This window comes from Argiope bruennichi, chromosome X2 (genome assembly GCF_947563725.1).
Source record: "Argiope bruennichi chromosome X2, qqArgBrue1.1, whole genome shotgun sequence".
NCBI classification, from domain to species: domain Eukaryota; kingdom Metazoa; phylum Arthropoda; class Arachnida; order Araneae; family Araneidae; genus Argiope; species Argiope bruennichi.
Window position 1 is genome coordinate 89,214,774 of NC_079163.1, and position 144,179 is coordinate 89,358,952.

The 144,179-nt window shown below is 29.4% G+C and overlaps 3 protein-coding genes across 4 annotated transcripts in view; 2 read left to right on the plus strand and 1 right to left on the minus strand.

Moving 5' to 3' along the window:
• The window catches only part of LOC129960761 (BTB/POZ domain-containing protein KCTD9-like), a 19,345-nt gene extending 7,447 nt beyond the window's left edge, over window positions 1–11,898 (plus strand). Inside the window, exons 5-11 of the mRNA XM_056074373.1 lie at window positions 1,610–1,806; window positions 4,315–4,382; window positions 5,667–5,762; window positions 6,824–6,973; window positions 9,802–9,907; window positions 10,188–10,321; window positions 10,400–11,898. Of these exons, the coding sequence (XP_055930348.1) occupies window positions 1,610–1,806; window positions 4,315–4,382; window positions 5,667–5,762; window positions 6,824–6,973; window positions 9,802–9,907; window positions 10,188–10,321; window positions 10,400–10,516 (868 nt within the window). The 3' untranslated portion in view covers window positions 10,517–11,898. The remainder of the gene's footprint in view (window positions 1–1,609; window positions 1,807–4,314; window positions 4,383–5,666; window positions 5,763–6,823; window positions 6,974–9,801; window positions 9,908–10,187; window positions 10,322–10,399) is intronic.
• Window positions 11,899–49,311: 37,413 nt separating this feature from the next.
• LOC129960514 (uncharacterized) lies at window positions 49,312–108,067 on the plus strand. Of its 2 annotated transcripts, XM_056073991.1 has the most exons (3): window positions 49,312–50,919; window positions 102,228–104,136; window positions 106,522–108,067. In XM_056073991.1, the coding sequence occupies exons 2-3, from the start codon at window positions 102,546–102,548 to the stop codon at window positions 106,548–106,550; spliced, it is 1,620 nt and encodes a 539-aa protein (XP_055929966.1). In that variant the 5' UTR covers window positions 49,312–50,919; window positions 102,228–102,545; the 3' UTR covers window positions 106,551–108,067. The 2 variants fall into 2 exon arrangements, with proteins under 2 accessions (XP_055929966.1, XP_055929965.1); XM_056073990.1 differs by having other exon boundaries at window positions 102,228–108,067.
• A 13,483-nt stretch (window positions 108,068–121,550) lies between these two features.
• On the minus strand, window positions 121,551–126,577 carry LOC129961065 (uncharacterized). Its single transcript, XM_056074876.1, has 3 exons — window positions 126,417–126,577; window positions 123,093–123,319; window positions 121,551–122,151 (listed from the first exon to the last, which is right to left on the minus strand). The coding sequence occupies exons 1-3, from the start codon at window positions 126,451–126,453 to the stop codon at window positions 121,870–121,872; spliced, it is 546 nt and encodes a 181-aa protein (XP_055930851.1). The 5' UTR covers window positions 126,454–126,577; the 3' UTR covers window positions 121,551–121,869.
• Between the last annotated feature and the right edge of the window lie 17,602 nt (window positions 126,578–144,179).

Below are 144,179 nucleotides of genomic sequence, written 5' to 3' on the forward strand. Positions count from 1 at the left end.
ATATACACATAAGCCTTGCCTTATTGAAAGAATTTAATAATCTGATTGCAGAATATAAAGGTAAATGAAAGTTTAGAGGATTAAATAATGTGTATAAAAATTTTATGTGTATTCCGTTTGAGTACAAATGTAAGAAATAGTGGAATAACGATTTTATGTTTGAAGAATAAAAAATTGATAAGCAACCTCAAGTCTGACATTAATTTTTAAAGTTTTTATAATTCCGTGAAGGCAGTTTGGGTTTAGAAATCTATTCTTAAAAGGAAAAACTTAAAATTTTATTTTTTTTGCAGATTAAATCGCAGGGAAACATAATATATTTTGACTATTATCCTTTTTCTACTATTAAAACTAATGCTTCAATTAAGGATATTTAAGAAAGTTTTCCCACTGAAGATTTTCCCTTCACTTGGTGATGAATGCTCAAAAATTTATGAATTAATTTTATGCAGTTCACTTTACAAATAACATGTGGGCAGCAATGGGTATTGATAATATGAGGCCGCTGGTGGATAATTGTTTTGTGGTTTCTCTCTTAACCAGTGTTGTAAATCCGTCTTCCCAATGTTTGTAATGTACTGAGCCAGCAAGGCCCCTAGCGCACTAGATAAAGAAAAATTCATTCACTCTTTATTAATGCATATTCACATTTTGAAATGCATAGAAAATTATTTTAAAAAATTTCAGTTAACAAAGGTTATTTAAATTGCACAAAAAATAATTTGCAGTTTAAATTATTAATCATAACCAAGCAAAGTAGTACACTACCAATTAATAATAAATGCTTGTAATCACTTAAATTTTCTAAAAAAATTCCAAATTTTTTTTCCCTCCTTCAGTGAGAATTTGAATTAAATTATCCACTTCAAGATTAGTTCCAAATGTGTTTTCATTTCATTTTATTGGAAAATCAATGAATCTTGAGCCGTAGTAGACCGATTTAACATTTTATCAGTTTCAGTTACTTCTCTTAGGGACTCGCTTTCTTTAAGTGAGTACAGGATCCCAAGCCCAAGGTAGCCAGGAATCCATCTTTCCTTCAAATTTCTTCTCTATGCCTTCTGCATTTGGCTTCCCAATTCCATCACTCGACGGCAAGCGAGGGATCTCTGCTTGAGAAACTGACACCTCTCTGGTGCTTCATGTTTCTCATGGACAGCTAAAAACCCTATGTTTTGTCCATGCGGGGCAACCCGTTAGATAAGTGGTGCATTGTTGATCTCCTTGTATCAGTACGGCTAGTAAATTGGTCACTTAAATGACCGAACTGCTAAGGATCAAACGAAAATGGCCAGCTGCGTGATCAACGTTCTTGGAAAAAGTCCTGATCGAATAGACCTTGGCTAGTACTAAGATAAGCTTCGAGACTGGGGGTACCCAGAGTCAGTGGGTGTCTCCCCTTGTTGGGATCCGTGGTGGTGAGTGCTGTTGGAGCCCTAATTATTTTGGCTTTACACGACTCCTTTTACTCACAAAGATGTTTCTTTGATGTCAAATGTTTCATTATGCTTACTACTGATGCATTACAAAATGCATTAACTATCTTGTTTCAAAATAATTATTTCTTTCTGTGTTTTTGTACATTGGTTATACTTTTTTATATTTATAGGAGTACTTTAACTACAAAAGAGCCCAATTCCATGTTAGCATGTATGATAGCTTCTGAAGATAGTGCTCTACTTTGTCCAAGTTCCATAGATAATCATGGTGCCTTCCTTATTGATCGAAGTCCAGTTTACTTTGAGCCTATTCTTAATTACTTGAGACATGGACAACTAATATTAGACAATAATACAAGTCTCAGAGGTGATATTTCATTAAATTTTATTTCGTATATTGTAATGTGTACTATGTATTCCTTTAAAATAATTATGTCTTAATTCCACTTTTGTTTCTCATTTTAAATTATGCAGTATTTTTTTACATTTAGACATAATTTGAGTATTTTAGTTATTTGATAATCCAATTTCTCATTAATAATTTATGAAATGATTATTCTAAATGCCACTTATTCAAGACATAAGTTGTAATTTATTTTGTATAAATAATAAGCTATTGTTTTTAGTAACATTTTTTTCAGTATGTATTTCTATTTTTAAAGCATTTCTTTCATTAAGTGAAATTATATTGCATTGTAGATTATTAAACGATCGGGATTTTTTTTATTCGGTTCAACTATAAAAAAATTAATTTTATATCTGTTTTGTATCCAACTAATACTCTAAAATATGTAGCTTACTATATGTAGGTATAAACATTATACAGTCACTCATAATTCAGTTATTTGCATTATGGGATATTAAATATGATCCTGTGTTTTTTGTACCTATGGAATAGATGAGGTATGCTGTTTTTATGTGTTATGCTATGAATATACTTAGAACTTTCTAGTAGTAAATAATAATGATTTGTAATTAAAAACGAATAGTTATTACTTTATTATTATAAGTATATATATTAACCCACTGTGAGTAGTCTTTTCTAAACTCCTATTAATAGCTGTTATGAAATACTTTTTTTATCATATATAATATTATAATATGCCAAGTGTATCAGTTGCTTCAATTTGAAAAATTTTCTATAATATTTATTTATTATAGAAGGCATTTATTCTTCATGAGGCTTCACTTGCTTGCCATAATAAACACCACATCCAAATTCGTAAAGGATAGGTTTGGGCACTTATAAAACAGTTTCATTGAAGACATTTTATGATCATGAGCCAATAACAAATGCTTTAATTTTTTTTAAAGAACTATGTTCACAAATTTTTTAAAATAATAGGATTATTAAATTATTACTACATTAATATTTTCTGAATTTAATGTTACAGTTTTTTTCCCTTCATATTTAAATGATTTTTATATTATGATTGATTTTAAAGCAAGTTTAAATACAAGTTTCTTTCATCTTTTATGTATTTTTGACAAATGTGTAGTATATATTTTGTTATTCTTTAATAGTTCATTATGTTGAATCATTCATGAAGAATTATATTTATGTATAGAACAATGGTTCTCTGTCTGCTACACTGCATTGTGAGGCACTGGATCATTGCTAAAGGGTGGTAGTAATCTGAGATGCAATATACAGGTACTGAATAAAAATAAAACGGCAATGGAAGAAAAAAGCAAAATAAAATTTTAAAGTTTTTTTGTAGGGGTTAATATACTGTGAGTCTTAAAGTTATGTAAAACAAAATTTTCATTTTTTTTTTTTTTTTTTCTTAAATGCATTTCTTTCCAATCAAATTTCAAAATGTATGAGAGACACCTATTTATCCTAATTAAATAACTGCAAATAGATATTGCATGCTTTATCTGTAAGAAATGTAAAAGATAATTGTTCAATAACCATAATCTTTTCTTGTATAAATCTTTTTTAACTGATTGTTAATTATAATATTTTGTTAATACTTACATATATTAGTCAGTTACTTTCATTTATTCGAAATGTATAAGTACATTATAGACATTTAATAATGTATAAATGAATAAATAAATTAGTAGGTATGAAAACAAAGTAAATCATTCGTTAATAGTTTTGTAGTTAGGAACACGTGCTTGCCAATAAATTGCTAGTGAATGAAATTTTGTATAAGATTCTCAGTTGAATGAAAAAATGTGGTTAAAATTCTTTTTATGAAATTGTAACCTAGATTCAAATTATGTATTTTATTTCTGTAGTAATATCTTTTTTATTTATTGGAAAATCAACAACATTTACAATATAAATAATTTTTTTTCAATAAATACAATTTCTTTTCAATAATTTAGAGGCTTGGTTACTGTATTATATAATGAAAAACACTCGGACAAAAAAATATTTCAAACTTTTTTTGATGTTATTAGAACACTTCACAATGACATGAACTCTTCAACACTGCATGCTTTATTGCTTTTCCCGAGACCATAATTCGAAAAACTGTTCTTCACTGATGACCTCAGTTTTAAATTCTTTTCTTAATTTTGTCTTGTAGCAGATTATTTCTATTGTATGAGTATTTTTTTTTTTTTTAGTTCTGATTTACTAAACTTACTTTACTTTTTAAAAAATTAATGATTCCAACTGTTTATTGCTTGATAAAATTTAATTTTTTGACCTACCTGATTACAATGCTGTTACGCTAGCAATTTGATATTCTTTCCTGTTTTTCTGTGCAATGACACAATCTGTGTCCATTATTATATGCATAAAATTGTCTGATTATTATACACATCTGAAGCAATACACATATCATTTTTAGTAGAAAATTTTGATTGTTAGTATTCTGTTGAACCTTTAGTAATATTTATGATTTCTGTTGTTTTATAGGAGTTTTAGAAGAAGCAAGATTTTTTGGTATCGAGAGCCTAGTGAAAACATTGGAAAATAAAGTGGAGGTTAATCAATTATAATTTTTTATTCTTAATTTTATTAAATATTTATTCAGTTAAATGAGGTTTTTTTCAGTTTGTTCTTCACATTTTTTTTTTTTTTTTTTTCAAAATTCACATAAAGTTAGGAAAAATAATGGCTTTTACAGATGATAATAGGATTTTGATTGGTGTAATTTACTTCAGAATTTATTTATTTTAGTGCTTCACAAAATTAATCTCAATAATAAAATTTATTTACGTTGTGTAATATGTTTCATCACTTGACTGTTTTATTTAAATTTTGCTGTTTATCATATGAACTACACATAATTTTATGGAACAAAATAAAGCATATTCATTCAATATTCCATAATATTATTGTTTGTTTGAATTTTAATTAAGAATGCTAGAATGATGCTGTTGGACAAAAAAATTTCTTTTCCCTTTAATTTGTACCTTATAGTAATATGCAGATTTTCTCGGTAATCTGCATTCCTAAATAAGCTAAGCTTCGGATTTAACATCGGTTTTTTTTTTTTAATGTAATTTCTTGTTCTAGTGTTTGAATTTTAAGATTCTGAAGTGAAATATAAGTTGTTTTATTTTTGATTTTTATTTAATAATTTTCATTTATAAATCTTTAAGATGTTTGATTTGATTTAGTTTGTGTTCATTTTTTCGACATTTATTAGAGAAGTTTCCTGCTAAGCTTTGTTTGAACTATTTTCAATTTTATTTCATCGCATATCTAAAGAAAATTTATTTCAAATGAAATTTTGTCATGCAAATGCCTAACGCTGTTCAACAAACTTGTAGCAGCAGGCAACATTTTTCATTTGAACCATCACATTTTTAAAATTATAGTAAATTTCTTAATTTTTAATGTTTTTCTTTTTATGCATTAGTTTCTTAGAATTTTGAGAAAAATAATTGAAAAGAAACAATAGATTGTTAGAATCACGAATTGTTTATATTTAATTATACGAACTATTAATGGCCTTTTATTCAGAATGGAGCTGTGGAAGTATTGCTTTGAAGATAAAATTATTAATTAAATTCAGTATTTAAAAAGGTTAGTGAAATTCGATTAGGTGTAGGCTGATTCAAATCTTATTATAATTAAGTTTTAAAAAATTGTTCGCAGAAAACGGTATTCGGTTTGAATGAATTTAAAAGGGCAAAAGCTAGTGTATACAAGTTAGTTTTTTAATTTATTTATTGATTTAACAATGTAAGAAGTATAATTAACTATTTTTTAACTTTTCCATTTATTTCTTCTTCTTTTTTTTTTTTTTTTTTTTCAAACAGGATGAGCAAGAGTCCTCTGACTGTGCTCCCTTGACTAGAAGGGATGTTGTTAATACTTTGATATCTACCTCATTGTCTGCTGAATTGAGATTTCAAGTAAATATATTTGTATCTTCATTCTTGTAGTAAAATTTTGATAGAAATTTGTAATTCCCTCTTGAAACAATATTTCTTCTAGACATCTGCTTAACTTTTGAAATAATTTAATTATATTTTTTTTAAAAATAGCAAGACATAGATGGATCCTTACTGAAATCTCAACGATTCAGAAATAAGATTTATATCACTTTAAAATCATTAGCACCTATGAAATTATACACAATAATGTATCAATTTTTGGAAAGTTATCTACAGTTATTGATGAGGATTTTTTTATGTCAGAGTTATTGGAAAGACTTGAAATGCAATCTTATATTAATATTTATAAGTTTTTGTGACTATAATATGCATTACATATGATTTATTCCAGTTAAATAAATAGATTAGATGGCATTATGCTTAATTCTATCAATGCATTCAATGTTACGTTACTTTCTGGATTATTCCTTCCTTATTTTGACCTGTCTCTGCTCTCTCAACCCCCCCCCCTCCATAAAAAAACCCTCCCTTCTCTAAGTACATTTTAACAATACTTGTTAACTTTTGTTTTTATTCTTGATAACTTTTCAGTTTTTGCAGCAGCCTTTTAAATATAAAATTAATAAATAAGCAGCATTTTGTGCAGCTTTTTTTTTTTTTTTTTTTTTTGCTATTTTATTTTATTTTTAACATCTGGTCAATTTAGTATCATAAAATTTATGAACAAATATTTTCTACGCTAATATTAAAATCATTACATTTTGAATTATAGTATTTTACGTCGGAAGACATTTCTCTAAATATTCTTTTAAAAATTTCTGAAACTGTTCGTAAAACAAATGTAGAAATATGAATGTTAACTAAATTTGTTGGTGGATTTCTTCTATCCCTTCTTTTATATACGCGCATACTTTGAAAATATCGTGCTTTGTTGCATAAAATGTAAAATATTTTTCATTAACTTAGAATGTTTGAATCAAATATTAATGTATCTCGTTTCCTCCTATTTATGAAATCTGAAGCTAATTATTAACTATAGGAAGTTTTAAATATTTTCTTCTTATGTTCTTAATTTTCAGGGTGTCAATTTAGCTCATGCAGATTTATCTCGATTGGACCTTAGATATATCAACTTCAAGTATGCTAATCTTCATCGAGCCAAACTTTCTGGAGCAAATTTAAGCTATTGCTGTTTGGAAAGAACAGATCTGTCACAAGCTAATCTTGAAGTATTTCTATCTTTTATATTTCTTTTTATTTCTTTTTCTTTATTCATAAATATGGATTATTGCAGTTTATATTTTCCATAAAGGGGCGAAGTATTAGTATTTTGCGAAATTTTATATATATATATAATGGTATTTTTAAAATTTAATTTAGTCTATATTAACTTCATTCTAAAATATTCTCTTATTTTCTGATTCCATTCCACATTTTCTATTTAATTAATGCAACACGAGTTCTAAAATTGCTGAATCGGCTAAAAGCCGACAAGTTCCCACACAAATGTGAAGGGATAAAATATTGCCGATTTAAACAAATTCTTCTAAAAGATCCCTATGATTCCCTTGCCTGTGATTAACACATGGTGGAAATCCCTATTAAAATTTCACAGTATATATTCACAGGGATAAAATTTTAATTAGGTTTTCCTCATTTCGTTTTGTTTCGTTCTGTGCTGTGCTTGTACATAATTCGTGGCTCCCGGGATGCAATAAAGCGAACTTAAATAATTCAAAGTCTTCTTCTCTGTCTTTGGCCACGACGCTGCTTCAAAAATTATGCTTTATATTATATATATATATATATATATATATATATATATATATATATATATATATATATATATATATATATATATAAATAATATATTGAACTCTTAATTTAATCCAAAATAATATCCAAAGCTTTATTTTAATTTAGCCCATAGTAATTTCATTCTCTTATTTCCCGATATGATTCCACTGTTTCGACTTAATTCAAGAGAAGCTTTGTAAAAATGCTTACATTTGCACTTTCACACACTCTGCGGGGCAAGATAGAAAATTGTCCAGTAAGCACATTCTTTTTAAAAGATCCCTGTACTTCCCTTATTTGTGATTGACATGCGTCAGAAATCCCAATCAGAATCTTAATGATAGATTAGCACTATGAAAAAATATTTTCCCTATCAATGTCTCATGTTATATAAGACGAGGGATAATTTATTTCTCGCTTCTTCCCGACTTCTGCTTTTGTGGCACCAGAGGGCGGAAGTGTCTTTTCCGCGTCTTCTTGTAAATAAATGATGCCTTCCCGAGATGGATTAAAGTGAATTTAAAAATGCAAAATGTCTCTTCAAAATTGTATTTTACTTCAAACAAAATTATATGCTTATACACACACACATTATATATATATATGTGTGTGTGTGTGTGTGTGTGTGTGTGTGTGTGTGTGTGTGTATAAGCATATAATTTGATCATTTATTTTAGATGCATCAATTAGCTCAAACTTAGAGAAAAATAAGCGATTTCTGTGAAATTTTACTCATACCTTTTTACTTTATCGCTTCCCAGTTTTTGAAACTTTCCTTTTACTTTACGAACCTTGCATCTCATCAAAAATTATTTGATCAAAAACATTGCAGACTGAATTGTGTGCATGAATGCATTCAAACGATATTTCTGGCACAAAGATGTTCTTTTTATTGATGTTGCGATCTTCTTAAATTTAGATGAAGAAAAATCGAAGTTTAAGATCCATTGATGTACACATGTATTAAGGATGCATGGTCAGTTTAGCTTAAGCGAATTTCCCTCAATCATTGACAGAATTTTTTTAAGTTTTAGTTTTCATATCTAACAGGTATGTTGAAAGCTTCAATTTTCATCTAGAAATTCCAAGTGGGAGGAACAATCTGCAAAACTAAAAGCAAGCGTAATACAGAAGGTTCATAAGTGAATATTTCAACTTAAAAGAAAACAAATTTAAATAGCTCTGCAAAGCGCAACCTTAAAGTCCATAGGTATTAATAAATATCTGAATTTTAAATTCAACACATTTATAACTATTAAATGTAAGCTCCCCCAGAAAGACGAAGAATAACGTGGTGACATGAAAACTCGCTTCATACTTTTTCTGCAAGTTTGGTGTAAGGGCTGCAGGTATGTGCGTATGGCAATAGCCATTTTTTCCCCCCTGTGGCTACATCAAAACAACAGGTATTTATTTAAACGTTACCAACTGATATTGACAAAGTTAATACACTCATATCTCCTGCCTTTTAAAGCGTAACACGAGACATACTAAAAGAAGTATAAAGTGAGGTATCGTACCACCTCGATATCATTCGTATTTCTAGAAGGGCTCACAATGAATATTTATTACTGTGTAGAACTTAAATTTTCATCTGTTAAAAGCAATGGTTTTTTTAACTCAATGCAATGTTGGGATATTTATTTACGAACACTATATTTTATGTAATTTTTCTCCAATAGCTTCATTTCATAAAGTATTCATATTCCACCAAGTATTTTCTTAAGAATATGATCAAGATACAGTTATAGAAGTTGAAAATATATTTTAATTTCAGAAGCCTTATCAATTTTAGCTGGCAGCTACTTGCTGAAATTTTGTTTTCCTCCATTTTGTAAAAATGGGATTCTTATTATCAAAAAACAAACCATTTAGAAGTGGTTTATATATTTAACTGAAGAAAACATATGAATAACAGTGAAATATTAATACATTTTTGTATATTCGGTAAAGGATTTTCAAATGATTTGGATTTAAAAGAAAAAAAACTTTTTATTGTGAAGAATACTTATTATAACAGTTTTGATGCAAACAACTATGAACAGAAAACTGTTTTTAAGGAATGTTTGTTGCATTTATAAAAAAAAAAAAAAAATGTAACCTATTTTGTTAATGCTATATTTTTCATATTGTATTTGAAAGCAAAAATTTTAATGTAATCAGATTCTTTTCATTGTTTGAAATTCAAAGTTTGTATGCCACATTATTAAGTCATTTTTTTCACTGAATATTAATTTTTTATGAAATAACTCTTACATAGGGCGCCATCTTGCTTGGAGTTAAAATGCTTTGTGCTAATCTTGAAGGAGCTAACCTGAGGTCATGTAATATGGAAGATCCAGCTGGAAATAGAGCAAACATGGAAGGTAAGTGATTTTTTTTTTCTATAAACATTTACTTTATTATTTTGCGAAGTATATATAATTATGGTATGTATTTAAATTACTGCAGGATTATTAACTCCGATTTCAGCTTGTACTTAGAAATCCCGTTATTTTTTATGTTTCGTATTATATTTTAAATCCTTATATTTTTTCATCACTTAGTTCGCACTCGGGGAATAATTTAAAGTTTCTTTTAAGTTTCAAATAGGTAGTTTCGTTTGAAAATTTTCAGAAAAGTGATTATTTTATTTCTCTATCTTAGGTGTCAATTTGAAAGGTGCTAATTTGGAAGGAAGCCAAATGGCTGGTGTAAATCTTCGAGTAGCAACACTAAAAAAGGCGAATTTGCAAAACTGTGATCTGCGAGGTGCTGTTCTGGCTGGTGCAGATCTTGAGGTTGTATATTTCCTTTCACACTTGCTCAAAGTATTACAAAATTCCACGTTCACTGACTGTTTGTGTAATTTTTTTTAGAATTGTGACCTTTCGGGAAGTGATCTCCATGAAGCAAACCTTCGAGGGGCAAATTTGAAAGATACTGCATTTGAATTGATGCTCACCCCCCTTCATATGGCTCAAGCTATTAGATGAAGAATTCCTTATCCTAATTGAACTTTGAATCTTTGCCACTTTTTTAACAACGTTGATATTTGACCAAGCTTTATGCTGCATTAACAGTTTGTTAGATCGCTGGGAAAGAGGAAATTAGCTTATTATCAATTACTTAAATACCCGTCCATCTGAAAGTTCAGCTTTTTACATGATTATAAAGCTACCGAAGTTAGTGACAAAAAGCGTCGTAAAGATCATTTTGGCATTTCACTTCAAAATAAAACTTATGTCTCTTTACATGCATTGCAAATTTTAGAAATAAACTGTACTGAATAATGGTAATTGCGGTTGAATTTAAAGACAGTTAATCAAAACTGTGAAGCTTATTTTTTAAAAAGTAAATATTAATGAAATCCGAAATATTTCTAAAAAATCTGGGCGTTAGTTTAAACAATATTTAACAGCCAAAGAATTATTTAGATATTAGCACCAAAGTTTATACTAAGCAAATTTTCAAATATTTCAATCTATAATTGTAAGTTTTTTCCAAAACAGTATAACTTATATTAGAGTTTCATTTTATGCAGTTAACATTAAATGGTGATTAAACAAGAAGCAACAGACTGACTAAAACAGAAAAATATATAACATTGTCCCTTTAAATTGTAGTTCTTGCAGATTTAATAAAATATGAACTTAAGTGAATAATAATTATTATCATGGTGTTTAGCTCAGAAACAGATCATTGCAATATATAACGTATGAAGTACTGGCATTTCATATAGATTTGATCAGCATAAATGGCACTAATAAAAGTCGATTATTGCATTGAAGCAGAATAATCAAAGTAATCCTACGCCTTTTTAATAATGTTGACTCAATATATTTTCTGCTAAGCCAGAATTTACAATTTTGCAGTTTTTAAATATGCTCAAGAACTTCATCTCAGCTGCTATGAAAGCTTCATTTCCTAGTTCCATAGTATTGACTTCGAGATTATTTAAGTCAAGAATAACATATTGATTCCATTTTATATCTGATTATATGTATAGGTTTTATGTCTGTTTAGGAATTTTGTGTTATAGTTCACTTTTATATTATAAATGGTCTAAGAACATGTATGAACTAATTTTTTATTTAATTTTCTAAATGGTTATTGTAGCAATCATCTAGTGTTGTAATATATGTAAATAGCAGTAGAATAAGTTATAAGATCCGAATCCTATAACTACTTGTTGATAAAGGGGTTTTGCAAGTTATGAAATCTATATATTAAGAATGAGCATTGATTTCTCTAAGACAGATTAGTTTTGTTTAATAGTTTTTTTATGAGTAAAACCTTTTAATTTAATTTGGCGATATGATTTGTAAAATTCTGTTTATTACCATGCATGATTTTCTTAATAAAGGTAATAAATGTTGTTTCTCACTGTTTAAAATATGTATTTGATTCTTCTTCAAACATGCTCCATAATAATAATAATAAAAATGACCTTCATATCAAACAAACAGTTTAGTTGAAATAATAAATTTAATTCTGAACTCAATAGCTGTAATTGCTTTAGTTACTGTAAAAAGATGTTGCAAGTTTGGAGAAGGAGGGGGCCTGCCCTAATGAATATATCAGTTAATGGAAGAAAATATTGATCTCTTTTTCAGAATTTGATTTTGTTGACTGAATAAAGAATTTTTCAAACGTCATATGAAGACCTGTTTCTAAAAAAATGCATATTAATTTCTGGAATAAAATGCTGCAACCATTAGCCTACCAAATAAATTTACTCAAAAATTCATATGCTTAGAAATGAAAACTGCTTCAAATAGAATAGGAGATTTACTCATTCTTTTCTCCGTATTCATTTCAGATAAAGGTAATTTTCGATGCCGTATAATTTTTTTAATTTATTTACCTTTTAAAAAATTCCAGGATTATTTGAACGCAGTATTTCTCTGTGATTTACCAAAATTTCAGAAATTTGCGATTATGCTTCTACTGCACAGTTGTTTTTCATTAATTTTCCATGATTTATGATTATATATACGCTAGAAATATAACAAGAAGCATATATAAATGTATTAGCGTTACTAAATAATGGATCTTGAGAAACACAGTTTAATTGCTTTATTAGCAAAAAAAAACATATAACAAATTTAAAGAAAGATATTTTTAAAATATATGTTGCATCACATGAAAGGGTCACAGGTTTTTCGACAAATTTCGAATGGTTCTTCCTTTCATGGAAATAAGAAAACTATCCAAATGTCTTCTACAAAAAATTTACAATAATGAATTCAGGAAACAATGAAATCTTTATTTAGAATTCATATGGTAGTGTATTTTTTTTTTTTTTTCTTCTTCTTCTTCTTCTTTGTTTAGACAGGGAGGGATTTACTTAAAATGACTGCAATAATATGTAAAAATATGCCAGAAAGAAAAATGGAGGTATACATGATTGATTTGAAAGTGAAAAATTAATTGTATATTTACTCATTTTAGTGATTAGGAAAGAGAAAATGGTACTGAATAATATCAAGTAAATTGCAAGACCTGTTCAGTTGAAATAATGCAATTTGGATGAAAACAATTAATAGCGGGAACGGCGATTGACAAAAGCTTCTCATCTTCTTTCTACCGAATATAATTCATGTTTCTGAACAAAAAACAAGAAATGTAAACTTTTACATTGCGCAGAGTTATATAAACATCAATATGTTTGACAATGGATCCTAAAACCCTCCGCGCTTTTGCGCATGCGTTAGGATGGGTTTAATTCGTCAAAATAGGGGTGAGAGGAAACATGAAAGGAGGGGATGTTTACATTTAACAATAAAATAAATTCGAATTACTCACAGACTAAATTAAAATAATACGATCAGAAACGACACGATATTCACATACATTTGAAAAAAAATTGAACAAAAAATATCTAATATGGTGAAAATCAAGGTCGAAGAATTCCAGAAATGCGCTCATCCTTCCGCGTCTCCCCCCTTAATGAGACAGAATCGTCGAAAAGTGGTCATCTCAGAATACTGAAACGAACAGTATTCAGCATTTTTTTTTCGTTGCTTTTATGTGCTTTATTTATAAGATTACTAAAATTTAATTGATATTGCATCGTGCTTTCACTTAGTACACAAAAATATGCACTGATATGTGTAACAATAGAAATTTTATCATGGAGGATTTTAATTCACCTCCCAACGCACGCAAAATAGCAGTTATTGACTCGATGTGAAATATACGCAAATATGCACACACCAAAAAAAACCCCGCCCTTATTAAAATTTAGTAAATTTTTCCATCACAATTAGTTGGGCCTAGTAAAAGATAGTATTTAAAAATGCATTATTTACTCGTTTTGTAAACATCCGGATGACCTTTTTTAATGTCGACAATTTAATTAATTGTGTTGCTTTAATTTCTATTCAGTTCAAGTAGAATAAAATTGTCATTCGGTCGTTGTACTTATTATAACTTTTACTTTTTACTGAAAATAAATCCTAATGTTTAGCTTATTACATTGTTAAACATCACTCAAATATTTTCGAGAAGTCAGCAGTGATTTTTTTAAGACAAAAGTATTATGTTTAAACTCGTATTTATATTTATTTATTTATATTTGAATAGTGATTTTAGTATTGTTCTTGGTAGTTTGGAATGACTTCTATTTGTCCATTGCAATTGGTCCGAACAAGGGCAAATAGGGAAAAAAAAAAAATTACATAGTTTTTAAATTTTGGTCAAAAGAAGCAGAAATGATCATATCTCATTGAGGAGAGCTTCCACTTCTTGAATTTTATAAAAATAATTGCGTAAAATAATTTTATTCCATTAATAAAAAAACAAAACTAATGTTAATTTTTTAAGTGCTAGAAATTATTTTCTCTATAAATAATTTTATTACACGTACTCTTTCATTAGCCAAAAGTTTTTTTAATGCATTTTTTTAGAAATGAAAAAAAACCGAAAGTAAAACGTAGAAATTTAGTTTTTTTTTCCTTGTAGTTGTAATTAAGTTAAAAAGGAGAAAAAAAAATTTAATTTCGCTCTTGCACCTCAAGGAAATGTAGATCGAAGAGCTCCCTCTTTTAAAAGGGCGCCTCTCGACCCTTCCCCATAAAAAAAATCAAGCCATAATGATTTAAAAATTATAAATAGTTTATTTTACTACAAATTATGACATTAGATTTAAGATTGTCTCTGTAAGTTGTTCTGTATAAAGAACATGCTTAAAAAAATTAAAATACCAACATAACTGAGCAATTTCTATGATAAGCTATTTAAAGCGCACCAAATAAATATTTTATTAAACGACCAAACTTTAAATGTAAAAAGGGACTAAGCAATATTTAGCTACACATTCGAAATTCTCACTGTTTTATAGTTTGTTCCTCCAAGTGCCTATATTTTTGTTGTTGTTTTATTTCTATGTATTTCATTACAGAGAAATAAAGCAATGAACATAATTTAAACATAAAGTTGTGTTAAAACTCAAATAACACATAACCTACCCCTAAAAGTAAGAACACAGTCATAAAATAAAAATTATAAAGTATATTAAGAGTGAAAAAATTTAGTTTATATTTCGACACAAATTATTTTATTAAATAGTACCGCAGAAGCTGAAATTATTTTCTATCTAGATAATACAGAAATATCTAACAATTTTTGCTTTACGATGCAATATCTTTATATTCTTCTTCGACAGTTCTTGCACATAATCGTCCAAGGTTTATCATTTTCCACATTCTTACAATTCTTTCCTCAACCCTTATTGATCTAGAAGTAATTAAGAGATATTATTTTAGGTAACTCTAATCCTTTATATGAGCCTCAGCGACCAGTTCATTATCTTTCATACCTATTTTGATGGATTCGATCTAGGTATAAAATATCTTTCATTCCCAGTTCGATGGGAATCCGCTTGCCATGTTTTACTTAGTAGATTTGCGTCGGTACTGATGACGTGCAGTTTCGGAGTCTGGAGATAACATGGATTACAGCAGTATTCGGTTGATCTATTTATTTTATTAAAGTTATATATCATTTTATTCGAGATGCTTTTTTCGTATTCTTGTGCCATGCGATGAAGAACTTTTCTTTTTTCTCTGCTAGTTCAATTCTACCATAAGCAGAATTGAGTTTACTGAAGATCTCTGGGATATGTAACATGTATTCACTGCGATTCGAAAATTCTACTGCCTGAAGGTTTCTCTTTCTATGGAAATTCGATTCCTGTGTCACTAATCGCATGGAAGTATGGAATGATTTTTTTTTTAATTATTATTTGACAGAAAATTTAGAGCTGTTGAACCAATCTAGGATTTACTCTCGTTCCGCATAAAGATAGTCAGGAATATAAGCAGTAAAAAACAAAAAAGCAAGAATATTTCTATCTTGGTTAAATGCAACTTGCTTCTTATTCCTTTCAAATGTATGCTCATTAGCATTATCTATTGCTGTAAACGTATAATTGCCTATATTTTTCAAATTGCTAGCGAGTTGCAAGATGGAATTCTTATTGTTACCAATTATATTTTTCCAAATTGTTTATAAATTATCTGAATTAATAAAAACCATTCTCTCATTAAAAATTTCTCTTTGGCATTCTACAACACTGATAACGACATTATTTTCAGTACATCAGTCAGATGCTCTCCTGCACGAGCAATGCCCGTGTAATTGGTAAACATCACCCAAAATTCCTTGCTTCGTTCAAATTATATGTATACGAGGACCTCCACCGAACAAACAATTACATATTGTCATCGGAGTAATGAAAAAAATTGTTTTCGCCCTTTTATAATAAAAGAAAGCAGTAAAGGTTGAGAAAGGCAAAAATGGGAAGGTATTCTGCGTTGCACTATCATGTACAAGAATTGTCAGGACCAACGCTGTACTAATACAGAAACAATAAATACAAAGGTAATATTAAATACTAAAGCAAGAAATGGTACATTATTCTGCAATAGTTTTAATGATTACAATAATGTAAAATAAAATAATTCGCAGTCTAAATATTTTTTTAATTTTAAATTATGACAATGTTCCAAATTTTCAATTTTGAGATTTTATGTTATTTAGCGTTTAGAAACACTTGGTTTTGAAATGGTGTTGCATGCTTTTTTCCAAAATGAATATTAAATTATGAATATGAATTTCTAATATTAAAAACATAAGCTCGGTCACAACGACTTTTAAGAGAAATACTAGTAATATATTATATATATATAATAGTATCTATTTCAAATGTTTAATAAACTACGTTTTTTAACATTTCAGGTTGGGTAGTTTAATAAAAACAATATTTGCTTTGCTTTTATTTCAAAGAAATTTCACATTTTTCTATGGATTAAATATTTATCAATTATTTTTATTCAAATACTTATAAAATATGTTTTTACAAGAAAACTACGTCAAATACAATCTTCATTCTAATTTCATAGTTTCTCGAAAAATTAATCTCCCCTATATTTAAAAGATCATAGTTATATTTTATTTAATAAAAAAGACACGATGTACTTGCGGTTTACCTTTTACGAAACGTTAGGAAGGGGAACTTCCTCTTCAAGAAAGGGAACGTTGGGGAAATTTCAAAGAGTGTTTAACCAAAATTTAAAAAGTTTATAAATTTTCTATATTACCTAATTGCAATGGACTATATTGCTTTTCTTATATTTCAGTAGTAGCATATAATGATATATATAAAAAAAAATATTATAAATTTGAATCTTGACAATTGTTTCCTAAATGAAGGAAAAAGCAAGACCTAGCAAGAGGAGTGTAAAAGATGCAAAAATAAAATGTTTGTTTTTAAATCGCCTCATATGACAAAGATGGGGTGAAAAAAATTTCCTGGCCACCTTATGTTGGCCGTTATCAGATAGTTAAACAAATATTTGACTAGATTAACAAAATAATTTTCATAAATGCGTTTTCTTAAAGTTTTGAAAGAAAGAATGCAAATCTCTCTTTAAAAATGGCTTTTACAACTCACAAAAAGGCTCTAAAATCCTTGGTAAATTTGTAAAAGGATTTTGTTAAGTTGTGTCTGTCATCATTCATCATTTAAAAAATATTTAATTTAAAGTTAAGCGCATTTCACATTTGAATTCACATTATGACATTATTAAAATAAATTTAAACTCAAAATATTTATATTTCTTTAATATTTTAAAAACAAAATATTAAAATGAATATCTAACTTATACTCCTTTACTTCTAGCAATCAATGCCTCCTTTTTTATTGAAATTACTTAGCAAGATCGCACAATTGTTGCAGTTTCGTTTCAGAAATCTCTCATAAATAATTTTATCTACAGCATAATGATGGTGATATTACATACATAGACATATATATATATATATAAGCATATAATTCTTAAAAGCAGAAGGCAGGTTCGAAAACAAAGACATTTTGCATTTTTAAATTCGTTTTAATTCATCCCGGGAAGGCATAATATATTTACAAGAAGGTGCGGACAAAACATGTCCACCACAGTGCGTTACAAGAGCAGAAGTTGGGAAGAGAGAGAGCAATAAATTATCCCTCGTCTTATATAACATGAGATTTCCGCCACGTGTCAATTCAATACTCGTGTTGACCTTTGAGAAGGGCAACGGAGGGATCATTTTCACTAAGCACGTGGAACTGGTGGCGCATCATTTTTACAAAGCTTCAGTTGAATTAATTATAAAGAAAAATTGGAATAGAATCAGGAAATAAGAGAATATTTTAAAATGACTTTGACATGGGCTGAATTAGGCTAAAAATTTAGGACATTAATTAGGATTAAATGTTTAAAAATATCATTACATATATAGAGTTAACGTGGTTCTAATAAAACTGTGAAATAGGCAGTCGGGACAAAAAATAATACGAATTCATAAGATATGAGTTTAAAATATTGAAAATATTTTTAAATGTTTCAAAACATAATAAAATATAATATTTATTTTCTTGAAAATCCAGATAATTTTAAATTATTGTATCTTCAAAGCGTAAATTTCGTTGGATTATTAAAGGATGAACTAAAAGTGACAAAAAAAATTTTGAAATACAAATGTACTTGAATTCTATTTGAAGAGCAATTTAGTGCTTGTTCGAAAAATATAAGCTAAAGTGTTATGTCTCAAAGAGGCATTTGAATCCGATTTTGACATTTTGATCCGATTGATTACCATTTACAGCTTTGTGATGAAATCCAATTTCTGGACTCGTTAGTCCCCGCCCCCCAAAAAAAGATTATACAGTAATAAATAAAAGACTTTTCTAGGCTTATATGCATTCAACATAAATGGAATGATCGTCTGTTACTCATCTTAAAATGAGAGTTTGTACGTACAAAAGCGATACAACCATTAATTAATATATCGAGAATCAAACATCAAACCTTCTCATCTTCGAAGATGATGAATTTCAAAGGTAATGATTCATTCAATTTGCTGCTCATTCACCTGTATTTTTTCTTTTTTATGTCTTCAACATAAATTTGATTTTTTAATCCTACTAAATTTATTCAATAATTTCTTTAAATCTTTTATCTTGCAATCTATAAACGGGTAAAAACGAGCAATTTGTAGCTGCTGCTATAAAATAAATGTATATTTGTAGCATTTAAAAGTTATATAAACATTGAAATAATTTCTTTCGTTATAAAAAAATGAATTATTTTATTTTTCTATATACTCCATAGCAGTGGTGCTTCTTTGAAAAATTCGTTTCTTGAAACAGTTTTTAAAAAGTCAGTTTAGTTTAGTTGTATTGACGTCTCGTTTTAAAGCAACACTAGGGCTATTTTGGGACGGACCTCGTAATTTTGTACCGCGGTTTGATGACGAGGACGACACATGAGCTGGTACCCCTTCCGCTAACTTCCACACCACACCAACGGGAGGATGTTTGGCATTAACGTGCATTGTAAAAAATCAGATAAGAACTTAGAAAATATAAATATTTTTTTTATATTACTTTTGTTACACACAAGTAACTTTTTCCAAATGCCCTAAGTCCCCAAAATTCAAAAAATTTCAAAAGAGGAAAAAAAATGTATTTCTGATTTTCCAATAGTATCATTTTCTTTTGGAACGTTAGCGTAAAATTATGTACCAACAAAAATACAACTTTATATCAAATATAATGTAATTGCCTTTGGAAAGACATTTTTATTAAAAATCTAGATTATTAAATTCATGAAATGCAATTTTTCAATAAGATTTCACCCGATTTAGACATTACTACATCTGGGATAAGATATCCTGTTTATTGTATTTATTTTTAATTTAGCAACATTCTTTTTAAAATCATATTACGTATATTGAATTTACTATTTAGAAGAAATATGATCAAACACAATTCAACATCTAATACTTTTAGAGGACTATTTGTAACAAACTCATAATAAATGCCTTTATTTCGTAGACATTGGCATTCTAAAAGGACGAAAACAAAATTTAAACAAGCACGGAAATAACTAAAGAGGAATTGTGAAAGAATCCTTCTAGGAAAAAGTGTAATCGGCGTGACATTTACAACAGGTTCATTTACAAAGCTAAGAAATGTCACGGAAGAAAAAAAAAATCGACTCTGACAGAACTTCAGAAAGATATACGCGCTCTTCCCACCTATATATACAAACAACTATCAACTTTTGTTTGGGTTGCAGTGTTTATGTCGGTTGCTATTTCGTTTTGATATATCGTTAAAATGTTTCAACTTAAGAGCGAAAAGGTTTTTTTTTATTATTATTATTTTGTTAATGTTAGTTTTGCTATCAAAATACATGCATAATAAATGTAATTGCTGCAAAAGCATGACGTTAATGTACATAATGAGTTATACTGCTTGTCATAGGTTTATTCCAACCAAACGAGAATAATGTTATCGGTTGTAGAATATCAACAACCAAAAAGAAACAACTGTAAGAAGTTAACTCTCTTCTAGTCATTGAATAAACGCATTTTGCTACTAGAAATAAATCATTAAATATTTCATTAAAGCCAAATTCTACATTTCATTCGTTAAACTATATCAAGATAAATGAGGAAAACAATAAAAAAAGCTTCCAGGATATTAGAATTTTCTTTTCTTTTGATGTTTGAATACTACTTTGTTTCCCCCTTCACTGTCTTTATTGTTTTATTGAAGCAATTACTTTCTGCGGGTCAGAATTATAATAACAAATACAATAATTCCATCCAGAGAATACATAATTTGAATAAAAATATTTACAAATGCATATCAAATTACGCTTTGCGTGCCGAATTATTTTAGTCCTTTCTTTCTCGATTTTTTTTTTTCTGAACCAATATGCGCATTAAAAGTCAAAACTCGTAGACATGTAAAGCATAGAAAGAAAAATCGCCTTTCGAATTTCCGATTCCAGTCACGTTTTGTCTTTAGTAATAATTCCCCCATGGAAATAATATATTTAAAAAATCGAAAACCAAGGTAAATAATATATAATCTTTCATTAAGAAATGTAAACTTTTCTTAAATATATTATTTAAAATTCTCCTCATATTATATCATTATTTTTTAGGTCAGTCCCCCCCTCAAATATAAAACTGTAACCCGGACTGAATAAAAAGATTTTTAAACATTTTGAAAACAGAATATTTTAAAATAATTATTTTATTTATATCTTAATATAAATAAAAATTGTGTATGTTCACTCCTCCTAAACGAGTTGGCCGAATTCAACCAAATTTTGGTCACTTATTGTTTAGGCCGAGAGGAAGATTATCATCAACTACTCAAAGTGCAAAAATTGATTATGTATTTAATCAATTAGAAATTAGTTGAAAATTGTTGTTTTTTGCAGTAATTTTGGTGCGAATTGTTTTACTAAAATTGTTTTAAAACCATCTTAAAATTCTAAATTCTACTTCTTCAGAAGTATCACATTCTTTCTTAATTTTTTTCATTATTATTATTTCTTTTAAAATTTAACAGACAAACTTTTGAATTACAATAATACAAAAGTAAGACTCGTTTAATCCACCTCTATTTTCTGAAATTTTTGTTTCATAGCTTATGGAAATTTTTTTATTGTTTTAAAGTAGTTATTTAACAGTACCTAAAAGAACGGAAAGAAATAAGTGGTGTATTTTTTATTTTCAAGCGACTAAAACCCAAAGGCAATCAATCAAGTGCTATGGCACTTGAATGCGTGTGTTGTATTAATTTGCTCAAAATTATTTACATTGAGAAAATTACACTTAAAAGTATTTAAAGTCCGAGCGACGTGATTATATAAACTAACGGATCAAGACATCTTCAATAGAATATAACACAGAACGCTAATTAATATAACTTTCTTTGCAGCTTCTCTTATTGAAGTAATAAATAAAAGCGCGTTAGCGTTTAAAAGACCATTAAATCAATCGACCAATCAATACCATTAAATCAATCGAAAGACATCCTCAGACAGTTATTCAATAATAATTGCTATTTTTTATCTTTGTGTGCGTGTGCGCATGTGTATGTGTATGTGTGTGTGAGAGAGAGAGAGAGAGAGAGTGTGTGTGTGTGTGTGTGTGTGTGTGTGTGTGTGTGTGTGTGTGTGTGTGTGTGTGTGTCAGATTTTCCAGCTTTGTCCTTTTTCCTAGTCCAAGGTGAATTAAAAAGAGGAAACAAACCTATACCTGAAACACAAATTACGCTCACAAAAATCCTAAATTTTAACACCTATGATCAGCTTATTACAAAAGAACTCGGTAATTAATTCAAAGATTTTTTTTAATAAAATTAGTCTGAAAATCGATCTTCTTTCTACTAACTCGAATTTCCCATTACCATAATGTTAAAATAGCCTCTATAATCCGAGTTTATTTTGGTTAAATTCGAAGTCAAATTGAAAAATTCGAAGGACATTATTTTTGATTCAGAATTGTTTCCCATTGTTCACTACCTCCGTACTTCTTGTCCTCGGTTATCGAAATTGATTTTGTTCAAGTCCATAATTTCATAGAGAGCTTAATTGTTTTATAAATTGAAGCAACAAAAGAATCTCACATAAAAAATTTTTAACATATTAGATATGAATTGCCCTGCTTAATTTGAAATTTTACCGTACAGTTGTTGAAATCAAAGTGCTGCTTATTGTCTATTAAAATTCCCAAACTGAAATTATTTTTAAAGTTAAGTTTTTGAACTATAATTTTATTTATCAAATTTTCTAAAATGTTTATTAATTGTTTTATTAAAATTGTGAAACGTTAAATATGTACCTTAACTTTCCTTTTTTATTTTTAAGTTTATTTCGAGATCAAGTGAATAATTAACATGGTTTTATTTTCCAATCTTAAATGTAGAGTCCTTTGCATCTTAATTTTCAAACAATTTTATTTTTTATTTTATTTATTTATTTGTATTTTCTAAATGAAAATATTTGAGGAAGTTTCGACAGGAAGTACTAACATTATATTAATGCTTTCTTAGTAGAAAATTGACTTTATTATTTGTACTCATTTTTCATTCATTAAATTTAATAAATAGAAAATATTTGTTTTATAACACTTCGTTCCAGCATGTATTCCCCATTCCAAAATACAAATATTTGCGTTTCAATTTTGTGCAATTTTAAATACTGTTTTTAAGAATTTATCATAATTTTCTTCCTTTACTGAATAAAAATCTTTAGAAACCGCCTTTCAAACTTAAAAATAGTACAGTTGACCAAGAAATGGATAAATTTCATGTATCTTCTGTACACCGTTTTGGAAGAACTCGGCGATAGACACAAGCATGTCCTATTTTATATTGTAAACAATTTCTTAGTTGTAAATGTTAAAGATAATTCTTTATGACTAAAATATAAACAGTGAAATGTGGGAAGACAAAATTTGGACTTTCACCATTTCTGTGCTTTTTATTAATGTGTATGAATTGTAATGCAATGTGTTAGAAGACCATTTCCTTTGAATAATTGTCCACTAAAAAATTTTTACTTCCGTGAGAACTATACTAAAGTGATTTTCTCTGCTGAAACAAGTTTTTAAAAAATTAATTACCTTCTACACCCAAAGGAACTAAAAACTACCGAGATTTGCCGAGAATAGACGATTTTCTTTTTCTTGACACATTTTCAATAAACAGAATAGATTTTTAATTGTTTCCAAGTCCTATCATAGCGAAATCCAAAAGGGAAGGCCACAGGATTTAGGAGAAAATTCAATTTTCACCAGGTGACACAGTTTACAACTTGTTTCTCTGTTATTAGAGAAATTGTTGGACCATTTTGCAATTCTCTTGCTATGACAGTAACAATTAAAAAGAAGAAAAAATCGAAAAAGTCTTGAAAAGGATGTCTCCAATTACGATTTGAGGTCATAATTGATTTTTGTTTATGTGCGTGTCGTTTTCTTTCGCAATTTATACTTGAGAATCTCTGAAAACAAAGGGAAAAATTGAGGTTATCGATAACTGATTATTGTATCACTTTCTAAAGCTTCTGGACACACTATCCAAGCTAACATGTTACAAATGAATTGTTTAAGGTACATTTTTTCGTAGTGGTAACTTCAACATTTGGGATTATTTCATTCCCTTTCAAAAGATGTTTACCTGGAATCTCTGAAGAAGATTTGATCAAACGACTATTAAAACAGGAAGCTAAGATTTGGGGAGGGGAAATCCTGCGGGCAAGACCAAAGGCGATATTACATTCATTTTTGTCTAGGTTAAGGTTACTCAATTGCCCGCAATCGTTACACAGAAACAACTGAGCATTGCAGTACCTTGAACGAATTAGATTATCTTGTTTTTTAAAGTAAGACAAAAACTATTTTGTGACGATTCTCGTAATTTTGCATCCTGGGCATCCTTGCATCCCCTTCTCCGAACTTCTGTACTAAACTAGAGGGACACACATTGACATTTGGCACTCTATCGATATGACAGACCCGTATTTTACGACGTATCTTGCATGGAAACGAATCTCGAACCCGAGATCCAGGAGCCTTGGGTGAATTTAAAAAAAACATATATAGCGATTTTTCTTATGCTTCAATAGTACAGTAGTATTATTGACACTTCTAACACTTAAGTTGTACTAATACAGAAGTAGTAACTTCTAATGCAAAAGTTGTTCATTTTTAATGAGGCAATTGTTCCTATAATTTGACTAATCGTTCTGTCTTCATTATCAAAGGAATGAAAGAGGAATGAAAATTTCTATTGTTTTCGCGAAGACGATAAGCAAAAATGGGCATTTCTGTTTTCTGAGATCATATGCACATAGTTTTCATATTGATAACATAGTAGTACTCAATTTTGGTGTAAATCCAATAAGGCTACTTTTTAAAGAGACCCAAATGAAAATTCATACCTGTTAATACGATGCAATCAATTTATTACCACATCATTTTCATGTCTTTATCTAAATAAGTTGTCTATTTAAGCATATTTAAAAATATTCTTAGAAATCATTAGTTCGAATGAGAAAGCAGCAGGAATGGTCTCCTCAAAACTCTCTCTCGCATACTGTTCAATAAATTTTGAGTAATGCCGAAAATGCCTTGCATGGCATTGGTAAATATTTATTACGAAATATAGATATATGGCTTGGAACTAATATTTTTATTGAAGCATCATACAAATATGTATTTTGGATTCCTTTTGAAATCATTGATTTAAGTCATTGCGTTTATGGATTTTTGCGTTTGCATGCATCCGAAACAGTATGCAATAGCACATACATCCGCTTCAGCACACGCGGAAAGACGTTCGATTGTTTGGCAGATATGGTTCAAGATTTACTTAGAATTTACATTTTAGATTCTAAACTTGTGTACTAAATTTTATTTATCTAGCTCTTTACGTTTATAAACTATCGAGTTTACTTTTATTTGAATAACCAGGCAAACAGATTTCCTTTAAATGGATTCCGTTTAAAATTTGATAAAAATCTACAAATTTGATCTTTATATACCAAATTTCACCCGTCTAGTTCAAAGAGATTTTGAGTTATTGTGTTCATAGTCAGGTAGTCTTAATGTCAAAAACGTATTTTTCGAATTTAAAGAGATCTGAAATGTGGAAATTTGTCAAAGTTCCCGTTTGAAATTTTTGATAATTACAATGCTTTCTCTGTAGCTTGTATACGAGAAAGTAAAAAGGATGCAAAAAAGATGTTCTGTGGTAAGACTTTTCTTTGAGTTATCCAACAGTAATAACCAACGGTGCAGTAGAACCTTGTCAAAACATGTTATCTCGTGAATTTGATGAATATCCACGAATTATATCTATGGGAGGGTCTATGAACACTTTAAAAAAACACAATGAGTTGTAGGTATGAAATTTAATATTAGCCTTTTAAAAAAATTTCGAGATTATAAATTTCAAATGAAATCCGTCTATTGGGAATCATTCCACCCTTCCCTATCAACATAACTCAAAAAGTCAAATAATCAAATGGATAAAATTAACTATTTTGATTTATCATTACAATTGCAGATCTGTATCGTATCTACGCCAAATCCATCAAAGGATGATCCTTTGGATTCATTAAAGAGTGCAGTTAGTGTACAATTAATTTAAGTGTTTTGTTACACACTGACAAACTAAACAAAATTAATTTCAAAAATATATAGGATATACTTGGACAAGTTGTCGCTGATGACAGTAAACATTTTTAATAAATTCAGTTTTTGAGGAAAAGTGTTTTCCTTTGAGTACTTATCAGAATAACTTTTTCTTGTATTCAGTTGGAAAGATTTTTATTTTAATATAATCAATATTATTTTGAAATTTTTAAAAAACGCAAACGTATTATTTTACCCTGGCTCTAAGGGATGTTGATTTTGATCTCGGTCAACATGACAATTCTTATAAAAGTTGAAGACACTTTAATTTTTAGAACACATTATTAACACACATTATTAGAACTCTTAATTTAAACATTTTTCTTTTTTTCTTGAATAGCATGAATTCCGGGAAGAAAAAAATTGAGTTTTTTTTAGAGCAATCGAGTTATTAAGCCTGTCGAGTTATTAACCAAATTATGTTTTTTTAGCCTAATAGAATTATTTAGTTCCGATATCTGTGTAAGATTTGAACCCTCCCAAGGAAGAGCATCTGTATGGAGAGAAATAGTAATCTGAAGGAGTAACATTTGGTGAATACAGTGGTTGGGTCAATCCATTCCAACGTAGTGATTTCAAAATTTCTTTCCCTGGCTCAGCAATATGTGGGCGAGCATTTGTCGTGTTGGAAAATAATCTTGCCATGTCTTTCGCCATATTCTGGTCTTTTCTACTTTAAAGCTTCGTTCATATTGACCAACTGTTGCTTGTATCTTTCACTACTAATGGTTTCATCAAGTTATGCTTCCACATCTCCACTTTGGACTTTTTTTTCAGGCTTACCCATACTCTTTGTCATACGTATTGAAATTATTTTTAAATAGTAGAATCGACATTAAAGGTTGTCAAACCTTTCAAGTACAACATATCCGATGTATTTACAGGCAAGCAGTACTACTTAGACCATATGTAGAAAATGAACGTTGCCGTATTCATACATACAATATATTTTACTTTATTGGCATCCGATGCGCTAGAAGAACTCACCTCGGCGTCAGCGTCTGGTTTCCAAGGTTGTAAAATTTTTGCTTTTCCTGAGAAGAGAATAGCCATTGTTCAGGATTCATGGCCAAAAGAATGAGCCCGTAGTGATTTCTTAACCATACCAGTAACTGTACTGTTTTGAGGCTCAGAAATTTCGGAGTAGAATTAGAAGCTTGTTTTCTTATCTGTGTCAAGTTTGGGAGATATTAGAATCTGTATGATTTTATAATATTTGGTTACTTTTTCACCGTTCTTTTTCTGGTTATTTGCATTAATCTGAGAATAATTTCTCAATTGTTGTTTTTTACTGTTGTTGACAATTTTGGAATCAGAAAAGTCTGGTAAATCAATGCTACCTTCCGGAAATTTAGGTTAAGGTGAAACTGCTTCGTTTCGATAGTTAGGTGGTGATAATTTTATAAGGGAATTAGCTGATTAGGGACAAATTTCTGAGGATGTATCTGATTTTTTAAATTAAATTTATTGAGGAGGCAAATTTTGAGTACTTATGGCTTCGGTAGTTTTTCTTTCTGTAGTTGCATAGCTGATTCCTAGAGTTGGTGACCAGACTTAAAGATTCATCTAGTCTCGGTAAAAGAAAAAAGAAAAAAAAATGTATTTTTTTAGCTATTGCCTCTTTTTCAAATTTCCAAGCAAAATAGGAGCGGGGAAAAAAAGTTTAGAAACCTTTGCAATTTTTTCAGATTTTGCACATTCAGAGCTGTCATGGCTTGCACAACGCAGAAGTTGAGAGTCCCGTAGAATTAAATTTCCGAATGGCCAAAATGCTGGCATTTAAAGCAAAGGGTTATGAATGTAAAACAACTTCAATATACCTTGGTCTTACAGATTCTAGTATTTTGAGGGAATGAAAGGTTGGAATAAGATGCTTGGTGCTTACAAATTCTGTTGATCTGTCTGATTTTGATACGAGCTTGCTCGAGTTAATAATTGTGGCTTACAGCTTTCATAAGTTTATTTTATGGGGTTGGCAACAATTCACCACAGGAAACTGTACCCTTAGCGTCAGATAAAATACTCGAAAATCAACTAAAAACGAAATGGCGCCAGTGACTTCAATTAGCTGATATTTAGTGTTTAGCAGTATAGAGCACTAAGTATACTTGTAAGGTGGTGAAATTTGAATAATACAAGCATAAAACACGTCATTCTTTATCTTAACCTGGTCTACATTACATATAAAACATATAGAAGGGATAAATTATTGGTAGCAGCGCATTAGTTCTTATCCAAAAACTAGCAAGGTCTTACTAAATATTCACAGCTCCTGAAGGCACTGCTCCAACTGCTCAAGACAATCTGTTACAGTTATTTTAGTAAGAGGATTATGAACATCTCTTCTAGCTCGAATCTGTGACTTCTTAGATGTGGGTTGAATTGTTGAATTGCCTGCGTTATAGTTATAAAATAATTGAAAAATCTATATTGTTTCATTGATGACATTATTTCACGGTTCCAGTATTTTGCCAACACAATAATACATTTTAAATTTGAAAAATTATTATGAATGAATCATTGCTTAGTCATCCTAGTTGCTCCTCTATCCACAGCCACATCAGATATTTGAGTACAAATAGTGAAAACAAGCATAAAAAAATGTTAAAATTCTTAAACATATTTTAATTCTTTCAGTCCATTTCAGTGTTAAGAAAGCAACATAAAAATAAGTTTATTTGATTAATTCAGCTACGTTTTGAACTATAAATCCGTTAAGTCGTAACGTCTTGAAAATAAGCATCAGTATTACTATAACTTTTCATAGGAAAATGGATTTGTCTTTAGATCATAGAAAAATATCCAATAATGAAAGATCAATTAAAAATATTTGAAGCGATTTATATCGTTTACAAAAATGTTAACAATGGTATTTAGTGTTTTGATAAAGTCAAAGTATCAACCTTAACTTTCACGCAAAATCAATTTTTTTTATTCTGTTCTCATTCATGTTTCTTTGCTTTTCAGTCTTGCCCTCTTTCGCAATGTTCATTAAAGTCGTTTGAACGGCCCATTTTCTTCAACAGAGAACCAGTTGTCTCCTTAAAATATGTTTCGGAACTTCAAACGCGCTACCACTAAAGCACGTTATAATTCTAAGTAATTTTCTTCTCTTTACAGATCTCATGTTTTGAACATAATTTCAGTAGATAGTAAGTAAATGCAATAACATTTATTAATAGGTCTTTCAAAAAACCCTTCTAAAACGGGAATGTGCTAACAAGAACTACGTAAAAAACAAATCTTATTGAAACTATGATATACTTCTTACTTTAAACATACAAATAATGCCATTTTTAATACTCCATAATTATTTTAGTACATGATTAGGAGCATAATTTTCCTTAGTATTCAGAATATTTTAATATATTCATTTAATATATTTTTTTAAGTAATTGAACAACACGCAATAATTAAGGCGCTTTTATTGCATTAACTTTTATAGTGAAACTTGATAGAAATGACATTTTTTAATTTTCCCCATAAAATACATAATAAAACGTCGCAATTATCATCATTGGATAATAGTTTTAAAAGTTTGCAGGAAAAGCTCAAATTTTAACTTTGAAAAAAATTATTTAAATTGTCGTGACGTTTGAATTTACATTCCACTTCTTTAAAATTTATATCCTTAAAAAACTATTTTTTTTTTTTTTAAGATTTTAAGTGGCACGCTATCGAATACTGCATCGCTATAAAGTTTTTTACATAATGATCTGAACATCGACAAATCGAGACAAAGGCAAAATATTATACGAATGAGTTAAAGAGAATTCACAATATTTAGGGGAAAAAATTGAAAGCAATATTTAGAAGCAGAAATTGAAAGGCCGTACTGTACGCCATATATTAATTCATCGGAGGGATATTTGTAAAACTCGAGCATAATAAGCAACATAAACTAATACATTTTTTTTATTGCAGGAAAATCGTTTCTTCCCCACGTCTCGCTAAACTTAATGCTTATAAATGCACTTACATACGAAAAGAAAGCATTTAAAAAATACGAATGTAGAAAAGGATAACAATGTACGAAAGCCTTACATTGTAAAATATGGAAAACTCTTGGCAATTTAAAAAGAGCCGATCTAAATAAAACGTATAAAAATAGAATATTTTAACATTATGACCCTGAACACAATGATGAAAATCTGTGTCGCTTTTAAATTAAAAAAGGTTAGCATGAGGAATTTTGTATAGCAATTGATAGGGTGAAAATCATGCAGAGAAATTTTTGACAGAAAATAAAAATTAGAAATTAAGATTTAAAAATTTTTTTTCTTTAGAAAAAGCACAAAAATAAGTTTTATATAATATAAGCTTTTAAATTCTGAAAATATATCTTGCATGCATTTATTGAAAAATAAAACTTGCAGTTACATTTCATAGATTGCCATTGTTAAATTATGCATGCATTTTTATGCAGAAAAAAAATCTGTATCACAAACAAAATTCAAATTTATTTTTTAATTACTCATAGAATTTCAATTACATATTTCAACATAAAAATAAAAATTAATAAATAAATTACTTATTGACCAGGGCTTATTTTAATTAAACACAAAGGCAAAATTGGAAGAAATTTATAAAAACAAAACAATTAAGTTCTGAAATGAAGAGTATAATAAAAAGTAGCTTTGCCGGCAGGCAGATCGATGCTATATCGCGCAATCTCGTGAAAGCATCATGTCCATACTTGGGGCATGTTCTTGCTGTTCAATGTATTTCAAGGTTGCTTCTGTTGGATTTAGTTCATCCTTATGAGGCATTCTAACATCCCTGACCTCACACAACCACTCGGTCGCCTGACCTTGAGGCTCTGTAAATGCCTCCCTAACAATAGAGAAATTGCTCACAAATTTTTCAATTTATGATTTTTAACTAAACCTGAGAAGATGTCGGTTTAAACGAAGTATCAATTAACTAGACTCTGCTAAGCATACATATTTTTGTAATTATAACTTTTATAGAAATCTTAATGAGGTTTAAAGAATATCCAGTAAAGCGTATTACATTTTGCTTTGAATTATTGTTTCACATTTCAGAACGTAATAAAATTTTAAATGTGTGAAATTTTTACATTTCTGCAGAACACTGAAGTTGCTGCAATGTATTTACCAGTTTTTTTTTTTTTTTTATGAGTTTTAAGCCTTACAATGGTGGCCAGCTAAAATTTATTATTATTATTATTATTATTATTACTAATTATTATTATTGCTTTTTCATTAAATTAGCAATAATCATGATATACAACTGTAAAATAATAAATAAATAAAGCAAAAAATAATTGCTTGTTTTTTTTTCAAAAATAAAAAATCAAATACAGTATTTTAACAAAATGATTTCAAGAAACTTTCATGCTGTAAACTTACTTTCCAGACTTATTTGCTATCTCCTTACTTTCCAGAATTTAAAAAATACAGTGAATCAATTCTATTTAATAAAATAAATTCATCGTGAAGCTCTTATATGCCCTAAATTGATATTAATAAATAATAAATTAAAATGAAGGAACTTGCAGATAAAAAATAAATTTAATGAATGTAAAACTTTAGATTTGGGTAAAAATCTATTTCGAAAGTACAAGTAGAGGTAGGAAACGGGTGATTTTTCAGCCTAGAATGGTTTATTTGAAGATAAAACATTACAATATAATCTAGTAAGGTTGTTTAAAGATGGAATCGTAGCAGAATAGCGCCCCTTATCTGTGAAGGTTTCAAACAACAACTACGATAATTTCGCGTTCGTGTAACATGCATTTCAATCTCATTTTAATTTCGACCTTAGGATCTAATTCGTTTTATTAATGCAGTTGCCGCAATCTGCGACTTTTTTTCTTTCTTTCTTTCTTTTATTTATTTATTTATTGAGTTGGTAAATAACATATATTGCATAGTAAAATATAAAATTTAAGTAAAAAAAGCTTACTATATTATGCATTTTTTAAAATTTAAATTGTTTAGCTTTATATCCTTTTCTTTTGATAACATCAGTCGATCTCAACAAGGCATTACGGTTTTTTTTTTTATCTCTTTTCATGCGTATTTAATCAACAGGCATTTTGCTCATATACCTTTGCAAAGAAAATTATATAATTATATTTTATATAAACAAGGTTACATAAATTGTGAATATCAAATGCAAATTAATGACTGATACGATATCATCGTCGTCTCAGAGGCGGCGGTAGCAGGGGGTCAATTGCCCCCCTGTTGGCAGATTCTTGCACCCCCGTCGGCGAGAAATTCAGAGTTTCGTCTTTAAGTGTTTTCCACTTCAGGATAGTTGCAGAGAGATGCGTATTATCTAATATGATAATTTAAAAACAGCCTTGAAGTTAATATATTGTAAACAGTCGAAATATCCAAGTAACGATTAAGGTGCTTTGACTATATTTGGCAAAATAATCGATAGAGTGATAGGTCGATAATATGATGCATTTTGAGGACAATATTTGATAGACCAACTAAGAATGCTAGACCAACTAAGAATTTTAGTTACACTAAAAGAGTTTAACCAAGTAAGCATGCACTAAATTTGTTAAATAAATTACTTCCTAAATGATTCAAACTTTGTATTCAATATTATGACTATATAATCGGGGAACGTATCGATTTTTTTTTCTTTCAATTGCTATTTGCAGCAAAAAGTATATGATTTCAGATGTTTCTAAATTTTTAATAGACGTTATATAAAGATATCTTGATAAAAGAATGATTAAAATCGTTATTCATAGAATATTCATAGATAACACATTTACCCCTTGACATACGAATTTACTTCCTAATTAGATAGCAGATCTTACTTGGGATAATTATTATTTTAATCCCTAGAATAATATAAGGGCATTTGAGGTTATGATGCGTTTTCAAGTGATTTTTGAATTTTAAATTACTTAATACTTTCTCTTAATTGCAGATTTAAAGTTAAAAATTTAGTAATTCTATAGCGAATCAGATTCGTCATTGTATACAAAGATGTTAAGAAAAACCAATGCATGCAATTGAGGGGATAAAACTCAATTTTTGGGAGGGAAATATTAGATTGCAATAACTTTGAATTAAAAAAGTAAACCATAAGAACGCATGCCTAAAAATGAAGATAGAGGAATTCACATTCAAGATCTAATTGTTTCTTAATAAAATTCAGTGGTTTTTTAAGCCTAAATATATATTGAAAAATAAATACTAGGAGATCTAATGTTTAAGTAGAATATTTTTCATATCTTACATAAAACAGTAAGTTTGAACATATATTTACAAAATATTTTCCCCAGTATTCTTAAGAAAAGACATCATTGTATCTTTTACGCATTCTATATTGATCGTGTCAGAACTATAGTAATTTTTTTTTTTGTATTAAATGTAATTTGTTGTATTTTTGTTGCGCACTAAAATCCTGGGATTCGAAACATATCTGAATTCCTGCTCGTTGCTGCAAATATTTTAGATAGGGGGAACTACGCTAAAAAAAAAATCGATTTTTGGTGAAAACATCGAATATTTTTTATTTATTATTTTAGATTTCTGAAAAAGTTTCTTTTATAAAACCTTTATTTTATATAGCTTCTGATATAAAATAAGAGCATGCACTTGTTCATTTAGCAGGACACTTCATTCTGGCGCAATCTGTTTTTCTTTCTACTACAATCTAGAAAGGAATATCATATTTTTTCTAATTTTAGAACTCAGAGAAATTAAATCTCAACAGTCTCATAAAGAAATAGACTCAAATATTGGCAATTTTTTATGGTCATTAAAAGAAACTGGGAACATTTTTTTACAAATTCCTTTGTAAAGTTTTAACAATGAAAGAAAGGATCAGCATTTGAATAAAAAAAAGAAGTTAAATAATACTTGATTTTCTTTAATTAAATGTAAAATTAATTTTTATGAATTATTTTGAAGCCAAATGAGAGATACTGTGCTTGCCCCCCTGTCGGCTTTGTCTTGCCTCCCCGTCAGCAAATCTCTGCCGTCGCCTGATTCTTTGTTCGTCGAATCAGGCGACGAACTAATTCGACGAGCAACAAAGTCAATAGACAGCATTCTGATTTTGTTTTACACAACTAAGCGAAGTGACTTACCAGAAAAACAATTTTAATGCGATTAGTTGCTTTCATTAAAAAAATAATTTTAAAACGATAAAGTCCTTGAATGCGTTGAACTCAATAATCACTAATGATTATAAAACAAAAGTGGACTCTAATTTAAACATACTAAATAAAAAGTGGAAGGGGAAGGGAAATAAAGCTTTCTCACGTTTAGAAAAAAATTTTGAACAAAAAACATTTGTGTACCGCAGACATTTAGAAAGGAAAATTGCTACATTTCCTATAATAAATAAACCTCAACAAAATTTATTTTAGTAGATTTAACATATTTCGCGCAAATAATTGTAAATATAAATTCAGCAAAAGATTTTTTTAAAAATTAGGAAGAAAATGAGAACTTCATCTCTCTGAACCCTTCCAAATTATCTACAGGTTTAATCTGTTTACCCTTTAGTAATATTTTATAAACTGTTTCGACTAGAACTAGCAATACAAAATGCAAGGAAATGAAGAGTTCAAAATTTTTAAATCTTAGAAGTGAATTAGAAAATTTAGCCAGAAATCGTTTTTGTTGCACAATATCAATTATCTTAATTTCAAGATCTTAAAAGAAAAGATTAAGCTGCTTTTTTCCATACTTACAGCAGTTTACTTGATATTTATAATCAACAAAAACGAATTCAATTTTTTCAAAAATCAGCTAAATAGTGAGAGTCTGCCATCATGTTTAAAAATGAAAGTATTGTCATATTCACTGAATTTTGACAAACTTTTCTAAGAAATTCAATAATGAATATTCAACAAAAAATTATAATAATATATTGTTCTTTTCTTATGAAATATATATATTAATTTTATAATTCACTAAGTTAAATATACTATCAAATATGTGAAAATTCAGCATATTGTTTAAGGAAAAAAAATGGAATGTCTCAGAATGTTTAAAAATACATATTGCTGAGTACATTTTATTATTATATAGTATATTTTATAACTACAATTGCGACAATTGTAACTTGAATAATAACAGAATTGCAGTAAATATATCATTATAGTATTCCTCAGCAAGGTTAAAAAGATACTTTTAGGGTAAAAAAAATATATATATGTTCACTTTTCAAAAATAAGTATTATTCAATAACTGTTATTATGGATAATAAAACTCTAAAAATGGATCTTTACAAATAAAAAATTATCGACCCTTATTTATGGAATCGAGCAAACATATCAGGGAACAATAATTATTTTGCCCAAGCCTGATTTTACCATTAGTAAATCCATTCACACAATTGTTTTTTCGGTGAGGATCGCTTTTAAGGACAAAACCGCCGTCATACAAATGTTAACAATGAAGGCAGCAACAACAAAATATTTAAAATACTAAACAGAGTGTATCAGACTGATATTGAGTCAAGGTTAGATTACTCTGAGTAGAAACAGATTTTTCCTATTGTAGATCCTTGTAATATAAATAATGATGCGTTTTATATAAACACACTTAACATTTGATTAAAATTTAGCATCAAAAGACAGACTTTAAACAGAACACAATTCAGATAGAAAGATTTGATAAACTATCATTCCATAATGAATCTACACTGAACAATTTTTTCTAAATAATCTCTTCTAATAATTGCTAACCACAATTAGATAAGGAAGTTGAAACCTCAGTTAACATCCCGATTTCTAGAATGCTTTAACCATGCCAAAGTGAAAATGATTAGCCCCTAAGATGAAAGTGAATTAACTAACCCGAATCCTTGAAAAATCAAGCTCACTTTCACATTTTCTACAGAAAATCACGACCTTCCCAACAATTAACTCATTCAGTAACTGTTCGCTTTCGAGCTGCTATAACACAATTAAGGGTTGACCTTATAATTTTGAACCACGATCAGTTCAATTCAGTTAATATTAGCATCCCATTTTAAAGCAGCACTAGGGCTGTTTTGAGACGAACCTCGTAATTTTGAACCACAGTCAGTTGACGAAGACACACCTGAGCTGGTATCCCTTCACATCACCAACGGGAAGATGTTTGACCCCGACAGATTTATAGTGCACCAGACCCGCTTACACGACGTTTCTTCAGTGGAATCTGGTTCCGAACCTGAAATCCTCCTTTTCCAAAGCCGAGACCTTGCTATCAGGCCATCGCGGCCCTGAGCCACGATCAGATAAGACGATTAATATCCATCTCTCCGTGTTTTCACATCACTTCAAAATTATTATCAATCTCAGATTTAAGATAAACAAGTCGCTTTTAATCAAGGTATGAATTCGCGAATTCACGGAGATCATGGAGCCCACCGATGCACTCTATACTGCGTTGGTCGACATAAAAAATCTCATCTTCGGATTTGGACTATCACTAACAAGTGACTCGATTCCATCAAATATTCGCCGTGTAAAGTGCCTGGCGTATGTAAAATTTAATAAAATAAATCGCAATCCTTGGTATCTCATCATGAATCAAAATCACGATATCCATTTCCCAGTAACCCACAGGAAACTTCAAAATGCGATTTAAATCTACATTATTTTCATAATATGAATATAATATTCAATTTCGATTTTTATATTTTAATGTTGCAATAGAGACCGCTGGCTGGAATTTTTTAAGCCGAATCTGCAATAATTTGTATAATCCTGTTCGCTTATTCCATCGAGTTTATTTACCGCTTCTATAGAAATTATTAATTTTGTATTATCTTTGATAGACATTCATAACAAATCAATATCAAGTGGTAACTTATTTCATCTTTTTATCCCTTCAAAAATTTATAGACAAGAAAAGAGTTACAATTAATTCTTGTAGTAAAAGAAAAAGATTTGCTATTTTCCTTGTATAAAAAAAATACATTACAGCCAATGTATAATCGATTAAAATAGTTTAGATAAATCCGAATGAAATATTTCCCCAAAGTTTTAAATTTACCCTTCTAAATATTTCTTCGTTAGACTGCGATTCCTCGAATGGTTTCGCAACATACCAGGTTGACGAGTTTCAATAGACATTATGTCTCTCAACAAGGAACAATAAAGATAATTTCAAGAAAACAATGCTAACGTTAAAATGTCATGTTTTAAAAGAATTCATATTTGAAATTTAAAAGTTCTTAAAATAAAGCTGTAAGAAAAGCATGATTGTACAAATTAATATGGAAGAAAAAATATTTCAGAAATATTGAAACTGCATTAGTTAACTTTAGCTACAAAGAATATAAAATTCTAATGAATACGATTTGAAGTCAGCTACTAGTTGATCTAATCCCATTTGGCCATTTAGTCAGCAGCCCACTTGATCATCTTGCTAGGCCAAAACACATTAAATCTAGCCATATCCATGAGTCAAGGACCCATGATTGAGAAGTCTGGCATTTTCTGTTTGTCAAAGTGACCTCGGAGTACTGAAACACCCCCTGCGGTAAGAATATGATTTTGCTCGTATTTATGGGACAAAAAGGCCCTAAAGGCTTTCCCAAAGAGTTTAAGAAGATTCTGTCCCATATTTGTATTTCGCTTCTAGGAAAATCAAAAAACTGACAGAAGCCAATATTTTGTCTCGGAAGCTTATATCGGTCTATCAATTTGTGAATAATATGGTTTAAAAATACAGTCAGGGAAGAGAACTCCTAACTTTCTTATGATTGGCGTTCTTCAGTCATGATATAACTTAACCAACAAGACCACTGCTGTGAAATAATATCAACTGCATAAATTGTTGCAAATAATGCACGATCCAAGAAATCATTTTAAAATAATATTCATTATAGCATCATAATTCAATTCGTTTAAAATAATTTGTAGAGAGGATAACAAAACAACCGAAAAGGTTTGCTTTCTTATTTTTAAATAAATAGCATTCATTAAGCTCTTGTAAAAGTCTTCGCTTTATCTTTAATAGATGTCATTCGTACTTTTATTTGTATGCAATAAAAACTTTAAAAGGTGCTATAAAAAGATATTTAAATTTAGAGGATGGCATTTCATTGAAATATTAATAGATATTTTGCTTCACTTAAAGTAAGAAAATATGCTTCGCAAGAGCAAAGTTTGATGGAAATTCAGTCATATTATTCTTTTGAAAAAAAAATCCACAGCTAAATATATAGTTTGTTTGTTAAGTTCATGATCAACATTCTCCATGAGAAAGAAATTATAGAGACTGGCGTTAAAGTTTTTAAACAGCAATTTTGAAGAAATAGATAAAAAACACTTCGGAAGACCGAACAAGCTTAAAATTCATTATTATTAGAAAATTTAGAAAAATCTCCTTAAAATTTATTCAAAGCAAATATGTCGATAAATCCAACTAATTCTGGAACGAATGAGAGTAGCGGAAATGATATGGAAGATTGACTTCCGATTGAGTCAGCGTCCCTAGTGGAAATCAGATATTGGGAAAATGAAATAGGAATCTCCGAGGAAATAAGTAGTATTCACAATATCACACCTATTTTGTTACTTTCGCTTACACGAAACATAAAAAGTGACAATATAGTAAATATTAAATTCAACGTGGAAATTTTGATGAATTTCCAAGGGTTAGAACTGAATTTAAATCCATTTTTTTAAAATTATGTCTTCCTGTTTTTCCGTGCTAAATTAAAAAATGCAACAGATTAGATGGATAAAATTTGATATGTGATCTTTGAACCAACATTGTAGATTTCTATTAAATTTTGAACGAAATACAACAACGGCTTGTCCCCATGGATGTAAATAAGCTCACTCAAAGTAGGTTTTAGAAAGATACAATTTAGCATAAAGCTTTTTCATTAAAATTGTTGATCTTTTTCAAAGTTTGAATCAAATCCGCCAACGAGTTAACCGTCTGTCGATCTGAATATTCGTTTCAATGTGAATGTGATACCTTAAAAACGCATTAAGTAAGATGAATGAAATTTCGTACATGGTTATAACATAAAAATTGTAGATATGCAACAATCGAAAAAAAAAATGTTTCAACATGCATACCCGGTTTTTTTTTTTTTTTTTTTTTTTTTTTTTTTTTAAATATACGAAGCACAAAACACATATTGTTTTAGCATACGAGAAATTCCCGATTGTTCCAAATGAATCTCACAGTACATCCGAAGCTAGAGAAGAGTCGAGTCATCTGGTGGGATCTTAATATCTTGATAACACATTCGATCTCTACAGTTTTCGTATGAGTCCTATACGGCTGTTGAACTTTTACTACGAAGCAATTCAAGTAACGAAATAATTATTCAGAAATATTGCACTAAATGTGGTAAAAAATAGAAAAAAATCATTCAAATATAGAAGAAATAATCTAGAAAAAAAATAGTTAGCAAAAAGATGCATTATGTAAGACGTATAAATAAACACTGAGAAACAAGATTCAAGCTGAATTGATAAGCAAGGTGTGATCTGCAATGAATTCTGCTATGACAAAGTCAAGGCAACATAGATGAACATGGTCTACAACAATTAAAAAATGAGTCAAGCATTAGAGCAGAAAAAGTTTAAAATATACACACACAAAAAATCAGTTTTTAGCAAAACAATATTACGCATCATATTGCGAAACCCTTCATGAAAGTGTTACAAACACTTGGCTAGGATGAGTCACATTATCCGCTGTATTCACTTGATGACTCGTCGAATATGTTTGTTCTAATCCTTACAGAATGGCTTGCACAGCAACACTTCGATGTTTACAAAAGTATGAATCATTGACTAAATAAACAGATTGCTACAAAAGGGCAGGATTCCCCCCCCCCCTACTTATTGCCTAAAAACGGGCCAAGGTTGTTTTCGAAGAAGTATATATTAAATTAAAAAAATATTGATAGCTCTATAAAGTTGCTTTTACCATTTACAAAATTATATGGATTTCTGAAAAACTATACACAAGCCATTAAATTCTTTTTTTTTTCCATCTATCATCTGAAATATCCATTCAACAAAAAAATCCAAAAACTATATTTTTCAGAGAGTTAAATAAAGTATTGCAGATAAATTATGCATAGAATATTACTGCTTTGATGCACTGCTTCTTTATTGGGTCTTAGTTTAGTTAGATAAATGTCTCATTTTGAAACAACACATGGACTACATGACAACACATTCTTTAAAGGACCACTTTATTTTCAAACAGTGGTCAGATAATGAAGACGATATTTAAACGGGAGCATTCCTTCCAAATTTCATCTGACACTAAGGACACTCAACCCTCAATTACTTCATATTCAAAGTAAAGTAAAAACATCTATATATGAAGGATATTTGGGTGAAATCGGATTTCAAACCTTAAACCGAATCACTACAAACATCGCTTCTTTATTGAATATTGGACTTAATAACCCAACCAAAAGATAATGTATAAAATATAGTTGAAAATAGAAGGTTTTTGAACATAGTATAGTAATTATTTAAGCCAGGGATATTATTCTACTAAACAGATTTATCCAGCATTATGCTGAAAAGGTTGAAACGGGCATAATTTAATATACGAGTGATATAATTCGAATACAAATTTGTATAGCTGTTCAAATTATGACTTACAAATGCAAGTACAAAGTTTTTGAAAGTGATTGCCTAACGAAACGCGAAAAGGGGTCCTTAAAGGGACTGCTTCAATCCTTTATAAGTTGCATTAAAACTTACCTAACCTATGGGGCCTCACTTGGAGGAAACAAATGGTCAACATTCTTCCTTATGTCAAAACTGAATGCCCGAGGTTAACTTTTGCAACACAAAGATTTCAGCTTTTCAAGCTGCCGTCACAAATGGAGCAATGTGCAATCAGGTGAACAGAAATCTTTTTCCCTTCCTTTGTTGGACGGTCTTTCATTTCATCCCCTTCCCGATTATTGAGAGGGCAAATCTTTAGCTTCTCGCAATACCCCAACCATCAGCAACAGGAAAGTATTCTATACTAGTTTCCCTACATAAGTGCAATATTGTGAAAATGTATTGCTACCGTTCGTGGTGTCCATTCTACATTTTGAAAAAAATTGGACATTTTTACGACACTAGATGATTTTGTTTAAATTGAACATTCAAAGAATATATTGTTCTGCTACGTTTTTCAACTGTCTAGGACAGTCTTAGGAAGCAATTGCTAACATTTTCATCTGTTGTTAATGAATTAAAACAAGTTCTTCTATGATCCTCTTACGGGGTGGGGGGAAAATATTACAAAAAAATATCAAGATTTAAACCTGTAAAAACTTCCTTTAAATTAAAAAATACGAAGGAAGATGAAGCTAATAAAAATAACTTGAATTTAAATTGTTATTTAACAAATATCAAATCATTGCTTTTAGTATATATTACTTTTTTTTTACTAATTTTTTTTGCAATTAATGTTGAAGAATCAGAAAAATATTGGCAGCATAAATTAGGATTTAAGTGTGGCAATAGACAAACAACAAACCTGTTGTAAGAAATAAAATTTCACAGCTTGAATAGTAAACTTCATTTGGGCATTCTAGCTTAAATTATTAATTGCTGCTTTTATATTTCAGCACAATTGAAGAATTTTATAAAAGCTAAATCAATTGATTTAACCGAATTACAAAGAAGTAAATTACAAAGAAGTTTTGTAAAAAAACAAAGAAAAATCTGAGTGCTCTTTAAATTGTTTCCCTAATTTAAAATTAAATGGAAATAATGCTTTTTTTAAACGAACTTGGACACTAAGGTAAAACATAGTTAGCGCAATCTGCAGTTTGCCCATGCTGATTTGGTTATCTCAATGTTTAAGAAACATGTTGCATGTTAGCTGAAAAAATGTCTTTCCTTCCGCCCCCACTTTTTTTTTTTTTTTTTAGTACCACGATGGTTGGAAAATATTTTTTTAACCAGAATCAGCTCATGCTGTCTTAGTCATCTGCATTATACGGCACTTTTCAAAAGTTGCATTCGAAGTTATTATTGATTCTCAACTTTCAAATAACTAGTTAGTATTTCCCTAGCGATTGATATGCTCAAAACAAATTTCGCTGTCTGCTGTTTACGTTTTTCAGTTGCACTCTCAGCTAGCTCGAAATGAATTTTAGTTGCATCATACTTTTGATATAACCTTTGGAAGGTTTCCTCTATTTTTTGTTTTAAGCGATTATAACTTTTGTAACTAAACGGTCATGGATTACAATAAATGCCGTTTTTTCAAAGATTGCGAAATTTATAAAAAAAGTATCGAAAATTTTGGATTGAGAGAAAAATAACCTCGTTTGAAATACATTTCATCTTTTGGCCATAAAAGGCGGACTACATCCAAAAAAAAAAAAAAAAGAAAAAGGGTACCATATGATATATGACGAAAATGAACGTATTACGAATTGTAATGAGTTTATTTTAATGAGCATTAGATGCAAATAGTATTTGTTAACTGAATAATGAATAATACTCGACAAGAACTTAAATATAAAATGGGCAGATCATGACTTTCTTGTAAATTGTTTCATCACTATCTTTCGGTTATTATATTATTTTAGTTTATGATAAATAATATATTTTATTGAACAAAAAGATTAATAGTAATCATTCATTGTCTGAAAGGTATGAATTGCATACGCATTTAAAAAAATCATCTTCAAAATTACAAGATAGATCAAGATATTTGAGTAATTTTTATTTTACTGTTAGATAACGGTTATTTTGTACTTACTTTTTGTTAAACTCCCACTATCAAATTCTGAAAAACTAGGGTGAACAAGTTTCAATGTTGGACCGTCTAAGTAAACAAAAACGCCCATCTAACGATATGTCATGTTGAGTTGAATTGAGACGGATGCTTTGAACCGTCACTAATTTCTGATTGGTTCTCAGTAATGAGGTTATTCTGTGAATGAGAGTATTTATGTACTCTTATATTTATCTACATTTTTGTATTATATATAAAGTGTGTATATGTCGGATTCTTCCGTTGGATTTAAGGATATGATATGGTTCATTTTAATGCTATTTTGGAAAACTCAAATTGAGTCCGCTTTTATATTTTAATGCTTAATAAATTATTAGTAAGTTTTAAAAAAATCTCTTGGACTCATCATTTCTTGTTCCATAAACACGACATTCTATTTTATAGAACGATTATTTGCAAAGACTGACTCTAACTTGAAGAAATTACAAACAAATTACAAAAATTAATTAATTTACAAATCGGCAATCGCATATAAATGTATGTATCGACAATATACTATTAAGTGCAATTTTTAATGTTACAGACATGACATTTTTCCAACAAGTTTAATACGTTAACTCATTTAATTTTTTTTACTTGATCATTTTTAACAGCATATCGGCGATATGAAGAATCATTTCTTGGTTATCTTTTCTTTATTTTTACATCTATTAAATGCTAGAAATACCTGTAAGCTGCTGCAAAAATCCTGGTTTAAGATAAATTCAGAATGGAATCAATTCACAAGGCATCATTACGTACTATATTTTGCTGCACTGTGGTGTCGTGTCGATTTCTTCTAGCAAAATGCTTAAGAGATTCCAAATTGAAGTTACAGCGAGGCATTTGACATGTATCGTGGGTTTGAATTCACTGTATTCCCACACAAACATTAATAATTTAGACAAACAGTAGTAAAAAATTAGCACTAAATTAAAGATTCAATCAGAAAAAGTTGTTTTTAGTTGATATCCTCTGACTAAAGACGACTTTCTAATTCCGATTAGATTCCCCTTTTCCTAGTGCTTAGCAATACATTCAAGCAATAGCGGCAATTTTTTTTTTTTTTTTTTTTTTTTTTTTTTTGCAATAAACCGGAAATAGCAGCCATGAAAAAGTATACCAGACTATAAGATGATGGATTTTGAACTTAGATCAGTATCTCTATTCCATAATGCAAAAACTAAAGAACTAAACTTATAGAACTAAACAGAAGGCATCAGCTAAGAAGGTATATTTCTAAATGAATATGCTTTTAATGATGAAACTTTTCTTTTCAATCTAGATCGGCTTTTCTTTTCCATAAAGCTTAATAATGCAGTAGAGCAACATGAATTAAATATTCGTAGCACTACGCAGTGAGTATAAACTAAGTAGATGCATTCCTAAATGATGTACTTCTACAGATGATTTTGGCTCTCCAATCTAGACCAGTTTCTCCCGACCAAGCAACAGCAAACTGAAAGTTTTCAGCAGAAACACTTTTTTTGAATCCAAAATTGGGAAGTAAATAAGAAAATGAAGGCTAATTGATGATAAACAAGAAATTAGTTAAAAAAAGTATTTGCTATAAAATTTTCCTTGCAGATAAGTATGAAAAATTTCCCTAAATGTGCCTATTTTTAATAATATAAGTCACAATTTTTTTTTATTTCTCAGCTGCAACTGTGTAAATATTTATATAGAGTAAGGGATGCAGAAAATATAATAAAATATCTATATTTTAAAGAGTTTTTAATTAAAATGAATTATAAATTAGCTATTACTTAGTACAAAAATTATAAAAATCTGACCATCAAGTCAAAAATTCAAATATAAATTTTCAAATAACTAATTTTTAAATTATTAAAATTCATTTAATATGTAAAATTTAAACTATGAAGAAATGCATCATTGTGCAGTATAGTATTATAAGTTATAGACACCCCTTCCATACTGTTTATGAACTATCAGTGCCAACAAAATTGACTCAGCGCATTTCAAGAATGCCATGTGAGCCCGAACCGATTCCATCAGAACAAAGATGTTTTGAATAAAACAATGAAGCGAGACCTCTGCCGTATTTGAAAGAACCATTTCAAAAAGATAATCTGAATGAATCGAATTGGTGAAAGTCTCAGGTTTCTTTTACCAAGAATCCTAAAATTGGATGAGATGATTTTAGACCTAAGTTGTGAATGAAAATTTCGATAATTTGAAATATTAAATATATATATATAATTAAGAAATATAATACCGCATCTAATGTCTCGCAAGGAATAGGATTTAGAAATTTTTCCTATCTTGGTATAGAATTCTTGGATTGAAGTAATAAAAATTGTGGGAAAGAGAAGGAATATGCCAAATTTTCAAGACTGAAAGGAATAAGCAAGATAAGCAATAATCTGAAGAATGCCATTAGGAAACTACTCTTATGATGCTTGATAATTTTGTTTGAACCTTCTTAGTCTGCTATTTTGTAATATTTGTATGCAAAATATAGAATATAAACATGGCCTTTATAGCAAGAATGTGAGAAATCCCCAAGTTTAAGAACTACCTGATTCGTGTAAAATAGAAGGGAGGGGGAGGGGTATATTTGTCATGGAATAACTGGGTCAAAGCATCTCAACACTCCTTTGTGTATTTCAAAATATGGATTAAAGATATTTTCAAACCACGTTTTGGTGGCACTTCCGTCAAAACAACAGTCAGATCACTGGTCATACAAGAGCAGTTGGGTCAAGAAGCTTTTAATGGAAGGGAAAAAATGTACTGCTTATATCTTGCAACTGTCATTTTACAACTGCAATAAATATAGATTAGATCATTTCGAAAATTACAGTACAAATCTTTAATTTTCATACGATTCCAATTCCATTCGAATACACACACACACACACACACACACACACACACACACACACACACACACACACACACACACACACACACACACACACACACACACACACACAAAGCCTTAACCGATGACTAGTTGCCTGCTTTCAAAACTATTATGGCTTAGGGAAACTGATTCATAATTATCCAGTCATCCATGGATTTCTAATATATTTTGTTTCCCTCAGTTTTCAAACCATCATTATATTAAATTTTATACAAAACCACTGTTGCTATAGGATTGAAGAAACAAATATGCTTTATAATATTGCTTCATTTTGAATTTTATGCTGATACAAATATTTTTGCTTAATTGTTTCCAGAATAATGGGGAAAGAAATATAATATACTGCACCCAAGAAAAGACTTTTAAGGATTTAAGTCTTCATAATGATGGCAATGTTACTGATTTAATCAAGTACACGATGAAATAATACAAAATGCAAGAAAAAAATAATAAAGTCGAAAGTTGTAAATTATTTGTTTTCGCATTCATTAATGTAATAGTGTTCATTATTACACTTTTTTGCACAGTTAAAAATCATGTTACTAATGCGCATCATCATGGTTATCGCGTGTATATAATATCATGAATCAAATTTAAGGCTGTGAAATATTAACGCTATTTCACCTTGAAACTGAATTCATATTGATATGTCTTTCACGAACGATTGAAAACGGATAAAGGATATAATTTATTGACTAAATCTACAACTTGTTTATGAAAACATAATAACTGAATTTCTGAAGCTTCTTTCTTAAGTTTTGGACATTTCTTATACAAATTTCTATGTTATAAGTTTCAATATGGGTAACAGTAGACAAATACAATCTTTTTGAGAAGTACATTAAATAAAAGCACAGAAGCATTAACTTTTTAATAGTTTTTATGTGATATTAAAATAAAACAGTCAATAAAATTTTCTTTTCTTTCTTAAACAGTTCTTAAAATTTCTACTGGCAGTAGAATAGCTACAACAGCGGAATATTTTTCTTCTAAGCATGCCCTGAGACAGATACTGTTCCCTTAACCATCAGAATTTCACTCCTCTTCCATATGCATCTAATGTATTTGTCCTTTAATCAACGAGTAGATAGTTGTTTTCCTTGCCTCATTGTGTCTACTGGTATGACGGTTAGATTTATTATTAAATAATGAAGCAAGAGTAGGTAATCCATTGCTGATCTCGATTTTAATAAGTTGGTTTGAAATTTCATTCAGCCGTAATCAAAAGGTTAAAATATCATCTATCTCTCTCTCTCTGTTTTATATATATATAAAACAGTTATATATCCTACCGATAAAATGTTTTTTTTTCATACGCATTACCTACGTATATTTAACAGAAATTTAGTAAAACAGGAACTGCTGTACATGCGGACACAAAATAATAATAATAATAAAAAAAAAAGATAATTCTGTTTGCTGTTTTTTTTTTTTTTTTTTTTCATTTGCTTCAAAGAGAGGTATTGTTATTAATGGATCAACACATATTGGAAATTTCGATACAAAGTGTTTAGAAATAATCTGAAAATAAACCCTTAACCGTAGAAATTTGGATCAAATAATTATCAACCCATACACTCTTTTGAATTCTAGATATTCTTAAAGCTCTCAAATTCCTCAATAAATAATGGAATGAATTATCCGAATATGATCTACATTTTTTTTTCTTTCTGAGATTTTCTGTAATCACCGCCTAACAGTCTATTGTTGAGTAATAATATACAAAAGCTTGCATAAATTGGCCACAGTTAACACTATTGCTTTTTACCAGCATTTTACTATATTACACATTTTTTAACTGACAGATTTGAGAAAAAATTTTCTAAGAAAATATATTTTAGAGTTGGAAAGATTTAAAAGCGAATATCATTGTTTTTGAATTTATTAAACCATAAAATAATATGAAGAGAAGATAGTATGAAATTAGAGTAAGAAGATATCTATCTGCTCTCAGAAAAATTTCAAATGATGCAAGAATCTGCGTTTTTTTCAAATGAGAATTAATACTTTTGTTTGTTTTTTTCTAATGCAGAACGATAAAACAGACATGCAGCTAACTACTGCGGAAATGTTATTTGGGAAAACTAGAATATTAATAATACATTAACATAAAAAATACTAATTTTTAAAATTAATTACTTCCACATTTTTTAACTAAAGCATAATAAACACTTCTCTGCAGTTATGTTCATATAACTGTGCCAAATAAAAAATATTAAAATATAATATTTTTTTTCATTAGCAATATTTTTGTTGACTGATACCAACCTCACTGATTTAATGGGGTTTTTTAGTATTAAATTAAATCTGTGTTATTTTTCTGTGACGGTTCAATCTATCGAAATCTACTCATCAAAAAACTCAGAATGGCAGAACATGAATGCAATGACAGCAATACCTCTTGTGAATAGAGCAATTTTAACATCTGCAAAGATTGCAAAAATTAATGCTTACATTTTTTACTTTCAAGCAAAATATAATAATATATTTCTGAAGTTGCATTCAATTGTTTGAAATAAATAAGAAAAATATAAAATATATACAATAGGCACGTATGAAAATTAAAAATACATATTTAATTTGAATGATTATTAACAAAATAGTACTTATTTTATCATTAGTTATTTTGTTGATTAATTATCTACGCTTAAATAAATATTAAAAAATAAAAAAGAAATGATCTAAATTGTTATATTCGACATTATCGCTAATGGTAAAGTCTCAATTTCTGAACCGGATTCGAAACCCGATTTTTTTCAAAGGGCCTAGCGCACTTTAAATCTGACGTGAAAAGCAAAGTTAGTGCGATATCAAAGTTTGAAACTGTTCAAATCCGTCTCTTCATCTCACCACAATTTAAAATGATAAGGTTCCAAACTATTCATCTTGTTGCTCGAGACGTTAGATAATTAATAGCTTAGTTGATTAGATAATTCGAGACGTTAATATAATTAAGTTAAGATGTTATATTTTATAACAATACTAACTGAAGTAGAAAGAAAGTGGGAAAAAAAAGAAAACAGATAGCCTTGAGGAAAACCCCTAGAAAAGAATTACAAAATTTAAGGAGTTTCGCTTCCTTTTGCTGTTGAAACGATTTAAAATCGCAGAGTTAAAAAAGCAATAAGCTCAAGAAAAAGAAAAAGAAACAGGTAAGTCCTTTGACAAACGAAAAGGGAAACGATGACAGTCGATATTTGAAACCTCGCACGTGAGCGAACACGAGTGACGGAGTACCCTAATGATCCAGATACTCTTTTAGCGGTTCATCAGTTCCTCAAATATGGCCACTTCAAGTACCAACGACTTCAGGAAGCACTTCAATGGACAGACTAATTAAAAAATCCGAAAGCGAAACTGTTACGAAGCTATTTGTTTAAAAGAGGGAAACAAAACAAGAATCAAGGGCACCAAAATGAACACGAGGAAGTCTATGCAGCTTCCAGGTTGCTCTCACTCGCGCGCGCTCTTTTTCTTTCATTTATATTTTTCATACTTTTATTCTTCGTTTACGCATGACTAGACTGATACTCGTTTACTTCCGCAATTTAAATTACGTCACACAGCCTATCTTTACAGCTACATCCCCATCTAATGCGAGAAAGCACCTGTCACATGGACAGACCTTTAGACGCATGTTCCGTTTTCTCCAACTCCGAAACTGATAGGATGGATAACTGACCTAAAAATTAAAAGCGATCGATTCTTTACGATTTTTCCCTCTTTCATTTCACTTTCCCTCTCGAGCTCGATAAGCGGGGCCGAATTGTCTTTCAATTATTTTTAGGCCATTAAATCCTCTCTACGTCCAACAGATACTCCGCTCCGCCATTCCACTGCTTTTCCCTCTTCCGATTTTGTTTTTCTTTTTCTTTCATCTTTTTTCTCCGTTGTTTTTTTATTTCTCTCTCCTTTGCGTTCTCTACTATAGCGACCTACAAATTCTCTGTGACGTCGTGAGTACGATGTCCTGCCATTGGGCGATTCGGTGGTCTGTGGGGTTTACACGAGAGGGAAAGTGCCCATAATCTCTTTCATGCATGTCATGAGCGGAAAAGGGTAGATTTTCTCACTTTCCCTTATCTTCCGTTAGATAGATGGCTGGGAGGAATCTGACAGGGGAAAGCGGCGCAACATTTTGGTTGTCTTCAGTTTCGGTTTACGGAGGGAAGCGCAGAAGCATACACAATCAACAAGTTGTTTGGGTTTCGTAACAAACCGTGCCTCGCAGATGACGTGACGTGAACTTGGTGTCTGTTTCAGATTTGACAGAATGGCAATGGGACTTAGAACCGTTGGGAGAACTTCAACGAGGAATGGTGTTTTCGCCTTGGTTTGTGGATGAAAAATCGATACTTCTCTTCGTGCAAGCTGCTTTGTTCCGAGACTGTTTTGATGGCAGCGTGTGGCTATTATTTATTGATTTAGCTACCTTGTTATAAGACTGTTTGGTGGCATCGTGCGACTGTCATTTATTGTGGTTAAACATTGTGGTTCTTGGACATGTGTTAATTTTATCAATGGAGTGAAAGATAAATTTTCATATGCAGTTCCAGATGCCATAACTTGTTATGATTGATTAAAAACTTTCACCGGAATTTTTTGTTTGTTAAATGACATCTATCAATTAAAAAACATACTATATTTAGAAAAGGCATCAAAGAAATTGCTGAAACGGTTTTTTAAAAAGTAGTGTCACATTATAAATTGCTGGCGACTGTTAAAGAAACTTTATTCAAGAAAACTGATTTTAGGTTTTACTGAAAAAACTGAAATTAAATATATGAATTAAAATTTTGTCTTACCTAATTTCTGCCTTCAAAGAAATTTTTCAATTAAGTGAAAAATCATCAAGCAGCAGTTATATTTGGATTCTCTCTAAAACAAATCAAGTTAACAGTTTATTTTTGTTTGGATTATCATCACGTGCATCACTGAAGAATTTGCTTTACTGTAAAAAATTTACAACTCAAGATTTCTATTTCAAGCTATTCCGAACAAAGTGCTGTTTGTCTTTCACTCCCTATATTAAGTGATTATATTACGAGAAAACATTTGCTTTTATCTTTAGCATGTAATTTGTGTCCTCTTCAACATTAAAATTATACTTCTATAAAATAATTTGGGGAAAAAACATTTTATCCCTGTGCTTTTGACTGAAAAAAATACTTACATTACACAAAGAAAAGAGGTAAAAGATTACAGAAGTTTTTTTCAACATATGAAGAAGACTGGGTAGAATCTCGTCAAACAGGTAAATCAATTTCAATTTTCTTCTATTAAATTTAAATGCAACATAATTTTATAATTTGTTATTTCGAGAAGTTTTCTTTTATGTCGAATATTTATTTCTTTATAAGTTATTCGGTTGGATGATTAGTTTTTGAAGTTTATTGTTAAAAAAGCCATCTTCTGCTATGCTGCAACAAAGAAAAATATATTTATTTACTAAAAATTTAACAAAATTATCATTTTGTTATCTTTTTCTGGTTAGAAGTAATAATATTCTTCAGACCTATAGCAATACCTTTGGTAAATTTATTTGAAAAAAAAGTTTCGTTTTTTAGTTAAAGGACGTATAATATAGTATTTCCAACTGTCACAAAATAATGCGAGTAAGCCTCTTAAAATAATGTACAATTTGGTTCATCAATGTAGATAATTTATCAGTTATATTTTTAACCCTTTGTTATCCATTGTCCAGTACCTTTGGACATAACAATTTTGTTGAACAAGTCCACTGTCCAATACCACTCGGCATAAAATTCTTAAATTAGTTTCCCTAATATTGACGTATTACATTTTTTTTTCCTTTATTCAAATTGACTTAGTTTATTCTATAAATGGTACCAGATTACCAGCACTATTATAAAATCAATTGGTCACAAAGGGTTATGATTTTGCTATTAAATATTATTGTTCGATATTTTTTATTACTGATATTGTATTACTAAAATTCACAGTATTTTTTATTAATTCTTTGATTTAATTAGCTCTCTGTTTTTTTATTTAATTTGCTCTAGCTTTGATTTAATTAGCTTTAATTAATCTCTACATAACCTAATCCAATTTACATAAATAAAGGCTTATATATAATAGACGTTTGTATAATAAAGGCGAAAGATTTCAAAATTGCATTTGAAGGAAGGAAATATTTAGAATTGCAAATTGAAGACAAATTCATTTGGGGGGGGGGAGAGATTGGATACTTTTTGTAATTCTTCATAAATTCTGAAAAGTAGAGAAAAAAAATATCTTCAACAAAACATTGGCATTCAGATGGCGCATCAAATGTATTACTGTATATTTAACTTTTTTAAGTATGAAGTAAAATGTTCGTTTCCAACCCCCGGAAAAAAAACTCCACCAGATCTGAAAAGTTGAAAAAGTTTTATATATAAGAAACATATGTTTGCAAGAAATTTAAGGAATGTTAATTTTACTTTGTGCAGAAATGTATATTTATATCTCTTATATTTTTGGCTTTTTAAAAAAATTAAATTTAAAATAATAAAGCTAAAACAGTTATTACATTTTTGATTTGAGAAATAAATAAATTTCTTTAATAAATAAATTTTCATTTAACAATTAAATTTGCATTACATTCCCAATTTCAATATTATATATATATATATATAATATTGATATATATATTTTAAGTTCTGGATTGTTGGGTTAAAATGATTTTTTCCTTATCAATAATAAAAACAAAAATGTACTATAACATCCTCGAATTTTATACAATCGTCACCTATGGATATACAAGGTCGTTTACCTAATCAAATCGCTTTATAATAGAAGAACAATCTGGCAGATCATTAGCAAGTAAAAACACGTAAAATTTTGAACCAGCTAATTCTTCTTCTTTGTTGATAAAACAAGAAAACTCACCAGAGATCGAAACACTCCACAGGTCAATCATCGCGAGGTCATTAGCATAAAGGAGAAAGAAAATTGTAGCATAAAGTAATGTTGTTTCGGAATAAGTCAAATCGATTCCCTTAGATGCACTGATTTTCAATGAAAATTTCTTTTCGATACCAATATTATGTTTAAAGTTTTTCTCCGCTTCACATGTAGTTTTATTTTTTTAGGTCAAAATATTTATTTTGTTCGAGGATTTTGCAGGAGTGGCTCAAATGTAATCGTTTGGGCGAAGGTCGAGATCATTTCGACTCAGAAGTTACAAAGTTTTAACCTTTAAATTTTGAGTAATATTATGAAAGAGTTGACGAAATAATTAGTATTTGTAAACAAAGTAAATAAACATCTTTGAATCGTTCAAAATTGTAAAAGAAGAATCAATTTGTTTCATTATTTCAATGGTGTATGCATAAGATATTAGTTTGCAAAAGAGTTATAATTTTACTTCTTCATTAGCATAAAGATATTGTTCAATAGTTTTAGAATATTTTTCAATATTCGCAATACTATGATACACTTGTTGCAAATTGATAAGCGATTAATGCACATCAATTGCTCAATTTTAAATAATGTGTAGAATTTTTTGAAAGCGTGGTTTAATTAAAATTTGTATGATGGTGCCGTGTATTCTTAATGTTTTCTTATCTGAATATCTCGATAGATAACAAATGTGCATTCTTCATTTTTATAAGAAATCTGAAGAAAATCTTTTAAAGTATTTCCATCTTTTACTTCAAATTTTTACATGCATTTTACAAAAATATCTTTTTTCCAGAAAAATATCGAGCGAAAAAAAAAAAAAATCTTAAATTACCTTCGCTGTAAAATTATATGCTGAAATATACATTACATATTTAATTAAATGTTTGATTTTACCTTCCAGCAGAGTGTCTGGATGTTTTCCCCTAGCAATTGCAGAAAGAATTTTATAATTCAATTTCCTTCCGAAAAAATACTTGCATGCCCATGTTTATTAATTCATTTATTAGATAGAAAGAGTGCATTAATGAAATATGAATGCAGCTGCTTTGAATATTTTATGGAAAAGTTCTGAATGAGTTCAGTTATTCTTCCTTTTAAATCTAAGCAAATATAATTAAATAATGATGTATTTCTCTGGCAGTTTTTTAAGGAAATATTCTTAGTTCATTTAGCTTATTCTTCTTTATCAAGGTTAAGGACTTTAATTGAAGCATGTTCGTGAAACATTTTTTTACGCTAAACACGTTGTAGCCTGTAGTTTAAGAAGCCTTTCTTTATAAAATGTGCTGATGGCGTTCTCCCAAATATATCAACTTATTATCATATGGTTTATCAATAGCTTAAGATTAATAAGATTTAATTGTTACATAAATATATTCTTCAAAAGATAAAATTATTAAAATTGTCTTCAAATAGATTTCTTGAATGCATTATTTCATGTGTGTGTGTGTGTGTGTGTGTAAAATGTTGAAGAAAAATCGTAAAATACTTTAATGATTCTTATTCTCTTTAAAATTTACTACTCTTCATAACTTCAAGGAAATAGTCAAATTTTTATCTTTTTTTCAAATTGCTTAATTAAAAATCATGCCTAGTGCAGCACAGAGAACCGAGTAGGAGAGTAAGAAAGAGTGACCATGAGAAAATATCACGATCTTTATAGTTTTAGAAAAGAATTTACTGATTTTCTTACAGCATTTTGGTTCTATAAGAGAAAAAACTAGCTCGCATTGATATATATATTATTTTTTCATGACTATTTTTTTATTTTCTAATCTTTTGAACTCTGACTTTATTCTAACTTCTGCTAAATTATGGGGTTATTATTATTATATTATTATTATAATTATTAAATATTCATTTTTCTACAGAATCAATTTTTTTTTAAATGATATAAGCACAAAATATTTTTCAAGGTCTCTTTTTCCTGTTTTATGACTTCCTATTTAGTTCATTACGCTGCGCTCACCTAGATTTGGGCAAGATATTTTGACAAAATCTAAAAATAGGATTATTCGCTTTAAAGTATGACAATCATATTATTTAATTTCCTTTGTATTGCATAGGTATCAGAGTCTGTGAGTTGCAGTAAATATTGTTTTGAATTTTTCTAACTAAATTGCAGCAGTTTAACAAACAGGCAAGTTTTTAAGCCTGTTTTGTATCATCCAGATATACTGCAAATTGTACGGAAATTTTTTTGACTTTCAGTTTCTTTCTTCCGTTTCTTCAAAATTTTAAGTGAAATTGTTAATTGTGAATAAATGACATTATTCATGCTAAAAATTCTTTAGGGTTAAAAATGCGGAGAAAATTCCATATGAGTTCGTCCTTTAAATATACGTAAGGGAAATGTATCATTTTAATATGTGTATATTGGAATCATTTCGTGTTCACGTGACACACGCCAAACACATTTGATTTGGGAATCCTATCCTTTGCGTATCTCTGAAGGTAAGAGATAAAACATCACAGGTAGAGTAAGATAACATAAAATTATGTATTGGATGATATGTGTAGTTATATTCGTCATGTGACATTGACGTCAAGATAATGAACTCCATTCTACGCTGTCCTTAGGCCAGTACAAAATTTATCCCGTTTTCCTTAATAAAATCTGAGCCTCAGTGGACTAACAGTAAGATATCTTCTTCGGGACCACATGACTTCTTGCACGCCCCATCTGATGCCGTGAACCATACGCCCCCTCCTGCCGCACGCCCCCTTTGCTACCGTGAACCATATTGCCCTCCCGCCGGCATAGCGCAAGTTAGGGAAGCCAAGTTGTCCTCATCGGGGCTCAAAGTTAACGAGATCTGCCCTCAAATAGCCCTCGTGTTGCTTCAAGGCGAGACATTATAGTAACTAAACTAAACTAAACTAAACAAACTTCCTTTATAAAATTTACTATCCGTCTACTGTCTAGATATAATTGAATGCTTCTGTATTACTTTCCAACGATCTTTATGCTTATCATCAACCACGTGCTTGTAGCCATTATGAAATGTTCACATCAGAGAAAAATTCAACGTTACTTGCTTTTGCTCAGTATGTTTATAAAAAGTATTCAGATATTCCGGAAAAAATATGCTTTGGTAATCCTTTTATATGTTTCTTGTTCTCCAATGTTTTTATCACTCATTTATAAACAAAATAGTTTCTTATCTGCGATAAGGAAGTAAAACAGAGACAGAGGAAGAAAGTTAGCTGTCAGATGTATTTGACGTTTGAGATAAATATTAACGGTAAGGTTTGTGAACAATTACTTTTCTTAAGAGATTACTCCAAATCTGCGGGAAAATGAAATATATATATATATATATGGATTAAATTCTGCCAAAACAAATTTAACGGTAATTTTTTATGTAGCATATCTTTTTGATTACACTTATTCAATTAAAAAACAATAACTAAATGTGATAAATATAATGTAATGTGGTCCAGAAATTATTAAATTCTTTCAAATTCTATTACAAACGTATCATTTCATTCAAAACGTGCTATGGAAAACAATAAGCCCTAACACTCATAACTTATTGGATACGTTATGAAATAATTCGTTATCTTGTATTGACACATTATTATTCACTTCATTACCTCCTATTTTGTTCAACCTGTACCTTTGCTGTTTTCCTTTATTTGATAATAATGATAATCTGTTGTTGGTAAGGTGTCAGTATTGTAACCAAGAGAAAGTTTGCTTCAAAACCCATTATATCTGTGGGCCTAGTATAAATTCAATCCGAGATCAGATTTGTCCGGAGCATTGCGCTTATTTTTCGCCCCTCCCTTGTTCCTTTCTACCATTAAATATTCGAAAAAATATAGGTCCACCCTCCAATCTTTTGCCCAGTGGCATTACTTTTTCTATTCTATATTAAAGAAGATATTGAATTGCTTGATTTATTCTCTGCGAAAAAGAATTTTAGTATAGAGTTTTGATAATTTCAAAACTATAGATTGGCATAAATGAATGAACGAATTTTAAAAATTTATATTCTCAAAAATATTACACATAATATAAATACATGAATACATGAAAATAAATAAAAAGTCCCAAATTTTGTTTTTAAAATTGCTTAATTGGTGGCAATTATTTGAACGTTAGAAATATAGTTATTTCCACGACAACATGAAGATAATACGGATTTTATCCTTCAAAAAGATAGGATCCCATCCCATTGGGTTTTGGATGCTCGTAGCTTATTTAAGCTTCCTAAACGCTAGATTGGACATAACACTTATTTGCCCTTCATCACATGGCCATCGAGATCTTACCTAATGTGATTTCTTTTTATGGAATCACACCAAAGACCTTTTTTGCTAGCCCCCATGGACATGAATAGTCAATGAACTTAAAAAGCGCACCAATTCTGCATTAAACACCATTGACAGCGTAAAACTTCAAAATGCTTAAAAGGAACTTCTCCAGAGATTAGATGTTTTTCATGTAGCGACGTTTTCACACTTCGAAAATTTGTAACTGAAATAAAAATTGAAAAAATGTTCTTTATTTTCATGTATTATTGATTATATTATTTGCAATAATTTTGAAAATATGAATGTTTAATATCCGATCATTCATTTATATTAACTTTCATTTGCCAACAAATAAACAAACAGTTCATTTTGCAAAATTAAAGCAAAAGTTTTTTTTTTTTGAGACTAAAATATTTTATAACTAGCGACCGTTATATATTTTAGTAGAAAATCCATTTTACTGGGAAAGAAATTTCTGTTACGTGATAGTTTATTTTAATAATAATTTAGATTCAGATATGAATGCGAAAATTAAAAACTTAATATTTGCATTAAGTACAACTTCTGGCTTTTAATTTCTGAAGGAATGAGAAAAATTCAGGAAGGAATTAGAAGTTCAGAAGCAATCATTCTAATCTAAAATAACCCAAAGTTGTTATATAGAACAGTGTTTATATAATGTGTAATATAACGTAACAATTACGTGAATATAAATCCTGAAATTCTGAATTTAAAATCATTACATTTACTTTTCATTAGAAAGCAAAACACTGCTTTGGAAGACCAAATTTTGTATAATATGAGCTCGCAAAAAAAAAAAAAAAAAAGAGAGAGAGAGAGAGAGAGAGAAAGAAAATAACGTAAATAGTGATAAAATTGCGTGGTTTTGAAAATGAATACTCAGTCTTTACGACACGCTGAAAAGTTAGAGGTTATTTTAGAATTGAAGAAATAAAGCTGACTCATGAAACCTAATCCAAATTGATACATATTTCAGAAAGTTGTGGAACACTCTAAAAATAGCAATCGCTGATATTGAAAAACGAAACGCTGAGTCATTACATCATTTTAATTTCTAAGAAACGTGACAGAAACCGGATGTCTGAAATAGAGAGTAGAACACCATTTTTTCAACAGACATCGCATCACTGATTTCTTTTAAATAGCTGAATATAAAAATTTGATGATACAGAAATAAAATTCTAAACGGTTGGGTTAAAATATTATTCTGGAAACAATTAACAACCAAATTTGCAAGTTTTGCATTAAATGTGGATTTATGTGAGAGATGAATAAAAATGCATTGTAATGTATGTTATTTTCTTCGTTTATATACTGCAGTAGAACCTGTTTCTGTTTAAGTCTTACTAGGTTTTAGTTAAAATAAATTCGAACTTTGAGATGAATAACTCATATTGTCAAGTTGCAATTCCTTTGTTATATCGTGCAACAGTGTATTAAAATTATTAAAATGAATAGCCTTGGAGGCTTTCTTATATTCCCTAATGTATTTAATTCATGGTAAAATTTCTTTCTGGATAGTTTTCAGATTATTAAGAAGAGTTCAATAAACTTTAAGTGCTAGTTTGAATATTAAAATTACCAATTTATATAGGAAAAAATGCGTTGAAAATTTTCAAAATTTTTATTTTAAACCCGAAATTGTGAAATCCCAGATTAATTTTTCTCCATTGATTTTAATTCATTTAAATTCACATGGAAAAAGTGTTCCAAATTCTGTGAAAATTTCTATTCATTTAGTGACTTTTCAGAGAAAAAAAACACCAGAAATTATGGAAATGATATTGAGCCGTCTTGTCAGCTAAAAAAAATTATGTATTAAGAGACATCATTTTTTTAAAAAGATACTATTTTCATAAGCATCCCTAAAATTTTTAATTTAAAAGCCATATATTTGATTACTAGAGTCGTCTTGTCGGCTCAAAAAAATTATGTACCAAGAGACAGCATTTTTTTAAAAGATACTATTTTCATAAGCATCCCTAAAATTTTTAATTTAAAAGCCATATATTTGATTACTAGAGTCGTCTTGTCAGCTCAAAAAAATTATGTACCAAGAGACATCATTTTTTTAAAAAGATACTATTTTCATAAGCATCCCTAAAATTTTTAATTTAAAAGCCATATATTTGATTACTAGAGTCGTCTTGTCAGCTCAAAAAAATTATGTATCAAGAGACAGCATTTTTTTAAAAAAGATACTATTTTCATAAGCATCCCTAAAATTTTTAATTTAAAAGCCATATATTTGATTACTAGAGTCGTCTTGTCAGCTCAAAAAAATTATGTACCAAGAGACAGCATTTTTTTAAAAGATACTATTTTTATAAGCGTCCCTAAAATTTTTAATTTAAAAGCCCTATATTTGATATTTATTGCATTTCAATCATAGTAAATACCCAATAAATGATATAAATTTCTTGTAATTAATAGAAATTTATGCGAGTGTCGAACTGAAAATAACATTATCAAAGCCTCCCTTCTCACACATAATATAAATATTAAATAAGATGCAATAATTTACCTGCAGTATTCATCGTTTTTACATGCAATAATCAATAATAATTTATCCTTTATAAAATTTTTATCTGAATAACATTTTAGAAATTTATTCACGTATCTTTTTTCGAAGAGCAACCTCTAACAAAAGAAAAATGAATATTCAATAAACCAGATGCATTTTTGTCGAGGTAACAAGAGTCGAAACCGAAGAATCATAAATAATCAATGGGAAAAAAAACTGGGAGGAGAAAATACTAGAGAAAATAAAAGCTAACTTTGGGAGTTAAAAAAAGGGGGGATCAGATTGCTACTCTCCAAGCCGGATATGTACATATCTGCAGCTCTCGTATTTCTAAATTCAAAAGGAGAGGGGATTGCTTTGATCTCCAAATCAATCAATAAGTCGTGAGCACGGTGGGATTTCAAGAGCTGCACGAAAGATAACTCCAACTTACGTTTCTATTACTCGTTGATTCATTTTCTGTCTCAGTTTTACATTTTTTGCTCTTTCATTGTTCATTGAACTCTGAGTAGAAAACAATGCAAATTCAATTTTTTTTCTAAATGTAACTTTAAAAAATAATTGCAGTTCTAATGGAATAGTTACCATTAATTATTATTGGTTTCAGCAATTAAATGAAAGTAGTACTGAAATAACTATTAATTTTTGCTTTTAGTAACAATAAATTAAAAATTAAATAGCTTTGGAATCCGAAGAATTTTCTGCTCTCTAGAAACAATGATCTATTCCGAAAAATTATGTCAAAATATCCTTTTTAATGTTTAAAAAAAAATCCTCTTCTTGAAAAAATTACAATTATTAAAAATCACACTTTTTCAGCACGTGACATCAAAAAAATATTATTTTTTTCCCCATTAAAAATTGCATACTTATGATCATTTTAGATAATGCGGTTTGGCAACTTCTGCAAAGGTGGTGACTTTACTAGAAATTTTAATTGCTACCATTTCCAAATAATGATTTCTCACTTTGTTATCATACGAAATAAGTTACTGATATGACGTTATTTTAGTATTGATGTGAAATCTCATTCATTGATGTAAATGTTCTAAAGATAGCTTTATCTTTGCTAAAGAGCAAAGGTAATGTAGGCTGTTCCATTTTACTCGTACATCATTATTTCGTCGCATGAAACAATCAAATAAACCCAGTGGTAGGTTAACGCATTGAATGATATCTTAGCATATGACTATAATTCTACTGTGAATTTGGCAAAGTTCACTTCAAAATCAGTTATAAATTAAACTTAAATCATACTAGTCTTTCATTTGAAAGATTAATTTGATTGAAACCAGATTTATTCGAGTAGAAAGTAATTTGCCTTATTTATATTACAAAAAGACCAATAAATGGCAGATGTTAAAATTTTAAATATTAATATGCATTAATTATGGATCTTATCTCTCTTACAGGAAAGAGAAAGCATTTTTTTTCCAACGCACACGAGATAACACAACTCTCACACTACTAATTGATTAGTGCGTGCTTCATTCCCTTTTCATGTAATGAATCTCTCTCTTTTATATAACAGTATTTTCAAGTGCAGAATTCCTCTGCCACGCTCTGTAACGCTCCATATGGGGTAGCTTTGGACTTTATTTCCATTAATTATAATTTTGCCCGGTCCACGTGTCAAGGACTCATTAAAGAGGAGAAATATGACATCGTATTTTTTTCAAAACGACCTTGGAGCACCTAAGAAGCACCTGAAGTAGAAATCTGTCTTAACTCCAATATGTGGAAGTAGGTTGTTATTTTGCAGGATATTCAGGAGAAATCGGCATTCATTTGTATTTAGCTTAGGAGAACCCCTAAAGGCCAATCCGAACGCTGCAATGAGCAATTCACATGAAATCACACATCTGTTTATTAGTTTTTGTATAATGGTGGTTATGAGCGAAATCAGAAAAGAGAATTCATTGTCTTCTGTACACTTTCTTCAGCCACGCCAGGTCTTAACGCTGGATTACTCATGGAAGATTTTTTTGATGATTCATATGACATTATAAAAACTATGAATCCCTATATTATATGAAAGTATGGTTAGATTTTCTCTTGGATCATTGTATTTGATTATTAGATTGTTTTTGAGTTCTCTACTTGATTCATTAATGGGATTTATTAATAAAGTTGTATTCAGACTTTCTTAATAAAAGTAAACGGAGCACTACGAATTTATATGGATTTCCTATTGGGACTACCTTCTTGGTTTTATAGCTTCCTGTTGGCGTTCTACTTTTAGGCATTAAAGGCCATTTATGAAAGGCGTTCCTTCACTCATAGGCGTAACCTTTAAATAAACACTAGAAGAGAGACATGATAGAATTTTCGCGGAAACGTTGTGCAAGGGCTGAAACTTTTAGAAAACAATTATGAAAGTTTTCTATAAACTACTCTGATACTTTTTTTATTTCTATGATACTTCATATAATTAAGAAAAATATTATTTAGAGACTTCTATAGGTGTATATTCGTCTTTTGCATATGATGAACCTGAAATTTTAATTTAACATCTAAAATTAACCGTTTTTTATCTATACTTATATAAAGCTCAATGTGTGTGTGTGTGTTGGCGCTCTACAGGCCAGGCCATTTGACCTACAGCTACCAAATTTGGTACATGTATACCTTAGAAGTCGGGAATGTGCACCTGGGGTCCCTTTTTTGAAATTTTAATTATTAATTAAAAACTAACTTTCCCGCCAAAAAATCTTCCATTTTCCCCACCGCCAAATGAGTAAGGCATCAGTTGTTGTTGTTTTTTCTCCCAGCAGTAATGAGGCTAGGGTTAACATTTTTCGGTCGATTATTTCAAACGATTCTGTTTATTTTCTTAATGTTTGATGCATTTAAAATTAAACATTGTTAATGAATCGATCTTTCAGATTCATTCTGAAGTACTTTTGAATTAAAATAACACAGAATAAAGGAAATTAAAAATGTCTAATCTGCATAGCGTTACCCCAACTGACATAGAAAAATTCACGCATTCGCGTTACCGTAACTGGCGTTGAAAATTACGCATGCGCATTGTGTTCTGATTGTTGACAATATTATCAATGGATGATTCTTGATTTAAATTATTTTTTAGGTTAGTTGCATGCTTTTGTAATTAAATTGTATTTATGTTAGTTATGTATTTTTTGTATATGCCTATAGTTTTAAGTACATCGTTTTTTAAGTAGTTTTGTTAAACCTGTTTTCGACCGATTATTTTAAACGATCCATTTTATTTTCTTAGTGTTTGATGCATTTAAAATTAAACATTGTTAATTAATCGATCTGTTCATGATGACTCTGAGAAAATTTTGTTGACAAATTCTTAAGATATTACATAAATTAAGAAAGATATTCTTTAGTGCCCATAAAGTTTAAACGCTCAGTGACTCTGTTATCAGTAATCATATTATAAAAAATACTTTGTTTCAGTAAAAAATATTACTATATTAATTGCAGATTAATTCTTTCCAATTTAATTTAAAGCATAAATTCTACGGGAGCTAACAGAAAATTAGAGAGATACATATTGCGTTATGACTGAAGGCCTTTATAATATTATGAGTGAATTATATGACTATCAAAATTTGAAGTTTTAAAATATTTTGATGAAGAAACTATTAAAGTAGGAATTGCATAAAATATTTAATTATTAAAATTTAAACGAACATTAAGATTGGAGAACCAGCTGGTCGCCAAAGGCGGCTAGTTTAAAAATAAACTTAGCACTGATATTTTTATTACCAACATTTTTAGTAATAAATTGCTAATAAATTTAGTTTCTGAATTTTGAGAATGCTTTCTATGCACTGGATTTTTTTAATCTTTTTACAGAGTATTTCTACTACATTCGATAAGAATTTAATACAATTATTGTTTATAAATAAGTCTATTTTGAATTTTCATCAGAATAAGTTTCATTAAAATCACATACATTTAGTTGAAGAATTTTTAGGTTAGGTTTTTAACAAATCGGCCCTTTCAGCATTTTATTATTCTTATTAAAATTCTTGCCTATTTGATTGCATCGAATATTCTCATTACATAAGATATCAATATGTTATAATTCTTTTTAACGCTGATTAATTTTTAAAGATAAACGCAGTTCTACTTTTATCAAACTTAGAAATACTCCTACATTAATTAATAATTCGCCCGAAGTTTTAATTTTCCCATGCCTCTTAAAATATGATAATTGTTACTTCCACTGTCTCTTAATGGGTAGCATCAAGTATCCCATAAGGTTACTGGACTAGCAAATATCCATAAATATTTCTGTTTCAGGGGCATAACAACTGTGGAGGCTTTTCCAAAACTGCTTCTTCCTGTGTTTGACATTTCTCTTGAATGCAATTTTACTGGCTGCTTTGCCAGCAAAATTTCAACAATGATCATGGCTTGAACTCACTTAAAATATCTTCTGAAGATATTTAAATAATCTTTAATTTATGAAAGATAATATACAAAGACTTCATATAAAACATTAGTAGAATAAACGATTGCAATTCGTTAAAAAGATCACGACATCTCCAATCAAATTATAATTTACATTTATCAAAATTAAACCACAACATAAAACGTAAATATGATGTATAGGGCATGTTATTTAAATCATGTATCAGCTATTAATTCGATATAGAATTGTTATGCAGGATACAATATTGTCTTCACAATCTCAAATATGTACCCGTTTCATTATGACTATGATAATTTTTTTTCTATGTATTCGTCTATTTTCATGTGTGAAAAAACGTGAATCTGGGTAAATGTATTAGAATATAAAAAAAAAAAAATCTTAAGTCGCTGTTATTACTGTACTACTTGTACCAGGTCCCAATCATCGTAAAACTCTCAGTCACCTGAGTGACTAAATTGTACAAACTTGCCTTCTGGGCTGGCGGTTTAATAATCATCACGTGAAGCAAGTGTGTCTCACAGGAAATTGTTTGGGTCGTAATCACATATGCTCCACATGCTTGTATGTATAATGAGTTAATAGTGTTAATGAGGCAATAGTGTTAATGCTCTAAAACAACCGGTGCTGCCTTGACTCCCATCTTAGGATCAGAAATGTCTCCCAATATTATAGCATCTAAACGCCAAGAAAGCATGTTTTATTGTAAAACAAATATTTTTTCCAAATTAAGAAACTTAGAAAGAGTAAATCCCTTGTGAAAAAAATCACTTTTTGTAAAAATATCCCATCATTTTCAACGATATGCAATCTGTACAAATATGAAGAAAATTATCGAAACAGTTTCATTAAATTTCTAAATTCAAACACGCTTGGTGACTTAACATATTCTACAGCCCAAAATGTGCTCTTTCATGTAATTTCACACTCACCTCGATGAACAGCTGGAGATTTGAGGGAATACAACTAGATCTTTCTGGATGTTCAAAACAGAAAAATTAGTATTCTCTGACATAACAGTGAGAATGGTTTTGAATGGAATATAAACTACCGAGGAAAAGTTTTCTAATCCGGAAGAACTTAATTATGCCACTCAAAGAAATAAGTTTTAATCAGTTTACGTTCTTATCACCTTACATTTTGTTGCGTGGTTGTCGAGCGATGTAATTACGGTTACGTGAACCGGCTGTCTTCATCATGAATGAATTTCTCAGTAATCGCAGGGGTGTTTGTGCTCCGGGGAAACCCCGGAATTCCGGGGATTTTGAACTTCGATCCCCGGAATTTCCGGGGATCGTCGTTCAAAAGGAAGTAGGAATAATAATGAATTATTTATTTTGATCTGGGTAATTTTGTTTGCTTTTAAAGCAGAAAACGCAAGGTCAGTGTGTGTGGTGAAAACTTTTCCTTTCTTTCTCCAAATGCAGTGATAATGCGTGAAAAGGGGGGAAAAACTTCTTTTTTGTTCTTTCCTTATTGCGAGTTATGACTCATTCCCCCGGTTCTCGGACATTCTCTTCTGGATTCTTTTCGGCAAGTAGGCGCGGCAGAAAAAAAAGGGGGAGACTTCGTTCGACCAGATGTGCGATAACGTGACTCTGGGTTCAAAGGTCTTATCTCTACTGGCGTGGCGCCAATAAGTAGAGAAGGGGGATTTTTCGCCGTATTAGCTATTTGTCATTGATCGCTTCGGAACTTTTTTTTCTTCGCTGTGTAAAATTTTCGTTTCATTTATTGATGCACGTGTAAATTTTTCGTTTCGCTTATTGAAATATTTTTTTATTTATGTACGCAAGAGAATGTCATTTAGAAATTTCAGCATATGAAACAGAAATTACCCCTTAAAAATTCATATCTAATTAGTTTTACAGCATTAGATCCAGAGCTAAGAGGTAAAACCAGTACAATATTAGCTTTTGAAAAATTATCATCTTTTATGTCCCATATTTTTAGTGATAATGAAAAGTCAAAAGTAGAAGCTGAAATAAGGTTATACCAGAGTGATATTGATATCACCAAAGAAATGCTCTACACATCTGATGAAAGTGGAAATCAAGTCAAGTGTACAATTGATAAATATTGGTCTAAAGTTTTTAATTTAAAAGATGATTTCACAAATGATTATAAGTATCCTACATTGGCTAAATTGGTCAAAGCCTGCCTTAGCTGCTTCCATGGCCCATTAGTGGAAAGTGCATTCAACTTAATGGATACACTTGTCACTGACTATAGAACCTCTCTTTGATTCCCTAGATGCAGTGCAGACTATTAAATATGATTTAATGGCTTCTAAAGAAACCTCATGTGAAAAATATGGCTCAAAAAATCCAATGACTGATCCAATTCACAAAGATCTCTTACTGAATATGAACAGAAGTTGGAAAACATATCAAGAGGACTTAAAAACATGTATTTCAGATGAGTCACCTATAAAAGTCTCTGAAAAACCTTCTACATTAGCAGAAAAGCAAACTGCTTCTACCTCTGCATGTGCAGTTCTCGAGGAAATTTCTTCAACTGTAAATGAGGAAAATAAAAGTCAACCTTCCTGCAATTATGAAGTTCACCACAAAAGAAAGACAAGCCCACAAACATCAGAAAATTAAAAAAAAAGCAGCAGAAATTAGATAATTTTTTTTAAAAGAATTAATTCAGGTAATTTAAAATATTTGCATAAAATATAGTAGTTTATATGTTTGAAAATTTATGGTTATTAATTTTGCAAAAAAAGTAATTCATTGAACTTTTATAATTAGGTCATTCAATACTTCATAATTGTAATTTTTCATTTCTCCCCCCCCCCCTTCTCGAAACTCCAAAATGCCGGTAGTAAGTCCGAAAAAGTTTCAGGGGATTTTTTGGGGTCCCACAAACACCCCTGTAATCGTGAAGTTGATCTGAAAGTGCAATTCTTGACTCGATTGTCATAGCTTAAAAAAAATGTAAAATAAAAATTCAATTTTTTGTGTACATTTTATGGTTAATTTCAATAAGTTACAGTTTTTGATATGAAAGAAACACTTTAAAAAATAATGAGTCAATCAATATTTACAGAAAATGAAATATCGATATGTCTAATGAAACTAGCATAAAAATATTCAAGTTTCAACCACTTCACATGCAAGTTTATTGAACCTTCCCTTCAGATTTCCTTTAATTTATATACATAATTTAAATTAATCGCGACTTTGATTTAATATTAGTAATTAGATACAATCTTAATGAACATCGAATTTTATTTTTTACAAATTAAAACAACTGTTAAATTTTTCATTTGTCGTTATCTTTTGTTCTATCTCATCAAAGGCATAAGAATTCTGAGTTAAAATAACATGAGTTACATAGATATTTTTCTTTCTTTTACTCTTATTTAAAGACAATCATTTTTTTTTCTTATAAAATCACACCATCTAGTAATAATATATACCCAACAAACAGTTTTCAGAATATAATTTCACCGTAATTGCACAACTAAGTTATTATCTAAAATTTCTAAAAAAAACTTACTGATAACTTAAAGATTTTTTTTTATTTTTATAAGTAGTGCAAAATAACACACAAGACATTATAAAATGAATGATAGTTAATCACATAAATAAAAAAGAATTATTTAGATTAGAGGGATTATTGTAAAATGAGAAATAATTTGAATAATAATAGTAGAAATGATATTAACCCACTTAATAAAGACCAAGACGTACACCCATCAAAGTAAATAATATAGATATGAACTTATTCATATCTCTACTATCCACACTTTTTACTACAGGTGTACTCACAATCTGAGAGAAACAACGAGCTAGTTTTTTGGATCCGCCCATGACCCAGAACAATTGTTATAAATTTAGCCTCCCACCTACCACATTCATTACTCGCATCAAACGATTTATCTGATTAGATAAAAATTATCTTGAGAAAACGTGAGTTTTTTTTTTTTTCATGCCGTTGTATTTTAGTTTATAACCCTCGACCACTCTCTATTTAAAAATAGAACATGCATTTTTTTTCTTATTCATTTTAAATAAAAGAGAAAGTTAGAAGCAAAATACTAAAATGCAAATATATATTCTTTCTTACGTAATATTCCAGAAAATGTTTGTGAAAGACTAAGGTTCCAAAAGCAAGGTGAAAAAATGTAGACCTCAAGTTTGAGTTATGACTGAATTTCCTATTAATCTTTTACAAGTGTCAATTGTAGAGTTTTTGAATTGATAGCAACTACAAGAACATATACACACGAAAGGAAACATCAATTGTTTCTTTACAGAATCATTGACAAGTGCTTCATCACAAGAATACTTATAATAATTACTCAGCCTATAATAATATTGCTTGTAAGTATCCCTTGGGTACTTGATGCACATTTTTTTGTCGCGAACCTCATTAATCTAATATAAATAGAAGTCAAATATCTACGAGAAATAACTGTACGCCCATAATTGCATAAACGCTTTGAAGCATGTACTAATTTGATGCACGCAATTTAGAAGTATTACAGTCGAAATTGCAATAAAGAAATTTAAAGACAATGTTATTATCAAATAATTTTATGTTTCCATTCATATTTATTTCTTGCGTTTTCATTAGAGCTCATGCATTCATGTAAAAAAAGGCGCTTGTTGTAGTGTATCTTACTGTCGTTTTTCTTTGTTAAAACTCATTCAGATAAATTAAAGATTTATATTTCTACTATATTTTTTAAGCCATAAAATAATAAAATTTTATCCGATTATTTTTGTTGCAAAAGAGTTTCCACGAAATAAAAGAAACGCATATTTAATTTAACTCAATAGAATAGCATTCTTGTAAATAACTTTACGTACAAATTATTTGGTGATACTTTCTAACTTTGCTATTGAAAAATAAATTAGCAAAATCCAAAGATCAAATATCATTTATCTGCTTTGATAAAAAAAAAAAAAATGGGCCTTGTTTTAAGCTTATTATTTACGGGAAAAAAATTTTTGGAAAAGAAACTCATGGATATTTTTCCATTGACTTCCTGTAAAGTGAACTTGTAAAGAATATGCATTATTTGAAAGAATTTCCATGAAGCTTTTACTTTTAGAGCTTTTTTTTCTTTTATTTAAATCCTACTACCTGCGTTACATCTGTAATTGTATATTAGTTTAAAACCAAGGAATGCAGAAATTCATTAATAATATGTAAGCGATAACTTTTAAAAACCTCAAATATATTGCTAACAGCATTTAAACACTTTAATATCGTGAAAAACTTTTCACGGTGATGGCAAAATATTTAGATGATTATATCAAGGTTAAATAAAACGCGAGTTTCACTTACGAGACAAAAACAAAAATTAAAAAAATCAAGCAATTTATAGAACAAACAAAAATCATTTTTTTTTTAATTTTCATTTCAATAGTGTTCTGAATTAAATAAATCTTCTACGTAGAAATGCACAGAAACTTTGCTTCAGAATTAAATTGATAATTCTTAGAAAGAGAACATGTCCGACAGATTATGCAACATTCTGCAAAGAAAATCTAAGAAAATTTCGATTTTAGAAACCTCAATGCTTCAACAACTAATATTTCTAAGAAGGCGTCTTTTTTTTTTTTTTAATTTTTTTATGAAAGACTACGAAACACTTTCTTCGAACTCTTCTCGTAGGTGTGTCCTGAAAGGGGAAAAGTTATTATCTTTTAGAGATCCTGAGCAGAGGTTACGACACTGGCGAAACGTGACTGAATTTCGTTCCTCGCGGCGAATGCTCCTAAACACAAGAAACCAAGTAAACAGTTTCATCACTGCTATCGACCTGTATTAAATCCATACAATTAAATAAGCACATTAAAATTTGTCAAGGTTTTGCAAGTGCAAAGACCTCTTCCGAGGACATGCAACAGTTTTTACGTAATGGACAACAAGTTACATGAAGACACGTGGGAGAAGAACCAAACAATTTCTAAATACAAAAAGCTTTAGAAATTATGAAGGCCAAAAGTGGAAACTTGATGAAGTAATGGCTTACCTACCCTAAAACTATACTCACGTATGCTATTAAAACATACTATATTAAAATGCAGGTATTAATTTACTAATAATTTTTTACATTAAATTTTAAAACCTTAAAAAATTTCTCTTATCGCAGTTTGATAAATTTATTTTATTTCTAATTCTAAAGTCCAAAGATGAAATCGAACCAAGAAACACCCTGCCATCGCCATCACCATCATAAATTAATTTCCATTTTGTACTTCATAAAACACATACTAAATGCTGGAAGATGAAATATCAAAAGTTAATGACAAATGAAATCTCTACTCTCTAGTTCCTTCTTATCTTTGTCTTTTTAGCGCTACTTAGTGAAACGGCTTCGCTACCTCCTTTATATGTATATCTTTTAATTATTATGCATACAGTCATCTAGCTATAACAAATGATACCTGAAACTGTTTGTATGGAGAAAATTACAACTGACTGTATCACTACCCAATAACGTAAAACAAGTTTCTACACATCTTGGGACTATAAAAATAGCTTTATGTAATTAACTAACCTTTGTTTTAAATATAGAATTTCATTGCGGGGAATATAGACGATTGGCACTTAAAACATAATTTTTTTTCCTATTGATCTGTTATTTTTAATTATATTAGGATCTAATCTTTTATCAAACTGGGCATAATCCTTCGCCGATAAACCATGTGATAACGACAGTTTTTCCCCTTCTGGCAGGTGCCAATGATCACACTGCCCAAGTAGGGTTTACCCTGCATTTGGAGGAAGCTATAATAGCGACTTACTTTAAGAAGACCCAACTGTATTTTGGTGACGTTACTATGGAGGATTATCGCTCCCCCGAAGAATTAACTATGTGTCAGGATTTCTATCATAACATAAATGTTTTTTCAGCGTTCTTTTTTTTTTTTTTTTTTACCATCAAACGAAACCTTTCAATCTGTTTTCGTATTTCTTTCACCCCTCTTATACAAACTTAAAATGAAATGCAGTTTAAAGCGTTATCAATATTTACAAGAAATTATTTCATATCTAAAAAATATAAAATATTAGCTAGATGTGATTGAAAAAATTAATTTCTGAAGATTTCGCTTTCATAGTTTGCATTATAAGTATTCTATGCTTAGTAATATTCATAATTTGCCACTATTCATGATAAGGTTTTAAATAAAATTAGTCAGAATCTTATCGTGAATAATTTAAATTTAATATCCTAATTCCTTCGTATATTATTAACAACTGTCATGTGGAATATTATTAGTGTAAATGGTAAAGTAACAAGATATCTAGATCACGTGAGACAGGCTTTCACTAGATATCACCTTTCTCCAATAAACTGTTCAGAATATATGGTGACTTTTTTCCTTAAAGTTACATTCTAGAATATACTCAGTATTTCCGTTATTCACTTCATGTTTATAATGCTATTCGTATTATAAGGGCGTACGAAATTATAATTAAAAAATTCCAGATAAATTTAGAAAATATTATTAAAATTCAGATAACATAATAGATTTCCATAATTAGGAATTCTATCATGCGAATCTTCATAAGCTAGAATCTTATTCTTCAAGAAAGAATAATATTCCAATTCCAAATTCCCAAATCAAGAATGCGTTCTTGGATGATATTAGAAATTATTATCAAAATAAATTCTAATTAAAAAAATAACTCTTGGATTAAAAAAAGATAAAAATGGTTATGAATTACTTTACGTATTTTTACATTTAGATTATAAAATCATAATAATCGGGCATACAACCAGCCGGATTGAAGTTCAAAGTGTCTCGCGAGTGCTGTATAAAATTTCTAGCAAAGCAGATAAAAATAACATTGTATCTCAGAGAACATTCGTAGGTTGAATTACATAAAAGACTAAAAGAAACTACTTCCGTTGAAAATGAAAACCAATCTAAAGCAAACAAGCCGTTGGATTTTTAAAAAAAAATGTAGTATATTTTTTTGATGAATGAGTGCTCTATTTAAGTTCCCGGGTTGGACATGGCAAGACATCCAACTGAAGAACGAAAGAGATAGGTTACGACATTCAAGAAACGTGACTAGGTTTCCGTCCTGAGGGTATATGATTCCTAACACTAGAAAGTAGTTTCAGCTATGCTTTTGCTATCGACCTGTATTTAACATTGCCTCAAGACGAACTTCGCTCTTCATTTTTTTTCTTTGGCTGTTAATTGTTCAGAGCATTTATTTGCTCTAATTTATTTGATGGCTGTTAAGGTTTCGATTTCTTGCATTGGGTGACAGGTCGTCAGACATAACCAGAAAGAAGAAATGGGACCTAGAATCGAACGTAAACAAGGCAGGTCCAATTAAGTTTTGATTGCATAAGTTTATCTTATATGTTCAGGAAGTTAAGGGAATTATGGTCAACAAGTTCAATACTGAAATTTTATTATGCGCTCCATGTTCTCTCTCTCTCTCTTTGTTCAAGATTAATAGCTTTGGTTAAATAGGCGTTGTACCTTCTTAATGTCTACAGGCAGTTTTACACTTTCTCTGAAATGAGAGTGTTACGATAACAAATGACTTTTTTTGGAAAAAAGAATTAAATTAACTAAAGCATTATCATAAATAATTTATAAGCAGCAAATTACCACAAAAACATTACAATAATACTGAAAGTGAGAGAAATAGTAATATTCCTGTAGTACCACTTAATAGAGTTTCTCAACATGTGGTACTTATGCTCTTGAGGTTAGTTAAAGATATGGAAAATGTTGTAGGTAATAACGGAAAACACAAAACATAAGAAATTAAAATTTTAAAAAGTTATAAAAATTTGTTTCTGTATGTTCTATTTCAAAGTGAAAATCAAATTAGTCCAAGAGTTTACTTAATGATATTGACTTAGGATTATCAAGAACTCAGTGTTAAAGCAATAAAATACTGAATATATTTTAAGAATATTTGCCTTATGCATATATTAATAACAAATATCAAAATAAGCTTGACGCAGCTTCAAGTCGTGAGATTATATCTGTCTTCATTTGGACCTAATTTATATAACTCAACTGTATGAACGAATGACTGGAAATGTCTTGCATTTGAACAGTTGATTATTACGATAAGTAACTGCTGTCATCGTAAATTAATGCGAAAACATTTCAGGTTTTATTTATTTATTTATTTTTCATTTGTTTGGACATGGAGGTATTATGGGAGTATTGTGGGAGTAATCTCCCTGAAACTTACGCACCTACCTCTTGATAAAAGTATTATTCCGCCTCCTTTCTCCCACATAAAAATTGTGAATCTTAGACAAAACCTTGAGCGCCACATGTGCTGAAATCTTTATTTTCAGAGTCCTGCATATGAACGTTTTATGCTTCGTAGTATAGGGAAGAAAAACCAAATATTAATCTTGGATGGCTTTTTATAGACCGATTGAAACCAAAATTTGGCACAGAATTATAATTTTATTAATAAAATCACATACCAAATTTTATATATCTAAGTTTTTGCATTCTTGAGTCTCCGCATGTGAATGTATAGAACGATTGACGATCAACCCATAGACAAATGTGGTTCAGAATTTTATAAGGTTATAACACTTTGAAAACTAGATATGAAAACCAAATTTTATATATCTATTCTTTTTATTTTATAGTTATCATTTTCACCTGTACTCGGGCAGACAGACATCCTCTAAATGGATTCCATTCAAAACTAGATAGAAACCTACAAATTTAGTGTAAAAACTGCATTCAAATTTTATGAGTTTAGCTCAAAACATTTTTGAGTTATTGGGTTCTCAGAAAGATAAGCACAATTTCAAAAGTTTTCGGACTCAGAGAGGTTTGAAATGTGGAGATTCTTCAAAATTTCAAGGTCAAACTTTTTGATCATTGCAGTACTTTTTTTTTTTTTTTTTGTATACTTTATATACGAAAATATGAAGAATGAAATAAAATGAAAAATCCAAAAATTATTTTTATTAATATTATAAAATTAATTCGAATGCTTACATTTACCTAAACCGTTATAATTATTAATTAAAACTTCGTTGCGCGATTGGCTGGCTGGGAGAGGGATTAAGCGTTGCCACATTTTAACAAAAATAGAATGATTAAGGCGTATGGGAGGAAACAAAAATTGAGAACCACTTCCGTTCAGAACCAAAAAGCCTAAGTGTGAAATTTCTTCTTAGAGGTGGGTAACATTTTCTTGAGTTTTAGAACTTAAAATTTTTTATTCGATTAATTTTTAAGTGCGTGGCTAAATAATATTAAATGTATTGATAATTAAATAATTAATTTTGTACGAAAAAATAATTAAAATTAATTTTTTAATAGCAAAGTCAACTAGCTAATATATCTATCCTTTCTACCAAAAAATAAACGCAAGGTCATTAAGTGTAATTATCCAATTTCAAGCACAGCTGTTATTTTTCCAAATTTTTTTCTGTGGACAAAAGTGAAATATCAAATACCGAATGAAAGCTTGAACTGCTTGTTATTTTCAAACTTATTTTTGGGTTGTTATTCACGATGTCAAAATGGGATCAAATTTAAATCTATTTCTCAACCAGTAAATGTTGATATTTCACAACTGGCTATACGTTCAAAGGATTTTGTATCTCACTTCTTTGAAAAAAATGTTGTTGTTTTTTTATTTGTACTATAATAATTCTGCATTACTAATCACCGCCGAAAAAAATTAAATATTCTAAAATTATTGTTGTTGCATTCCGTACAACAAATTTAAGACTCTGTCAGAAAAAATAATCAATGCACAGTATCTATCAATTCGGAAATAATAACATTAAACATAAATGTGAACTTTACATTCGGCCCTGTTCAGTGCGAAATTTAGACAGTCACAAATTTTAAAGTATTCCCTAGTACAATTTTTATTTTAAAGTAATCCTTAAATATTAATTTGATTGTAATAAACCGTATTTTATATAAAAATGTCTAATTATTTAGCTGTAAAAATAAAAGTAACTATGTAGTTTTGTTTATCTGAAGGAAGGATACTAATTTCTTTCGCAAAATAGACAAATGTTTCTTTCTTATTTTATCGCTGTTTGTTATTTCTTTTGAGTAAATAACATTTTTCTGCTACCAGAGCAACTTAACCTTTTAAAAATATGTACTTAATGTTTCCCAAACTTTTTTGGGAAAGAAGGATTTTTATTATTTCTTATTCAGTTGTGATAATCAATTGCAAGGAGTAAATACTGTTGCAAAAAAACACCAATGCTTTCATTACGCGTGATGTTTATAAATATATAAAATACGATCACATATATTCTACGTGATATATGTGATCGTATATTTTCAAATATATGTGAAATTTAATCTCAAAAATCCATTTTTATCTAAAATTTTAATATAAGTTATCGTTTATCCTTTCTTTCTGCCAATCAAACTGCTTAATTTTCCCATTTATAATGAAATAGCAGAGAACTTAACAATAATTTAATATAAGTAGTTTATTTTTAATATAATAATTAATAAATAGTTTAATTTTATTTTACCACATTGCAATAAATGTCTCATTATTTCTCATTTAATTGTCTAAAACGCATTAATGTAACTAAAGCTATAGCTCTCTGCCCATTCCCCATTAATTGCCATGAGCAAAACAATATCAAACGAGCTTACTCATATAAAATTTATTTGAAATTTTATAAAATATTTTTATTGTTGTTCCACAATATTTCCGTGACTCTAAAATTAAAGTTAAAAATAAATGAATAAATAAAAGAGAGTAATTGCATTTCTCACGAAATAGAAAATATAAAATAGGAATTTCAAGATAAAACTCACTACAAGAAGCATGAAATATTGATATTGTACTATAGAATAAACTAGGGAATACTGTTGTGTGTAAAACTCTGTTTTAGAAATAGCAGTCACTTTCTTCGTTTATTTTCCCGCGAGGTGAAAGGTAGTTGAACCAATTTACTCCATAAATTCCCTACCTGTAGGCACTACCAGTACGTGGATGAAAAAACGCCTATCTAATGGCATGATTCTCATTTGCCTAATGTTTTGGGGTCGAATTATTTCCACTACAATGGCGGGATGTGCTTCCAAAAAAGGTGTTGTACCGTTGCCGGTGTTAGCCTTAGGACTTGACCACAGTTCGCGCTTCCGTGCTGTCACAACGATTGTCATTCAATTATCCCAGATGCACTAACAGGCCTAGGGGTTACTCTGCTGTGGTTATGCCGTGACTCCCATTTCCCTCATCACTGAAACATTTGTTCTGCAATCACCAATTGGAATTTAAAATTATGCCATGCGATGATCTTCGTGATTAACTGTCGATTTATGCTGCCCATTAAATTAAAAGCCAAGAAAAATTACTATTTTAATACTTTAATCAAAACGTCGGATATTACAGATTGCAACTTAATTAATTAATAAAAGCTTAATTTCGACGAGTTCGTTGTAATATTTCATTAGTGAATCAAAAGAACAGCATTGTTCATGAATTATTCTTTCGTTATCTTCATTCGAAAAATTTTTGTTAATTGCAAGAGTAAATTTCATATATTTTTTAATAATTTATAATTGAATTATATGAAAATATTTCTCTAATATTTCATTAACAAATCCTAAGTACTTCTGGCAGTAATCCTATGATTGATTTTTTTTTCTTTTACTGTTATTCTGAAATTATGTTTCTGTAATTCAAAATGTAAAGTTAAGAAATATTATAGGAAAGAAAGTATTTATCTCCTGTGTTAGAAAATGCAAAAAAAGTCTCCATATTCATGGCTAGATTATTGCTTGTTTCCTAATTTGATTAACTTTTTTTCCCTTCCCATTACAAACATAAAAAATGGCAACAAAAAAATGTTATGCTGTAACAGTATTTTACTTATCTCTTAATACATGATTAGCTTCGAATATTGTCCTTTATTATCCTTAAAATTAAGATATAAATAAACAATGTGAAAAATGGATATCAGATGCAAATGCATTACGAAAAAAATAATCCAAAAGACAAGTATAAAAAAAAATCTTTTCTTGGCTGAATTGCCACTTAAAGTAACGAAAGGGAAAGTACTGAAAGAGATTAAAAAGAAATAGGAAGATGCGATAAAAAATGAGTAGAATCGGAAGTTTTAAAACTTTGTTTTAATACCAGTTTATCTCGTAAGATAATCATTGTTTTTCCGCTTTAGGCAGGCAGGTGGAGCGGAAAGATTTTACCGGAAGTTTTCATTCCAGTGGCACGGCACGTACTTTTTGACACGGAAGTGTAAACAGTTAATTAGAAAACATTGAAGATCTAGATTACTGTGTCAATACTTTTTCCTTCTTTCGTTCTGGAATCTTATAATGAATCTGACTTTGGATCTCGTGTGCATACAACAGCGTCAATTATTCTTTTTGAACTGAGAAGAAGACAAAAGTGCAATAGTTGGACTCCAGATCGGTTCTGCTTCATTGCCGCAGAGCAATTGAGCGCTAGGAAGAACGTTGCTCAGATCTTTTTTAATTCCGAGCAACTCTGATCAAGACTCTGAAAATGTTGTTTATCCAGGAATGAATTATTTTACCTCAAAAGTATGTTAAGCATTCTTGGAAATCGCATTTCAAAAATTTGGCAAAGATAAGATCACTGAATCATGCAAAATAGCGATACAAATAAGAACATTTTATAATGTCTCAGTTTTGATCAAAAGAAAACAAGAATGTTTTTTCTAGTGATTCTGTATAAAAATAACAACTTTTATGAACTAAAGATTTATTTTAAATGGAGTGAATCCGAGCTCACGTGTCCCATGTCAAGTACTTCACGTGCCATTAATTTTGCAATCCATGGCGCATCCTTTGTTTCCAGCTGCTAGTATTACATCATAGCACAACGAAACAAAATTAGTTATCAGATCACATGCAGTTGACGTTTATCACGTGATTGTGATGTCATAAGAATTACCACCATTGAATTATAGATTTGAAATGTTTCAAACATCGTGATACGAAAATCAATTGAGGACAATCTTGTATAACCTTAAAATTGAAAAAAAAAAAAAAATGGTTGCAGTTTTGCAGCAAACAAAATTAGAAATTATATCATTCCTTCTGGAGTAAAATTTAAAAAACAAAACCATTTGAAGATAACTTTACGGAACTGTAAGAAATAAAAATAGAATTAATTTCTTTAACTAATAAACATAAAGTAGAATTTCTTCTCATAAAATATGTTGTGTAACTAAAGTAAGATTTCAGTTACTTACTAAATTAACAGCACTGAAACATAATTAAACATTTCTTCAAAAATTTATTTGTAGATTTTTTTACAAATTTTTTTAAGTAGATTCATTCCTGGGATGATTAATTATTTTTATGATTCTCATGGCATGTGTTGGGAAAAATTTCTGTACAATTTATCTGATCATATTTCCTAGTTACGTGCATAATGCTTTGTCAATGCTGTCTACAGAGCATGATCACTGGAGAAATTCTGATTGGATTTCGACCAGCGGGGATTTGTTGGAAGGTGGGGGAAGTCTCGATCGATTATGCAGATGAGTCATCCAGCTTGGGGGAAGGGGATAATTTACATTTCCCCTAACTCCCTTAGGAACGAAAAAGGGATTTTCCACCTTCTAACTTCAGCTTCATTTTAGCTTCATTCAAGTATGCGATTCTCATATGAAACTACCATCAACTATATTCTCTTCTACTCTCTTTCGCCTTCATAACTCCAACCTTTATGAAATTAGAAATGGATTTGGAGACAGACAGTGAAATTTTCTTTTCTTTATATTTCCTAACAAAATTAATCTTCTTTCGCCTTCTGGTTTGCCAAGAGGAAATTTTCAAAGGATATAATTACCAAATTATTTTTACACCTTTTAAACCTCCTAGTTGTTGATTGTCTTGTTCGTGTAATTTGTCTTTCCTTCCAGACCAAATGATATCGGAAACGTAATTTTTTATATCGCTTTGTCGGTCACGGTGACTGACACAACCAGTACAGGAAGTTTTTTGGTGGTCATTTTTGGCTGATATGGTAATTATGGTAAAGAGGTATGGTAATCATGCTGAGGAAATTCAAAATTTTGCAAATATTTTATATGTGTTGATGCGGAATAAATTTCATACTTTTAGAATCTTATATAAAAATATATTAAAATTAACAGATTTAAAATGCCATTGCTTTTTTCTAAAGTCCCGTTCTAAGTAAATTAATTTCGTAATCATTCTAACTATTTTTATTGAAAGATGGACATTAAATAGAAGCTTCTAGATGACTTCACTTAAATAATAAAACATAAAAATAATATTTTTTTTTCTTGAGATTATTCTTTTTTAATAGTTATTTAATCTAAGAGAATATAAAATGCTTATTGTTTTATTTCCAATCATGCGCTCTGACTTGAAAAGCTTTAATTCGAAAATACTGCTAATGAAGAACATTAAAAAATTGTGTTTTCTGATTGATAATTGAATTTAATAATGAATAAATATTTGGCGTATTTTTACAAAATATCTCACTTCCTCCTAATTTCTTCATCGTAACGCAACTTGACCAGCACTGGTCTTTGTGCCATAAAAAGATAATAAATTAATCTTTCTAAATATTTTGTACTTACCTGTCATGCAAATTTTGAAATAATGTTGTGTTTTAGAATCTATTGCATATAATTTAATATTTCTATATGGTAGATTTAAAAAGCCATTGCTTTATTATAAAATCACAATTTATACTATACATTTTTTTTTTGCAAGGATTTTGCGGTTATCAGCATTTACAAAACAGTATTTCAGTTTTTTTCTCTTCCCTCATTTGCGTTAGGGGAAAAAATTTTATATTCATTGAAGTGGGAATGCCTATTTTTTTTTTAAAGTAGGAATGCATTTAAAAAGGAAAAATTTCGTTTAAATCGTCGATTTTTGTTTAGTTTCCTTTAAATTTTTTATTGTTTTAATTAGCATAAAAAGTAAAGGAAATAATGCCCAAAGCAATATGCTGTATTTTTCAATACAGACTGCTATTTGAACTAATATTTTGAATATTAATATTTTGCTGTTTATGCAACATTTCAATTGTCAGTTCTGTTCCTTTGATTCTTATTTCCTTTAAATGCCCCGTTTTCTTTCTTCGATTATTACTTCCTTAAAATGCCACGTTTTCTTTCTTTTGATTCTTATTTCCTTTCCTACCCTTGGAAACATCACGTGTTTCATTTATTTAAGAATATTTTTTTGCCAATCTTGTTTCGTTTTGCTTTTTTAAATAAATAAATTTAAAAAAAACGATCACGTTTTTAACGCATGCATTTTGAATTCTTTCATGATGATCAAATTTTTTTCATTCGCTTGACTGTCTCAAATGAAGTGTTTTTCATAAAACCTGGAATTTGTGTTACTTAAAATAGAAAATCTATATACGTTTCAATCATTGACTTCTGTAATTTTCTTTCATTTTTTATCCGTATCAAAAATTATTAATTTATTACTTTAATAGTTGAAATGATAAGGTCAAAGATAAAATATTTATATACTGTAGTTTTGATTGTCTTGATTTTAGACGACGTAGAAAAAAACGCTTTAGAATCGACTAAAAGCTGGGACGTTTCGGTCGCAGTCAGTTGCTCCAGCTAGTCGGGCTCTTACAATTGGCCTCTTTGAAAGTGTATGAGGTCTGACATTTTACGCTTTTGACTAAAATCCAAAACTTATACAAATTCATTAAATCTAATTTATACTGCCATGATATATAATTTTTATATCAAAAACTGGTAGCTAGAATTATATTTTAAGGCTTACAAAGTGCGTTCTTAAATTCACTTTTATTCACAGGTGTTTTCATTATTTTGATAATTATCTGTATTTCTTTAATATGCCAATTCTATACATAAAATCTCGGTTTGATTCAACTTCTTTGTTATCATTTTTTTTTAAATTTAGAGAAATAATAAAGTTGTTTATTTATCCATGTACATCTTCTATTACTTTCGTCCAAAATATTCTACACCAATCAGAATTTTATGCGCAAAAAGTTTCTTCTCGGCATTTTGATTCTTAAAAATACCTTTCAAAATATGCATACTATACTTCATTTGGATTCCCATGACTATTTGAAACGGTACCCATTTCAATATTTTTTAATAGGCTTATTTCTAAAGATTAATTGCTAAACTTTTACCTACGGCTTCAAAAATGAAAAATATCTATTATATTTTATTACTATATATGCAGTTGCTATTTATATTAACATTGTTATAATGTAGATTATTACTTCTAAAGCAGCCGTTTTTAAACATTCTTAAATGATTTCATCTCTAACGATTTTTGTTAAATATTTACTTCATTACGACACATAATACATACAGTTATCAGCTAAATAAACATCTACTACAATATTTAATATTACCACTAAAACAGATTTTTTTTTTTCAAAACAGCTCTGCTTCCGAAGCAATATGTTCAGCCTCTCCCGTTTGAGGGTTAAAATGCATTTCTAACTAAACAGTTAGTGCAAATTTTTCCTTCTAAACTAAGACATGAACATTCATCTTAACCTCTGAGTTTCGTAACGTAAAAAGGTCCCTCCTTGACGCTACACTGAAACAGATAAAGATGGTCTGAAATAGGTCACAGATAGGTCAAAAACAATGATATCTCACTTTCACAAATGTCGAGTTTATGGAAGCGAATGAACTGTTATTTATCCATAAGATGTGTTGTAATTGATGTCTTTGACATCACGTCTAGAGCAATGTCAAAAACGCGATAAAAAAATATTTGAGTGAAAAAAAAAGGATAGTCGGCGATTGCTCAAACTAGTTTTTACTTTTCTTATTAAAATTAGATGTCAGGATATTTCTTAATTATCTACATGAAGGAAATGTGAGCCACGAGATGAAAAGAAAGAATAAATTTTCAAAAAAGAAGTCTTCATATGCAGAGAGTTGGTAAGTTTTTCAGATAGAAAAATAGTTGGCAAATTCTCACTTCTTGGTAGCTAAAATTCATATAACAGATAGTTTTCAACTAAAATTCCTTGCAAATTTTTTAGAAGATACTTTATGAATTATTTATGAAGACGCAGCATTTGCACTTTTGCGATTTGTATTTCATGAATTGTCAGAAATTTTAAGAAAAAAGTCCCATTGAAATGAAGCAAATATTATTAGAGAAAGCTTAATAAGATGTTTGCTAAAGCCAAACCTAGCTCTTCCTTCCCTCATATAACATTTTATGCTTGTTTTCCAAATAGCATGAACTATTTAAAAATTCCTGTTTATCTGAATTTCAAAAAAGAGAGCGTATATTTATATCTATTGCAGTAAACGCTTAATCCTTATAATCAGATAACAAAAATTATCCAAAAACGTTAAAAAATATTTTTGAATCTCCACAGTACTAATACATGATTTTTCATTCTGTTAAAGGTTTGCAATTAAATGCTGGTATCATAAAAATATACATAACTGATAAAAACAAACACGTATGAAACAAATTATGAAGAAAATGTGAATCAAAACTTTTTCCAGACGGTTTTCATATTTGTAAAAGGTTATAAAAACAAAAAATTGTCAGACGTTTTATTGCTTCATTAAATTAAAGCGCAAAAAGATAATTATTTATTTTAAAAGTAATTGTTTTAAAGTTTGGAAAAAATTACTGTAAATTTTTTGAATAATCACACGTAATTTTTTTTAAGGCCGGCTTAAATAATTTTCCTTTTTGCGTTGTGGTGTCATTACATCACATCAGAAACTCCCTGTTTCAAAATAAAGGAATTGAAATTCATTAAAATTGGTATTCAACCACTTTAAATCATTAAAATTTTATGATCAGACCTCACCCAACCTCACATCTTGTGGTATGCAATAGAATTTTGTAAAGTATTTTACATTATTTTTATAAAATTAGGAGAAAATTTACTTATTCTTTTCATTGTGTTCTGATTTAAAAATTCAGATAGCACAGATCCAATATCTATTTTATTTTTAACAATTTTGAATGATATGAACTATTCATCTCTCATTTCTTTAAATTTTAGGATTTTACATTTCAAATCATTTGTTTCTTAAAATAATATCAGATATTTTAAATGTTTTCATAGGTCATTTAAAATTAACATTTTAGGTAATAATATTGCCCTCGTCATTTAAATCTCCCGAGAGCAGCAAGAAAGAGGCACTGCTTTATTTGAAAGTTCATATACAATAAAATGCAGTTAGGAGCCTGTTTTCAGTTTACTACAAGCCTAAGCGAATTGAGATTCTGGACTTCGCTATAAGAAATGAAAATGTTATAAAACATTTAATAATTCACATTAAAAAAAATCCTTGGTTTCTCTAAATTTTCATTATTTCTTTTCAATTATTTCATTCCTATTTAGCAGAGTTTTAATTGATTTTTTTACTTTATTTTAAATACTATATTGCATTACTCTTAGTTGTGTATTAGTATTATTTTATTTAAAATCAATTCACCTTCTGTAAATTGAAAAAAAGAAGTCCTACTACTTTTATTTTACTCTTAGTTTTAGCTCTGAAGTACATCAAAATATTTCAACCAGAACAGAATCACATTAAAGTTTCCATATTTTTACTAATTTATTTATGTTTAAATAAAATTTTATAAAATTAAAATTCATAAAAAATGTCATATAATAAAATTCCTCTTCTTATATAATCGGAGAATACTTTTAAAAGTGACGGTTAAAGAGTTAGAATTTTTTTCATTTTTATCGAAAAAATCTCAGCTCTGGAACATTCTCTAAGAGTAATGAGCGATTTTTAAAAGTAACTTTGTTTGATGGTGGGGGGGGGGTAATAATTATTTCAGTTTTTAACTTCATAAATTATTACGTTTTCGTAAACTTAGTTATTATTATAATACAGGGTTTTGAAGTCAATTTTAACTTTTGTGATTAAATTATACATATATACAACTTTTCTCAAATCTTCGGCAGAATTTTTATACTTTACATACAGGATGTTGACGTTTTCCTCTCAATATTTTCAGACCATATTTCATGTTACTAAATTTTGTTCGTTATTTTCTTTATGTTCAAATACATAATTTCAAATATATGACTTATACTTAAATAGCTCTAAAAATTTCTCTTCTAAAATTCAACCAAACAACTGTTTGCAATAATTTGGCTTCCAAGTAGAAGGATTAGAATCCTTTACTTGAATTTGGTCGGAAACTTTCAAAGAAAAAATGAACAAAGAACAACTAAAGTATTTTTGTTTAAAAATACTTTAAAATAAAAAATAAAAATACTTGTATAAAATTATTTTACAATAAACGGGGGGTAAACTCTTTATAAAAAGTTTCTTGTCATTAATACGAGACTCTGGTAATTTTAATATTTATTAATTTGGAAAGAAATGCTGCGACTACAGCCTGTCGAAAAAAAAAAAATTTTGAACTCCAGTCGGTTTTAAAAATCATGCCTTTTTGGGGCTCTACTTTTAAAAAAATGATTAAGTGCAATTTCCCACAGATCATTTACCAGCAGTTCACAGGATTGTGTGATTTTCAGTTGGTGATATGATATTGTTCGTATGCTGGTTGATTTTTTAATTATTTACTTATTATTTATTTTGTGTATGAACAGTCTTTTAAACTCATTGCACGCATAATCAAAGTTTTTTTAATCAAAGAACTTGACATTGCAAATTTTGAGTTTCAAACAAAAATTAAAATTCACATCTGACATAAATAATTTTTGTCACTGCTCTTCAGTAAAGAGAATATCTGAGTGGAATTAGCAGTACATTAGCGATAGTAAGCAAGAGAAGTAATAGAGTACAGTTCACCAACTTTGGCCCTGGGATAGACCAATTAAAAGAGAGATTATTAAATTCAAATACGACGCAGGAAGTGAAAATGTAACTATTTACGCTGGCGGTTGTTTATTCTTCATATGCTACAGAATTTGCAGCTGCGAAATTACATATTTGCAATTGATGATAATAATAATTGCAAAAAAATAAATTTGAGCACTATTGAAACTTTTAATTTGAAATATTTAATGGAAATCAAAGTTTTATGCTATTTAATTCAAGTGATTCATTACCTTTACGCAAAAAAAGAATCTATCATGCGCATCTTCTTACTTCATATTTGCAAAAACAGTAGGAAATAGAAAATCAGAATTTTTGGACCGAAATTTTGTTCGCTTTCTGAATATAAAAATATACTGTTAAGCCAATTGCAGGTAAGCTTTTTAAATAGCTGTGCCAAATAGCCGGCTTTTCCATTGCCAAACACCGCCCAGTTATTAAGTGGTCATCAAGACCACATCATCGAAGCAAAGAAATAAATAAATATATAAAACTATTGCGAAAGACACTGCATAAATCTTGACCGAAATATCAATCATTAATATTGTTTACAACCCACCATAGAGAATGCTACTTCCTACAAATATCGAATATTGGAAATTGCTTGATTTTGAGGTTAGCCATGTTTTAATGAGAAGCCTATATAATTATTACGTAAGTTTCTATCATTTCATATCTAGAAAAAAAAAAAAAGAAAAAACTGTCGCTTTTTTGTGCCCTATATGAGTGAGCTCTCTCTCTGTTTTGGTCGACTTTTTCTCCTTAAAATTGTTCTTGTAACCTATTTTGTGCTTATGGCAGAACAGGTTTAGTCCGTGCTCCTTTTCTAACATAAGTCTAAACCTTCTTAGTCCTCTTTCCGGTTATCATTTCATTTCATTTTATGATTCTTTATTCTTTTCTCTCAATTTTTTTTTTTTTTCATTGTGATGTTGCTCCAGGAGGAGGTGTTCAGTTTTCGTTCTCATTTTCTTTCGGGAGTGAACTAAATGTGTTTTTATAGCGGTCTAGGTTTACTTGCGTCCTAGTTCAGAATGAAAAAAAAATCTTCATAAGCATTTTAAAATAGATTTTTTTACATAATAGAACCATTTAAGGTCCAGCAACTAGTTAATGGGTTGGATGGAAGGGTTTTAATGAGGTTGGATTTTAATTGCAAAAACCGGTAGCTAAGAAAAGCTTATTGATGATGAATTTATCATTTAAATTAAAGTATCATAATTACAAAAATTAAATTTATATACTTCTCGATTGATGCACAAAAATTATGTAAGACATAACATTTTATTAATGTCGTGTTTTCTTAGCAAAAAATTGAATCTGTGTTAATATTGAATAAATAATTTTCAAAAAATTCAAACTCGAGATTTTGATGAAATTCTTCTTTCCGGACGAACCTCTCTGAGTTCGAAAAACATACTTTTGGCATTATGGCTGTCTGTCACAAAGTTAACTCATAATCACTTTGAGGTAGATAAATAAAATTTCATATATGGTTTTTTCGCCAAACTTGTAGATTTCTATCAAATGTTGAATAAAATCTGTTTAGAGGAAGTATGTCCGTCCGGTTGTTTGAATACAAAGAGATTCAATAATTACAACATGCAAAGAGCTATGAAAATAAAACTCGGTACACTGGTTTTGAATCTGAAATAGAGATTCGTATCAAATCAACGAAATACGTCATATTGTCTTGTGACTTCAGTGTCAAATTTTGGTGCGCATCGGTCTGCAAAAAAGGCTTCCAAATCATGTATTCTCAAAATAAATTCAGTAAAAATGGCAGAATGCCAAATATGTGTACTTTGTGACTATCATCATATCTGTAATTTATAACTACTTTGCAGGACGTTAGTGAACGCCATTCCGGTATTTTCGGCCTTATCCAAGGTCCACGATTTTATTCCAGGAGGGGGTAGGGGAATTAATTGGAGTGTATGCGAGATGGCTTCTAGAAGACCATTCCCATTGGTTTTTGTGCTAAAGAACGTGAAAATACCTATGACTTCCAGCTTGCCAAGAGGAATTTCTTTCTTTGTTTATTCTTCATTTTCATCTGCTGTCACAAAAATGAAATTAGGCGAAACCGTGCAGCTGGAACATTTAAAACAGCTTCAAGCTAAGACATTAAAAGTTATATTTTTATTTAAAAATCTGCTTTATCATTCAAATAAATTTATTTCTTCATTATATTGCATTTTATTATCCCCCCTGCTTATTCTGCACGATTTGATTTATTAAATTATGGCTTATTGTGATCCAATCATAATCCCTTGTGACATTATTAACCCGCCCACATTATTTCAATGGTGCTTTAATCGGAATATTTAGAATTTGGGAGTGAAAAGATTTTTTATGTTATGAAATTTTATCAAAAAACTCATATTAACAAATTTCATCTACGAATAAGAAAATTTTTAACTACATATATATTGATATATACTATTTCAACTGTTATGCACACTCGTCAATGACTATAGTAAACATTTACATTTCCACAGAAATACTTATATCTGAAAACATATATCAGGCTGATTTTTATTTTCAAGATACCCGACTCTTTCAATTTCGAAATATATTCCTTTAATTAAGGTGAAATGGTTTCATGCAGTTGCTGGTAGTTCTTTCCAACAGAAAAACCGTATATGTGTTACTTTGAATTTGGGCATTAGTTTGAATGGCAAACCCATGGCAAGTCGCTGAACCTAGCTATCCCACTATAAATATAAAATTTATTATTAAGAATCCTGATACTAACACTACATGAAAAATTATTTCGAAAACAGCTCCAATCGAGTCGATTCGTGATCATGCGATACACGTCAAATGCGCTTAGTCAGTTTAATTTTGGAATCCTTTGCACATTCATCGAAAGTGAAAAAGCCCAATACAGTGTTAGTTAATGCATAGTTAGTTAGACTACATGCGTAGTTACGTTTGTCACGTGCTTGTTAGGTCAAATGAATTGAATTCCTAAAAATAAAAATAATAAATATCCGTCCTTTAAATGTAATTTCAATAATTCTCGACACTGAAAAACAACAGAGATGAAGAACATTTAAATATATTTAAAGTTTGTTACATTTTGCTGAGAGGAAAATTAAAATATTTATTTTTTGCACAAGAGTAGAAATATTTTGCTATAAAAGGGGGGGGATTGAATTATGGACAATTCGTTCCAAAAAATAAGTAGTTTCTAAATCTTACGCATGCCAACTTTAAGTAAAATAACTAACATCAGATTTACGGGAAAAAGTTTTGTAACATTATTAATAATCTTTTTAATCGGAACACATATGTTTGGCCGGGGATTTTTCATTTCAAGCAAGTAATTAAACGTACCGCTTTCCACCCATTTTCAACCACTTCCTGCTATTATTTTTTCTTTATGTTTTCGCAATGCATGTAAACTTTATTTAATTTTCAGGTCACACATTAGAAACTCACTTTAGTACTTTCTCTTTGATTGATGTGGGATGTTGTTTAATAACACGTTGCATTTTTTTTTCTTTCCTTTTTTGCTTTTTTACAATGAGAAAATAATACTGGACTTGGAATTTCAGTAGCTAATGATTGAATTTCTTAAGCTTTCGAAACATAAATGTGTGAAATATCGCAATTTATGCTCCTTTAACTTAAAATATTTTCCCAGGATATTGTTGAAATACTTTAAATTTTATTAGTTGAGAAAATATAAATGACATAAAAAAACCTTATATCGTTCTCATTTTAAACTTTTAGATTTAATATTTTGTAACCGGGCTTCTTGATTTTATTCATTTTATTTTATTTTACTCCATTTGTTATTGTTATATAAAAAGGTATTGAAAGTGAAAAAATGTGAGCATTCATTTCAGTTGAATTTGTCATAAAGAAAGCGCTGCGTTCAAAAAAATCATTTAATGTCTTTATTATTTCCCATTTCTTGCAGATTTATTTTCTTATTTATTTTCCGACTTTTATGTGCAACTCCAGAATCGATTTTTTTTTTCATCCAAACTGGGTAGTAAAATAGTTATTGTTATTAATTAGACTACCATTTGGATGAAAAGATTGTAATACCTATTCTGGGCACATAGTCTACTGCAAAACTGCATTAAACGTTTTAATTATTTTTTTGCATGTGAACAATGGCTCCGACAAAATTGATGATAAATTTCTCATAGATTTTTCTAAAGCAAAAAATATATATATATATTCTCAAGAAAAAGCAATTAGATGGGTTTTAATTTTCAAAATTTCACGTATTCCTATTTTCAATAAGAAATTGATTTAAAACACAGATATTATGTTTTAATAAGACTCTCACGAGTGATAAATACTTTTTTAGAAAAATTTCATTTCACATCTGTAGTTATTTCTAATTGAAGATTTTGGCACCCGTCTAAAAGTGCATATAACATCAAATCTTTCTTCTGCTGATGAATATATTTTTATTATAAAAAAATCATATCTTTGGAAAATTACTATTTCTGCTTTAAAGTATAGCGGTGTTAGAATTAAAATCATTGATATGAAAGAATTATATTGAAATGATTTTTCGTAATTTCAAGTACTAATTCCATTCAACTAAAATGTATAGCTAAAAGATAATGACTGATTTAATTTTTTCGAGCTTAATTTTAATCAGCGGTACAAATTAACAAATAGCATGCCCGTAATATTGGTAAGAAGCTTAGCATTTATTTCCTCATCACAGACATTATCGATTAAGTAGCTGAAAAAATGTCAATTATTTTCGTTTATTTCATTCATTCTGATAATAGAAACATTTAATTTCGTCTTAAAATTAAAGAAAAGCAGAATTAAAAGTCATTATTCACTTAAGAAGCTTAGTTAAAGAAAGGTTGTCTTGTCTCTATACTTTTCAAAGAAAATATTTTATCGATATCATAAATCTCTCCAATTGCTAATGACAAATCAATGCCTATGTTTCGCATGTAATACATTATTGAGCAAGAAGTTTTAAATAGGATTTCGAAATTGTATTTAAAAAATACAAGTTTTAAAATATTTGAGATAAACATTGCGCTCTGGAACTCTTAGGTTTCGAAAACATAATATTTTAATTTGCGTTAGGAACTCTTGTATTAGCCCACTAACAGACAATACAACATGTAACAACGAACCTCAATACACATCTTCAGGAACATAATTAGTTTTATTAACCGTTCACTATTAAGACTAATTATTAACATAATTAGTCTTATCTTCTAGTCATAATTAGTTCTTATTAACAGTATGACACCATTAATAGCTATCTCCTCGTGTGTGAAATGATTCATTTGTAAGATATCTTTCCTTTATCTCTTAATTATATCTATCAGAAAATCTTCAGATAAGTTTGTTTCAGTTTCAGATTAAAATAAATATCACTAACGTATTCAAAAATGAATTTCATTCATAAAATTATAAAATTTGCTTTTTTTTTTTTTTTTTTTTTTTACGTTACTGGTGTTTTATTAAATATCCGATACAATGATTATACTTAAACGCGATTATAAAAGCTTGCATTTACAAAAAGTATTCGAACAAAATTAATATAATAAAGAAAAAATATAACAATTTATCTAAATAAACTTAATGAAAAAATAATTGTTTTATAAGTTTTAAAAAATGCATTTGTGATCTAAAAAGTAATCAAAGCGATAGGATAAACGCAAATTATCTCTTGCCAGTTTTCTTTCTATTGAATATAAAATATAAAAGTAAAGTAAAGGTATATGAAAGCATCAAATTAAATCTTTTCAATAAAAAAAAATCGATCGCGAACTTTATTTATTTATTTATTAGCTTTATTTTACTCCATTTGCTATTATTATCTGAAAAAGGACTGAAAATGGAAAGCTCTAAGCATAATCTCATTAATTTCTGCTGAAAATATTCAACTCTCCAGCTTGAAAAAAAAAACATGAAAAAGAACATAGATAAACTACGAGAGTTGAATATGAAATGGGTGTTCAATCATTTTAGTATTCACTTTCAGAGTAGTTTTGTTTTTCCCCCGACCAGCTGCCTGCGTTTTGATTTGCATTTCCGGGGTCAGACAACTTTGAAATTAATTAAATTTCATATCCATTATTGCAATGTATATCTTCATTAGAACTTGGAGGCTTTCGAAAACGATCTGAGCATTTTATTTATGGAAATGTGACGCTTGGTAAAAACGAAATAGTGAAAAAAAATTGGTAGGAGATTCTTTTTTATTTACCTCTTTTATGCGCATTCTGCGAAATGTATGTTTGTAGTTATCGAATTCTTTTTAATAATGGTTATCATTGTTAATAGTTCAACTATATATGGATAAAATCTTAATTTCTTTCTTTGTATAATCCGGAAGCTTTACATTCATTTTTATTAATGGGAGAATTTCGAAAATGATGTAAAGTTTTATTTATGGAATTGTGTTATTTAAGAAAACGGTATATCTGGTAAATGATTATAACTACACTTAAAAAATTGACATGTTGTTTTATTTTGTATATGTATTCTGTTATACATTATCTGCATTTTTAATTATTTAGTACTTATTGTTAGTAACTTATTTCTTCATATAATCAACAAGTTTTGCATTTATCGTTAGTAAAGCCAAATATAGTGAACCATAGCAATATATAAAACCAAATATGAATGAAATTGCTAGGTTTATTTTTGAGAAACACCATGAATTTCAAAGCACGGCAAACTATTCCTTTAAAATTCTACGCTTTAATTTTACTCTGTAATTCTTTTATATTTACTTTATTCATAGTTTCCTTTGTCTAAAAACATTGAATCAAAAAACTATTTATAACTTCATTTAATTTGTAATGGAAAAGCATATTAGTGCACAAGGAGTTTCTCTGGATTTTTGTTGATCTAAGTATAGACAATAATAATGATTACTTATTATGACAGTTCGTATAATATAAGCATAGGGATGCTGTCTCTTTTTACCATTCCCTACACAGCGATATATATTTGTACTCCAAAAATTTTAATAGTAAACACTTAAACTAATCAATATTAATAAAATATTGAAACTATAAATTATTTTCCAGTACCTATTCCTGTATTTCTGTATTATTCACATTACTGTTTTTAAGCAATAAAATGGCAATTAGTGCATGATTTAATTAATCTTCTCATCGATTTACGAGAAAAACAGTCCATGGTATTATTAATGAAAAAATTTTAATCAAATGCTATTTATTATAAGTAAAAATTACTTAGAAATAATATCCATTCCTTTTTTTTTTCTATGTTGTTTCCAACAAAAAGATTAAACTGTTTTACGCTGAGGCTTGTTTAACTATTGTAAACTGTCTTATCTAATAGAACCATAGCTTTTTGTTTTTTGATGTTTTTTTAGTTATATTAACGTCCCGTTTTAAAGCAATACTAGGGCTATTTAATGAAACCAAAGCAACTATATGTGACTTAGCCCGTTCATTCAGAAAAATATGCCCTGAGAATTCTTTTTCATGTTATAAAGCAGAGTTAGGACTCTGATATAGTAACAGAAATTGTCATGATGAATCACAATTCTTTCGAGAGTCATAATTTTCGGATAGTGAAAACATTGGATCAATTTTCTGCCAGATTTTTTCTGATTATTTGAAGATCAGAAGCAATTGTTCGATTTCTATATTAGCATATAATACCAATAAATATTTTTAAACTTAACAAAATCCACATTAATTATTCTAAAGGCTAGTCTAATATGCATGTGTCTGAATGAATGCGTCATAATTCGAGAAAAATGTCAAAATTCATTTTTTGTAGCTCTTTAATTTGATTATGGGACCGTTTTTTTTCTATTATGCATGTGTCTGAATTTTATTTGGTGGGTGATGTTCCTTTGTGAATGAAAAAGATTTTTTTTCATATTCTATTGAAAATAAATATAAACTTTCATGTAAGTCAAGAAAAACGGATTTTAAATTTTATTAGAATGTGGAAAAACTCAAAATTAATGAATCTTTTAAATGAATTATTTTTGTTTAAAGGTTAATAAGATCAAAAATCTTTTTATCTACAAATCTTATAATTGCAAATCTTCTAGGTAACAATGTGATTCCCGGTTCTCCAGAGAAGGCAGTTGAAAAATAAGCATCTTGAAATACCAGACGAATCTATTTTAATAAGTTAGAAGCCCTTTCATTTTACACTATTTGCTCCTCTCTCAAGAAACGTACTCGTGTATCTGAAGTTAAAGGTCAGGCATCAACTCTTGGCTACAGAAAAATATTGCATTTTTTCTCCGTAGAATTGCATCTTGTGCACACACACATCACACCATGAACATTCTGGAGTGTCTACGGCATACATTTTTACAAGCGGGGAATGCAACAGCTAAAGTTTTACATTTTTTCCACTTAAATGTTTCTTTAGAATTTATGTAGAAAAATGCGAATAACATTTCATAAATATGGTAGTAGTTAGATAATTTTGAAGTGTTACAGCATGTTATTGAGTACATGTTGTTTATGAAATATAAGAATTGAAATCAAATGTGTGCGTGCGTGTGTGTGTTAAGGGTTAAAGGGCCATTTTTTTCTAGTCATATTATGTTAAAATATTTTTAGGCTTGAAATTAGAATAAGGAAAGAGATTCATTTAGCTTATTAAATAAATGTAATTTGATAAATTAATTAATTTGGTTAATTAATAATTAAGTAACAAATCAAGACACATCATTTTGTCTGAGATAAAGAACTGAAGCATCTAAGTTTCTGACTTACTAAAACAATTTGTCAGAACTTATGCCAACCTACATAATTTCATACAAAGATTGATAAATTTGATGGGAAGCATACTTCCCACGGCCTTAGAAAGGGTTCAAGTCGTAACTTTCTGTATATCTCTAAATAATAAAAGCTTCCCATTTTTTTTTTTTAACTTAGAATATAAACGTTTGATAAAATATTTTGTAATCTAAAAAAGGCTTGTTGAGTGAATTACGACAATAAAACAAGCACATTAAAAGGTTAATATTGCAATGTAGACTTCAAATTCAAACTAAATTCAGAGCGACTTACTCTGAATGTTTGTTTTGCTTCTGCTTAATTTTGATTGTATCCTTATCATCCTTAAACCAAATATTTTTAAAGAAAAAATATCTCCGTTCACTTATAATTCAGATGCTCTATTTATATCGAAGTATTTAGAATAGCATGGAACTCCACTTCAGTTACTTTTAATTTTGTTCGATATTTCGTAAAGAATCTACAGCATTCAGGAAATAGAAAGAGATGGGAATAGACCTATGGCAGTTTAAATTAGAAGTTTGGATGCACATAGATCTTATCTTGTCAATAGATGATAAGATAACAATTTTACTTCCATTCACTCTGAATATTTTTACCTAAATTAATCAACTGATCATTTTAATGAAGCTTTATATTGTTTGTCAGTAAATCATGATGACTTGATGGCAGTTTGGCTTGGTACTTAGAAGATCGCACATTAGAATCTCAAATCCAGCGAAATTTGATGTATGTTTGATTAGGCTCTTGTCGCATCTAGCAGGGGATAACTACTACTTTATCATGACTGGTCGTTTGTAAGGATAAAGGATACTGACTCAAGGGCAGAATTGATTGGAGACAAGATTTAAAACTAGGAAATTTACTTTCATATAAGCTTTGTTTATCTTCAAAACTGAAAATTTGTTTTTGAAAAATCAGTTTGCTGCAGATGCTAGTAGTAATAAAAAGCAAAAGAGGCACCTACTTGAAGAAATTATAATGCACACTTTCTGAACTTTCATTATAATCACATATGAAAGAAAATCAGTGCAGTATCTTAATGGTAGAGTGGAAACAATTGCCAAAGGCCATATTCTGTCTAAAATGAAATATGAAAGTTGGAAAACATTGAATTTGTTTATAGTTGATTGGAAACGCCTAAATCTCGACACACACCGAAATTGTATAATGGAATTGCAAGCATAAAATGTGAATTTAAAAATATATATTAGAATTATAGAGTTGATATGATTATAAGAAAAAAATAATAAACATTTTTTTAATCTCTTCCGTTTTAGAATTTGCTAACATTGAAGTTGAATATACAGATTTTAATTTAGCTTGCTTCTAGAAAAATGCTACATTTCAGGGAAAAATTAAAATGCTAAATATTATAAATTACTCGAGTATCAGAAATACGTAATTTCATCTAATTCAAAATTAGAAATGTTTTTGCTTCTTGGTTATTACAATTTACAAATTAATTTGAAAATTAAATTAAGATTGGTTTTAAAACAAATTTCTCGTTGCTGCATAAGTGGTTCGTAAAGTAAGGTAATAAGTCCTCTGATAGAAAAGAACTATTCACGACATCAAAGAAATTGACACAGATAGAAAGGTATTGGTATATATTATTCCACACAGTCAGAAGCATATGTGCCATAGGGAAACCAATCTATCGGAACCGGCATAAAAAAATCAGGATCCAGGTCGCAGAGCCAGAAAACGACGGCTTCCTCAATTTTGGCACCAACTCTGAAATAGCGACTTGCTAGATGCTTCACTTGATGTGATATACGGGCTATAGGAAGAGTGTTATACATTCCAGCGGAAACGCTGAATCAAATTGCACGTATCCCAGACTATATAATGTTGGGGCATATCAGTACACCTTTCGAAAGTAGTTCCACTCGTTTTCTACAAATTTCCGATTACTTTTTGCACTTCATTCACCGACTATGTATCTGTCTCTGCCGCCATCTTCTAATAGAAATTTCGGATCGCTACAACATGTTTGACACTAACTACTGGAGGCGTTTGAATGCTGCTATCTTCTATTCTATGTAGCCATAGAATTTAATTTACAAGGTTATTTGTGTACCCTTGACGGCTTTTGTTATCTTGCTTTTGAACTATGTACGCATTAGGGCAAAATTTTGAACACGTTTCTTCAAGCATTAGTCCTATAATTATTTCGAAAAATTCGTTCTTTAACAGTCTTTAATTAGTAATCGAATAAAGTTGGTCAATCTGAATACATAGCAGTTTGTGCTGGCATCTAGTTGTTTACTGTCGGCAAGTGATTAGAAATAATCATTATTTCCTTTAAATGTAAGGTCATTGACTTCGGGGTAAGACTGTCAGTAAAAGGCATGAACATAAACAAGATGTCACATTTGAAGGGACAGGTAAGATAAAAAAAAAATGTTTATACAGCTGTTAAAGATACACTTTTAAAGAATTTTTACTATCAGATGTTTACCTAAAGAAGAAAAAGAATAATGCATTATCTTGCATTGTGTTTATATTTCACACTTCTGATGTATAAGGTCCAATTTGATCGATGCATTGTTCACATTGCAGGTGTTCTATAAAATACGCCAAACGACGATGACGTCAGAAAAGATATGAAAAATTAAAATTGTAGAAAAGAACATATTTCTTCTAAAGGACTTTTACTCAATTACGACAAAATTTAAATTTTAAATTATATTAAAAATACAGTTTCTAAATTATATAATTGATTTTTTTTCTCATATATGGTTTTACGTGTGTTATGGGAATATTTATATTCATTAAGTATTGATTTCGGTTTTACCTGGGAATGAATGTAAGTTTGTAATATGCTGTCTTTTGACGATAGACTTCCTCAGTTCTAAGTAAAACCTAAATAAACATTAAATTTCTATTCGACAAAATTTATATAAAAGATGATTATTAATAAGAAGAATAGAAACTTGGGAATTTTTAATTATCTGAGTAATTTTAAATTCCCCAATTTTTACTAGCGTATCTCTTATGTTTAATAAATTATTAAGTATGTTCCTTAAACAACGATATTACTTCGCGCTTAAAATTATTACCTAATTAATGAAAATCTATAACAATTTCCATAGTGATAACAGAAAGAATATTTTTATCCCTTCTTTACTCTATGTTTTATCGCCTTCTCTTTATATGATTGAATTCAGAAATTCAAGATGATTTTTCTTCGCGGTCGTAAAAATTTAAGTAAGTAAAAATCTTCCATATAAGTTACTGAAATTGGAGATGTACAATTCTACCAGCAAGTTTGATTGACATGCTGGATTAAATTTCTTCGCAGCTTTAAATCATGATTGATAAGTAAGCAAATATTTGAAACCAGCCGGTGTTGGTTTCCAAAGAGAAATATTTTCAATTTCTCTTAATCAACCCAAGTCTGGAAGGTTAAGATTTAACCGATGATTTATTTCTTCATCTTACATTCCTTCTTCATTCGTCAATTTTATCTTTCATGTGAAATACTATGTAAAATCGGAAGAATTAAGATAAATTTTCGTATGTATCTTTTTACAATTATTGATTACCAGAGCTTTTAGCTTTCTAAATTTATATATATATGGTACCCCTAAGATGTCGCTTTTCTACTTAAAGCTTGGCGGAGAAAATTAGTCGCCAAGCAGAGAGGAAGTGTGTAGATGAGAGCAGTGAAGTGGGAGAAAAACATGATGTAATATATTTTATATGATTTATAAGTAATTAGATTGTGCCCCATTAACCAAAGGTGACAATACATAATCTTTGGACAAATTCGAAGTCTTCCTTGTCCGATCACCATTCACAAATTTATATATTATAAATAAAAGAACCAGCATTGCATTTGGCGGCAGCGGTGGAATTGGACATAAAGGATATATTATTAAATGGATGACAAGTGATCATCGAAATTCTATCTACTTATGGTCAGCTAACGAAGGAAGTGCTCTCGGTAACCAATGGATAAGATTAATGGTCAACGAAAATTCATCAGAGGTGGTCTGGGACTAGCATTTTCTCCGATGGATTAATGGATGGATCGGGTAGATGGACTCCGCATTCTTTATGGCTGCCTGTGTCTCCTCGCTCGCCATCGTTTAGAGCATTCCTGCTAAAATAGAAAGAATTATCTGTGTTGGTGTTATTATGGATATCAGTGGTGGGATCGGAGCTAAAGGATATATAATTAAATGGATGACCGGTGGTCATTGAAATTCTATCTACTTATGGTCAGCTAACGAAGGAAGTGCTCTCAGTAACCTGTGGAAAAGACCAGTGGTCAACGAAAATTCATCAGAGATGGCCTGGGACCAGCATTTTCTCCGATAGATCCCTTACCTTAATGGCTACTTATGTCTCCTCGCTCGCCAAATTCTGGAGCATTTCTACTAAAATCGAAAGAGGTATCTACGTGGGTTACGTTATTATAGCGTCTGTCATCAAGATCGAAAGTCGCAGAGCGCCTCTTGTTCTGTTTTGATTTCGATTTGTGGGAAAGAAAATTTTGAATCTTATAGTGAAAGAAAATAACTGCATGTTGGAATGTATGATTACCTTTTAAGATACTTTTCAATTGTGATGAAAATGTGTTTAAAATGTAAACAGCTTCGTAAATGAAGGAAAGGTAAGTGTATTAAAAATGAAGGAAACGTAGCATAATATGAATTAAATATCTTATTTTCTCTTCTCCTTTCTCTTTCTTTTTACATGGTCACAGTGCTTCTGCTTTGCATTCTTTTATAAGTTTGATGTGTAAATAATAAGAGATGATTATTTAGAAAAATACACTACTAAAATTCTTTATTTGTAATCATTGTTGATAATATGTTTATTTAGTGTTTCAAAATTGCCGATGTTTCTTTAAAAAATTTTGTTGCTAATTTTATTAGAAAAATGCATTTCTTAGTCGTAATATAAGTATATGTATGAATAAGATGTATTGTTTTTTGACAATATCGCAGGTACTTTTCTAAGGATCTAATCTGTGTTTCCGGTTAGAATTTATTTTTGATTATTGTAACATTAGAATTTGTTTTTCAAAAATGTCGTTTTTCGATGTAACAAAAGAGTAGACTTAATTCAATTGGTAGAGGATTTGAACGAATCGGCTACTTCTGACGTGACTAAAGTTTTTTTTATGGAATTTAATTATTGCCAGTAAAAATTATAAAAAAAGATTTGGCTAAAGAATTATTAAAGGTTATCGCAGATGAAAGAATTGAGCAGGAGCAGAAACAAAAGTTAAAAAACGAAAATAAGCTCCAGCTGGAAAGGGAACATAATTTATAACTGGAAAAAGAAAAATTACCTATTGAAAACTTCGTTTGAGTTAGAATTATCGAGTAATTATCAGAATGGTGATTGAATTCGTCGAACAAAAGCATTAAATAAAATTATTAGAATGATTAAGTTATTAACAGTTAAAGTACCCACCAAGTCGGAAGGATGGGATTAATATTTCTCAAGTTTAGAAAAAGCTTTTATTAACGAAAACGTTAATGAGGAAATTGCACCCAAAGTAATGTCATACTTATTAAGGGATTCATAAGGGATTATTCTAAACTAAGACGAATTTTTATAATCATATCAATTCTATAATTCTAATACATATTTTTAAATTCACATTTTATGCATGTAATCCAATATACAACTTTCGGCGAGTGTCGAGATTTAGACGTTTACAATCTATTATAAACAAATTCAATGTTTCCCAAATGTCATATTTCATTTTGGAATGGAATCATTTTGGAGAAGAATATGGGCTTTGGCAATTGTTCTTCCTTTATCATTTGTCTGAAAATCTTCATTTTAATGAAAGTATATTTCATTTTTCTATTAGGGATCTAATAAAAGATTTGGCCCGAGCTTTGACTTCCAGGTTAAAAAAAAACTGAGTCTTTTTTTCAAGGATGAGTTATTCCTAATTATTCCTAATTCTGTCGTGCCATTTTAGTATATCTTTCCTGAAAATCTTCTTATGACATCTTATTTTGAAAATTGTCCTCTTTATTTTAAAAATGGAAACTATTCATTGGACTTTCATTGCTTTAACAAAAATTGGAAGAAATGTATTATGTATGCCGTTCATTCTCGGATTCTGAAATCATTTGCGCTTTTGTACATGCCTCGAGTTCATTTCGCAGAAAAGGAGTGGAGAGGAAAGATGGAAGGAGGAGAGTTCTACATTTAACAATTGGGTAAAAGATTATTCGCAGAATTAGGAGGTATAATAACCACTCATATTTCTGCATAAAACCCCTTAGCGAACTGGAAGCGTCGAAGTCTCAGGATTCTGAAACGAATAGTACTTTAATTGCACAATCAAAAGTTGATATACTAAGCGCAATTTAAACGTTGAACTACTGAAAATTATCATATATTCTCAAAACTCTCTAAGAAAAACAGAACATGAATATTTCATGTAGAAAATGATTAACGTCCCAATACAAACATCTGCAATACTAATATTGAATTACAAAAGTTAAATTATTTATACACTTGCCATAAAAAAATCTGCGTACAAACATTCAATAAATATTCAAGAATAAAAAAAGACTTATTGTAATAATAATATTGATTTCATTTTTATTTATTATATTCCTTATACAATTCAATATATTTTTATAACAATTTCAAAAATATAACACACATTGGGTTTTATTAAATTTAAAAATTACAAGAACTGCTATAAGAACAGCCCTATTCGAATCCTACAAGCCACTGGACAGTTCAAATGAAGTTTAAAGAATAAATACAACGAAAAAAAATAGGGGTGGTCTGAGAAACTGAGATTTCAAAGCAAGGTTGCTTAATGAATCGAAAATATTCCAACTTTCCTATAAATGTTATTCATTTTAACCTAACAAATATAACAATGTTCGATCAAATTTTTATTGATATTTGCCACATTTTTCCTTGTCAACTTTTTTTTTGGCAAATGTGATGGATAAGACAAGGCATGTCAAAGTTTGAAAATTAAAAATAAAACTAATTGTGCATTAACTGCTGAATTTTAATTCAGATACTTGTAAAAACAATACATTAATTAATTTTAAATATATTGCACATTAAATTAGATTACGGAATGAAAATAAATTTACTTAAATTCTTTGATTTTACTTTAAAATGATGCATAAAAAGCAAAAAAATTACATCGACGAAAAATAAAATGGCAATATTTTCCTGATTTTCTAATGATATAAATCAAATTAAAACCTTAAATGAAAAGTTAAAAACAAGGTAATTTATTGTAATGAAACTTAACAATATATTACCTAGAATAAGATTATTTCAAAATTGTATGAGAAAGGCAAAAAATTATATTTATATTTTCCGAAAACTTAAAACTGGAAATAAATCAGCTATTTATCGTCTGAAAATTAGAAAAAAGTTGAAACATGAAATTAACCTTCCAATATGAAAAATTATATCAAAATCGTATTGAAAAGGCAAAAAAAAAAAAATTATTCCCATATTGTTTTTTCAGAAAATATTAAGCTAGAAACATGTATATATATGAAATTTTGGCGAAAAAGTAGCTATTTCAAAAAATTAAAATCGGTTTTCTCTTTTGTCCATAATTAATGGCTAACTAATTACTAATAATACTTATTTGCTTACTAATAGTGTCATGAGAAATATTATTCAGAGTGAATGAGAGCATCATGATAACTTATACTCACATATCCTTTCAGAAATGATAAATAGGAGCAACTGGAATTCTTTAATGAAATAAAGCTACTTTCAAAAACTTGAAGAAGCAAAACCCCTAAATTTAAAGCTAAAACCAATTCCAACGTTTTTTTAATCTAAATTTGTATATTACATTTTTTGAATGAAAAAGCGAAAAATATCTTTAAATTTAGATAAAGCTTTCAAAAACGGATCTTCCATGAACTCTTAAAACAATTTTATATAAAAAAAAATGTCGGATATAATCATCATTTTATGAGAAACTACATGTTTCTCATACTACTTCAACTTTCAAGATTCTAATGAAGCGTCTGAAATAGAAAAATTGGGATGTATTTGCAATTAAATTAGCCGCATGTACAAAAGAAATTTATGGTTCAGAAATGACGAAATTTCTTTTTACCCTGTAATGAAATCTGTCGCTTTCTTTTGAGCTGGTTTTCAGTTACTCAAAATAACGAACTTAAAGTAAAACCATCTATTTTTATATTATTAATGACTAAAATACATGCAACACTGCTTTTTAAATTGATTGAAATTGGATTTGTTTTTTTACTTATAATTTTCATTGTCTTCTCAAAGATGTTTGATCTCTAATGTCTTACCGATTCTTACTTATATACCACAATTAATTTTCGAGTGCATGAATCAGTGTTCTAATATTGATTCAATGAATAATCATTAAAAATAATTGATGGAATGTAACTGGTGAATATCTAGGTTACAGAGAATCACAAAATCTGCTTTTAAAGAATATACTTTTCATCGTCTATATTCTATTTCATATCCTTTAAATTTTTTGTTATAATGTTGTAATCATACAATTTCTATGTAATGCTTTTCCATATAATTTCCTCTAAATCCTCTAGTAAATACGATGAGTAATGTTTAAGAAAATAAACCTCTTATATATTTAAAAAAACTATTTATGAGCATCTACTCAAATTTCATCATAAACTTCTATTTTATTTTCTAAAATAATTATTTTTTATTTTATGCTAGTCTAAAATATATATGTTCTATAACAAATATTCGATTTTGCCGTATGTGTTATTTCTGTGGATTAAATAAAATTTTATTTTCAGATAAACATTTTTTTCTGTGTCAAAAAATTTTATTTACTTTATTGCATGATTTTAAATAAACTGTTTTATTTTTGTTGTATATGAAAATAAACGAGATTTGTTTTAATTTTATATATCTTTTCCTTTTACAGTTTTTCCACCTGACGCAATAGGATCAAGAATAACCCAATTTAAAACTGCATTGATAACTGAGAAGTACCGTTTCAAATTTAAGTGAGAAGGAGCAAGTATCATGAACTTCTAAAACTCAGCAGAGAATTAACAGTGATTTAGACGATATATTGCATAAAAACAAATTTTTTATAATAAAATTTCTAAATGTAATTCATTGTCTCCTAAATGTCAAATTCTGCTGAAAAATTTTGAAAATTTACATATGATATCCATTTTGAATCAACCAGTGTATAAAGATTTTGTAATCGAAAAACAAACCGATTCGATGCATTAAAATGAAACTTGAGATGGGAACCATGTCAACACCTTCTGATAGAGATATTTACATAATAAATGAAGTGATTGCTTCTCCCAAAAATGATCAGCCTATCGATTTAAGGGTGAGAAGTGTTATTCAACGAAATAATAATTGCAATAATTATAATGAACGACAGGCGTTTAGAGAAAGACCAAGGGAAAACTTGATTCTTGCTTCCCTGCTTACAAAAACACCATCTCATCCCACACAAATCCAACAAAATTCCAGCCTTCAGCCATATACCTTTCCTAAGTTAGAGCAAAATGCGAGGAATTGTTCAAGATCCTTGACTTCTAGAGACATGTATTTGAATATTATTCCAGCATATTATGGCATACCTCAACCTCAGTTCGAAGGAGACACAAAACAAAGCATTGTTGAAAAATTAAACATAAATCGTGAATTAACAGATGAATTTTCAGATCATAAATCATGGAACATAAACGCCTGTCGGGATCAAAGTTCTGCCAATATTTCTTCATCCATCCGCAGCATAAATGTTCCATCCACAAGTTTCAGAAGTGTAGCACCTGACATCGGAATGGGAATATGGTCCAATTTCCACAATGGAAAAAATATACTTCCAAAATACTGGAAATATCATACAAAGTATTCTAACCAGCCATCAACTTCTCGGACAGTTCCTGAAAGAGTCGTTCAGAATCAACGAAATTCAAATCCTGATCAATATTCTATCATAAGAGAGCGATTAACCAGTAACCCCATAATTCAGCCACCTCAATCTTCTTTTAATAATTCAGGTCAGACAAGTAGCCGTTTGTACAGGCTTTTACAAAAAAGACCAACGGAGCATACACAGTCTCTTAAAAGAAAGCTGTCATATTCAGTGGATACCACTCAAAATGATACAACGAATCATAAAACTCTCAGGGGTTTGCTATCAACTGGAAAAAAATCACCTCCAACTAATGAAAATCATTTTCAGAATCGTTCATTTTATCAACAGGGACAAATGGAGTACCACATCAAAACTGAAATAAAAACTGAACCACCTGACGAGGATGATGAAATTCAGGTGACATATCAGCAACCCACGCATGCTAGATATCATCAAAAAGTCAATGTACCATCACAAGTTATGTATTATCCTAATGTAATTCGTACTACACCATCTAACGTCTTGAAAGGTCTATTAGTATCAAATTGTAAGACAACTCCTCCTGCACCAAAGCTAAGAAACATATTACCAAGACCAGGCAACATACCTCTTTCTGCACAGGATCCTTCAAGACCAACGAGTGTTTTAGTTGTACCTAGAGCCCCAAGTGCATCCTCCTCCTTACCTTTAAGTACTCTAATTCAATCGAGACCCTCTACTGCTCTGCCAACAAGATCTTCAAGTATTCTTCCGGTGACGAGACCTCGAAGTATTTTACAAACATCAGCATCAACTAATATTTTATCGTCGTCAGGGCCTCCAAGTTCCGGTTCTCCTGGGAGCGAGTCAACATCGAGTGGAAGCACAGATTCTGGTGTCTTCAGCGACAACCTGACGGATGACAGACGAAGATTGAATCGAGTCATGAGTGGACGGCATGTGAAAACTGGTACTGGAGCTAGTATTACAACCCTAAGGCTTTTACGCCAAATGATAATCGATCGAAAAAACAAAACCGATCGAAAATTATAATAAAATTCACAATGCATTTATTTATTAAACATAACTCATACTTTAAGAGTTCCTATAATAGAGAAAAGATGAGAACTATTGAGAGATCATATATTTCATCATGGCACATTCATTGTGTTACACGACTTCGATCAAACATAATGTCAAGATAAATGTGAATTGTGTTAGAACAACACATTTGTTGCCGTTTCTTCTTAAATAAAATTCACAATAATCAAAATTATTTCTTTCATGAAATTTCTAAGGATAAAACAAATTATATTTATTATGCTCTTTATTGGATTTCTGTTCGTGAAAATTTACCCATAATAACTTACCAACATGTGAATTATCAGTACTTAATATACAGAATTCTTTCTTGGCTTCTCTATTGAATTCTCTGGCATAACTGTTAGTGAAGTCACTGAGTGCCGAAGGAAAATTTAATCTTTTGCTCGTATCATAAATTTTTTAAACTGGACGAAGTTTAAACACTTTCAGATATCACATTTAGTAATAATATAGTTCCATTTTTTATAAATTATATTCTATGTATTTTATTCCAGAACAAGACTGAAAGTATAACCTTGAGATATAACCTGTTGAGGTATTTAAATATGTATGACATTTGATTTGATTTGTGCAAATGTGTAAAAAGTTAATAAATAAATGAGTTGATAATTAAATTTTAGCACAAGGGAAATTTTAAAGTATATCGACATTTAGTTGGATCAGCGAAAAAAGCATTTTAATGATTTCTAAGGAATAAAAACCATTAAACTTTATCTAAAACTTAAATAATAAAATGTAATATTGAAACAAGACTGAAAAATTCTGTAATCGATACTATTGCAAAAATATCGACCGTTTTTCTATAATTTTGAAAAAATGCTGATATGAAAATTTTGGCGATTCCTTACTTATTTTGTCTTGGCTTACTTTCTTTTTATGCTTTATTAAACATATAATAAAATGAAGGAATTCATTAAATCAATGGAACTTTTCTAAACCCTTTCAACACGCTTAAAAATATTTTTTGAATGTCAAATTATTCATATTGTATTTCATTTGCAGTACCGATATTTCTAGTGAAAATAAAAAGTCACACAGACTGTAACAATTTCAACCGTAACGGCAATTAGTTGAAAAACTTCAATTTGGAGCTTAAACAGGGTATTGACAATGAAATCTACTTATCTAGTTAATATAATAGCTTTTATTGTGGAGAAATACGAATCCTGCTTATATCTAAAATATAAATATTGTGACATTTCCTTTTTCTTTTGCTTCTGCACTGGTGACTTCCTAACGGCAACAGTAAATTTATTTATTAACAAAATGGATGTTGAATTATGTTTGATTTTCAGGAGCATTTCATTATAAAAAGGACTTGATATACTATCACTTGACAAACAATTGAATCCCCCCTTTCATGCAGTATTTGTACGTAGAACAAGTAGCAGGGCTTTTTAACGATATATATGTGTGTTATATATACAAATTCCAAAGGAAAGAAATGTACTCTTATTTCTTGCCTTTACTCTGTGAATCTTATGCATTTATTTTATTAGATAGTCTGTTTTTCAGAAATATACATAAGGAGATTAAATCTCAAAAACATACAATGTGATCTAAAATTCGAGTCCTTCAGCATTTTACTTAACAATAAATGTTAGCATTTGATGACAGTACCAAAAGATATTTATAAATTAAGTTTACGGAACGAAATGTATTCTTTATAAAAAAAAACATTTCGTTACTCAGTTGCAGGTGTTTGCAATAACCTAATCTGCCCATAAAAGGCAGTATGACAAATCTACATCAAAATACATTCTGTTTTTTGGTACATCTACATATAAATGCTACATTATGACTCTAGGATTATTACCATATTTCTCGTGAAAGATTTAGTACTTTTTAAGTATTTTTTTAATTCTTTTTAAATGGAAATTTAATGAAAATAACTATAAAGTAAAAAGTCAGAAGCCCTTTATTATTCGAATTATTTTCTAAAATTAATGCTTCGATACTCATACAATGGCTTAAAAATTGTGAAAAACGAATCAAGATATTGTAATAATATAGGGTAGGATAATTCTAATGCTTGCAGCAAATATCTGAAGATACTTTTAACATATACATAAAATAACATTTTAACACTACTTTTGTTTTGTTACTCCTGTTAACCATTGCTTATTTTTGCTTTTATATTAATTGTTAAAAGGCGCATCTGATCGATCACATTGCATTTGATATGTGATTTTTTTAACTGAAAGGCAACTTATCAAGATAAATACCAATTGATTAAAAATTTTAATTTCAGAAATGCTGCCATTTATGGTTGAAGAATGATCCAACTCTGGATTCACTGAAAGCCACAGTGAAGAAGGAAAGTACGTTTTTGCTGACTGTTAACTAACTTTTGCTAAATATTTAACAACTAAACAAGGAAAAAAAGTTATTTGCTCATTCAATATTAATGCATATCAACAAGCTCAATTTTAATACAGTCGATTTTTTTAGTAATTTGTTATAAAAAAAATTTCAACAACTGAAGTATTATTTTTATTGCAATTCTTACAATAAAGAGAATACATTAAATTAAAATAAGTAATCAATGGCATAGTTTTAAAAGCGATGTGCATTTTTTTACATCACTTTTATTACTTTCGGGTGAGGTTTTTACAGTGTGACAAAGTAAGATTGATAGACTTACAAATTGCGTATGGTATGGGTATAGTATAATGTATCTGTGTTCATTGTTATATAAATGTTTATTCCATTTTGCATATCAATATGTAACAAACTATACAAATTTGATAATTACAACTTTTTTACTCTCTATTTGTGGAAAAGGTCTGATCTAACATATTCCTAACCTTTAATGTTGTAAAATTATAGTTGTAGATATAGATCACTAGAAATGCTTTTTACTAACCAGTCTTGTGCTCTTTGTAAATCCAAAAGTAGAGATGCGCGTTGAATTTAATTCAGTTTGAATATTAATTTGCTCCTAGAGATTCATTTACACTACATTAACATTTAGCATTTTGGAGGGTAAAATGCCGTTATTTGTAGAGTCTACCTATCCAACTGCATGTAGAATGCTTCAGTTCGTATTTATCCATATTTTCCATTTCAAGTATTAAATCTCTCTACTTTTGGATCATATCTATGTTCTGTGTATGGTGCAATTTGATATCTGCAAACGCCATGAAGACTGACTTTCTTTTATTAAATATTTCTTAACAATTGTTGAAAACAATTTCAGTAAACATTTTGTATCTTTTTGTTCATCTACATAGTACAACATTATTACATTTTTAATTGTTGATTATATAGCAGAGTATCGAAATGTCAGACTACCTCTCATCTAAATCTGTATGAATTTTTCATTTATGCGGATTAATGAGTTCCCTAGGAAACTCGATATCATCAGTTTAATTAATGTCGTTAAGGTTTAAAATTATTTTATTCATCGAAAAAGTGAATGAAGTAGTGTTTACGAAATATTACTATGTATGAATTAAAGATGCACATAACAGTGCAAAATAATGAAAGCATAATTTTTGACACTTTTCAATTGCAAACATTTTCAATTTTTTTTTTATTAATTTATGTGAATTTTCAACGTTGCACCATACTGACTTTTCAAGTTTTCGATGCTCTGCTGTGGTTACAGCAATTCCTTGTTTGAGTATACTGTTATTTTTGAATCGTTTTGTTAAGGATTTCAGTTATTTATAAATTTACTCTGGTGTACATAATGAAGTTCGTGAAAAATTGCATCTTTTACCGATTTTGTTGGCATAAATACATGTCTGAATGACTTAACTGATTGTATTCTTGAATAATAACTTTGTAAACTCTACATGTACAAAGAAATAAAGTTCAATGTTAGAAAAAAATTTGCTAATATTTTTTAAAGGTTTCACACAATTTTCAGAAACTTATTAAAAATTATCTAAAGAAGAATCTTTCATATCGGGATTTATCATAATGGACTTTCAGTACCAAAGAAAATATATTTATAATTCCGCTATTTTTACCATCCACATTCTCTTTCCGATTATTCAACGCATTGTTTGCAATTTCTACAAAAAAAATTATATCATTTTAAAAGAAATTAAAATAATTTCTGAATACCATATGTATTCTAAATCGGCATAAATTGCTCTAAATACATTTTTGCAAATATTCAAAGTCAAGGATAATTCATTAATTGAATTATTTTGCTTATCGCACCAATAATCTTCTACCAATAAATTTCATTATAAATCATATAATTATATTCATTTTAAAGAAGAGATATTTGTCAAAATTTTAATACATTCATTGCTATTGGCAACCTTGACAGCTTGGAAAATTCGCTCATCGTTAGCAACTACCTATAATTATATTATCTTCATAATATTATTGTAATTATACTGTTTGGAACTATTTCCTTTCATATAATAGAGTATAGAATGCATAATAATGTATAAAACGCATTCTATAAAGTAAAGATCAGTCAAACAGGTGCGCTATAGCTGCTATTAATGCATCAATGAGTTTCCAGATACAATACATAACTAATTTTAAATGAAGTTACTGGGAAAATTAGGAGCACATCTGCATACAGTGGTACGCATATCAAATAAAATTATTTTATCATTTATATAATTCCTTTCTAGAACACGAAATCTAGAAAATATAAATCATCCAAAAATTCGACATCATGATTTTTTCATCTCCACTTAGATCTCACTGCGTAGTGGGGCGAAAACAAATATGTTTGTCAGTCTGCGAACTCAGTAACTTTTTAAAAAGGCAACAAACAAGATGTAAGAAATTTGATATGTGATCTTGACTCTAAATATGTGTTAAATTTTTAATCCAATAAGAGAAGGAATGAAATATTGCTCCAAAATGCATATTCGATTCATTCCGCTGTATGAAGCTAAACATAAATCACGATACATCGCGAAAGTGTACACGAAAATCAAGAGAAAAAAATTGTTTTATTATCGCATAAATAAAATATATACAATTATAGACAAAGCATAAAGCCAAACAAGAATTAAATTAATGGAAAGGGGTGGAGGAGAGAAAGACAAGACTTAAAATTATACTTGAGAATTTACAACAATTGAACGCAATTAATGCTGAAAATTGTATCTCTAAAAAATAGTGAAAACATTTGAAAGAGTGAGGAAGATTTATATTTTGTATAAAGGATTATCACAACCAATAATCTTTTCTAAAAGCGAAAATTTATTTGGGTTAAACATTTGGTTAATTTATATTTTGACCAAAAAAGTACATACAGAATTATTTGTTAGGTATATTATATATCAAGAACGCTGTTTACAAAAGTTTAAAATAATGTTTCAAATTGTTTTCTAGACTACTCATAAATAGAGTCTCAAAAATTAATGAATTTAATTTACATTAAACATATTTAACAGTGAGTGGGGGCATCACAAATTGTTTATTTAATAAAACAGTACAAATTCAGATTGCTAACTTAAAAATTATGTATAATACATACAAATGCATACAAAATATAACTCATAAAAATAAAAGCATCGTCTATAGAACTTATTGAATTCCATGATGTTAAAGAAATTTTCAGTTTATCAATCTAGCGCGATAGATTGAAACATTTAACATAAGTAATCGAAAACAATTCAAAGTTAACTGCCAATAATATTAACAGAATACAGATAGCATAAAACTAGACGTAAAATATTTAATGCAATATCTTGAAGTGAAAATCTGATTCATATGAATCAATTCTCATACAACATGAACAACTTGTGTTATGTATGCAAGAAGATGTAAAGTCTAGTTATTTTTAAATTACTCTCCGGATGTATTGATGAATACTAAAGTTATTGCTACATGTGTAAGGGCAAGCATTTCAAAGAAATTGTTTTACATTTATATAAAAAAAAATTCGCGACGACTAGCAAAATGGTACACGAAATCAAATAATGATAATAATTCGTCAGACATTCGCTGACAAATCAATGAGTATGCACTTAAATGATTAACATATAATCATAAAACAGATTCCCTCACATGCAGCTGCATCATGAAGAGTATGGCTTGTTATGTGACGGTCATCAACATTAGGCCACGTTTAACTATCCAATACCGTTACTATAAACCCAGCAGAAGCGAGAACTCGTTTACTTATCCAGAAATTTCTCATTTACGTACTGACGATGACCCTTCCCCTGGAAGAATGATGAACAAGGCGTCATATCATATTTTGGAATGAATTAACAGCATGGCATCGGGACGTTCAGACTAGCCAGATGATTTTTCAGGAATAATAGCAATTTAATGCAATTAGAAGATTCTTATTTCTAGATGAATAAATATATAAGCTCTCTATGTAACAATTTTTGAAAAATCATTTGATTCCTTCTGAAGAAAAATGATCCTGGTTTAGATGTTTAAGCAGCAAAATCTCATATCTCTACAGTGCAAAAAAGAGTTTTAAACTTTTAGTCTGAAACAACATGCAGAATTATGTGTGATCCTGCTACCATTATTTGTCTTTATGAATACCGTTTTTATTAATTTACCCTTTATTATATAGCAACGATAACGTGCGCATAAAAATTGTATTTAATATCATTGCATCTGCATTAAAATCTAGTAACTAAAACAATGAAAAGTATTGCACCAATATACTTTAACATATTTTAAAACATTTATTAAAATTTCAGCAAAACTTTACGGAAATCAATATCACTAAAAAATTAGTTTTTTTTTTTTTTTTTTATTTTAATATGGTTCAAAAATATGTTCCATAATTATAAAGGGAAAAAAAAATGTAACTTCGTGCCAGTTTGGTAGCCCTTAGGTTCAACTTGACTTACAGAGTGTTTTGAACGATTTTTACATCATGCATATTGTACTCAATTCATAAATAACATATCATTCATCATATATTCATATTATATATATAACATTATATCATTCATCATATTATTCATATTATATATATAACATATCATTCATCATATATTCATTATCATCATAACATTCATAAATAACGTATATTACTCAAATCATAAATAACATCTAGCCTATAAACACTATTTTGTTAAAATATAGCAATTTAGCCCCTTAATTGCCATATCCATGCATTATACGACATCAAATAATCGCCTCCGAAACTTATCTCAACTGAAATTAGACATAATCCACAAACGCCTCAAGCATTCGGTGAATTCGTAATTGAATCAGTCAGACAGCACATTCCCAAAACGGAAAATGTCACTTAATTAAATAATTAAAAAAAGTAAAATAATTAAGGATTTAGATTTAAGTTTCAATCTTTGATATTTATGAGGGAGTAACAGGAAAAAAAGTGAAACATTCAAAGCAAAATTCAGATTCTAAAGCATCTAAATGTATCTTGAAGTTTCCGTCTTGAAGTATCTTCCAAAACAATGTTAGAAAATTCAAAGACACCTTCTATAAAGATATTATATAAGCTATTTGCATAAAAAAAAAGAAAAAAAAACGTTCGTGGCCTTTTGATGATGGTTAAAAAAGGACTTAAAATCCCATCTGTTTCTGACTTGTTGTTTTTAGTATGAGAAAGGGGGGCAAATTTACTTCAGCTGTTCAGCAGTATCTCAGATATTAGGAACTAAATCTTTTCCAGCAACATTTTAGTCAAGTGTCAGAAAGAGAGGATAAATCAGCTTTTAACATCAGAAATGTTATCGAAAGGAGTGGAATATCATAAAATCTTAAGTTCAGATGCATTCTTTTTAAGAACTAAAAACTTAAATAGGAAAGAATTAGAAATTTTATCAAAAACTTTCCGATAGTGAGAAGGAATTCCAAAAAAAAAAAAAAAAAAAAAAATCAATACCCCCAAATAAATTGTTTACTTTTAATTAAATGTCACGGACGCATTAAGAAACAGGTTACTAAATTTGGACTTGGAAGGACGCAAATGAATGGAATAAATTGTTTCATCATAAGTTTAAAACTTGATTCGTCTGTTCTTACAATCCGGGCCGGATTGCAAAATAAGTAACTGCCTAGGGACCCCGCAACAATAAAAGGCGCCAAAATTTCGATATATTTTTTAGCGATATTTCATGGATATGTTAATTTTATGTTTTCATTTAATTTACAAAGGCTGTGCACTCAGAACTCGAGTTGAAATCAAGTATCGCTTGAATTTTAAAAACCTTATTCTAATATACTTAATTATAATTTTAAAAGTTTTATATTACTTTGTTTTAAAAAAATAGTTGCTTTATAATTTACAAAATATCCGATTCTATAATTAAATAATATTTAGATAGTGTTCAAAAGTGTTTTTTTACTATTTAGTTTAAAATTGCTTTTGATACGAATCTTGAATTTTTTTTTAATGTATACACGAAATGCTAATCATCTCGCAAGGGAAATACAATTATATGTTCTGAAATTTATCAAAATTTGTTACATAAACCTCCTTATATAAAGAATTAAAATCAATAAAAATAATTTCAGCAAGAATATAGAGAGGGGTAAGGACACCCCGAGAATTGCATTATTTAAGGACCTCTATAGGGCTTAATCTCCCTTTGCTTGCATTATTTTTTAAAGTTCATTAAACAACAATGTGACTAGAACAATGGTATTCAATATAGCCTCAAAGCACATCTCCATAAATGTAGTGATTTAAAGAAAATGAAAAGTATTGTTCCAAAATATAGTTGCTCACTAGTTAGTTAGTCCAATATAACTAACTTGTGTATTTTTTTTTCCAACTCTCGACATCATATAGAAATGCAGAAAGCTCTCAAATACTTTATAAAATCCTTTACTTAAATAATAAAATCATCCTTTACTTTACTTTATAAAATACTTTACTTTACTTTACTTTATAAAATACTTTAGTTTACTTTACTTTATAAAATACTTTAGTTTACTTTACTTTATAAAATACTTTACTTCCTTATACTTTATAAATATTTTGCGCAATCCAGTATTTTATAGTATTTATAAAAGTTCGGAAAGAAGGAACCTCGGTTGAGCATACCTTGTAAAGATTTAAAAATATATATCCCTAGACAGTAATTGTCAAGCAAATCAAGAGAATTAAGTCCTTTTAACAAAATAATGTTAACATATTTCAGCAATCCAGGTATTCTTAAAAGAATAATATGCATATATTTATTTGGCTAGTTAATTTGGTTCAAACCAACTATCTTGTACTAGGACACAGCGTAAAATTTATTCAAAATCGATTGATATTTCGTCAGTATATAACTCCCAGTTTCATTCTCAACTTCAACATTTTCAGATTCTCCATCATGATTATAAAATTTAAACACTTACAGAAATCTCTGGCAGAGCGTCAAATGTTTTGCAATTTTACTTATCATATTACAACACTTACTTATACAGGATGCGTTTGATAACTGAGAGGAAGGCCTCCTAGATGGGGAAACACATTACATCGGGAAAGGGCAATCTGAAAGGGGCCCTAGATGGTTAATCTTAGTAGACAAACTATTGAGAAGGAACTACTTTCCACATGCCAAGAAATCTCTTCCTCGTCCCTCTTCCACTTTCTCTTTCATTTTAGCGAGAACGAGGGTTTTACGGGCCATTTATCGAAAGCTATTTTACGATAAAAGAAGTATGGAATAGTTCTACTCCGTAATTAAAGAAGCTCGAGATAATATTCTAGCTCGTCTATGAAAAAAATATTAAGAATTTATAAATTTATCTCGTCTAAAAAAGTCAACGAAAAGATATGTTTACTCAGTAAAACTGCCATCAAAAAGCATTTCTATACAATGATTAATCCTTTAAGAAGTTTTGAAATTTGTTTCAATTGATGTAAGGAGCTCAAGTTACCCAACTTAAAATAAAATGTACTTTTATGTATCTTGAACAAGCAATAATTATTTAAATCATTAGTATGTCGTTTTTTACATAATGAATGCGAAATAAATAAAATTAAACTTTTTAAATGTGTTTTTAAGATAAATAATAAATTTTTTAAGTTTAGTTATATTAATATCATATTATGAAGCAGCAAGGGGGCTATTTTTTGGACGGCCATCATAATTCTGAACCATGGTTAGATAACAAGGATGATATTTGAACTAGCACTCCCTCTCCAAAATTTCTTACCACAACAATGGGAAGACATTTGAGAGCCGACAATACATTCAACGTGAACCAAGAATATATATGCGGTCATTCTTTGTCGGAGTCGCAGTTCGAAACTGAAAATCTTCGTTCGGAAGACGAAGCCATATTACCAGATCACCATATTATATATATTTAAATGCTAATTCTATAAATATAACGCATTATAAATTATTCTTACCTTTAATAACTTATTCGCTTCGACATGAAATTATAAACTCGACATCCAAAAAAAGTCATCTTATGTTACAACATCAAACATCTTTCGGAGATCCTGCCAGAAAACGTAAAGTTAAAAAAAGATGATAAATAAAAAGCCTATTTAGGAAACTCACAATCATTTTATGAGTCTATTTTCACAATAATCAGTTTATGATAAAGCACATTAGATTCACAACTCCAACTTGACACAAGGAAACTGTAATTACCAATTAATTCCACGGCATGTGTCTTCTTTCGATCAGTATGATTCAGACACTCAAACAATTTTTTTTAAATATTAATTTAAGAAAAGCAGCATATAAGAATAAGAATAGGAATTACATTTAGTAGGTCTTAAAACTTCTTTTCTTCACTCACCTTCAATAATAACAAACGCTCACAAAGCAAGAATAAGATAAAAATTTATGTGCATAGCCAGTTGTCATTTTTTGGAGAAAAATTCAGATTCGGCCTGCTGAGGCACTAAAGCCTGCATTTCAAATGAACCTAAAATTCTTTCACTAAGAAAAGTTTCCGACCCTTAAAAAGTCCAGAATGAATTTTACTTTAATGAATTAAAGCACTTGAAATTCGCACTTCAATGTTGTGGGGCTAATAAATCAAATACTTTCACTCCAAGGAGCTTTATCTTACCGTTCTACGTTCAACCAGACCATTTTAAATAGCTTAGAGCCGTTTCACCAGTAATAATAAGTACTGGTTGCTTGCTTGGCCCTTACTTTACAAACCTTCACAGTTCCATCTGTCAGCATTTCAACTTCCTGGGACAGTCAGTTACAGTTAATGCCGCCAAAGACTACAAACCTGCCATCTAGTTGTAATCTTGGTTCGGTTGTTTGTCATTTTTACTGATAAACGAAATTTTCGAATTAACTTATCTTTTCTGCAAAGGGCGTTGTTGCTGTTTTCTTTCTCACTTCTAGATTGTTTCCTATTTATTTTTTGAAGGAAACAAGCAAGATCTATTTATTTATTTATTTCAACTGAAGAGTTAATTTTTTTTTTCTTCTTCTTTTGGCCAAGTTGAACCACAGAATTGAGATTGTAAAAGATCTTGATAATGATTTACTCTCACTGAATTCAATCGGTGATAAATTTAGCATGCATCCGCAAGTTATTGAAGAGTTTTTTAAAAGTGCTAAACCCACAAAATTTTTCTAAGATTGGGTCAAAAGCAAATCGAGGAAATAAATATTATCATATCCAATTCTGATGCTAAGTCTAAGATTCCTCAAATGAATCCTTTTCTACTGCAAGCATATATTAAGGAAAAAATTAATCGACACTCAAATATTACAAATATGAAATTTACCCGATAAGGGAAAGATGATTTTTACGACGCAAGATCCATTCTGTGCTGCACAACTGTTAAACTTAGAAAGAGTCATGAATATACTTGTTATAATGGATGCAATATGGAGAACATAACGTCTCGTTTTCTTCTATTTGATATGCCTACCAAAGTACCACTTGAAGAAATAGAAGAAGAATTAAGCAAACATAATGATATAGAAATCACCGAAATGCGTCGATTTTTTTTAAAAAATGAGATGAGAGAAATTTCACCCGTCCTTATCACCATCCCTAAAACTTTCTTGCCAGATTCGATGAAACTCTGGGTCACAAATAAAAAAAATCCAACCTTTTGTCGACCGTCCAAGACAATGTACAAAATATATCAGCTTTGTCCACCTGACAAAAGCTTGCGATTAAGTAAAAATTTATCACCTGCGTGGCTACACCTTATATGTTAAAGAACAGCAAATATTGGAACTAAAGTGTAGAAATCACATAACAGGTGAAGTGCGTAGAATTGTTAATCAATCAACATCCACAAAATACTCTACAGTCATCAAAGCAAATGCGCCAATTATGGATATCGAATAAACACTGAATGGCAAAATAGACTATTATTCAAACTATCAAGAAAAAAATGACACAGCAATCAAAATCTCTCTTCGAAATGCTTGAAAAAACAGTTGAGACTCTTCTTGAAAAGTTTTTTAATGTATTTAATCAAGGTAAAAAAGATGATTTGCCGATTAGAAGAAAAAAAGCACTTAAAAACCTTGCCAAATCTAACTGAGTTCCGATGCAATTGGATGCAAGTATTTACGGTGAAAAATCTGGGGCTTCATTTTTCAATTTTTATTGCTTTTTTTTCTCTTCCTCTCCTTAATCTTTCTTTCAGCTTGTTTTTCTCTTTTCCAGTCCCCCCCCCTCCTTCAAAGTTCTCTGTTATTTGTTTGTTTGTTTTTGAGTGGGTTTGAAATTTTCTGCATGGCATTTATTCAGTGGAATTGCAGAGATCTTAAAAATAAAAAAATTGGCTTAATATTTCTCCATCAGAATTCTGGATCTTTCAAAAGACTTTTCTTAAACTGGAAGATCATCTTCTCAACTCAAAAAAGACCTTTTCCTATTCACCAGACCACATCGACCTGGCTGAGGTCTCATTATAGGTATACCCAAGACTGCATTTGGTAAAATTATTCCGACAAGAATTCCTCACAACATTAACATTGAAATGTAGGCAATTGAAGTTGTCTACAATAATCTAAAATTTATCATCATAAATTTATATGCTCCTCAAGGCCTTAATATAGAAAATACGAAACCCTTTTTTTAGTCCTTTTACGCTCCTGTCTTTGATGACTTTAACCTAAATCATCTTTTAAGGGGTTCAAATAGATCCACTCCTATTAGCAACGATTTCGTTGATTGATTTCAAAACTCCATTCTCCTCAATTCTTTGAAACCTACTCATATCGCTTATATCCGGTATGAGTTCTTTACTTGATCTCACTTTATGCTCAGCATCCATTTCCCATCGAGTTCAATGCTATGTTTCAGATTCGAATTTCAAAAGCGATCATAGTCCAATCATAACGACGTGATCAAATTTCGGAAAAATTTCCAGAAAAATCAAAACAATTGATTAGAATAGCATTATGAAAGAATCTAAAAATTTTATCGACAAAAAGTAGTCTTGATTCATTAATGAGCAATATTTCAGGATCCATCAGGAAGAGCACAAAATGTTACATTACCAACCAGCAATTACCCCCTCCCCCAGGTGGAATATTTCATGCCATAATTTCAAAATGCTTAAGAAGGTATTTCATAGAAAAGCCCTACATCACATTTCAGTTTCGTACTGAAACAAACAAAATACACGCCAAAACTTTTGTTTTCACATTAAGAAAGCAAGACGATATTATTGGGACAAAATGTTTAGCATAACCGAAACCTGGGCCGCGGTGGCCTGGTGGTAAGGTCTCGGCTCGGAGCCGGAAGGCTTCAGGTTCGAGACCCTATTCCACCGAAGAACCGTCGTGTAAGGGGGTCTGTTGCACGTTAAATCTGTCATGACCAAACGTCCTCCCGCTGGTGTGGCGTGGTGTGGAGAGGGGGGTGCCAGCTCAGGTGTCGTCCTCGTCATCTGACCGCGGTTCAAATTGACGAGGTCCGTCCCAAAATAGCCCTTGTGTTGCTTCAAACGGGACGTTAATATAACTAAAACTAAACTAAACAAATAACCCGAAACCCTCTTATGTTCTACTCAATGTTTAGTAAAATATATAATCATTCAAATCAAGAAATGAATTCTTCATATCTCATATTTTTAAACATCAATCTATTTCGAACCCACTTCAACTAAGTAACCTCTTCGCCGATTTTGTTTCCGGTAATAGTATGGAGCATAAACCAATTCCACTAGGGTTTTTCTCTTTCTTTGTGATTCAAATTAAAAAATTCCACACTTAACTTGCCTATTCACTTCATGAAGTTAGACAAGCTATCCAAAAATTCCTTCACCAGGAAACGATGACATCCCAGCAAAATTGGTTCAAAAATTTAAAAATTGCAGACTTAATGAAAATTCTCAATTTTTCAAGAAGTATTTTCAACCTTTTGTGATCCAGATCAGTGGAAACATTTGCTTAACATCCCAGTTCCAAAACCAAATAAGGATAAAACGAAGATCAATTCCCTACAGACCAATCGCTCTCGCATCTGTTTTTTCAAAAAAAAAAAAAAAATTGGAAGAATAATGGCACAACGTATTATTTAACATTTGCTACTCAACAAGACAAAACAAACTTTTATTAATGTTTTCCTTCCTTTTAGGAATAACCAACTCTGTTTATGGCATTTGTTGTCGACCACGCTTGAAAATGAAGAGCCAGAGTTTCTTAAAAACATGAATTTATTATTCAGCCACAAAAAACGTAACTCACTTCTTGGAGTATTTTTATAAAAAATAAAGTAAAATATTCCACACAAAAAAAAAAAAAAAAGCCTATCTGTGCATGTACTGTCAACGCACTCGCTTCTCCCGAAGTCAACCTCTACTTCCAGACGGAGCAACTTTTATTCTTGTTTTTGACACGTTTCTCTTTCACTCAATGTTGCCAACGAAGATTCACCAAACATGCACCGATCCTATGCAAATTAGTGAGATCATGGCATGGGATTGAAAAAAATAATAGCTTCAAAATATCTAACAGAATTCACATATCCACTTCTAAATCACAAGATAAGAATTACTTCATTGGACTTAGTTTGGATATTAAAAGCGCACATGATTCTGTGTATATTGATGGGCTTATATTAAAGCCCATCAATAGCTTTTTTTTTTATAGCTGCGCAATTATTAATAAATTTTCTAAAACTCAGCTCAAAGTCTACAATTCCATTCAAACAAGACTCGGAATTGCTCTCGGTCTTCCTAAATGGACTTCAAACGTTATTTTAATGAAAATTGCTGGTCAAAAAAATTCTTTCTTAAACAAAGCGCAAATTATTCTCAGTCGCTTATATATGATCAAACAATCTGAACTCGGCATTAGATTGATTGAAAAAGATGAAATAACTGTTGTTTGAATGCCTCAAGAATTAAACATTTCTTCTAGCCAAATTATATCCCTTCCTGATCCTCCCATCTGCAGAAAGGAAATGTGCGAAATATTCCTTTCCGAGTTTAATTTCTAAAATAAAGCACAATCTCCTATCGCTGAAATGCTTTTCCAAAAAACTTTCAACAAAGAATTTCCAGATTATTTTTTTCATCGCCACAGATGCATCTAAATCAATTATCTCCTCAATCATAGGTCTTTCAAACACTCAATCCTTTAACTATCGCATTCATTCTATTAATTCCAACTTTGCAGCCGAACCTTTAGCATTATATCTTGCCATTAATAAGCTCGCAATTCCAGGAGAAAAAAAAAATTTATTAACACAAATTATTCAATGCTTGAAGAACAGAAAAGCTATCTTTCAAATCTCCCAGAGTTATTCATAGAATAGCCAAAAAAAAAAAAAAAAAAATTCTAAATCTCAATTAAAAAAATCATATTGGTATGAACTCCAGGGCATTCAAACATTACTTGGAATGAAAAGGCTTATTATCTCGCAAAAGCAGGGATGCAGTCGCACCAAGGCTTCGAGTGGATTGCAGTTGTAGATTTAATCTCTTAACAACCTCGCACCAAAATATGCACCAAATTTATCGAAATAGTAAGAAACTATCGGCGATATTACATCTATTCTTTCCCTCGCCTCATTGCTTAGAAACAAAGATGTGATAACAGCGCGTCTAATTACCCGGATGATTCTCACCACTGAATAAATTTGGACTTCATAACAATCCCGATTCTCCTGTAACCAAGAAAACGACATTGACCATATTCTCGTGCACTGTTTGAAGTATTCAACTTAAAGAACATACCTTTGGAACAAACTCGCTTTCAATCGCCAAGAAGTTGAATCTCTTAAAATTCCGATTCAAAAAAAAAAAAAAAAAAAAAAAACACTTTCATAAGCGCTTTATTCAAATTTTTCTCCGTTCACTGAAGGTTTTATTATTATTATTATTCGACTCTGTGGCATTAGAGGATGACACATTTTACTGCTAAAAATCTCCTATTATCAAATTCATTCAATAGCTGTAATCTTGACATTTTGAATTAGATGTAGTTGAATTGCCTCCATTACAATGGAAATTTGTTTCAACAAGTTCAGTATTAAAAAACGAACAATTACAACTAATTCTTATCGTTAATGGTAACATACAATTCGCCTTTGTCAGGACCATATACATTAAATTTGCTAGTATTTATCGAATTTTGACTAACATTAAGAATTCTATACATAAACAGGCCAAAAGTAAAAATGCCAGGAATTTTTTTTTTTTTTTTTAACCAAGTAATGCAACGATGTGAAACAAGCCACTTCTAACAGGATAAAGAAATTTAAAAATGCTCCGATTCAAGTTTAAGCTCAATGTTAAGTCACTTTTCAGAGTAAAAGTAAGCATTCATCTAAAAAAATCACCCGACTTTAAAGTTAACCTATTCTTTAATAATACATTAAAATGAAACTTGCAGACGGATAAATCTTAGCTTCTCCATTATTAACAGCACTCTGTAGTGGGCTAACATAGAAGGCTTTCAAGTGCAAAAATTCATCGCGACTTAAATAATTACTAATGACTAGAAACTGGGATGCCATCATTTTTTAAATATCTGGAGAGTAACTAACCCTAAGTTGAATGATCCTTAAATGTTTTGTGTAATAGAAGTTAAGTTTTGTACTTCTATTGCATTCTTCTTCTATTATTCAAAAATGTAAGTAACAAAAATAAGCATCTTGTCAGATTAGCGATAATTATATAAACTTAAAAATGGCAAGAATTTTTTTTTTTAAACCAATTCAAAAATGAAATTTCCATTAGAAATTTTATGAAATTAAAACCGTCGTTTTAAGTTAATATTTTTTATGCATTAGGATTACAGTTGAAAAATAAGAAGTTGGCTGATGTTATTTGCCAAATGGTAAATGTTAAAAAAGACAATTTTATAATTATAGTTTTCAATTAATCAAGAAAAGTAACAAGATAAATGGATAGTTCTTCGAATGTAATACAAGATTCCCAGTCTATTAAAGTATGAAAAACAAGAATTGACATGTTAAAAAAAAAGTTTATTATATCAAGCTTTACAAGTTTGCAAAACATTGAAAAATAGGCTATATAGGAACTGTGCATTTGTTTCATAAAAGTTATACATACTACAAAATATATATAAAAAGCTGTCTATAAGTAGAAACATTTTTAGTATTAAGTTTCATAACAGTCATTTTACAATTTAGAATTAATATGGATATTTAGTGTTCAACAATATCATCCTTTTAAATAGATTCAGTACAATATAAACATAAAACTCGATTGTTATGAAATGCCCAGGAACAGAATTAAGAACAAGTCTCAATTACAAACATCTTAAAAAGGAGGAGTGTGAGGTGGCATGGGGCAAATGCAGAGACGATCAAGATACTGATGAATCAAGATATTGTAGCCTTCAAGAACTTTACTTTCATGGTCTCGTGGAATGTAAACAGTTTGATCATCCTTGTCAGCCCATCCAAAATATGTGTTATCATTCTCAACTACTCTACCACAATATAAACACTTATCCATGTCGCCTCCAGCAACAAAGAGTAAATTGCTTTCCCAATCCTTTGGTTTAAATACCAAAGGCTCACCGCATGATATAGTAAGTATCTGAAACATTTAAAATGTTAAATACAGTTAGAGATATTAGAATATATATATATATAATTAGAATTTAAGACTAACAAGCAGTGAAGGAATTCAATAGCTAGCATTTTTATTACTAATTATTACAATTCATGCAGCATCTAACTTAAAGCCTGCTTGAATTTAGAATAAATCCTAAAGTATGCTGAAAAAATTTATACAGTAAAACTTAATTCAATCTATAAATTAAAGTCTTATGAATTAAGTTCATAATGCTCATATGCAATTAGAATATAATGAACATATTTGCTAAGATTATTGCAATTGGAAAAACTGCCATTTTATTCCTAACCTGAAATGAATATCATTAAGAATGTCATTCATTTGATCTAAAACAAGATATTCAATTTTGAAGATAAAGGCTGAATGTTATTTTATTAGAACATTCATACAATATAGCACTGTTAATTAACAAGTTAAAGTTAATTATTACTCAGTCTCATTTTAAAACTAGCCTAAATAAGATTTTAAACTAAACTGGATTAAGCTAGACAATTTAATATTTTAAAATTACCTTGATTTTATTTAACTTGTAAGCATCTTTTTCTGCCTTTATAAAAAAATTAAAAATATCAGTCAAGAAAACTTGTGTATAATGTAGTAGCTTGCTGTACTTAATGAAAGGAGTCTAGTCTTATAAAAGAATTTAAATTAAGCATACATTAATTTTATAAAAATTGCAGAAGCTCCTGCTCTACAACAGAAGATTTTAAAAATGAATCAAGTTTTATTTAACAGTATAATTTAGAACTTGTATCGGTTTTATTTATAGAGTAGCCATATCAAAATTTTAAAGAAAATTAAAGATAAGCATACATTTTCCCAAAATATCTTAGAAACATACACGATACAACATATTTTAAACTAGAAAAAAAAAAGGGGGTGGGGGGGTGGGAGAAACTTACTTCGTAATTATTACTTGTCTTAACTTTCAAATCTTTAGTTACATAAGTACAGAGGCCTTTACTAGGAATAGCAGTACCAATCAAATAAGATTTATCCTCATCGTCATAAACCCGCCCAACATATACTTTTTCACCATTAAGCTTTCCACCACAGTCAAAAACAGATTCAGGCATTGGTGAATCAGAACTCATAGGTTCCCATGGACAATCAGGTGGACCAAAGGGAGCTAAACAGAAAAGTATTCATTACATTACATATATTTTTGGAATTTAAAGACAGGATAACAAATATCATGAAAAAAATTAGAAATGCAAATACTATAAATTTACAAATACTTTAAATTCGTTTTTAATAAGTTATATATGATGAATGTAAAGATTACAAGTCATCTTCAACAAATTATATAAGCTTGTCACGATATAATTGTAAACTAGTGTATATTATTTCAAAATTAGATTTCCCTTAAAATTAAATTCTATCTTACAAATGAACATAAAAACCTATAAAAGAAAATGTCAAATTTCAAAATTACAAAGTTAAAATCCATGATAAAATTAAATGCAATAAGCCTTTAATCGACTATTTAATAAAAGAAAAGAAAATGTATACTACAAATGATCCAAACCTTTAACAAAATCAAGTTTACAATCATATAAGCTATAATTCAAATGACATTTAAAAACAAAGACTAACAGATAAGATTTTAATCTTAAAACTATAAACAGGGAATACTATAAATTACAGAATTTATCAATGCGAAAAAAAGAATATATTTAATATTTAGTAAAAGCCCTTACATTACAAAAAATAACTCAAACAGAAAAGAAGAATACAATACACAACAAAATTCAAAAACCTTAAAGTCTGTAAATTATAAATTAAACCTACAAGACTTGCTTCTTTTGACAAGTTATTCAAATATTTAATTTTTTTATATTGCAAAAGCCAGGATTTTTTTAAAAAATTAAAGATATCTTTCAACTTTTTTTAAGAAGAGTAAGTAATCGTATAGTTTATAATTTCCTTCTATCATACATTATCAAATGAAGCAACGACAACCTTCATTTTCAATCAAAATACTAAAAGGAATTTTCTTAAGAACATTAAAATGTTTTTAGAAGATTATAAACAAAATCCGAGAAATATACAAAAGAATTTTTAATTCTAAGTGATAAAGAAACAATGGTACTTACTGGCAATAATTTCAGATCATTATCGTAAAATTTCAAAGACTATTTTACTAATTATACATAATTTGTCGAGCAATCTTCTTGCAATTTAAAAGATTTTTAAATATGATTTGCATAAAACTATCTTTTTAACGATGCAGTTTCGTTATGCAACTTTCATAAGCTTAAATATTTTTTTGATATGATTTGCAAGAGCTAAATTTGACTTAAATTTCAACAACAATTGGCTTTTATTTTTTGCAATTTAAACCTATTTCATTGTTTCAACATTTCAAATCATCATCAGCAAAATTGTATCTTGGATAACCTTCTTTAATCTAAAATTTTATTGTCAAGCAATGGAAAAATAATAAGGAATTTTATAATTTATGAATATTAAATTCTTCCATTCTTCAAGATGTTAAGTACAAGGTAGTTTTTATTTCAGCATTAGATTTTTCATGCAATATTTATAAAGAGCAGATGAATGCTACAAGAGAGTTTTTAAACTTTTAACAAATTTTATACACAATTTTAAATGTATTTTATAAAATTACGAGTATCATTTTCTCAACAATTTAATTAATTGTACTATTAATCTGCTGTCCATATATACAATACAATTAAGTTAAATATACAATTTCTCAAATAATAAATATAACTGAAAACTATTGCAATAATATAAGATTTGAATGGCTTTACAAGCTTGTGTATTTTTAAGGATTGTATTTTATAGCTTAAGAATACTACAGTTTTTTTTTTTTTTTTTCTCCCCTTGCATTTCAGAACTGTAATCGACTTATAAGACAACTTGATCATCTTAATAACGTGCATTTCTTATGTAGAAGAAGAATACAAGAAGACTGTTGCTTCGACTTTATTTTCCCAATACACGCTTTTTGCACATTTAGATACATTTACATTATGCTAGATTTGTTTCATTTCAGAGTACCATTTACAGCAAATAATTTATTCAAAATTTACTCAAACACAAGCTTTTTAACCTAGTTTTACATAATTATAATTAAGTTCATATATCAGCAAAATAGATTGACTTAATTATATATGAATTTAAACTAAAATCTTTCTACATAATCCATTTTAACAGTTGAATGCAAGGGTCTAAATTTTTAACTTCATCAGCTGCAAAACAATCAGCATTTTTTTTGGTCATATATCAAAGTTTAATTAACATAGCAGTTTTTTCCCTACAATTTGAAAGCATTTATCAATATTAAAGAAAAAGCCCATAAAGTTTCAGAATTATTTAACCAATATAAATTTTTATAAATTCAATTTTTTTAGTTAATAAAATTAAAAGAACCAATTGTATGGATGAAGCACCTAGTCACTAGCAGTTTTTTCCCTACAATTTGAAAGCATTTATCAATATTAAAGAAAAAGCCCATAAAGTTTCAGAATTATTTAACCAATATAAATTTTTATAAATTCAATTTTTTTAGTTAATAAAATTAAAAGAACCAATTGTATGGATGAAGCACCTAGTCACTAAAGGCAGTTAGATCATATCAATTAAAAAAATGTTTCTGAATTATTATTGAAGTTTAATGACAATTTCAAACTTAACTCTCAACTGTTTAAAATTTTGTGGGGGGGGGGGATATACAGATTCCAAATACAAATGTGTGGGGGGGGGGCAATGGTTCGATATCTGCTCCAAGCGTCATTTTATGTAGGCACTTTGTATGTTGTGATGATGCAGCCCTTTTACATGAAAAGTGAATAGTCACGGAAATTATAAAGACAGCTAAAATATATTTTCTGACATCCACATATATGAAGAAGTGATAGGCAGAAGTTTGGTGTTAATACACGATAGCAATAGATATCAATTTTTTTATAAAAACATCCAGCATCCCTTAGCCGGTTTGTTTAAATGAATCTAATGGCCGATTTATCCAAGAGAAAAGTAAATTATGACACGATAAGACATCAATATAAAAAGAATTATTTAAAATATATATATATATAAAAGATGTTTTATTACAAGAAATATATTAATCATTAGCAGAAATATCGGCATATATGAACTACGTGAGGAAAAACGCCGTTTTAGATTTCTAATACTCATTTTTAGATTTCTAATTATCACAATTGCTTATTTAATTCAGAAAGTAATTAATAAATACTTACCATCAGGTCTGTCGTTGGATTCGGGCCTGCTTGCCATAATTTAAGCTTTAGAATCACCTTTTAACAGCAACGCTACCAACTTACTGGAGGGTGGGAACGACGCTCTATCAGTTTTTATTTATAGCAACGCTATGTAAACAAAACACGTCATTCCCCAGACGGTGAAATCGCAAAACTTAGGATAATGAGTTTCCGCAACGCAAAATGTATTACAGTTGTCAGCGGAGGGAATATTTCCATTTAGAAAATTCTTTTCTGAATATCGTCATTCCTGCTCTGGCACGCCGACATTTCGAGCGAACTTTGAAACGTTTGCTATCGTTATATATTATTTCCACAAAAACAACTCAAAACAAATATTAAAAGCAAATCAAGAATTTTCCTGGTGTGTAATGAACTCAGAAAATAACTGAGATATTTAAATTTGCATAGATAACAGAAAAATTACATTTTTAAATGTATTTGCATACATGAATTATATATAGAAATTTACTCCAATAAAAGTTTCATACAATTTCCGTACACATATTTTTCTTAAGACATACTAAAAAATTATAATTATTTAATTTTTTTTATTTAGTTTTATTTCTGATTATTTTCATTATTATTGCAGCATTGGAGAAAATTGGAGATGTAAAAGTTATCATGAAAGATTGATCTGCTTCAAACAACTCCAAAAACATAATTACAACATTCTTTCTTTACTCAAGAATCGAAATTCAGATGCAATTCTATTGACATACTTCTACAGGAGCCCTATTTGATTGATTAACTATTAGATTACGTCAAAGAGTGAATTAATTCAGATGGAAGAGGAAAGCAAAATTTAATAGAATTTCGACTTATCCGATCAGTTTTTAGTAACCAGATATCTTTTGGGGACAGATTTCGTGATTTTGAATCTCGTATTTTTTTACCAGACGATAAGGAACAACTGAACAGACAGAACATATGTTCTGTGGAAATATTTCCCAGATTCCCACATCATACTAATGACAAGATGCTTGAAACTCTGTAATCGATTTAACTTCATCAAGCCCATTTAAGCGATGTACTGAGTAAATATTGTGAGCCATTATCCTTTTATATACCAGGCGTTTTAACCCTCCAGCTGCTTATCCCGCGATTTTCGCGGGTTGGCAATCAGTGCATTTTCTATTGCATCCCGCGTTTTTCGCAGTTTAGAGTGTTTATTTTTACGATTATAGAATTTTACTATATCATATTATTATCGTGTAACATATAGTAATAGTTTACATTGTGTGAAAAATATTTGAACTTATTTGCAAATATCGCATCTAAATAGTGACTTTAAAAAGTTGGGCAGTCAGAGGGTTAATAATACATACATTTTTCCTACCAATATAAATTTGAACTTAAAATCACCTTCTCAATTCCGCGAGATGATGTAATTCTTTAGTTTCCGTTCAAGCATCATTGATGAAAACGGGAAATCCCTTTTTTGAACTGTTAAAAGCCACGAATTTGCTTTTTCGTCCTCGTTTCGCTTCATATTCTTAAAGACAAAGCAGTGTCACATTCGTCTAAAATTGTCATGGCTCAGATATGCTGAATAATATCAAAAACTTCTTTCAGATTTCCTCTTAATCAATCAATTGATCAGTATTCTTCCAATACTCTACAGTAGTACAAAAGCCGTTTTCCTAGCATGATATATAACTTTATGTCTATTCATGCCAGTTTTCTTTTAAAATAAAACTAAATCAGATGGAAGCAACCATCGCAGAACAAAAAGCAAAGAGTCATTTTTTAAATAATCGAATCATCTTAATACAAATACAGGAAGCACCTCATAGGGACTCTTAGGCGATGCGAGATACTCGCCTTCCCCGTTTAGTCCTCAAGTTCCGAACCATTTTTTAAGCATCAAAATGCCATGACAAATTTAAATAACAGAGCTTTGAATTGCAGGTTTCTTTCAAGAGAGTTGATTTCAGTATCTCACGGCATAAAATGCATTTAAATTTAAATGTAATTTTAAACAAAACTAAAACAGTTATAAAACCTTTTCAACACAATAAATACTCTGACGCAAAGTTTACCAGAGCCATTGAGTTGTAAGTCAGTCGATCAATTACAAAAATTTAGAACACACTATTGGCGAATATGCAGGCATGAAAAAAAAAAAATCCTATGAATAATGTTCTGAAATTTAAATGACGATTCGAATTTAAATAAGGTCAAGTATAAAATCCTTATAAATTAAATGAAAGCACAAATTAGATTGTCTTGCAAACAATGCGTAGAAAAAATTTTGGGGCCCCTAGGATATTTATTTATTTATTTTGCCTGTTTCATAATCCGGCCTGTCTGCTATGATATTTTCAGCATTCTTCTTCGGGGAAACTTCCGTGTAAAAACTCCTGGATTGCTGACGGAACCAATTTTCCACAGTGCCCTTTTTTCTATTTTGCATAACCAAGCTTTTTATGGATTCTGTGATACATAATTCCTTTGCTTTCAACAGCAATTTCTCATATGGTGATCCGACGATTCTCCTTTAAGAGCTCCTCAACAGCCGAAATCGTGGCACATCTTTGACGTTTATGTGTCCGCCTCACAAACGCTGGCACCATCGGAATATGATACGTTGTGCGAAGTACTGTTCTACGTACTACTCTTTCATCCCACGATAAATTTATGAAGCATACACCCCTTCTATGCAAAGAAATTGGATAACTGCTCTTCGTGTTGATCTGGAAAAATCCATCATGCAATGAACTGCGGAAACAACTCTCCAGAAATCGGGATATTGATGGGTTAACTACACATTAAGCAACTGAGAATACCACCATGCCATCTATCCATTAAGACATTAACTCACTCGGATTTGATACAATGCCTCACAAATAAGGTCTCCTTTTCATTTGGGTACGTTCGTCTTATAAATTCATAATTCTGCTACGAATGCTAATCTTAACTCTTCTAAGTTTTGCATCTATTGCTTATTCAAAAAATGTAACATTCTCAGTAATTTTTTTACAACCTTACAGTGGTCAATGGTACAACAAAGCTTTGTAACTCTGACCGGAGGGCTCCGTACATTTAACTTGAACTTACTATGAAAAAAACATAAATGAGAAAATAACTTTTTTTTTCATATGAAATAAATTATAAGATAGTTATTTTTGATTAAATCTGAAATTTTTATGCATAAAAATAAGTTATTAGAAGAATTCATAATTTTTAAAAGATTCGTTCCTTTTAAATTACAGTCATTATGATATTGTTTAGTAAATGTGGAAAATCTTAACTGAACTTTATAATTTGAAAAAAAGAATCGCTACTTTTAGAAGTCATCTTTTGACTTAGGGTTGGTTTTTTATTTATTTATTTATTTAAATCAACAAGCGTTTTAGTTTCCGGAGTGTCATTTGATATCAGTACTTATAAAGTTCATTTCTCAGAATTTTCTATGAATTCTAATTTAAATTTTGATCTTTCATTACTTGTTCCTAGTCTTAAGCCTCAGGAAAAGACATCCCATTCTCAGGGGATATAACTGTGGAAAATTGTATAATTATACTAACAAAATTTTGGGACAGAATCTGTGTTGACAAACCTGCAAGAGTTGAATCATGCATGGGATGTGGAGGAATCTGCGGCCTGTTAGCTACAAATGAAAGCAGAAACTCATCATCAGTAAAAATAGTCTTATTAAAAGTAAAAAAATCTATAACACTGAACACTTCCATGATTTTTTTCTTGGATTCATAGATTTGCTAAGCACATTTAATCAGATCATAAAATGTAACTGATTTAGCACTGTTGCTAGGTATTAACATTCATTTGTCCATTGCCTATATAGTTGTAATAAATTTTGAATGGGTCAAATGCTCTCCTGCTAAACGGCTGTATGCGCTAATTGTTGCGAGGTTGAAAAATCAATATGATCATGCCTCCCTCCTCCTTTTTTTTAAAAATAGGAATAGTTATAGATATTTGGGATAGTTTAACAGGAATAGTTAATCTCAATAATTAGAATAGTTATGTAAGTTTAGTGGCTATCAGAGTAATCATACAGGGTTTTCAGGACTTAGTAGGATATAACAAACAAAATGCTTAATTAATTAAAGAAAGACATATTGTAAAGAAAATTAAAGATCGAAAAAATAATCTGAATGTCGAGAAATAATCTCGCAAGAAAAACATCTTAGGATGAAAATTTATCGCAAGATTAAACGACTTAGAAATAAGATATTGTGCAATATCGCATATAAAATAATAGATTGAAGTATGCTTAAAACTCAGAAATAGATTAATTAATCTTTCTTTCAAGAACAAACTTCCATATCACAGGGAAATGAAAAGAGAAAATTTGCTGCGGGTCCCCAAAACCTTTTTATTTACTCACCATTACAAAGGCTTTAAGATCGTAATGGAAATCTCTTGCAATAGGCCATGTGACCATGAATCAAATAGAGACAAATTAATATCTTCCTCATAATCCGAGAAAATGATTTTGGATGATATTCTCTAGTTTCCTGTGCAGAAGAAATACTGTACCTCTGACCTGGTCAAAGATACAACATGATACAGTTTCACATTTAAACCTCTGTTAGTAATTTTTCAATAGGAGTAAAAATATCAATTTGCACAAATAAGACTATTATTCTATTTATAGTACGCATACACTAATATTTTTCTTAATTGTATTAAAAAATGATATGAAGAAAAAGGCAATGTTTGTAATACTTAATTTTTAATAATAAAATCAGTTAAATATTTTTTATAAAAATAAGTATTTCTTTAAAACAACTACAAGCTAAATTAAATAAGTGGGGATCAATCTTTGTATTAAACATAAAATTTTTTAAATTTTGTCACCAGTTGCCAGAACAGACATTCGCCGTCAAAGGAACAACACTCTCCCTGGAAAAGGATACGGAGGGAATAAAAAAGAAAAATGTGTTGAAACATGAAAAAAAAAGGGAAAAAAACATCTTACGGCTAAAATCTGTGATAGTTCTCAGCTCTTTCAAATGAACTAGAAAGCGAAATGTATGGCTTATTATATCAACTTACTATGGTTATGTAATTACAAGATTCTTTAATACTCCTCTAGTTTGTAGAAGAAATTTATTTATTTTTAAAAAACAAAAAGTTTACTGGGCTTGTTTTCTAATCCAGATAGTCCAGTTGAATTGTCATGCTAAGTATCAAAATGTGGAAAAAATATATAAAAAGTTTATTGATTACATTATTGAGATGCTATTTAAAACTGGTAATCAGGTAACATTACCGGTACAAAACAGTTTGCATTTAGCTATGTACCAGATAAGAGTGGGAGAAGGTGACAGAAGTCGGGACATCAGTTTTTAGTATTTAAATAAACAATTAATATGAGCGGAAGATGTTAAATTTAAACGTTTTAGCTATTATTATAAAGTAATAGAAAATAAGATGTCAAACATTACGATAGTTTAATTAAGTAACGATTAAATTTTTTAATGCAAATTTGGAAATATATATTTTATTTTTTTTTAAATTTGAGCGAAATTTTTGAGATTACATTTTAAGTACGTGTTACAAAGAAAGTAATAACTGGTAAAAATGTCAAATTAATATATGAATTTGTTTCGAAAAATTCGACTTTGTCGATAAAAACAAGGCCGTCGAATACTGCTTATTAGTACTTTTCAATCCATCAGAATTCGTGGACCAAAAAAAAAAATCTATTCTAAATGTGTTATTCTACGATTTTGAATAACACATTTAGATGATAATAAATTTTCAAAAAAAAAAAAAAAATTACAATTAAATATGAAATTAAAATTGTGTCCCAGTTACCAAGCCTGGTATTACTTTCATTAACCGTTCTGCTCTCGATCTCTACTTTTTAATGTTTTTCAGAAATCATTCGTCGCAAAGAAAAAAAATTTTTTTAATATAGTTTTCACCACATTTAATCGATCACTATGATATCATTTGAAATCGTAGAATAATACTTTTAAAATATTTTTTTTTGGTTTAAAAATTATTTTTTAAAATTTACTCCGGACCTAATTAAGCTATCAGAACGTTTTGACAACTCATTTTATAGATCTTTTTAATAACCTAAAACTTTTAAATTTAAATTTTACCTTTCAAATGGCGACCCGGGTTCGAGTCTCGGTTCGGGCATGGTTGTTCTTCTTCTGTGTAGAAGTGTGTAAATGCCCCCCCCCCCTGTAAAAAGGGGTTGCGCAATGAATGTGACGCATGAAGTAGCTAAATCGTACTCTTGGTCCTAGTTGGCGCTACAGAAAAACAAGAGACGTTCACTCGGCTTAAATCGCTGACAGATCTGTCAGCGGGCTTGTAAAGTGCCACAAGTAACAACAACAACAACCTTTCAAATTGATAGTTTTTATTTAAATGTGAAAAACTGATATTTTATAACTTCTACTCCTTCCTTATCCGGATCACAGTTAGAGGCTTGTTTTGAATACCCAACTCAACAACTTAAATTAATTAAATTATCATTATGTAATTTTTTTTTGGTGATAGTCAAGGTATAATTCGACTGGACTAAGAATTGTCGCTTTTGGGTTATGTTACAAAAAACTTATTCCATTTAAATTTAAAACACAAGGTAAATTTTAGATCATTACGATATTTAGCTAAAGCAATCAAATTTAAGTTAAATCTTCAGGAAAAGGAATTGATATTTGAGGATTTAACATATTTCCCAAAATGCAAGAGAAACATGTCACTTACATAAAATCTCATTGTAACGAAAATACGTTAAAACAAATAAACTTTAGACCTTCATTTAAAGCAAAGTTTGCAAAATAAAAATATTTAGGAAAAAAAATGTTTCTTCTTATTTCTTTTTAAATTTATAATCATTATCTTCTCTTAGGTAAAGGAAAATGATAATTTCTTTAGATATCTAGACAATCTCAATTTGAAGACAAAATTTTGTGTTAAGGCGTCGCTTGAATTTTACTAATGTTTAATAACAAGATTTGAAGATACTCGAAGGCTCATATAAAATTATTCCTATAATTGGAAGATCGTATTCATATTATTTTAAATTATGAAAAAAAAAAAATATTAGAAAAGATACGGAATCATCGACTCTCACCTATAGGAAAGTTTTTTATTTAGCGAAATTTCCTTCAGAGCCTTGACTTGGAATAACATTAACATGTAATTAATTATCTATATTACGACAGATAACTTCTGTATAATAAAGTTTTTCCAATTTTTCTGGCAATATTTTATGACTTTTCATTAATCAAGTTACAACAAAATCAACCAAATTTATTAAGTAAAAAAATGGATTTAAAAGGTAAAAACTGTCTTATGTTATTAACGCTGATGACATTGCTGAATATCTTACGCGGCATGATACATTGCAAAGTGTTACGAAATGTAGTGACGACGCTACAGTGAATAACGAAGATGATTATGAAGAGGTCATTAAAATATCTCCTCAAGGGGAAAAAAAAAAACTAACCGCATTTAATTTAATACGCAGGATATTACTGCTTCAAGGTAAGTTAAAACATTTTAGGAAAAATTTATTCTTTATAATAAAACCTATTTAAAGCAGGTTTAGAAACAAATAAGTTTTAATCTTAGTTTCTTTCCCGTTTTTATAATTTGATTTCCATATTCCGATTTAAAGAATTTTCTTTATAATTTATTTTAAATGGTACGATGAGAATTCGTTTGAAAAGACTTCGATGAAACTTCATTATATTGTATTTTGACAAAAAGATTTCCTTTATGGTAAGAAAACTGGTAACAATGAAGAAGTGAAATTCTTTAAGAAGAAAGAATTCTCAGTTGCGACATTCTTATATATTTGTACTGTACTCTTTTACAAATAAATAAACCTTTTCGGAAAAAAAATATTGTACTCTGTACAAACTTAAAATTTATGCTTTTGATCCGCAGTCAACATTTAAGCATGGCATAGCTGGCTTATGAAATCATCATAGACTGTCATTATCATTAGACCATATAACCAGATCCAGTTAAATGAAATCCGCTTGGTCAATAAACACAGTTGCGGTATCACATATGTTTTTGTTATCTTTCTGGAATAGTTCTATTATCCCTAGCAGCTGTTCTGTGTAGCTGTAGTGTATTCCAAAACTAACACTGAAAAAGGATAAGGTGCTTTCAGTTACTTCCTGTAATCTGCTCAGTATTATTGATTCAGTTTTTTGGCGAGGTGATGACAGTAAGCTGATGAGTCTGAAACTTCCGGTGTTTTTTCTAGGATTTTCCCTCCTTTGTGGCGAATGAGGACTATTATTGAAGTTCTTTTGTGCATTGATGAAATAACAAAATTTAATTACTGCACTCATGATGGTTTTTAATATAAAATTAATTTAAATGGTAGATTTTTCATTATTTGGTGTGATTTGTATTCCCAGCTTTTATTTGTTTTCCTAGATTTTCAACAATTATAGTGAATTTTTGGTGACTGCTGTTTTTTGAAACGTAAAATTAGGAAATTTTCCCTTGAAATTGCCCTGAAGGTTTTATATTATGCTCATGTTAGATCTTGTCTGGAATTTTGTAGCATTATTTGGGATCCAAATTGTCGTAACAAAACTCAAATTATTGAGAATATTCAAACCAATTTTTTGAGGTGTTTTTTTCAGAAAAGAAATGGATTTTATTCTCAAGATATATCTTCTTCATGTTTAAATGATACATTTAATTTGCTTAGTTTGTGTTGTAGATAAGATGTTGCTTGTGTTCTTTTCTTTTATAAGGTTGTCAATGGTTCGATCGATTGCACTGATATTCTGTATTCAATTAAATATTTGATAAAACAATGAAAACGTGTTGAATTTTAGTGCAACAATGTAATATATCGCTGGAAATTAGACGATTTTTTTTAATTGTCAAAATTCAGAAAAAAATTCGTATGATTAATAAATTGATATCATTAAAAAGATATTTAAAAAAAAATTTAAACAGTATAAAATTCATTTTTGTACAATAATATTTTCGGAAGTTACCGCCAAAATTCAGTTTAATTTTTTATTAATTAAAATTTCAAAAAAGAAAAAGCGCTTCGAAGTGCACATAACCTTCCTACAAGGTATACTTGTGTCACATTTTGCAGCTGCATGTCAAACAGTCGGACCGTAGGGCGCCAACACACACACTCGCACACATTTATTTTTATTAGTAATAGACATCATTTTAACAAGATATGTTTATCTACATGCCATTCAAAGAAACATTGGAATAATGTAGTTTTTGTCTTGATATAATTAGCAGCGAGAAAAAAAAAATAACATTATTCTGATTTCGTACTTAAAGTATTGAATATGGTATTTGAATAATTTTGAACACATTCAATGTTTTGTGCATTCTAAGATAAATTTTTCACTGTAAATTATAAGCTACTCAATACTAAGCAAAAGTAATCATATATATTTACTTTTTGTCGCCATTTCCTTTTTATTGTTAAGTGCAATAGAAATGGTTTATTAATGAAATATTTGTAATTGATGAATTTAATAGCAAAAAACACGTTTTATTTTTTAATAACCTAATTTGCAATTACACATTTTACTTACTCCAATGGTTTATGCTGAATTCATATCACATGATTACAACAAAACAACTTTTCTCAAAATCTTATAATGCAAGAAATTGGTGACACCAGGTGAATATGGTTTTACTGAACTGGCTTTAATCGTCAACCAGGCAAGGAATTATCATAAAGAAATAAAAATGAAAATTTATTGCTGCAAAAAGTACCGATTGAATAAATAAAAAGTCGCTTCTTAAGTGTTCAGTTAGTTTGAATGGGGTGAAACAAATCGAAAGTTCCGCATGCAGTTGCTGCTTTATCCTAACAACTCAATCTTGAATAATACCTATATTCCAAGTTTCAAAAAAAAATCACCGATAAGAGATCAAATTATTCAAAGAAAGTTATAATCCATACAAATTTTCATTCTTCTTGCTTTCTAAGTCGACAGACCAAAATCATTTCACAAGACGTGAAATCTAATTCACATGCCGACATGTCAATTATTTTGTCAAATGTAATGCACACTACAAGCTGAAATGGACGACAATAGAATCAGATATCCGACATTCTGTAGACTTAAATATTTTTAATCGAATTGTCGATTTCGGACAAAATACCTTTATTTCGACTGTTTATAATATATTAACTTTAAGATAGGATTTATATGATCAGAATCGTTGATATCCAGCTGTCTAACCTCCCTTCCGAAAAGGTGAACATTTTTGCCGACGAAACTCTTAATTTCTCGCCGACAGGGAGAAGACAATCTCCCCCCCTGCCATCCCCCCCCGTTTAAAAGGAAAATAGCCAAACCAGAGATCCGAAATTCAAAGGAAACCGTGAACATCCCTCAATGGCGGAGGATTCTTGAATAGGGACGAGGAACTAGAAAATTGAAGGTCAAATCTCTTGCACGTGTTTACACGCTACAGGGAAGTGATTCAAAGCGGTCTCCCGCGCTTTTCAAGAGAGAAAACAGCTGCGCTCAGAAATCAGGCTATTCATTCCTTTCTCCCAACAAGAGCTGATTTCATATAAACATTTTACTTGAAGCATAAAAAGATGAGCTATTATGTATATCAGTGAAAACGGTAGGAAGTTTTTCGACTGCAAGTACTTTACAGGGTTACAGGGTTTCATTGAAATTTAATCGTTATTTATGACTAGAGAAATTCTTTTCTAAAACAACAAAAAAAATTCAAAAATTATTTTCATACGCAAAACTTCGATTGAAAATATTTCTTTTCTGTTTTATTAAATTCATGCCATATTTTCCTTTTGTTTTTAAGTAAAGACTCTATGCATTTTCCTTCCATAAAATTTTCACTGGCAACAAATTTTCGTTACTGCTTTAAAAATTAGTTTGAAGTATGAAAAATGTTTTACGGCTGATAAATTTACATTTTACACAAGTCCTATAGTACTTTTAATTGATTACTAATAAACTGATAAATGAAATGACCTACGGATTAAAAAAACAACAACACATATGATATGAGAAATCATCGTGCAAAACTATATTTAATATAGTTCTAAATTAACAGCATTAGAAATCAGAAGTTTTGTTATCATTATTCCAATAATATTGTTTATAGGAAAAAATGAGATATATTGTTAGTTCTCACATACGGAAATCTTCCTCGTGTTTGCTCATGTGCCAGGGATCTTTGACTTCGCTAGAATAGGAGTGAGATGAAAGATCTAGGAGCAGATGTTTACATTTAACAATATGCCAAATTATTCATGGAATTAAGAAACATAGTAAATGGGGACAGAACTCAAAATTGTTGAAAAAAGCACAAATTTATACAAAAATATTTTAGAACAATTTTTGTTTCCAATAAATATCAGACAAAAAATTATGACAAAAAAATCAAACAAAAAAACCGGAGGATTTATCATTCGTTAATTCCTTTTTTTACCAAAAGAACGATTTCATAAACAAAGAGGATTTTACAGACAAATTAGAATAGAATAGAATAAAAGAGTAGAATATAAACCAATTCTGTTCATACTTTTTTCCTCATTTCCTGCAATTATCTCCAGTAAGCTATTATTTTTCAAAAAAAAAAAAAAAAAAAATCCATTTAGATAATGAACAAAAATTATAAAAAAAATATTAATGAATAGAATTGTGATCTTTATTTAATACTCAAAAACAAATTATGTATAAACAGAGGGTGCACACTAATTGTGGTTTAGTAGTTAATTTCGCAAAACGTTTGAGAATGGCATTTCAGTCAAATAATTTATTTCAAAACGGCATTTTTAAAAAACAATTCCATTTTTCAGTACCTAAAACTGACCGAGGTCCGAAGAATTGAATAACACTATTTTAGACGATTTAAAACCACTTCAACAGTTGTCAACGAATCGATGTTGCTCTTAGTTGATTGAATCATCAGCTCTTAGTTGATACAATTGTTGATGAGTATAAAATAATGAAATTCAAAGATTCATATCATGGTCAGATTTAATCACATTAGAATGAAATCATCCTGGTTGTAAAATCTTAGCGTGTGCATAATATTTTAGTAAATTGATGGAACCAGTGGATAGTATAAAAAATTTCATTTCGTAATTTTTTAAATATTTTATTTATCTCTTCAAACACTATAGAAAAAGAATCTTTGCTATGTTTAAAGCTTTTTTTTTATTATTAAAATTATATACCTATCTCTGATTGTGTAAAAATTGTCTATTAGTCGATAATTAGAATAGACACCCTGTACTAACATAAAAGACTAAAAACTTTTCACATAGATCATCAACTGAAACAAAAGAAGTCATATTAGTCATATAATTAATATAATTTAAAGGCCTAAAAATCAGACTTCATTTTTGAAAGACCTATGGTTGGAATTCTTCAGTCATTATTATTATTATTATTATTTTGCAGCTTTCTACTTTAAATAAAGATATTGCAATAAAAACTTCTTTATTTTGAAGCTTGTGCAGATGAAGAGATCAAACTCTTCTTTACATTCAACGTCGTAGAAGTAGACGCGATTGAAGAGGAATGTATTATTTGAAAAATCATCAAATACCTGCGAGTATACAAATAAGCATTGTTTGCATCCTAAATCTAACTATACAGCTAGAAGAAAGAGAAAGCAAAAAGAACAAAATTGAGGAAAAAATTAGATTTTGGCAGTAGCACCACCATTTGATTATTTTCTTTATCCTTTGAGAATTTTTAAGAATTCTTAGAGCATAAAGGATATCTTAATTAGAGAGGGGGGGGGGGAATTGGTACATTCCTGAGACTCCAGATAAGCTGGAAAAGAAATTGCACAAATTTTACTATACTCATTCTCAACTATTATAATCTTTAAACATGATAATCAACTATTATAATCTTTAAACATGAAATAAAATTAAACACGAAAAATAAGTAAACTGTTTCTTCTGCAATAATACAAAAATATATAGATAGAAAATATATCACAAAAAGAAAAGTTATGTAATAATTTCAGTATGCATTGAGTTCATTTAATACAAAATTTCGAAAGAATATGAAAGCATTCAAGGGGAAGAAAAAAGAGTTGTGCATCCGATTAACTCATGAAAAGCTGATAGCTTTTTAAATCTCTGAGGTTACGTGAGAAAAGAGCTCTACGAAGTTTGAATCAATTTTCTACTCATACTTTTAACCATTCTGGTAAACAAAAACATCGAAAATTGTTTGACTTGCTTTGTTGCTAATAACTCATAAATAACGCATTTCACGAATTATGGTCTCGAGAATCTAATTAAATATAAATTCTCTTGCAAGTTTACAAATAAATTTAGACTTTTAAAAGTTAATCTTTAACTGTGAATACTTCTCGGCATTGTTTGCGTCAGTAATTACCGTGCTTTTGAAATTGGCGACTTGGCATTTTTTGGCGATATAAAGAGACTCTCTGAAGTAGATTTCAACCACATTAACTAAATCAACAGTTTTACATTCTTACTATCAGTTTTAAAATTTTTTTAATGAGTTTTAAGGAAAATTTGAAAAAATTAGGGAACTTGTTTTCGTCACGATTTCAGATACGATATTTGTGTTATTTCATTAAGTTCTGATGGTGTTTCATTTTCTTCACATAAAGTGATTTCAGGAGAGTTTTATTAATATTTTTAACAAATTTCATATATATTGAAGCAAAACAATTTTATGAAAGAAAGCCCTTTGTAAAAAAAGAAAGAAAAAAGTTTTAGCAGAAACCAGTGCCTGAATCAACAAATAAAATTTAGAGCTTTCTTTCTTTTGCCTTTGTGATCCGATAGCCCTGTTCCACCCATTTTTTTGTCAACAGGTCCTCTATATTGCTAGTACAATATGGAAGGGGGTAAAATCTTCCTTCCCTGTAGTCATCTCAGAACTTCAGGGATTGGTTAGGGAAGCAGTGAGAAAAGATTGCTGCAGGAGCTTCTCTGAATTTTGTGAGGAAGCTCCAAAACGAATCTTTGAAGAGAGGTGATTTTGAATTATTTCTTTGCATCTTATTCAACAGCCATTTTAAAGTGAGTTTTCCATTTCTCTTCTTTTCTGCATTGCTTCTTCTTCATAATAATATTCATTCGTATATTCTTCATATTTCTTCAGCGCTTCATAATTATTTAATAAGAAAAAAAAAAAAAAATCTTGTGATTGTCAGTGTATTCTAAACTTTTTACAAAAATGTATAATTTGAGATCACGTGCACGTCGTCACATGGAAGAATGCATTCATACGAATGAAAAGACCTATGTCTGTATATTCTGCCAAAAGGCCTTTATAAACAGAAGCCATTTCAAGGAGCATTTGCGCGTTCACACTATTGAAAAGCCTCATGCTTGTGACATTTGTTACAAAAAATTCTCCCATAAAGGAAGTTTAAAAAGACACTTAAGAATCCATACTCAAGAAAAGCCTTACATTTGTGAAATCTGTGAAAAAAAGTTTTCTAGAAGGTGTAATTTAAACCAGCATTTGCGTTTTCATACAGGTGAAAAACTTTTCACTTGTGAAATCTGTGACAAAATGTTCTCCTGTAAAGGAAATTTAAAAAAGCATTTAAGAATACATACGGGAGAGAAGCCTCATTCCTGTGAAGTCTGCAATAAAGCATTCAGACAAATACAACATTTAAAGCATCATTTTAAAATTCATTCAAAATAACCTTATCCCTACTTTGCATGTTTTTGTTTTTGTTTTTTTTAGTGGAATAAATCAGGGTGATATAATTCATACTCTATATTAAAGGAAAACTATTTTTAAAAATCCTAGTATAAATATATAATATAAAATAATTAAAAACAGTATGATGGAAATATCCATCATCGTGTAAATTTACTTGTAAAGCTCAGTACAAAATCTTCAATGTCCCTCTCTTTTAAATTTCTCCATTCATTATCGCTTTTAATAGAAAAAATATTTCAGATTAGTTATGAAAAATATTCAAGAAATCGCACGTTTCTTCTAACCACAACAAACACCGGAACGACAAGTTCAAACCCGCTATAATGATTGTGACATTTTTTAAATTTATTTTATTATTGTTATTATTATTTGATAGCTACGTTGCATATTATGCAATAGTCGTGAAAAAGGTTGCCAGCATCAACCAATTTTCAGTATCCCTGTTTTGAATACAAATTTTTGTTCATTAAATGTTATGATGCAAAGTTCCATCATCATGCAAAGAAGGGTTAAGGTTATGGAATGTGCGATAAAGCGTTCCATCGATACAGCAACTTAAAAATACATTTGCACATACATGCAAAGGAAAAGCCTTTCAACTGAAAAATATGCCAAAAAGCTTTCATACGAAGTAACTCATTAAAGATCTATTTATGTAGTTATATGAAAGAAAAGCTTTATGTATGTGAAATATGTAATAAATCCTTCAAATTAAACGGCCATTTAAAAGGACATTTTCGACTTCTTCATAAAATAAAAATAAAAAGTCTAATGATTGCCTTGCCAGGCATACAGCATTCATCAATGGAAACACTTTAAAAGTATACTTACTTTCTCATATTCAGAATATAAATTTTTAATAATAGAATTCTTTATACTGTTTAATAATGGAAATTCCATATTAAAAGGACTGATTTTTTTTCTTCTTCTTTCTTTTGAGAAGGAGTAAAATTGTTTAGCCATTCAAAGAGTTAACTTCAGGAATGAAATCTTTTTGCAGAAGGAATTATAAAGCTACTTTTTTGACTATATGACCATTACTAAAGTTTATTTTTAAAAAGTACTAATCTCATACTTCTTAAAAAATATTTGTATTAAGTATTTTTTTTATTGCTTTTACTTTATGCTATCTAAGCAGATTATTGATATATTGACTATTTTGTAGTGATTTCTTCAGGCTTGAATACAAAATGACACTGATAAAAATTATTATATTTGTGCGATATATGTTTCTCTCGAATTGTAACAGATCTGAGCGTTTGACTTCGATTGCTTAACATTTTCAGTAGAGTTTGTTGTTAGAGTTATAGGAAAGGCGAAAATATTATTATCTATCTCATTAGTATCGTCATTAATGAAAGACGAGATAGGACAAATCAATGAAGTTAGTAATTTTAGAATGCGCGAAGCGTATTTATTGCCTAGAAATTTTCAAGGGATCATTTCTTTTTCATTCTGTGAAAGACTGGAATCTACGGTGACTAGGTAGTTTGATCTGGGCCTCGATACTCCTGTTTACAGATTTGAGACTAGTTTTCACTAAATATCTGAATTAGAGAGGCAAACGTCCAGTCGTTGGTGTGATACAAACATTCGTTGATGATATGCCGCCTCAGCTGTCGTTTTCTTCATCTATTCAAGGTTCAAGAACAAAATCTGCCCATATTTGTCCTTGCATTTTTTTTCGAAACAGGAAATTAATTCATTTGAAAGTTGAACGTTGAAGAAACTTGCAGTACCTGTAGTTCTCTCCTCTGATGAGCATTTCAGAAATTTTTAAAGGATCATATCATGGGAAGTGTTATGCAAATAAAGGATTATTTCAATTGTTGCACTGGAGCCAAATTTAACAAAACTGCAACAAAATATTACTTCTGTGAACGGTACTGTTTAACCACGAATTTTGGAGAACGCCGAATCAAATATCAGAGAACAGCAGAATTACTGTGGATTACCCTAAAGTATAAAGGTAAAAATTTTGCTATTTTACTCGATTTAAGGAAATTTTCTTTGATATGGTATTTTATATAATCTATTTAAATATATATTGAGTTAAAACTGCATTTTATGTTGGAGTTTTTTCTTCACTGTTATCATGTATTAGTAGATTTGTTAAGAAGGCAATTTTTTCAAGAAAAAAGTTAATATGCAAATTCAGAGCAGCTATTGTGTTAGATACTATTGTTTTATTGTATAACTTTAATATTTATAACACTGTTACCTGATTAAATGTAATTTATGAATGACTGGATTTTTCTGATTTCAAATAAAAAAAAGAGTCTAATTTTTATGATAATAACCAAGAGGAAATCATTTTAGTTAGTCATTTTGGTTCATTCTAAGAGTGAAGACTAGAAAATTTTTTATTTGTGCCACTTTTGTGTGTGTGTGTGGTTTTTTTTGTGTTGTATTTAGGAATGATGGTATGAAAATGTGAATTACCAGGGCTGAATTATTAAATAGCTAAAGCAAGCAATTATCTAGAAGCCCTAACACTTTTTGAAAACTTTATTCTAGTGACATTCCTAATTAATTAGCATTCTTAAGTTATATGTTATTTTATAATTCTAAAAAATGTGATATTTAAATTTGCAATTTTATATCACAATTATTATTTGATTCTAGTGAGAAAATCTTTGTCATTTCCTTTCTATTTTGCTTAAAGTATTAAATAAAATTACTTTCAAATTTCATTTGCACATTTTTTTTAAATGCGATATACTGAAACCAACTGTTTAAAAAGTGATTAACAAGTAATAATTAAAAAATATCACTGCTATAAATTCTTATTTACCTATTTTTTAAAAATGAAATCGTATAAATCAAGATTATTTTTTAAACTATTGTGACAAATGTTGAAGAAAAAATGTCATAGTTTTTATCACTTGATTATTTTTCTTAATGATCCACAGTTAAAGAATTTCTGATTTATACAGAGATGTTGACTGTTATTTACTAAATGTACGGAAAGATATATAGTTTTAAAAAATCTCCAGAAATTTTTTCAAATTTGGTGAGGGAATGTTTTCAGATCTTGTCGTAACGCATATCTAATACTAATAACGCATATCTGATAATATAG

What these genes read in the sequence shown, in the direction of transcription:
- LOC129960514 (XM_056073990.1), top strand. Translation starts at nt 102,546, where the DNA reads ATGAAACTTGAGATGGGAACCATGTCAACACCTTCTGATAGAGATATT.
- LOC129961065 (XM_056074876.1), bottom strand. Translation starts at nt 126,453, where the DNA reads ATGGCAAGCAGGCCCGAATCCAACGACAGACCTGATG. An exon ending in ATCCAACGACAGACCTGATG is followed by an intron (nt 123,320 to 126,416) that starts GTAAGTATTTAT and finishes TTTTCTGTTTAG; the next exon opens with CTCCCTTTGGTCCACCTGAT. An exon ending in AGACAAGTAATAATTACGAA is followed by an intron (nt 122,152 to 123,092) that starts GTAAGTTTCTCC and finishes TAAATGTTTCAG; the next exon opens with ATACTTACTATATCATGCGG.